Source organism: Acomys russatus, chromosome 11 (genome assembly GCF_903995435.1).
Source record: "Acomys russatus chromosome 11, mAcoRus1.1, whole genome shotgun sequence".
Taxonomy (NCBI): domain Eukaryota; kingdom Metazoa; phylum Chordata; class Mammalia; order Rodentia; family Muridae; genus Acomys; species Acomys russatus.
This window is the reverse complement of record NC_067147.1, coordinates 27211627-27355805: the sequence shown is the minus strand read 5'-3', so window position 1 is coordinate 27355805 and position 144179 is coordinate 27211627. Positions and strand designations below refer to the sequence as shown.

General features: G+C 39.8%; 1 protein-coding gene across 8 annotated transcripts; it reads left to right on the top strand.

Annotated features, from left to right (window-relative positions):
• The first annotated feature begins 37916 nt into the window (after positions 1–37916).
• Positions 37917–113002, top strand: Phf3 (PHD finger protein 3). Of its 8 annotated transcripts, none has more exons than XM_051153004.1 (17): positions 37917–38219; positions 50323–50591; positions 66989–67111; positions 72210–72371; positions 83640–85374; positions 91099–91411; positions 92438–92621; positions 97092–97236; positions 97316–97472; positions 99254–99370; positions 101230–101361; positions 101956–102091; positions 103146–103341; positions 104241–104388; positions 107048–107137; positions 108453–108648; positions 108871–113001. In XM_051153004.1, exons 2-17 carry the CDS (start codon positions 50348–50350, stop codon positions 110940–110942), a joined length of 6150 nt encoding a protein of 2049 aa, XP_051008961.1. In that variant the 5' UTR covers positions 37917–38219; positions 50323–50347; the 3' UTR covers positions 110943–113001. The 8 variants fall into 8 exon arrangements, with proteins under 8 accessions (XP_051008961.1, XP_051008967.1, XP_051008963.1 ...); XM_051153006.1 differs by having other exon boundaries at positions 38083–38219; positions 50415–50591; positions 108871–113000; XM_051153003.1 differs by lacking the exon at positions 37917–38219 and adding an exon at positions 38701–38804.
• Positions 113003–144179: the final 31177 nt, after the last annotated feature.

Below are 144179 nucleotides of genomic sequence, written 5' to 3'. Positions count from 1 at the left end.
GAGCCTCAAACATTCTAGGCAAATTCTTAAGCTATAACACTACCCCATTTCACATGTGTTTTATTACTTAAAACAATCTTAAATGTAAATATATTTTTGATGTTTCCCCTCCCCCAAGTTCTTCTAGATCCTCTCCTCATCTCTTCCCACCCAACATTAAGTTCCTTCTCAAAAAATTGAACAAAAACCCAACCCAACAACAACGCAAAACCAAGAAGACAAAATAAAACCATGCCCCCTCCACCCAAAACTGTAACCAAATAAAAACATACAAAAAACTGTAGTGTCTATTATATGTTGGTCAACTACTCTAAACATAAGGCCTCTCTCTCCTGTAGTTGTTGACATATCCAGTGATTTCCCCTCTCCTGGCAGGTATAAGTGACAGCTGTTAACCTTTACTCTAGTGCTTATGGTTTTATGTACTCGTTCATCTACTCATTCAGTCATTTTTTAAAAATATAACAATTCACATGAGCTTTGCTCATGTTGATTTAGGGGGCCTTGTTTGCTTGGTGTCCTCCTTCCCCTCTGGCTCTTGCACTCTTTCTGCCTCCTCTCCTCCGGGGTTCCCTGACTCTGGAGGGAGAGATTTGGTGGCGACACCCCATTTATGGCTGAGTGTTCCAAGATCTCTTTCTCTCTGAATAACATCTGCCTGTTGGTCTCTGTCTTTGTTCCCATCTGCTGTAAGAGGAAGCTTCGCTGGTGATGGCTGAGCAATATACTGATCTGTGAGCATGTCAGAGAATAAACAGCACACTGATCTGTGAGTGTGGCAGAGTATGAACAATGCACTGATCTGTGAGCACAGCAGAGTGTGAACAATGCACTGATCCCTGAGTGTGGCAGAGTATAAACAGTGCACTGACCTGTGAGTGTAGCAGAGTATCATCAGGAGGCATTCTTTTTTTCTTTTTTTCTTTTTTCTTTTCTTTCTTTCTTTTTTTTTTTTTTTTTTTTTTTACTTCTTACTCTGAGATAGGGTCTGACTGAGTTTCTTGGGCTAGTCTTGAATTTGTGATCTTCCTACAGTCGCTTCTCAGTGATGGGGACACAAGCACGTGCCACCACACCCACAGGAAAATGTTACTGCTTTCCTCTGGTGCTGTGCAGTTTGGTAGCTCACTCAGGAAAGTCTAGGGTAGACAAGCTGTCTGGTGACTTTCCTGGAGTAGTCAATCAAATAACTTGTGTAGAATCTGCTGCTCCTCGATAAGTCTCCTATGACTCAAGCAAGGGGAGAGTTTAGTCATAGTTCTGTCAATTCTTCAGATCATCCTTCGATGACATCATCTGAGTGGAGAAACCTTGTCTTTCCTTCAGTCATCCATCTTCTTCCTTGATTAAACAAACAAACAGATTTTGTCAGTTAAACAGCATGAAACTTCTTCAGAGACTGCGTCATATCTGATCAACCCCCTGAATCTGAGCTCAGGTTGCACACCATGGTCTCTGTGACAGTAGTTGACAAATACCAAGGAGCAGACACAACCTCACAACAATTAAATTGCCGTTTTTGCGAGTTATTACCCAAGTGAAAAAAACTTCCTGAGCTGGGCATGCGGATGCAAACCTGTAGTCACAGTACTCCAGAGTTTGAGGTCTAGCCTAGGCTACATAAAGCAGCAACAGTGACAGCATCCGAAGCAAAAGGCATTCCAGTTTACACTGATGCACAGACAAGAGGAAGAAATGCAGGTCTAAGCCAGTCGTGGCAATGAAGTCTCTCTATGATTTGTCCAGGGAGAATGTATAGCTCTGATTTGACTGGTGAAACAGAATGGATTTTGCTGGATTCTTCTGTAAAAGTTTCCCTTTCATAAAGTAAAAGAAGATTCTAAGAGAAGGCCTTTTTGTACCAGTGCATTGGCTTCCTGCCTAGCACAAGGTTAGCTAAATAGGCAATCTCTGGGCGGTAGCCATTTTGTAAATACAGGGTGGACAGGGTTTATGAAATAAAGATGGCTGAACACAGACAGGAAAATGCCACTCGGAAAAATAAAACCTTCTGTAAATACATTAAGAATAAATTATTTGCTATCGTAATTAGATCTCACACAAATTGTTGTAGAACTGAAGGTCGGAAAGAAGACAGAGGACCAGAGAAATAGGCATCCAGCAGTCTACCTTAAGTGCCTGTCTGGGGTAGACAAACAGTAGCTCACAGAGAATTCAAAGAAAAGCTAGTGTGACAGTTGCCAAAGCAGCATTACAAAGGATGTGTTCCTGTGGTGGTCTCCTGACTTCATCCTCTTCCGAGGGGCGGGGCGGGCGGGGGGAGTTGTCTTTGTGTGAGCATGTTGCTGGTATCTGTAGTTTATAGTCACTAGGTGAGATGAGTCAGAGACTGCTATTGATGAGGAGACCAGCAGGTGGCAAGAGAAGCAAAACTCAGGGAGCAAAATAGCAAAAGGACAAGTTGGGATTCTGTTCTTCACCCAGCAGCGACCTCGGAGTACCATGTCTCCTCTTTCACTCCCTTTCACATTCATGCAAATTCCTGGTTTGATAAGAGACTCCAAGCCAACACATCACAGAGATCCTTACACACCAGTGCTTACTGCAGCACTCCTCATGATAGCCAAGTGATGGAACCAACCTAGCAGCCACAGAGGATTAATAAAACACAGTATGCATACATAGTAAGCAGTTTCCATAAAGCCATAAAGAATGAAGTTATGTCATTTGGAGAAGAGTGGATGCAGCTGAAGAAAATCATGTTGAATCAAATAAGTCATCCTCAGAAAGATACATAAAATTATGTATGCATGTACAAAATGAAAGTAAAAGCAAAGCTGTAGAGGACCAAAGAGAACTAACTGGGTGAAGGAAAAAAGGGAAGGTAGTAGTTATGAAGAAATCAGCTCAGTGTACAGTGTGTGTGTGTGTGTGTGTGTGTGTGTGTGTGTGTGTTCAGATGTCCTTGTGTAATTACTACTATGCAAAATGAGTATTACACAATGAAAAGTTTTTAAGATAGAAAAGGACCATTCTCTTAAAGTATTCAGACACTTTTACTGCTGTTACTGAAGTGGACAGGATGGTGATAACGAAAAGAAGACCTACTTATAAGTGTCACTCTTGTGGAGTTTCAGGTCTAAAAAGAGAGGTAAGTAAGTTCCCTAGGAAACAAGACAAGGAAGGATGAGAAGTACCCTAGAAGAAAAACAGGCGAACCATGTGGAAACAAAGCGAGGGATCCAACATGAGTTTGTGTAAGGACGTAATGTGGGAATCCAGAGGATAGTGATGCTTCGATCCAGGCATCAGTCTTTCTCTTTTCATGGATTCTGATTGGCAGGCATCCACTCTGACACCGTCTATGAATCCTTAGTTGACAGTCTTCCAGATACCAGGATCTCTCATCTTGTGGTGGTTTGAATATGTGTGGCCCCCATAGACTCATGTGCTTGAATACTTGGCTCATAGAGACTGGCACTATTAGGAGATATGGCCTTGTTGGAGAAAGTGTGTCACTGTGCAGGCGGGCTTTGAGGTCTTCTATGCAGAACTCTCAGCTCCTCCAGCACCCATTAGGTTATAATTATACCCATTGTTTTATCTCTCTCATTTCTGAGACTCATGAATGGGGGGGGGGGAGTTAGGTAGGTTCCGGTTGAGGTCTCCAGTGCAATTACAGTGGTGGGAATAAGGATTGTGTCAGCTGTGGTGATGTTATAAGCCTCTCCAACTAGTCTCAGGGTTTTTCATGAGGCATTTCCATGAGAGCTTGTGCAGGCATCCTCAGACCATTAAAACTCCTCAGATATAACTTGAACCCCAGAGTCATCCTAAGGAATACTTATTAGCCATCTCCAGATATCTCAGAGTACGAACTAAATTGAAGACAAGAAATCGTAGCCAGTCTAGTTTCTCGACAGAAGAGAAAGTGTAGTTAGTATACAGTGAGCAAGTCACACAAGAGCTATTGCAGCCTGCCAAAATCCAGCTTTGGTAGGTCCAGGGGAGAGTCCGGGATGGGACACAGAACTCAGCATTTGTTTTATCTCTTAGGTCACCAAGCTGATGACTCAGGCAGATCGAAAGAAGAAGAAAATGAGTAGGAAGCCTCTCTAGTGACTCGGGCTTGACTGTGCTGTTGCTAAGGAGGAAAACTTCAACTGACAACTTTTTATTTTAGACCTGCAGCCAGGGCTGCAAAAAACAGCTTCTAGCCAAACAACTGCGGGGGGTTGTAAAAAGGATCTTTGATCTGAGATCAGGGGCTGAGCGGGAACCGCTGAGAGCTGCTGAGAGCTCCTCAGGCTAAGTAAACTTCAGCCTGCTTGCCTTAGAAGGCTTATGGTAAGGCCCTGAGTCTACTAACTTATTTGTGAATCGATGAAAATTAAAAAGAGAAGAAGTAGGCAAAGACCACTCATGCACACACACTCAAGAGGAAAAAGGTGGATGAAGTTAAAAACTTCAACCCTGTTTATAGTCTGGTCATAGTTTTTATATTTCTGAGGCAAAGCTGTCCGCACTAGAAAAGGAATTACCTCATAGTCAAAAAGGCAATTAGTAATCACAAAAATACAGATGAATTTGAAAATACATGTATTTTAATGGGCTGGAGTGATGACTCAGTGGCTAAGGGCACAGACTGCTCTTTCAGAGGACCCAAGTTCAAACGCCAGCACCCACGTGGCAGCTCAAACTGTCTGTGATATTCTCACATAAGCATACATGCAGGCAAGACACCAATGCACATAAAATTAAGGTAAATAATATTTTTTAAAGAACATGTTTTCCATTAAAAACAACATTTCTTATCTATGCATCCATGACATATGTTCATAGTGGGTCCAGAATGATGAAGGTTGGCAAGGCCCAAAGGTTAACAGGCTCCAAGAGGTTAGAAAAAGATACATGCCTTTTCAATTAGGACTGACCTGCTATCCAGCTATCTCTTAGTTTATAGTGGGCTCAGGACAGTAATTTTATCTGTCTTTCATTCCAAGATATAAAGTAAAATTAGAGCGACACTATTCTATGCCATAAGCTGACAAAATGTAAGGAATTACAATGAAACAGTTTGTATTTTTTGACATTTCAGAAATTTCTTGATAGTTTCATTATATTCTGGGCTCACGGGAAGTTTAAACCAACTTTCCTATATTTATGGTGCATACAAGGATTCGTGTGCCATGTCCAGAGTGAAAGCTTATCTGAAGCCACAAATCTTGTTTCAAGCCTGTCTTCTAGTGAGGCATCTTGAGGTCCACAAAAGTATTTGCCAGAACCCAAATTAATTTTAAAAAGAAAGAAAGGAAAAGAAAAGAAAAATAAGTATTTGCTGAAGCTGTAAAGTTTCTATTAACTTTTTAACTTCTAAAATTATTTTAATCAAATCAGGAATTCCACTACCAGGAATTAGTTCATCTGAACAGCGGTGCATCTTCACAACGATCCTGTAGGAAGTTTGTTCAATCAGAGGAGGTAAACATTCAGAAAGTGAGTTTCCACACCAAACCAGATTTTTGAGATATACAGCAGCACAGAGAAGAAGGGGTGTCAGAGGCTGGAAGCAATTCTGGGGTGAATTGCCATACGAACCTTGCAAAATACCAGACTACATTCCAGTAAGCCCACATGTCTATTGAACTTTCCCAAATCTATGGCTCTTGACAGTAGCCTTTGAAAAAAAGAAAAACAAACAAACAAACAAACAAACAAAAAACCCCAAATCTGATAGGTAGGGTAGGAGAAAATCTGGGGAGAAACAGGTGGAACTGATGAGCATTTAAAGAATGATATGGAAGCCTAATGCTTTCTGAAAACTGATATTGGGGCCCCATTGCTGAGGACAACACCCACACAACTCACAGAATGTGGAGAAGTCCAACTGGTTCCTACATGGAGGCTTCACCCCCACATTCTTGTGTCTTTGCTGCAGGAAGGTACTCTGCAGGCTACCGAAAGAAAAACATAGCCACCAACCCAGCCACAAAACCTTTGACCTACAATCTATCCTGCCTGTAAGATATGCTAGGTCAATAGTGAAACAGAACTTCTGGGAATAGCCAATCAAGGTGTGATTTGACGTAAGTCCTGCTCCTTGAGACTGGCACTGCTTGGGTCACAAAGAACCAGAGACTAGACAGTTCAGAGACTTAAGGTAAAACCAAACATTATTGTTCAAACACACGCACACATGAGTTTATTAATATCCGTATCTATATCTACATGTATATTTTTGAGTTTATTAATATATAATGACTCCTAACGATATTCTGCTATACTCATAAATCAGTGCCTTATTCAGTCATCATCAGAGTAGCTTCCTCCAGCAGCAGATGGGAGCAGATGTAGAGACCTACACTCAGGCTCTATGCAGAGAGAAAATCTAAACGGGATGTATACATGAGATTCCTCCCTTCAGGGCTCAGGAAAGCCCTTGGAAGAGGAGGTAAAAAGAGTGTAAGAGCCAGGGAGGATAGAGAGAACCAGGAGAACAAATCCCTTTGAAAGCAAGACACAGATGAACTCTCAGGGACTGAAACAGCAAGCACATGGCCTCCCAGGTCCTCTGGATATATATTAAAGCTAGATATTAAAGCTTTTAGCTTAGTACTTTTATGGGACTCCTGACTGTGAGGATTAGTGAGTTTCTGATTATTTTGTTTGTGTGTTTGTTTGTTTGAGGCAAGGTTTCTCTGTGTAGCCTTGGCTGTCCTGAACTCACTTTGTGGAACAGGCTGGCCTGGAACTCATAGAGATCCACCTGCCTCTGCCTCCCGAGGGCTAGGATTAAAGGCGTGTGCCACCACGCCCAGCCAGTTTCTGATTCTCATGCCTGCTCTTGGAATTCTTTTCCTTCTGATGGGTTGCCTTATCCAACTTTGATATGATGGTTTTGCTTTATCTTATTCTGTTTTATTTAGTCATATTTGTTTGTTATCTCTTAGAAACCTGTCTTTTTTTTTTTTTTTTTTTTTAATGACAGAAAGAAAGGGAATGGATCCAGAGGGGGAGGGGAGGGGAGGGAGGAACTAGGAGGAGTAGAGGCAAGGGAAACTACAATCAGGATATATTGTATGGGAAAATAATCTATTTTCAATAAAAGGGGAAAACCTGCTACACAATACCTACCTCAAGTATAGTCTTTGTTTGGGTATTTTTTTATTGCCCTTAATATTAGTTGAACCATTTTTTCATCTTATTTGTAAACATTGGTGAATAAATAGGTAATAAGACAAATGAAGGACGCGTGCTTGTCTTTGGTGGCACACCCAAGCAGCATTAATAACACTGCCTACAGCAACGAATCAGCAAATTCCCGCCAGGCCTCTCCATTGTGGTCTGGAAGCAATTGAAATAACAAATTTTATCTTGAGAAAGATCCGTACAAAACCTAGCAGTCACTCTACCATTTGTGTATCTATTAGTCTTCAGATTGCGGTATGCATAATAAGTAAGCAAAATCCGATATGCCCATAACACTTTACAGTTAGCAAATGAATAAAATCATATGGCTGAACAGACTGCATTCTCACTGAAGTTTTTATTTTTTTTATTTTTTTTTATTTTTTGGCCTCTGGACATTCTTACACTTTCGAGAACATAAGCATTTCTAGGGAAGTGTGGGTGACAGGCTCCCTTCATTTGTGTACACATGTCTCATGTTCTTTACATTTTCTACAATAAAGCATGAATTACTTTTGAGCCATTGTGGAGAAAGACATTATAATTTTATAGGGAAAGCAAAGGACATTCCCTGATATCTGGTCTTGCTGCTACTGCCACCTTGCTTTTCCAGCCATTATGGTCATTCCTCTGAAACCAAAAGTCAAAACTAGTAGAGCAGCTAAGGATGACCTTGAACTCCTTAGCACTGAGATTACACTCATGCAGGCATGTGCTACCATGCTGGGCTTCAGGTTTCTTTGTCTCTTAGACAGAGATCTGCCCTCCCTTTTAAGGCACCAATCCTTGCTGTGTGTGCTGCCTGTACTGATCTCAACCTCCTGAGTTCAAATGAATGCCCATTTCCACTTCCCAAGCAGCTAGAACTCCATTCTAAGAAAATGTTCAGAGATTTGTTTTTATTTATACATATGCATGCATGTCTCTGTTTCTACCACTTTTATGCAGCTACTCTTGGAAGCCAGAAGAGAATGTTGGATCCCCTGGAGCCAGAGTTGCATGCAGTTGTGAGCATGGTTGTAGGGAACTAAACTTGAGTCCCCTGGAGCAGCAGCAAGTGCTCCTAACCACCAAGCCCTCACCTCTTCAGCATCTAAACTCACTTTCTTTTAATGGTCTATTTTATTGTTATCTAATGAAACAAGAACATGCAATTATTCAAAAGGCATTTATTATAAAGTTAAAATTTGACAGGGATAATCTTATCTCTTCTTTAAAACTGTCTGATCATTTTTGGCCCTTTTCATTTGAGTATTGAATTAATTTACCAAGTTCCATGAAAAGACTTTTGGGAATTGCAATGAAATCAGATAATTTTGCTGGGCAGTGGTGGTGCACGCCTTTAATCCCAGCACTTGGGAGGCCGAGGCAGGCAGAGCACTGTGAGTTCAAGGCCAGCCTGGCCTACAAAGTAAGTCGAGGACAGCCAAGGATATACAGAGAAACCCTGTCTTGAAAAAATAAAATCAGATAATTTTGGAAGGATCCTTGTCTTTATACTAAGGTCTTAGAACTGGTTTGAACAACTTTCTAGTCTTTCTATGGCATCTTTTATTATGATATAAAAAATTTTAATGTTAAGTTATGAGCCGGGCATGGTGGCACAGGCCTTCAATCCCAGCTCTCAGGAGGCAGAGGCAGATGGATCGCTGTGAGTTTGAGGCTAGCCTGGTCTATAAAGAGAGTTCCAGGATAGCCAGGAGTATTACACAGAGAAACCATGTCTCAAAAAAACCAACCAACCAAGCAACCAAACTAACCAAAAAACCCTTTAAGTTATGCATTTGCCAATATTCATAAGACTGTGCAAAACAAAATGGTGAAACTATAGACTTCGATTCATAGCAATAGGTTAATAGTGGTTCATTAATTACAGCAAAACATCACACCAATACAAGCCATTGTCTATGCACTGTGAACATGGTTTCTGCTTTCAAATAATTAACAGTGTAGTAGCGGAGACAGAGCATTAAACAATTAATAGCTGTTGTGCTACAAAAAAAAAAAAGCAATGCCTGACCTTTATGACATGTTTAGCTTCCCGGATTTTCCCCAGCCTTTAAATCAAAGATTTCTTCCTTGGTTTATCCTACACAGCCACTGGACACGCTTCAGTTCTGGTGAGACTGTGAGTACCATTAGATTAGACTGATAGCAATTGGTATCCCAGATTAATTGGTTGGTTTCCTATCAAGAAAAATGCACTTCTACTAGTAGCAGGATGATGCCACTCGAGAAATTCGCTCCTGTGGACACAACTCGCAGATGCTAAAGCATGCTGTGTCACTGTGCTCGCATTCCTAACCAGACTATCCACAACACTTAAATAATGCCACCAATACCAGCAGGGTTACCTAGATCAACAATGGCTCAGCTTCCTTAACAATTATACTTTATTATGAACTTATTAAATGAGAGTACCTCCCTTACAACCCTACTAGCCTAAACAAGAGGAAAAGGAGATTAAAGAAGACAAGAATGAAGCCTTGTTGGTATCAGTTCCTGGGAATGAGTCTCCTGGCATAGTCAACAGGATTTCAGTAGACCAGAAATTCCACCAAAGTTGCTGCTGGAACCTGGAGCGACCAGAACCTGCAGCTTCAGTAGGAGCCCAAAGCCTTGAAGCTTTCCCTGGAGTGATTCTCTCTAGGAGCCTCTCGAAGTGGAACAATGAACAGCCAAACAATACCAAGACCCAAAAAAGCCCAGCCTCCTGTTTTGGGCTCATACATATCTATTCCCAGTCTGTACTAGGGTGTTTTTCAGCTGGCAACAACCAAGCCCCCCTACCAAGTGGTTAACCAAGCCCCCCTACCAAGTGGTTTGACTTCTAAGTGGATAAACATCACCTGCTCTATCACAAATCTGTTCTCCATCCCACATTTGGGATCAAAACAAACACATGTTTATCTCCCCTACAGATCTACCTTCCAGGGTCTTTGGATTTTTGTGAAGATTTAATTATTATTTCTATGTATGTGTATATATGAGTTTGGTTGTACTAAATGCATGAAGATGCCCTTGGATTCTAGAAGGCATTGGATCCTCTGGAATTAAAATTACAAGCAGTTTCCTGGTATGGACGTTGGAACTGATTCTATGTCCTCTGCAAGAGTAGCAAGTGTGTACTCTTTAGCTCCTGAGTCATCTCCTCAGCCCAAGTGTCTCTACCTTTTATGACAGCTCCAGGGAATTCCTCACAGTGTCTATAACTCAGTTCTTGCTGTGTCCTAAATAGTTCATCAGCCCAAAGCTCAAAACACTTCTGTCAATGATAGTGACTTTTGCACCAGGCAAAGTATGACCTAATCCCAAGAGTTTACAATGTCTGCTACAGGATTTCTTCTGAGCCCTTTTTCACTTCATACATTCTGAGTATTAGAGTACGTAACAACTGCTTGTTAATGAGGGAACAATAGTTTCTGTTCTAACCATACCCAAGAAGAAATTTAATTTGTGACTTAAGCTGAAAATCACATATTTTGACAGACTAAATGAAGCTTTTGGAATTACATTTCAGTTTCAGAAGATTATATCAGCGGCCGCTTCTGTCTTAAATCAGAATTGCTAATGTTTTCTTTCAGCAGTTACTGGATTAGTTGTTATGTTCTGGATAGAATGCGATGATTTCTATATCATAGGCAAGTACCCTATCAGTGAGCATCATCCCACGTCATAGATATTTTTGAAATCAATAGGAAATAAATATTTCCTAAAAGAGGCATTTTTGTTTTGTTGTTTTACTTGTAGTGATATTAAGAGCCTCTTACACAGTGGACTACATAAGTGTACGTTAAATTGATTTGACAATTTTTATCAAGAAATCAGTCAGAATTACAGGAACTGTCACGATGGGTACTCTACAACCCCAAAGACTATGTTTTCTGGAACCAGCTAAATGTCTTCTCTGATTGTACATGCCTCAGAGGGGATCTTTATTTCGCTGTCTCAAACAGATCACTTTCACTCATTGCATAACTGAGGCATATATCATTAAATATATATGGGCCCCCTGTCATTTTCTATCAATATTTCAGGATATCAACCAACTTCCTATCTTTGGTAAGTTACTATTTAAGGGGTCTTGATAGAGAACAGAAAACCAAACACACGAGGAGCTATAAGGTACTCTCCACTCCTCCAGCTTGCTCAGTGGGTCTTGAACTACTCACGTTGGACACAGCTTGAGGCTGAGAGCACTATAGGAAGCAGCAAACATCCTCGTTGGCTGCAGGACCAGCTGCATCTCCATCTTCCTGTGCTCTCAGATTAAGGCTTTAAAAATGGTAGAGTCCATACCAACTGAAACGTAAAACCACATCCCTTTCCCTTACCACCTGGCCCTCAGTGACAGCCGGATTACAAGGCTTAACAGGAATTACTATGCTTACTCATCAGTGGACATGGAACTGCCCCCATTCCCCGGAAACCTATAAATGGGGATTCCTCACTTGGCCATATGGCCTGAATACTCCTCAAAGCCCCTGCCATGCTGTTGTCTCTCAGTTCACCCCACTAATAACTTCTAATAAATATTGTATGGCTAGAGGTGTAACTCAGGGTTAAAGTGCTAGCATATGTGAAGCCCTGGTTTCAATCCCCAGCACTGTAAGAAAAAAAAATTTACATAATAAATCTCTTATCCAAAAGAACAATCGTATTGTGCCTGTTGACCCTAAAACCTGAAACATTTCAGAAAAAGCTCTGTCTTCAGACATATGACGAATTCTCTGTTTAGTATTTTGAGCTCCATATAAACAATAGTTAGGGCTGTTATAATTAAAGCAGTTGGCTTTTTATGTATATGTTAAATGTTTATGTATATATAAATATATACACACACATAATATTTATTAGAAATTATATATGCTGCCTATTACAAGGAATGCCAGACAATTAATATTCTAAAAGTCATGTATTAATGCCGAGCGTGGTGGCACATGACTTTAATCCCAGCACTCGGGAGGCAGAGGCAGGCAGATCGCTGTGAGTTCGAGACCAGCCTGGTCTACAAAGCAAGCCTAGGACAGCCAAGACTACACAGAGAAACCCTGTCTCAAAAAACAACAAAACAAACCAAACAAACAAAAAGTCATGTATTAAGTCCCTAAGTATCTCTCTTTGCTGAGTTTTTGCTTGTGTTGATTATTGGGAGTCCAATAATTAGCAAGTATTTAAATTTTATTTATTTATTTACTTGGTAGGTACAATCTTAGTAGTAAAGACCATGATCTGTTGTCTGTTGGGTCAACAGAAATTGAAATGTGAGTATGGCTGTTTAAGTGAGGACTGTCACCCTTAGGGTTGGATATTTGAACACTTCATCTCTAGTTGACGGCATTGTTTAGAGAGCGAGTACCTCTTTGCTGGAGGATCTATGTACCTGGTGGTAGGTTTTGAAACTTCATAGTCTTGACTTTCTGTCACTTTGCACCCTCTGCTTCATGTTGCGGTTGAAGATGTGATTTCTCAGTTTCCTGTTCCTGCCACTGCTAGGAGCGCAAAGGTCCTTGCCTTCACAGATAAGGACTAAGGAAACCAGGAATGTTAAACACACAGGACTGTCTTTTCAATGAGAAAGGTGTATAACCTGTTTTTCTCCTAGAAGGCAGGAAATGGAGGTGATTGGTAACCTAGAGATTTATGCTATTTGTAGGGTCAGGCCACATCAAATTTTCATAAATAGGACAGAGGTAGCTAACCTAGGAGACCTTTGCATAAGCTATATGCTTGGGGCTCCCCCAGCTCCCAGAACCATGACCAAAAGTGGCTAATATTCCAAATGACCTCTATGCTCTCTGTATGACCAAGACCACACCAGATCCTTCCCTAGGCCATTATGATAATACATGTAGCCTATCTCTAGAACCCATCTTCCTGGTTGAAGTGACATGTACTTTGAGGCGAGTCTTGATAGAGTTATGCCTCTTTGTGCACAGGGGATTATGTTACACCAGAAAACTCTTTTATTCCCAAATGGCTTAAATATGCTTATAATCAACCGCTCAGGGTCAGACTTTAAAACTTTGAACCAACCAGATTCCCTTCTTGCCTCTTGCAAATCTTTTCTCTGTTTCCAATAGCATTTGTAGGAACCCCCACATGCCACCACGCCTGCCTACTCCCATATTTCCCACCATAATGGACTTTTATTCCTCTTGAACCATGAGCAAAATTAAATTATGTCTTCCTTAAGTTTCCTTTGGCTATAGTTTCTCATTACAGCAATAGAAACATAACTAATACAGAGAGCCAGGCTTAATGGCTCAGGACTGTAATCCCAACACTCAGGAGTTACAGGCACGGAGACTGGTATTTAGGTCATCCTTTGTCAAGGAATTTTAATCCAGCAACATGGCACTCTGGCAAGTGATTACATCCAAAAACCTAGGTCTTTGTAATCTGGCTGGAATACAAACATGCCCTTAGTACAGAGCTTTAATTCTTCTGGCTGGAATATAGATACAACGCACTTTTAATCCCTCTGGCTGGAATTTAGCACACACCTTTAATTCCACACAGTGAAAGACAAAGAGATGAATCAGAAAAAGATTTAACAGAATGAATCACATAGGATGCATCCAACTCTCATGAAGACAGACAGGAAAGAGAAACTACTCAATTCTAGTGCAGAGAGAGAAAGCAAGGGGGTTTGTGGAGACAGTACAGTAGAGTTCAGAGTACAGTACAGTTTGGTGCAGTTCAGTTGAGGCCAACTTAGAGCCATTTTTTTCCAAGCAGAACAATTCATTGAGAAGCCAAGAGGAACCATTTGAATCAGCTAGCTTGGAGAGGAGTTCTGAGCCAGAACAGTTAAGTTGAACTAGCCGGCCAGAGTTCAGAAAGAGCTAGAAAGTGTGAGCTTAGTCAGCAGCAACTCTCAGAGGCTGAAAACCTTTAAGGCCTAGGTTATCAGATGGAGGCTGGAAGCTGAAGCCTTCAAGGTCTGGGCTTGCAGAAGATTAGATTGTATGAAGGCTAGAAGCTTCTTCTAGACCTGGGCCTACAGATAGTTAGATAGAAATGCTCTGGCCTCAGCCCAAGCCATGTTTTGTAAAGGTTGGGTACTGTTCTCATCTTATCCACCCATCTGAGGAAATAAAAGCAACATTTACAATCCTTGGCTACATAGCAAGCTTGAGACTTTCCAGGGTTATATGAGACACTGTCTAAAAACAAAATAAAACAAAATTGTCACAATAACTATGTATACATATAGCAACTGAACCAGGTATGAAATCAATGGAGTAATTGTCCATGTTTATTGTGAGAAGGAATGATTGGATGGCAATCTTAGAATTTCAAAGTAGAACATTTTTCTTCTTCAGTTCTGGGATTAAATTAGACAAGTACATTCCACTCACCACTGCATGCTTTGTTTCTTTGTTGTTTGTTTCATTGGTTTTTTTTCTCTTGATTTTTCAAGATGTGTAGCTTTGGCTGTCCTAGAACTCACTCTATAGACCAGGCTGACCTCGAACTCAGAGATTCACCTGCCTATGCCTCCCCGAGTGCTGGGATTACAGGTATGCATCACCACCTCCATCACATGTTTAAATAGAGGATGAGGCAAGGATATTCTGAGGGTTAAATGTATTATATAATGCTTTTATATATGTGGGTGTGTATGTTCACAGATATAAATGCAATATAAATATTATTTTACATTATATTTACTTAATATTATATATACATGTATATGATTATAAAATACATATTTTAAGAAGCACATGTTGTACTCATGTTGCATTGAGCAAGGTTGTTGAGATATTTGATGCTTATTTTTAAGAGACAAATAAAATGTGGGTGTGGTGACATACAGCAGTAATTTCCGCACCTGAACAACATAAACAGGAAGATGGAATGTTCAAAGCCAGACCAGGCTGTATAATGAAACCCTGTCTCAAACAAAAAGAAGAAAAACAAAATTATCATTCAAATATAATTTTGCTGGCATAACACATTTTGTGAGTGTTAAGAAGTTTCCAGCCTTCAGTGTACTATATGTTCATATATGAATATTCAAATCTAGAAATGCTCACTTATTTTGATCTCATAAAAGTTATCTGCCCAAAGCATGGGAAGCCAAAAATGACTTTATCGCGGAATGTGCTTTATCTTATTACCTTGTAACTCACTGTTTTCTTAAAGTGTTTGATTTTTCTCTATGCTATCATTAAGCTGAAATTCTAGACTGATAAATATAAGAGTTAGGTAAGAGAATTGGATCCCTTACTGGCTTCCATATTTTTATAATATTTATTATTTATTATTTATTGTCCATTAACTTATAAACATTTGGTCTTCCAAGCCCCTGAATAGAACTCAGTTGGCACCACAATGAAAGCAATGATGTATGAATCATAAAATGAAGGCCTATATTTAATGAAGGAATTATTCTTATTATATTTCTCGGCATTTGGAGAACATTTTATCACATTATCTAAGAAAAGTAGAAGGGAGACATGGAGTGAAAATGGAAAGATAGGAAAAAAAACCTTACCTGACACAAAGTAAAACTATAAGGAAAAATGAGCCAGAGAGTAGTCCTTCAGGAATTCAGCTTCTACTGAGAGAGATCATTAAGGTGTCACAATCAAGTGACAAATGTGTTTCTTCTACTGAATGGTAACTATAGGCTTGAAGTGCAGCCTCCAGAAAAAGCTCAGGAGAACACATTTAATTTCCGGTTTCTTTTGTTTGTTTGTTTTGTTTTGTTTTTTCAGTTTTGGTTTTTGGTTTTTCAAGACAGGGTTTCTCTGTGTAACCTTGGCTGTCCTGGACTCCCTTTGTAGACCAAGCTGACCTTGAACTCACAGAATCTGCCTGCCTCTGCCTCCCAAGTGTTGAGATTACAGTCATGCACTTTCTGACATTTATATTTTGGTATCTGGATGAGCAGAGGCAAGATATTAGGCTATGCAGGCCTGGAGAGATGGCTCAGTGGTTAAGAGCACTGTCTGCTCTTCCAAAGGTCCCAGGTTCAATTCCCAGCACCCACATGGCAGCTCACAACTGTCTGTAACTCCAAGATCTGATACCCTCACACCAATACACATATATTAAAATTAAATAAAGTATTTTAAAAAAAAAAGATATTAGGCTATGATCTTGTTTTCTGATATAAAATACCAACATCTTCATGTCTACCTCAGAAAGACTGAATGGTGATGCCTAGGCACCGCCCACTATCTCTCTTACCACCTACCTGTCTCCAAGGTGAGAGGAAAGGCTAGTGTAGATTGAAATTGTTTTGAAGCATCTGTGAAAAATAAGGCAAAGGTGGAAAAAATTTCAAATGTAGTATATAGACTCAACCTGATAGTGTTTAGTGACAAAAAAAAAAAAAAAGAGTAACTGAACTCTGCCAGCAGACAGTTTTAGTGTATTTAGTACATCAATTTTGTTCCTTTTTAAATGTAGATAAATAATATAAGGAAAATAATTGATTAAATTTGAGCTATATAGCATTATTGCTGGATTTTTTTGTTATTTGAAACTATAATATAATTATAACATCTCTCACTTCCCTTTCCTCCCTCCAAATCCTCTCACATACCCATCCCATTCCCTTCCAAATACATGGCCTCTTTTTTCATTAACAGTTATTGCATATGTATGTGTATGACATACATAATATACCCTACATATAATCTTCTCAGTCAGTAGAATGTTACTTGTATGTATATTTTCAGGCATGACTATTTGGGACTAGACAACCAATTGGTGTGTTCTTTCCTGGAGAAGACCACATGGTGTATGTGCCACTAGGGGCGGGGAGCAATCAAAGGCAACAGTAGTAGGCTTTATTATGGGAGGAGTCTCTTGGACAGTATCCCAGCCAGCAACCCAAAAGAAAGCTTCTCTTGTATGGTATTTGGATTTCTGTTAAGTATACTTTGGCTCTTGTAGGGAGCATCATCAACCCAGATTTAAAACACTTATTAAGACTATACATGTGGAGCTGAAGAGATGGCTCAGAGGTTAAGAGCACTGGCTGCTCTTCCAAACGTCCTGAGTTCAATTCTCAGACACCAGATGGTGGCTCACAACCATCTATAATGAGATCTGGTGCTGTCTTCTGGCATGCATGTGTATGTGCAGGTAGAATACTGTATGCATAATAAATAAATCACTAATAAAACAAAATTATATATGTGTATTTATACACAAAATTATGTGTATTGATGGTTTTCTAAGGTAAATAATTTTTTAAAATGTGAATTTCCTTTACTAAGGTAAATAATTAATAGTACAATTCCTTGTGGTTTTTCCAGGCACCCTTATTGTTATTTTACCCTCCTCCCTCTTTCTTTTGTATTTACCTTTCTTCCCCTCCCTAAAGAGCTCCTCTTCTCCTATTCCCCTAATAAAACCCCTTTAACCTGTTATCACCATCACCACCACTTATATTACTCCCCTCTCCTGGCAAGCCACTATTTTTCCTTTCCTGGTTTCTGTAGCTACTACAGGTTACGTGCTTACATCTTAAGATTTGGAGTTAGGAGCCTCCGATGAGAGAGAGAGTATGTAACATTTGTCTGAGTCTGGTTACCTCTCTCAATATGATCTTTTCTTGTTCCATCAATGTACCTGCAAAGTTCATGATTTTATTTTTCTTTACAGCTATATGGTATTCCTGAGTGTATATATGTACAAGATTTTCATTACGAATGCATCAACCATAAGATATTTAGGTTGTTTCTATTTCATAGATATTGTGAATAGAGATGCAGAGAACACGGCTGAGCAAGTCTCTGTGAGTAGGATGATGGCTCCTTTGGGAATTCGCCACAGAGTGGTTATAGCTGTCGTAGCGTAGATTTATTTGTATTCTTCTGATAATTCTCCATACTTGTATCCATAGTAGCTGTACCAGTTTGCTATCCTACTAATAATGAATGAGAATTGCCTTTTCTCCGCATACCCCCCAGCATTTGTTGTCACTTGTTATAGTTTTAGAAACTGTTTATTCTGAGTACATGTTAGGACATGCAGAATCTGGCTTGTAATAGATAGTAATAGCAATGTGTTGCAGTTAACTTCTCTGTATGGCCTAGGAAGCCAATAACTGATACAATGAGACTGTAGTGTATTTTAAAGTTGCAAGCCCTACACTGGGCAGAATCTAAACTACTACTAATCTACTAGTAAACTAAAATAAACTACTCTAATCCTGTGTCCTCATAACCTACATATATCCCAGTCACTTGCCAATCTGATCCTCCTGCAGTGGCTTCTCACCCCAATTCTCAACTGTCCAGCAACAGGCTCTTCCGGCCTCCCTTGGAAGCCTCACTTTCCACTTGCTGTCCTTCTGCCCAGCTGAATATCTAAACAGCGCTTTATTGACAACGGTTACATCCACTCAAGGCATTTCTCCACAGCAGTGAAAAGGACTTGCTTCTTTACACAGACCAATGGTCATCACTGACAACTAAAAAGCAAACATATCCATAGTTATTGAGTTTGTCTTATTATTCTTAGCAGTTCAAGCGGTAATTTAGAGGAGTAAATACAGTGAGGAATTGAAGGAGTGCTAGGTTTAACCTCAAAATCAATAAGGCTACTCTACTAATCAATTTCAACTCTGTAAAACTAATTAATCTTAACTGTGAAGTTTTTGGCTCACTCTATGCAACCCATTTAATCCTCCCAAAGTCAATTTCTGCACCATAGGGCTAATGTAATCTGAGTACATTCTCTTGGTAACAGTTTCTTAACATGTTCTGGTCTACTTCTATTCTGTGAGAAGTGTTCAGGAGTTCTCAGCACATTAAGACACAGGATACAAGCCAGGTGGTGGTGGTGCACACCTTTAATCCCAGCACTCAGGAGGTAGAGGCAGGTCGATAGCTATGAGTTTGAGGCCAGCCTGGTCTACAAAGTGAGTACAGGACAGCCAAGGATACATAGAGAGACCCTGTCTTAAAAAAACAAAAACAAAAACAAACAAACAAAAAAAGATACAGGCACATTACTTTATAATTGCTCATCCAGAATTGGTATCTAATGAGCCTAAAAGCAGCCTTCTCCTGTGTCCATTCTCTCCCTCCGCCCCCCCCCCACACACACGCTGTCAGCAAACCTCTTCCACTACCCTTCTCCTATCTATACCATCTATATTAGCTATTCTTCCTGCTAGTGTCACAAGGTACCTGACAAGAGGCAGCTTACAAGGAAGAACGTGTTTATTTGTGGTTACAGTTTGAGGGTATAATCCATCATGGTTGGGAGGGCGATGTCTTATGGCAGCAGGAACATGGAGCAGCTCGTCACATTGTGTCCCCAGGCAGGAATCTGAGAGAGAGGAAAGGTGGTATTCACCTCACTTTTTCTACTTTATGCATTCTATAGCTGCAGCCTATAGAATGATGATTTCTATATTTAGTGGGGATAGTCCTGCTTCAATTCATGCAATCTAGAAAGTTCCTCACAGGCATACCCAGAGATCTGGCTCCTAGGTAAGTCTAGATCCTAGATAAATCTAGAGTCGACAGTGACAATCAGTATTAATCATCACAAGTAAACACTTTGTCAATCTGGCAGGCAAATGTCACTTTCAAGTCATTCTTTCCATCTCTTGTCCCCATAAGCTCATGCAAACTGTATACAGTCCAACTTCAAAAGTTCCCATAGTCTTTGGCAGTTCCAACACTGTTTGAAAGCCCCAAGTCCAAGTGTCTCCTGACACTCAAGGAAGTATCTTACCTGTGAGTGCCTGTAAAATAAAAAACAAATCAAAAACACCCAATATACAATAACAGAGATTAACCATTTCCTTCCCAACAGAAGTAATAGAGACAATACTTGGGCTAAAACCCAGCAGGGCAAATACCAAATCATACAGCTCTGTGTCCTGTCTAGCATCTGGGTCTCACGGTAGGCTGCTCTGGGCTCCAAAGGGGTCAAGTACCCACACCCCTGCAGCTGCGCTGCCAGCAACATATACAGCCCCTTTCTTAGGCTGGTTCTGTCCTTACATGCAGGCATCCTCAGTGGATAGCGCATGGTTCTAGCATCTCCAATATCATGGTGTCTCCAGTGTGGTTTAGGCTTCAGCATCCCTGATAAGCACAGGGGCTTCATTGCAAGGACTCGATCTCTGTGTGAGAGATAAGAACAGGGCCACAAAACAATAGACTACCACTCAAAACCTTGGTGTCTCAGCAAGACTAGCTTTACTTCCATACAGAAGCATACACAGCTGCAAAGAGCTGGAGAGCAAGCCCACGGACTCATAAAGGCCTCTACGTTTTAATCCTTAATGCATTAGAGAACTTGGCAGTTCCTAATTGGCTGAGAGCCAATCTCAAAATCTATACTTTCTTGGCCATGTTGAAGATTGGCATAAAAGGGAGAATGAAGAAAGGGTACAGAAAGGTTATCACAAATATTCCAGGAACCGTGGCAATGAGTTTGGATTTTAGACATGTGGATCTTTTAATTGGATTAAATTTGGCTGAACACACACAGATTTCATGACAAAAGCAGCGGGCAGATGTGAAGGAACACAAACATACAAAAGTGAGATTCTACTTGGCAGAGAGGACTAGGTTTATCACACCCCCCTCCCCCCCCCCCCCCCCCCCCCATTTTATTACACATTCTTCTTGTCAAATTCCAGGGTGCCTCGCCTCTTTTTCCTTATTGTCTTAAAGAAAGGGGCTGTGTGGGTACAGGTTGGAGACTGTTTTTGGCAGTAGCTGTTTCTTTTAGCCTCTTGACTAAGCCTCTAATGCAGGGCATGAAACAACAGCCTATTAGAATTATAACTACAGTCATTGTAATTAAGGATGTTGGAGAAGAAGTAATCATTCCTTCCCATTTACCAAACCACTGTTCCATTAAGTTGGTGAGAGGGTTGTCTCTTCCTGAGTTTTCTCATCGGAGCAAGCATTAAAACCCTGGAGAGGCCTGGTCACGGTCCCATCTGGAGCTCTGTTGCTAGGAATGAAGTGCAACAGTATCCTTCCAGCATTGCGTAGACTACCTTCTTCAGCCAAAATCATGCCTCACATTAATTTGTCCTCCCAAATCATCTTGCTAGTGGGGCTCCAGTTGTTCAGCTGTCACCTTGATAGCATCTTTATTGGTTGTCATAAATATAATTGATCAACAATTTTATTAGCAATCAACCATGAGAGCAAAAGCTGACTTGAAATTGGCAACTGTTTTTGAGCTTTGAATTTGTTTGGGATTCCCCAGGGCACTCTTGCAGAATCTTTCTGTGGCCTTCATGCCCCCAGTTACTTTGTTCATTGGAATGGGGGTTCCTCTCCCCTCATAGAGAGACAGGAATATAATTACCTGCAGGGGGTGGGGGCTTTATAGCCCCTGGAGGTACATCACACTCCTTCCCCTGCTTCTATGGAGGTTTCTGTCTTTAATTGGGGGAAACACTACTGTCCAGGTTTGAAAGGGATCATTGGCCCAGGCCTCTTGGTCTAAGAGAGAGATGATGAAATACAGGTTTTTTTTAGGTTAAAGGACAATGTGGATGGCCACAATGACCTATTGTGTTTTAGCTATTTCTCCAGATAGCAAAGTGAAGCCATGCTGTCAATATGCATTACAAGTAGTGCTTTCAATAAGTCAATAAATAAATCTGTTTCTATGACTGGTCTTTTCTACCAGATTCTACACTTCAGCTAACAATACAGAAATGCCAAATATTGGCCACTTGAAGTGCATACTGGTAACAGCTAACCATCACTTAACTCAGTCTAGAGGGCACCTTTACCTGGGATTACTGTAAACTGCTAATAATGACTTAAGATACTTTTAGGTAACATCACCATTGACTCAGATAATGGGAGCCATTTCACTGAAGTCTCATCTGAGCACTTGATGGAACATTTGAACTACACTGGGAAAATACTGAGGACTTTAGGATTGGTTCTCATGCAAATAAAGGGGCAGATTTTTGGCATTTGTTTCTCTTTCTTACATTTACTAGAGGTGTAATCTAACCAGTGTCTAAGTATGAGCTCAAAAATGGGAGAGCAGGGACATTCTAGCCTTAGTCTTATTTTCCTTAGAGATCGTTTGCCTCTATTATTCCCTATCCTGGCCATCTGTGAGTCTATCCGAGATCCAGCTCCCTTGTCCCTGGGGACTTATTATACTCTAATAGTAAGTTTGAGGCTCATCAAACTCCTTCCCCTGCTTCTATGGAGGTTTCTGGCTTAGCAGTTTCCTTTGGTGAATTGGGAAGGAGCTCCTCTACAGGCAGCACTTGGTACCTGGTAGTGCTAAGGCAGTAAAAGTATCCTCTAGACACAGGGATTGACTCGACTGTTTGCTAAATGTCCACCACTTGAAATACATACTGGTAACGGTTACTCAACCACTTAACTCAGTCTACAGGGCCTAGGTTCCCTCCTTTCAAGTCAACTTGCCCTTTCTTTGATGGATGGTCTTAGCCTCGGGGAGCCTGTCTTAATACTCTAATGCAAAACAACCTGTTTCTCTTCAGTGGTTGTAATCTCTTTCACCAGTACATCTGTTTCCTCAGCCTCTTTGCAACTTCAAAGTCATCCCTTTCCCAGACAAAAGGAACACATTTTCTTATCTTTCCACTTGATTTGGTTTCTATCTCTCAGTGTATACCCCAATAAGAGAAGTGAACAGTTCCTGTGATCCAGCCTTAAAGCTGTATTGTTTTGATATTTCCTCCACCATTTTTCATTACTCCAAATTGCTCGATTACTCTCTTATTCCGCCTCGCTCAAATTTACTTTAAAATGATTATCCTCAGGCAGATGTAGCTAGTAATCCCAGGGAGTGAGAGGAAGGTGGATCTCTGTGAGTTTGAGGCCAGCCTGATACACATAGTGGGTTCCAGGACAGCCAGAGCTATACAGTAAAACCTTGTCCCCAAAAAGTAATCAATCAATCGATTGATTGATTGATAATAAATAAATGAAGTATTATTAGTGTGTACGATGTGTGGTTATATGTGTGCTGTGGTTCACAAGTGGAGGTTCAAGAGCAACTTTCCAGGAGTAAGTTCACCTTTTCCATATTAAAAAATGGAATTTCTGCCATGTGTAGTGGCACACACTTTTAATCTCAGCAGTCAGGACGCAGAGGCAGGCAGATAGGAGTGAGTTCAAGGCCAGCCTGGTCTACAAAGGGAGTCTAGGACAGCCATACTACACAGAGAAACCCTGTCTCAAAAAAAAAAAAAAAAAAAAAAGAGCAATTTTTTTAGCCATCACACAATATTTCTTCAGTCATCTAATCTCCATGTATTAATTTTAAATGTATTTACCATTCTTGGAATCATTTAAACAAATTTCCTAATAGCATATAGTTTAATCTATATGTATGTCTAGTATAAAATACTTTCAGATTTATTCATTTATTTTATTTCTGGTTTTTCAAGACAGGGTTTCTCTGTATAGCCTTGGCTGTCCTGGACTCTCTTTGTAGACCAGGTTGCTCTTGAACTCAGTGATCTGCTTTCTTTTCCCTGTGCTAGTATTAAAGGTGTGAGCCACCACGCCTGGCTTCAGATTTTTTACAAAAAATTTTACATGTATTACTATTTTGCCTGTGTGGAGAAAATTTCTGAGAGATAGTTAGTTGTCCAAAATCCCAACTCCTTGATTCTCACCCAGCTGCACCCATCTGCTTGTGACGTTTATGACTGACTGCTGAGTTGGCTTCTGTACCTTTATTTTATTTCTTTGGTTTTTCGAGACAGTTTCCTTGTGTAGACTTGGCTGTCCTGAACTTACTTTGTAGACCAGGCTGGCCTCGAACTCACAGCGATTCTCCTGCCTCTGCCTCCCGAGTGCTGGAATCAAAGGCGCCACCACGCCCAGCCACTTCTGTACCTTTAATAAGCATGACCTCCCCCCCACCCCCCAACACCAGAAGGTATGGCCTACTTGGTGTAGGTGTGGCTTTGTTGAAGGAAGTGTGCCCCTGAGGGTGGGCTTTGGAGTTTCAATCAAGCCTGTCCCAGAAGCTTCCTCTCTTCCTGCTCCCTGCGGATCAAGATGTACAACTCTCAAGTTCCTTCTCCAGCGCCATGTCTGCCTGCATGCCGCCATGTTTCCCACCATGATGATAATGGACTGAACCTCTGAACCGTAAGCCAGGCCCAATTAAATATTTTCCTTTATAAGAGTTTCCGTGGTCATTGAGTCTCTTCACAGTAATAGAGCCCTAACTAAGTCTGCATGTTTCTTTGTACAACATGTGCATGCCTGGTGCTTGTTAAGGTCAGAAGAGGGTCTCAGAGATCCTGAGACTGGAATTAACTGTAAGCCAGTATGTGGATGCTAGGAACAGGATGTGAGCCCTCTGCAAGAGCCACAAAGTGCTCTTAACTGCTGAGCCAGCTCTCCAGGCCCTACATTTGATTTTTAAAAAACAGGTCTTATCCCACTAACAAAAAATGTAAAATATTTTCCACAGCCAGAAACTGTTCTTGAAAGTGATTGTCTTAAAAATATCTTTGAAGAGTTCCATTACCAAGTTGTTCAATTATTTTTTTTTCCAATTTGTTGGCTCAAAGCCAGCCTCCCGAGTGCTGGAATTACAAGTGTGAGTCACCATTGCTGGCTTCATTTTGGGTCAAGTTGGAAAGTAAAAATCTGCTTTCACCTTAACGATATAGTTTGGTTTTCTGTTTGGTTGATTGGTTTGCAACAAGGTCTCATGTAGCCCAGGAGAGCCTCCTGCCTCCACCTCCAAAATGCTGAGACTTTAGGTATATGGTAGCATATCCAACATCATTAAGTGTTTTAAGTCTCCTCTTATCAATATTTCCTTTTAAAAACTTTCATTGATTTGCTCAAAACACTAGGCCAGTTTGGTTTTCTTTTCTTTTTTTTTCTTTTTATTTATTTATTCATTCATTCATTTATTATGTATACAGTGTTCTGCCTGTAGGCCAGAAGAGGACATCAGATCACATTACAGATGGTTGTGAACCACCATGTGGTTGCTGGGACGTGAACTCAGGACCTTTGGAAGAGCAGGCAGCACTCTTAACCTCTGAGCCATCTCTCCAGCCCCCTTTGTTTTGGTTTTTGAGACAGGCTTTCTCTGTGTAAGAGTCGTGGCTGTCCTGGAACTTACTTTGTAGACCAGGCTGGCCTTGACCTCACAGAGATCCACCTATCACTGCTTCCCAAGGACCGACTGGCTGGCTGACTATATATTTATAACAAATGGCACAACAACCCTGAAAGTATTGAAAATGCTTAAGAATGCCTTCTTGACCAGCTACACAAAACTTGGTACCACACAACAACATGCCAAAAATAGCATCAAAGTCATCTTCAAATCCACATGGCATACTGTGACCATAAGGACAGCATTAAAATCACCGAATAGGGCTGGAAAGATGGCTCAGAGGTTAAGAGCACTGTCTGTTCTTCCAAAGGTCCTGAATTCATTTCCCAACAACCACATGGTGGCTCAACAACCATCTATAATGAGATCTTGTGCCCTCTACTGGCATGCAGGCAAAACACTGTATATGTAATAAATAAATATTAAATAAAAAATAAAAATAAAATAAAATCACTGAATACTTTTTCTGCATTATAAAGTGAAACTGTTAAAATTGGACTTGTGATATTTTCACACTTGCTCTTAGCCAAATGCCTAAGAAGTGATGGACTCAGACTCCTGATACACACACATACACACACACACACACACACACACACACATATACATAAATGTATATATATGTATATATATTTTTTCCCTTTGAGACAGGGTTTCTTGGTGTAGCCTTGACTATCCTGGACTCACTAGACCCTTGAACTCACAGCGGTACACCTGCCTTTGCCTCCCGAGTGTTGAGATTAAGGGCATGTGCCACCATGCCTGGTGACTCTTGATATTTTTAATAAACTTATAGTAATAAATTTTGCTGAAAGTTTCAAATTAATTATTGTACTCTAGAAATTTATTCTCTTGTGGTAATATTTTGTTTGGCTTTAGTTTCTACTGTATATTAACTTTACCATTCGGCAGCCTGGAATTTGTCAAATCTGTCCATATATATTTGTTTATTTTATTATAATGTAAGGATATGTACTGCCTGCTTCAGCTGAAGATAGCATGTCCCAACCGGCTTTAACATATTGAAATCTGAGCTCTGGTCAGTGCCACCATTTTTAAAGCCGAGCATTTCTTCTTTCACCTTTATGGCGAAAAGGTGGATAACTGCAAAGATGACATAAGGAGTATCAATATTTAAGATTATTGTTTCCACATGTTCCTTAATTGGAAGAGTGCTCTTTCTCATGAACTCAGAGTCTGCATGTTTTATTCTGCTCCAGTTTTCCTCTCATATGGTCAGCAACTACTAAATATCTCTCTCTCTCTCTCTCTCTCTCTCTCTCTCTCTCTCTCTCTCTCTCTCTCTCCCTCTCTCTCTTTCTCTGTCGTGCGTGGGTGCGTGTGTGTGTGTGTGTGTGTGTGTGTGTGTGTGTGTGTGTGTGTTTGTGTGTGTGTGTTGGAGGTGTGTATGTGAGTGTGGGTGTAGGTGTGTGTAGGAAGGGGACTGTGGTGATGGAAAGACTGAATTATCATGACTTTGAGACCTACCCAAACTGTCCACTTTTGAGGTTCTGTTCTGGGCAGGTTTGTTTTATGACATAGCTAGAGTTGTTTGAGAAGGAGAACTATCATTTGAAAAAAAAATGTCCCCATAAGATTGTCTTGTAGACAAATATGTAGTTCATTTTCTTAATTCATGAGTGATGTAGGAGGGCCCAGTCTATTGTATCAGTGCCACTCCTGGGCTGTTGGTCCTGGGTGCTACAGGAAAGCAGGCGTAGCAAGCTGTGCGTGAGCAAGCCAGTCCACAGCACTTCTCTCTGGCTGCTACTTCCGTTCCTGATTCAGGCTCCTGCTATGAGTTCCTGCCCTGGCTTCCCTCAGCTGGAGAATGTGACTTGAGGGTTATAAGATGAAATAAATCTTTTTCTCCCCAAGTTGCCTTTGGCTATGGTGTTGTATCAAAGCAACAGAAACGCTAATTAAGATAGGAACCAACAAAACACTACTGGTATTTGCTACCACTGTCTTTGTTCTGTAGAAACGGGAACATACATCTTCCCCTTTCTGTACCATTCTCAGCCTTCTGGGTACCAGAGGAGCAGTGCTTTGCATCCTCATCTTTAATGAAGTCTTTCAGTGAAAATAAACTGGGACTTCTGCCTATCAAACGTTGGGACAAAAGTCCATTATGCTGTTCATCCTCCATTCTTTGAAATACAGTAAAGGTTTTTTTTTTTTTCCCCTAGAGGCTAAATTTCTCTAGAAAACCAATTTTTGGCAAATGTAGGTCATCAAGACAAGAAGGGCTTATTGAGTTTCTATGAAGCTGTGTGTGACATTATGTTCTTTATAAAAGCTTGAACAAAATCTATGATCTGTGCTATTTTACAGCATACAGCTTTATGGACTGGTTGGTACTTGATTAATTGATTGATTAATTGTGTGTGTGTGTGTATGTGTGTGTGTGTGTGTGTGTGTGTGTGTGAGAGAGAGAGAGAGAGAGAGAGAGAGAGAGAGAGAGAGAGAGAGAGAGAGAGAGAGAGAGAGAGAGAGAAAGCTCACAACAGCACGAGATATTCCATAGTCTGTGTGTACAGGTCAGAGAATGATTCTGCAAGTCTGTTTTCCTCTTCCACCATGTGAGTCCCGGGAATCAACCTCAGATTATTAGGCTTGGTGGGAAATATCTTACCTGCTTAGCCAACTCACTGGCCATGAGATTTACAAGTTATAAGAGAATAAAATCATTAAATATTTCACTTATATAGGTCTCCTTTTTTTTTAAAGATTTATTTATTATGTATACAGTATGCATCAGATCACATTATAGATGGCTGTGAGCCACCATGTAGTTGCGGGGAATTGAACTCAGGACCTCTGGAAGAGCAGTCAGTAGTGCTCTTAACTGCTGAGCCATCTCTCCAGGCCCCTATAGGTCTACTATTTATCTACTTTATTTTAGTTTCTTATGCCTCTACCTCCCTTCTAATCCCCCAACACTAGGTAGGAGAGAAAGCAGGTAAGACAGGAAAGGCAGTGTAGACCTATTTAGACTTAGTTCCTTGGGGGCAATTCCAATCATTGTAGTCAGGCTATCCAGCAGTCCAACTAGCCAGCAAACCAGCAAACAGCAAATGCAGCAGCAGCAGGGTGAACCAGCAACAGTCTTCTTCCTCCTCTGACTCCTTTTCCTCCGAGTGCTCTGTCATTTATATCCTTTCAAAGTCTTCAGAATTAAACTGTCTACAGCTAGCAAAGATCACTCCCATCTCCGAGCCTGCACAAGGCAATCATAGTTAACAGCTGTGGCCAGACTAAAAGCCGCTCCTTATCCCACACTTGGGAGTATAACAAAAACGTATTTATATAATGTGACTAAGGTTTTGTTTTGTTTTGTTTTGTTTTTTCTCAGACAGGTTTTCTCTGTGTAGCCTTGGCTATCCTGGACTCACTTTGTAATCAGGCTGGCCTCGAACTCACAGTGATCCATCTGCCTGCCTCTGCCTCCTGAGTGCTGGGATAACAGGTGTGCGCTACCATACCTGGCTCTACATAACTGAGTTTTTTTTTTTTTGAAGAAACCAAAAACTTCCACTACATTTATGCCTGATTAGTTAAGTAATTGCAAGTAGACAGAGCTAGGAAAAAGCTGAAGTGTGTCCAAGAAAATCCAATCCATGGGCTGGAGAGGTGGCTCAGAGGTTAAGAACACTGACTGCTCTTCCAGAGGTCCTCAGTTCAATTCCCAGCAACCACATGGTGGCTCACAACCGTCTATAATGTGATCTGATGCCCTCTTCTGGTATCCAGGTGGATGTGCAGACGGAGCTTATTATACATAATAATAAATAAATATCTTAAAAAGAAAAGAAAAGAAAATCCCTATATTAGTGACTTTTCTCAACACCTGACACGATACCTATCAGAGACAACTCAAGAAAGGGTTTATTTTTGCTCAAGGTTTCAGGGGTCTTTAGTCTATCATGGGAGAGAAGGCATGGCAGTGGAAGCAACTCAGTCTACGGTGGTAGCAGCATGACATAGCAGCTAACAATCTATTTCTTGCCTGACAGATTTCCTGTGGAGAAACAACACAGGCCTCCTCACCCAAAAAGGGGGCCTGAGACAGACCAAAGTAACAATTGCACCAGTGTCCAGTTTGGTGAGACAAAGGGTTTTTTTTGTTTGTTTGTTTTGTTTTTGTTTTTGTTCTTTTTGTTTGTTTCTTAATTGGTGATACTCATAGGAGGATGGGTGAAGGGTTATTTACAAGGAGCAGGGATAACTCAAAAGTAGCCCCACAACCCAAAAGCCCATCCCAACACAGCTTTCTATACACCGGTTTGTCCTTCATTTCTGCAGTTTGGATGGCCAGGGTCTCTACCCAGAGCAACTTTTCAATCCTTTTTATACTTTAGGATAGGGGACCTCAAGAATCTTCCAAGTTAGTGTTAGGTGAGGTAGCAAATGCCCTTGATCGCAGCATTCGGGAGGCAGAGGTAGGAAGATCTCTGTGAGTTGGCGGCCAGCTTGGTCTACATAGTGAGTTTCAGGACAGCAAAAGCTAACTAGTGTGACCCTGTTTAAAAATCTTTTTTCAAGTTTTTGTTCCCCTTACACCTGACCTTTTGTTCATCTTCAAGGCCCCAGAAAACCTCCCCTTCCCCTCTGCAAGAAGGTGTTTCAGTTTGGAGGGAATGTTGCAATCAGGAGGAAAATGCCATACTATCCCGGAGACCATCTCTGGGAACCAGTGAAGAGAAGAGAAAGTCTTGGTGGTCCCCTGGAGGGAGAACTGAGCAGGCAGTGAACAGCTGGTTAAGGGAATCCAACTGTTGGGGGAACAATTAGCTATAGGAACCAGCTGTTGAGGAGAGGTTGAGGAAGGGAAGAAAAAAAGAAATACCAGACCCAGGCATATGCAGTACAAACTGAAACGGAAAGGTCTTTTGTTGTTGCTGTTGTTGTTGTTGTTTTGTTTTTCGAGACAGGGTTTCTCTTTGTAGTAGCCTGGCTGTCCTAGACTCACTTTGTAGACTAGGCTGGCCTCGAACGCACAAAGATCTGCCTGCTTTTGCCTCCCAAGTGCTGGGATTAAAGGTGTGGCCACCACCATCTGCCTCTGAAAGGTTTTAAAGACCAGAAAGACTTTATTTTTCTGTCTCTTTGTCTCTGATACTCCTTGGGCCAACCCCAGTACTTTATTTAAAGTGAAGTTCAATTTTTTTCATTACATCATAATTTTTCTCATCTTTTACAATCAATAGGGCATTCAAAAATCAACAAAGCAAGAGAACAGTCTAACAAGGAAAATACAAACAGTTCTATATATCCTACAATAAAACATAGAGCAAAAATCAATCAATATACAATCAGTGGTCAGCATGACCTGATTAGTATTTCTTAAACAATACTCTGGAAAGTTTAATTATAAATTTCCTTGGGCTAAAGCCATTTGTTTACATGATTATTATAGCAATATAGCTGGAGCAGAATGTTCTCTAATTAAAAAAATCTTGACTTACCAATCAACAGGTGTGCTATCCAAGCCTAGGCTAACTGCCAAGGGGCCCTCTATTGTAAAATATCTGTAAAGCATGATGTTCCCAGCCCATTTCTATTGCTCTCAAAGCAAATTCTAAAGAAACTTTACTCCACCTAACAGTAACTAGCCAGGTACTGTTATGTCAAGGTCCTAACTTTCTTCCAAGCAGTTTCTGCCTGGCTTCTCACAGTCAGAGCCAGGAACTCTCATTGTCTCAAGCCTTTGGCCAGATGTCCTCTTTCAACATTCTCTTTGGGGAAAAGTTTTCCCTGTGTGAATTTCTTTAGTGCTCCTAGTCAAAGTGAGAAATCGAGAGAAAAGAAAGACAGTTTTCACTCTGGAGGCAGAGGCAGGTGAATCACTGTGAGTTCGAGGCCAGCCTGGTCTACAAAGCGAGTCCAGGACAGCCAAGGCTACACAGAGAAACCCTGTCTCTAAACGCCCCCCCAAAGTAGATTTCAAAGTAATTTTAAGGCAAAATTACACCTGTACCATGCATAATATTTAAAGACAGTGGTGATCGGCTGGAGATCTTTGGAACTTGGTCAAGCAAAGCCTCTGTGATTCGTCCTCATGTCTGTGACATCATGCAATAGGGTAGCAGACAAAGGCAGTTCTATTTAGCCTAGAAGCAAGGCTGGGCCATAATCCTTAAGAGCTGCAGACAGTGGCTTCTGCAAGCCAGGCCTTATACCAGAGAAGTTCCCCAACTACCCTAAGCACCGCCAGCCACAGCCCGTGGGAGTTATTTCAGGTTCTAGCCATAACACCCAGCATGGTGATGCATGCTTATTATAATCCTGTTACTTGAGAAACCAGGGCAGGAGGATCACATGTCTAAGGCAGCCTGGGATACACAGTGGGAGTGTGTCTCAAAACAACTCTACAAACTATCTACTGCGTTAAATGAAGGCAACCCAGCTGTTGATCCTTTTCTGAAACAGAACTCCGGGACCTGGTGAGTAGACACTGGTCTCACTCTTCAAGCTCCCATTTTGTGGTACATCACAGATGTAGGAGCATTCTTTTTTTTTTTTTTTTTAGATTCTTCCTTTCAAGATATAATCAGGAAGTGGAAGTGGTATCTTGTCTGGCATCACATGCTTAGAAGCAAGCACTTGGGTCATCTCATGACACATTTTTTTTTTTTTTTTTTTTTGGTTCTCTTATGGTTTGATTCTCAGATACCCCTACCCCAGAGCTCAAGTGATAACACTTGGTTACCAGCTGATGCATATGGATTTTGGGTAGAAGACTTGATTCTGATAGCTCTGACCTGAGGACATTGGTTAATTCCGTGACAGGTTTATAACAGATGACATTCTTAGGAGGTGGCCTAGCTATTGGCTTCAGAGATAGCATTTGAAAGATCTATGCATGGGCAAGCTAGGTCATGTTTATCCCCCTGAGCCATTAACCCTCTAGCTCTCATTTTGAGGCTGCGTTGCCTAGAAGGTGTATGCTCCCCTCCTGCACACTGGCAGAGTTCCTGTTAAGTTACCTGTTAACTTCTGCACTATCTTGGAAAATGGTGAAGAGGGAAGCAAGACCAATCTTAAAGGCTTTGACTACTACATTGAGTCCAGAGCGTGCTGGGGTGGTGAGTGCCTAGCTGCAGCCCCAGTGCTCGGGAGGCTGCAACAGTAGGACCTTGAGCTTGGAGATATAGGGAGCTACCTCACAGTAAGGTCCTCAAAAACAAAACACAGAGACATAATATGAAGAAATGTATTTTAATGGACTTTCTGTTTTGAAAAACGATGGAGAGTTTAAGTAGGAGGAAATAATATCATCATTGAGGTTGTCATAGAGGGACACTATAAAACATTATTTAAAGTTTAGTTATTTTAATGGTGGTGCAATGGCTGCTCTTGGTAATCAAGTTGACTGTATCTGGGATTAACTAAAACCCAAGCTTCCATTTTCACCTATGATTGAATTATTTGAGGTTAAAGACCCATTGTATTTTTTTTTTTTTTTTTTGAGCTGGGAATATTCACCTAAAATTTAGCCACACCTTCTGTGGTAGCCTGTATAAAGCATGTGGAAGAAGGAAGTGTTCACTCTGCCTGGTTGCCCCTACTCTTTCTGGCCAGTTCATTCTTTCACTGCTGTTGGAGTCTAGTTCTTCAGCATTTCTTCAGATGCTGAAGACCAGCTGAGACATCCAGCCTTGTAGACTGGAGAACTACTGGATTCTTGGATTTTATTTAGTTACAGACATTGTTGGATTGGCTGGATGACAGCCTGCAAGCCATTCTACTAAATCTATATATTTATCTTTTTATATATATATCTTATATATAAACACCTGGCAAATGCTATGCTTTTAAAATACTTTATTATACTTATTTATTTTGAATGAAAAGGAGAGGCTTGTTTGCCATAGCATTTGTGTGGAGGCCAGGGGCCAATTTGCAGGAGTTGGTTTTCTTCTACTACAGCAGTTCTCAACTTTGTAACTTTTAAATTATACCAAAAAAAAAAAAAAAAAAAAAAAAAAGAAAAGAAAAAGAAAAAAAACCAAAACAAAACCCCAGGAGGGGCCAAAGGGTGGTGTCACAGGTCTTTAATCCCAGCATTTGGGGAGGTAGAGGCAGAGGAGGCCAGACTGGTCTATAGAGTGAGCTCCAGGACAGCCAAGGCTACACAGAGAAGCCCTGTCTGGAGAGAAAACAAACAAGCAAAAAACCAGGAGGCATAAACTGAAGTCAACATCTGCTAGTTTAGCGAGGTAACTTTATTTTCCGAACTATACAAAATATCTATTTACAGGCCTGATTGTACAATTAGCTCTTTAGAAATCTCTGTTTCATTCTACCTAGCTAGTCTTTCTCCTGAGCTCCTCCAAACCCACCAGAGTTCCTTAGCTCTCTTTCCTAGAATTATGTTTTACCTATGACCTGCCCTCTGCTTCTCTGTTGTTCCTCCCAGCCCAAAGAGAGGGTCTTCATCTCTTGCCCAGAGCTCCTTCCAAGAATCTAAGCAGGGGGGGGGGGGGGGGGGGGAGGGAGGAGGAGAGAGAGAGAGATTGAGAGAGATTGAGAGGTATTATTACAAATTCAATAGCTTATAAAAAGAAGTCTCTAGGTCTCAACAGGGTGAGTAATGTCACTGTCATGGAAGTCAGTAGGAAGTCAGAACTATTTCACCTTTACAGTAAGGCAGCTCAAGGCCACCCAGCTGACTTTGCCTCCAGTCATAGATCAAAGACCACAAGACCTTTCCCAAGCAACTTGCCTTAGAACAGGCAGGGACTTTCCATTCTTTAGCATGCTTATCCACGTAGGCTTTTAGATACACGAACCTAACTGCAACTGATAAATGCAATATCTACTTAGGCTTTTATATTTCACTAACAATTAGGTTTTCTATGTCCAACAGTCAAATATCTTGTAACATAACCTTCGTAATGATGCAACTCTTTTTTTGTTGTTTTTGTTTTTGTTTTTGAGACAGGGTTTCTCTGTGTAGCCTTGCCTGTCCTGGACTCGATTTGTAGACCAGGCTGGCTTCGAACTCACAGAGACCCACCTACCTCTGCCTTCCAAGCGCTGGGATTAAAGGTGTGCGCCACCACTGCCCAGCTGATGCAAATCTTTAATACAGTTCATGTTGTGGTGACCTCCAACCATCACATTATTTTGTTGCTATTTTATAACTGTAATTGTGTTACTATTATGAATTGTAATGTAAATATTTTGGAGATATAAGTTTGTCATCAGGGTCTTGAACCACCGTTTTACTATGTAGACCACCACAGGGATGGAACAAGGTGGTCAAGCTTGGTCTTTCCTGCTGAGCTATCTGTTGCCAGCCCCAAATGTCAAATTAATTATATGTTCATTGTGGGCAACTCAAACATTTTCCTTTTTTAACTACTTGACTGAACCGATACCGTAGACCAGTGTTTCAGTGATGGCGGCCACTTTTCATGTCAAACATAATTGTTTTTAAATATTTTACTTTTATTTATATGTGTGTCTCTGTGTGGCTGTGTGTCCATGAGTACAGGTGCCCACAAAGCCAGAAAAGAGTGTTAGACCTTTGGAGCTGAAATTATGGGCAACTGTGGCTGCCTTCTGTGGGTGTTGGGACTTGAACTCTAGTCTTCCTCTGGAAGAGCAGCAAATGGTCTTACTCACGAATACATCTCTGAAGCTTCCAACAAACTTTTAAAAAGAGTTGAGTCCTAATATTGGAGTAATATCCAAAGAAAGACTGCTGAATGTGAGGGTAAAAAGCCCAAGTCTTCTCCAATATGACCTTTGTATAGTCCTCAGTGATGGATAGCCCTGGGTGCAGGTAGACCTTGGAAAGTCCCAGCTGCTGCCCGAGAGAGAGAGAGAGAGAGAGAGAGAGAGAGAGAGAGAGAGAGAGAGAGAGAGAGAGAGAGTGTCCAAATGGCAAGATGCTGGCAGAAAGTACAGGGTCTGGGAGTTGTGACCTGATGCTTCTGTGTTATGGCACCAAGACATAGGAAAATTGACACCAGCGTCCTGAGTACCCAGCCTTACCTAGACTCCCTTGAGTACCTAATTGTGCCTTGGACAGAGGTCGGCAAGAAGAGGAAAACCAGAACAGAGCTCACCTTAGAATGAGAGCTTTGGTGGCAGGAGAACCACAAGTGTGATGCAACACTCTGACCCCCAGAGGCCTCAGATAGCTCCAGGATTCAGGACAGGACACCAAACAGGACAGCCAACAACTACTTGCAGGGGCTTGTTCTATCTATGGCAACAGCATGTTGGACAAACACAGCTTTCTTTTGCCTAAGGCTGGGCAAGCCCAGTCCCCTGCCTACACAGCGCCTCAGCTGCTCAAGAGGCAGTAGATGAGGCCCACAGGGCTGCTTCACTCGGCAAGCAAAACTGAGTTTGACATCCGTATTGTATATATCCCATCTTTCATGGCTTTATTTCAGGTGGACTTTGTTTTTCTTGGTCCATGTTTTGCAAGATCCAAATTGTGTCATTCCCACCCCCACCCCATAATTTTTGGTTGAAATAAATACACACACTATTGGTTTTGTGTTGTTCTTCTACTAAATTCTTTTTTTCCCCAAGTTGGATTTTTAATGCTACCAGCATTATCTGATTTTTCTCACAAGTGTTTAGAAGGACCTGGGGGGGGGGGCGGTTGAAACCATTCCTAGGACTCTTTTTTCTTGTAAACTGTGACTTGGATAAATGACAAATACTCTTACTTACCTTTAGAAACAACAAGCAAAGCCTAGTAGGGGACAATGTGGATTTGGATACTTGATTGAAATAGCAGATGCAAACACCATGCTTTATGTCAATGTTGCTGATTTGTTTTGGATCAGAAATATTTGTTGTTTGGATGTGACAAGGCTATGACACATTTTTTAAAAAAAATGCTTATTTTGTGTTTTGTCCTAAATTTACAACAATTTCTCTGAAGATCTGCTGCTTCTGCTGCTGAAACTCACAGAGATCCACCTGACTTTGCCTTCTCAGTGCCAGGAGCAAATGCGCGTACCACCACTGCCGGGCTAAGTTTTCCTCAATTTTTAATATTCTTTTTTTTTTTTTTAACACTGAAGGAGAAGAGTTAGAATAATATTTCTTTTGCTATTCCTTCCTGAACAACTCAAGTGAAAGTTTCTGATTATCCATTTCCATATTTCTTTCCTTTTCTCTTTCCTTTTATAAAAATTAAAATTAAAAATTTTGAGACAGGTTTTCTCTGTGTAGCCTTGGCTGTCCTGGACTCATTTTGAAGACCAGGCTAGGCTCAAACTCACTGAGATCTGCCGGCCTCTGCCTCCCCAGTGCTGGGCTCAATCTTTCTTAAATTTATCTTTCTTAAAAACAAAACACCCCAAAATCGTTTAAAAATACTGTGAAACTAGGACTTGAGGGATTGATGACTTACAGCAGGAGATGGCATTCTAGAGTTCCACCAGAATCAGGACAACCTAAGCCTCTTGGTAGAGTGTTTGCTTTTAGCGGTGAAGTTACTCGAAGTCAGGGTAAAGCGCAGGTCACTACATGCCTTAGGCTTGTTTTACCTACTGCTGATCTTACAGCGTGAAGTGAAGTGCGCTTTCAGTGAGGTTTAGCTTAACAAAAGTTTTAAAAGGAAGAGTGCAGGGCTGTGGCATGGTGTTCTGCAGGCGTGGGCAACGCAGTAATTGTTTTGGAGGAAGGAAGACACAATTGTGGTCTTTAAGGAGCTCATTTTGGTTACGGTGTCTGACAGGCAGCAGACCACTAGCACTTAACCGAGGGCTGGGATGGCATAAACAAACTGATGTGGAGTCACAGTGTTTGTTCTTTGGACTTCTACATGCTATTAAAAAGCGAGAGACTCCAGGGGTTTACTTCATTGGTGGTTTACCTATCGATATCTTGGAGACTTAAGAAAAAAATTAAAAAATAATAAAAAATAACAGCAAGTACCATTGCAAGTCACAAATGTTATGATAGATTCTGCAACAAAATAATGAAGACAATTTGAAATCTTTTCCCCTACCGACAGAGCCCTGATCTGGACTCACTTTGTTGACAGGCTAGTCTCGAACTCAGAGACCTGCCTGCCTCTGCCTCCCGAGTGCTGGGGATGAAAGGCGGGCGCCACCACGTCCAGCCAAGTTTGAAAATTTTAAGTGTATTTAACCAGTTCTCTGTAAGGTGACAAGAAATTCTGACACATGCTATTGGCAAGAGGAATGGAGCATCTCTGAAAGGTAACATGGAGTGGGGTCTTCCATGGACTGCGAGTCATATTTTGAATAATAATTTTTGGCATCCAGGAATTTTTTTTTTTAGAGACAAGGTGTCTCACTTGCTAGCCTCTGCTGGCCTAGAACTCTTGAATATCCGAATGCCTCCAGCACAGTGATAAACCACGCCTAGCCCCCAGGAATGCTTCTTGAACGAGGCAAAAGGAGTTCTGAGATGGTCTCAGTTAATCGGCTGCAGGGTCGGGCCATCGCCGTCCGGAATACTCAGGCGTAATATTCAGTTGGATTTTCAACTCGCACCCAGAAAGTAAAAGAAGCAGGCCAGGGAAAAGCGGATCGGCTTAGCCTTCACTGTCGGTTGTCGTGCAAATCCGGCGAGGCAACCAGCATAGCCTCAGAGGCCCTAGCGCGCAGGCGCGGCGCACGCAGCCCCGGGACCCCGGAACGGTAAACAGTGGCGTCACGTGACCGGCCCCGCTCCAGCTCCCGCGCCGCCGCCGTCGCACGCCGATGGCTGCGGGCTCTCGCCGCGCCGCACAGGCTCCACGAGGCGAGCGACCCCAGGGCTCAGGGAGGCAGCGGCTGCAGCTCGGACGGGGTGGGCGGCGCGCAGGCCAGCCGTAGAGTGTCGTCACCGCGGCGGCGCGGGGGCCCGGGAGCCCCGAGCCGAGGCAGCAACGCCGACGCCCTGCGCGCACCCCCTCCGCGGCCCCCTCCTCCGCGGCCCCGCGGCCTCCATCTTCCTCTGGCTGCCGGTGGCAGCGTTCGTCTGCGGAGCGGGTGAGTGGCGGCGTCGGCCGCGACGGGCTTTCGGTGGCCTACCCCCTCCCCCCGTCACGGCACGCGGACCTCCCCAACCCCCTTCTCGCGCGCGCAGCAGCCGCCCGCTCCTCCCGGGCCGTTCGGCCTCGGGGGGTGGGGGGGGCTCCGCGGCTTGCCCCGCCCCGGCCCGGCCTGCCCCGCCGTTTGGACCGCGAGCCTGGAGCGGCGGTGGCGGCGCGGCCTCTGCGCGACCGCTGGGCCCCGGCTCTCGCCCGTGAGCGTGCAGGGTCTCCGCCGCCGCGCGGGCGGGAGGGCGGGCGAGCGGGCGGGAGGGCGGCGCGGGCCAGGCCTGATTCCAAGGCCCCGGGGTCGGGCGCGGTGGCCCGCTCGCGGAGCCTGGCGACAGGCCGGGGACCCCTGGCGAGGCGCACCCGCGCCCCCGCGTCGTGGGGAGTCTGCGGACCTCAGGGGAACGCGCGCTTTTGTGCGGGACACGCAGAGGGGTGGGCTGGCTCCTTTCTTTTTGCCTACTTTGAAATGGGAAGCCCGGAGAGTCCTGCTTGCTGACAGGACGTGTAATTTAATGAACCCACTAGTCGATAAGTACGTGTTAATGGTGCTAAATAACTGATCATCTGACACACGGGGCGGGGGCGGGGGCGGGGGCCCAGGGAGAGGAGAAAGTGGTGTAGCACGGTCCAGCCCGAGGCTCTTTTCCCTCAGATGGCCCTTTCCCCTGTCTTTGGGTAGCTAAATGGCCCTTCCTAGTCGTTGTGATTCGAATGTGTGTTTATTATTGCTATTGACTAATCGTTAGTAGAACGTGATTGTGGTTTGAGGGAAGTGGCAACGCTCCTTTAATGTCTTCCCCGATGTTAGTCTTCATCCTCCGGACAGGTCTTTTTTAAAAAAGGGTCGAACAACCGAGACTTTTCCCGCATTATGAATTTTGCTAACCATATTTTAGGCTAAAATTTGACAAATGAACACAGCAAATTATGGTGCTCTATTTGGTTAGTGTTTTGGGTTCAAACTTTGTCTTGTGTTTTCAGTTTCCAAACCTGCATCTCAGTTCTTGCCTTTTTACAAATTCTTGTGTTTGGTATTTTGAAAATGTAGACGATGTGTTTGTTATAGAAAAGAGACACATGAAAGAAACAGGACGTGTTCGGTTGTACCAGCCTTATGCTTTTCATTTATAGTGCTATTTCAGAGCACAGAAGATGTTGAGAGAAAAACCAGTTATTTCAAATAGTAACCCTTAGCATTTGATATGCTTGGATCTTATTATTTTTTTTTTCTCCCCACTGTTCTCTTTGTGGTCATTTATATTCATAGTGATTCGTCCCTTCATCATCATTACCATTGTCACTTATTTAAAAATTTCAGTAACAGGAACAGAATCTGAGCAGGGCGTTGAGGGGCCGTCATTGCTCTGTTGAAACCACACATTTAGATAATTCATTAGTAGCAGAATGACTTGTTGCGTAGTGAAATGGGCCATTTAAGAGAGTCAAGACCGGAAATGCTAAGCTTTATTTTATTGTTGTACTAGTGATGTGCCAAGATGACAAATGGCTCCGTAGTGGGACTGGAAGTTTCCTCCTGTCCCTTGAACGCGCTTTATGGGTGCTTCTTTTTCTTTTTCTTTCTTTCTTTTTTGGTTTTTCGAGACAGGGTTTCTCTGAAGCCTTGGCTGTCCTGGACTCTTTTTGTAGGCCAGGCTGGCCTCGAACTCACAAGTGATCCGCCTCTGCCTCCCAAATGCTGGGATTAAAGGCGTGCGCCACCACGGCCAGCATATAGGTGTTTCTTGAAGAGCATGATGAGTGGTCTAGTTTGTTACAGTGCTCTTGCATCCTAGTGGGAAAATGGTGAGCTTATTATGTATTACGCCAAATTAGTTATATATGTATCAGCTTATGTACTCCTGTGTACTATATATTCTCATATGTCATAATAGAAAAATGGTCTATAAAATGCAGGTAGAATTGTATAGTGGATGTAAACATGTTTTTGGCTTGGTCTTAAGTGTGGGATGTCAAACAGACTTGTGTGAGGGAGTGTGGTGGCTACCCTTTCAATTAGAGAAAAACCCTTTTCTCTAACATTAATAAACTATGTACAGTAAGAGTAATTATGAGAATTATCAGGTAAAAATTACATTTACAATATCCAGTTCATTTGTATTTAACAATCTTGGGGAAAGTATTCCACTATCTATCCTATCTTAGTGAGTCCTATCCTAATGCCCAAATTTTCCTAAATCATTTTCTTATCATAACTTACATTTATCAAAATAAAAACATATTTACATCCACTGTATAAAAAGTTTAAAGCCAAAAGAATTGGGTTAGGTTAATAATTTTAGGATAAGAGACATTGAAACTTTTAATAACAAAGCTACATTATTAAAATTTAAAACATATTCAGTTTTGGAGTCATATAAGAAAAGTTTGAGAGCCTCTGATCTATATATTATTGGCAAGATTTGAAAGGTAGCAAGTGATGGTTTGCTGTAAAATGATCTTAAGAGTTAAGATTTTGGAGAATTGTACATATGGACAGGCACACAGACTCAGACATGCATGTATACACAGAAACACGCATTAAACTTTGTAGCTCAGGAAAGCACTACAATGGAGGGCTCTGCTGTTATCCTTTATGGTCCCCGAGAGAGCAGTTCCTTTGGTCCGTAGGGAAAAGTGAACTTGCAACACCCCCCCCCCCAAAAAAAACAACAAAACAACAACAAAAACCCAACCCAAAACAAGAAAAATAAAATGGAGAAGTGGAAGACCACGTTTTCAGGCAGGAAAATAGTAACTCATACTCTGGCAGTGTGTCTACAGAAGCTTCAAAAATGTGGCTGAAGATAGCTGTGACCGGGGTCCAACACAGATGGAAACTGAAAGAAAAAAAAGTTATCTGTGTAGTAGGTGGCATACTTAGAAAAGCCGCTGTATGCAAACTAGACCCACAGTTTCAGGTTTTAGATGTCTTAGGTAATAACTCGTTTCCTCTGCAAGGTCATACACTGTTTGCTTTTGGGATGTATTTTGCTCTTTTTTTGGGGGGGGGGTTGTTTGTTTGTTTGTTCATTCGTTTTTTTGAGATGGGATTTTTCATTGTAGCCTTAGGTGTCCTGGAACTCACTCTGTAGACCAGGCTAGCTTTGAACGCACAGAGAACCAACTGCCTCCACTCTCAGTGTGCTGGGATCAGAGGTGTGTGCCACCACTGCCCGGCACATTTTGATTTCTTAAAAGTGAAGAAAATCTAGATTAAGTTCTATTATTTCCTTTAATGTACCTTTTGCTTTTTTAATTTTTTAGAGTGTTCTTTTTCTCTTTTAATAATTCAGTTTCAAGAAGTTAGTATTTGTTATAGTGCTGAATATATTCATTATCTGTCATTATCAAGACTTTTTTTTTTTTTGACAGATGGATGCTAGCTTGGAATAAAATAATCTTGCACTCAGTACTCAACCCCTCCATGTGTGGGAGTGCATCTTCTGAGAATCGTGGGATACCTTTATAGAAATATGAGATCTTATTTTTTATAAACTACAAAAATGACTTGTGAACTATTAAAAACTTAGGATACTGTTACAGTTTTGAAAATGGGAAAGAAAAATAATTTGTTGTTTGATTCCATGTAATAGGACATATCAGAGCACAGATTTGATTAAAGTATCTGAAACAAAGTGCTCTGAGGGATTGTAGTTTTGGCCGAAAAGCAAGATTTAAAGACATTAAATAGGAAATCAGTGTATTAAAATTTAAGAAGGGAATTCAAGTGTTAGGAAAGCATTGTATGAATTGCCAAGTGTCATTCAGTATGTGTTTAAGCTTAGACAGTTCTTTGTCAGAAATAATTATTTGGAGCAGACCTTCACCACATAGCCTTGGCTGGCCTGAATTTCAGTATGAACTCACTCTCCTGTGGGATTCACTAATGGTGGGCACCCTCCACGCCTGGCTAAGGAATTACTTTTTTTTGTTTGTTTTGTTTTGTTTTTCAAGACAAGATTTCTTTTGTAGACCTGGCTGTCCTGGACTGGCTTTGTAGACCAGGGTAGCCTTGGAGCTCACAGAGATCTGCCTGTCTCTGCCTCTGGGGCGCTGGGATTAAAGGTGAGCGCCACCACACCTGGCAGGAATTAACATTTTTGGCCACAGAGTGAAGGGTCCTAAAAAAAAAACAGTCTGAGACTTGAATGTTACCCAGAATTTTTAAATCTGTTGGTATAATCTTAAGTATATAGGTTTGAATGGCATGGGAGGTGATAAAGAAGGCCTAAGCATAATACTGTAATCCATACTTTTTGTGGAGTGGACATGTGGAACAAAATGGTGAAAATACATTGCAAAATTTTTAGCTGGTAAGTTTACTTTCCCTCCAAATGATATGTTCATACACATTAAGGTTAGCCATATTATTTTTTTTAATGTGTACAGTGCGGCTATGTACATATTCCCTGCTTTGTTTTGAAAGGAAAGTGAGGTATTTGTTTAGCAGTTTTACAGACTTTGTGTATTAAAGTTATAAAAAATGTGTTATGTAAGGATTGAATGCATAAAAACATTAGAAATGCTGGCTCAGAAATCCACTGACTGTATTGTAATTTAAGGATATTGGGTATGTGACCTTTGGAAAATTATATAACTATTTGAGTTTTCATTTGCTCTTCTGTAGAAGAAACACAGTAAGAGCACCTACTTTATGGGGTTGATAGTAAGGGACACCTGTGTCCTGGTCTGACTGTTAGTGCTCCTGCTCTGATACTTCTGTACCTGATTCAAATCCTACTGCTGCTGAGTGCTACTTAGAATACCAAATGCCTGTAAATTTTAAAATGAGCATTTTTCTTTCGCTACTTTGGCTAGTCCAGTTCTCATTGTCCAGGTTCAGCTTTTACCTGCTAGTTCTTTTTCTAAGTTGGTTTTCTTTAGTCTTTGGCAGGGTGTTATTTATTTATTTTCTTTCGCTTGAAAAATTTACAAAGACTTCATGATCCTTGTTTTCCTTTGAGATTTTTCTGGTAGATTCTAACTCATGAAACTGGAACAGAATTTGAAGTGTAGGACAGTTATTTGTAGAATTGTACCTAAATATTTCAGTTTTCCTTGACTTTCTTAGATGGATAACCCAGTATGCATCTATAGTTTAAAACATTTTTAAAATAATTTAAAACTGCATGGGTGTATGTATGTCTGCACATGTGTACCTGATTCCTACAGAGTGCAGAAGAGAGCCTCATCTCCCTTGAGGCTGTTCTAAAGGTGTGGGTTCTAAACAAGGATGTGGGTGCTGGGAATTGAACCTGGGCTCTTTGTGAGAGTAGCCAGAGTTCAGTGATATTAACTACTGAACTCTCTCTCCAGTCCTTATCTGTAATGCTTTTATACCAGTCTTAAAGAAATAACCTTGATGTCATACAGGTGAGCTTAAAACTACTCTTATTATGCTGAACACTAGTTGTAACTAGGTGTAGCACATTTCTTGTGATTGATAATAGTTGTACCTGTCTGATACTGTGATTGTGAGGATTAAATAACACAGTGCCAGTGAGCTACTTGTTACAGCATCCCAAATAGTAAACATTCACCAAATGTAATTTTATAAAAACTATATTGGGCAGTGGTAATATTAAATCTTGAAAGAACTATTTCTCTGGGTTCAGCTTTTTGCTCCATTGCCTACTCTTGCAAGCAGTTTTATATTCTTTGCTAATTAATTCTGAAAAGTCGAGATTATAATACAGAGTTGTTTTGGTAAATGAGTGTCTGGAGGAGCATTTCTTGGCCCATACTATTGAATGTTTCTTCCTCTCACCTCCTCCCAATTATAGTGTTTTTGATAGATACTTGTGATGCTCTTCCAACTGTGATGACAGTAAAGGTATCTAACCATAGCCAGTTTTTTTTTGGGGGGGGGTGGGTGGGTATAGTTGCATCCAATTAAGAATAATTTGGTCCTGAAGACACCTGGAATTCCCAGCATTGGGAGGCAGAGGCAGGAGGACTAACTTGGCCAGTCTCAGCCACAAGAGACCTTGTGTCATACCCAAGGTGTGGGGAAGAGTTGTGAGGCATGTGCAGCTTGATATTCGGTTAGAATATATTAAGTTTATGTTTCCCTGATAATAGTAGTTGTATGCTTTCCTAAAGCTGCCTGTTAGAAATTTGTTCTTGTTTAGCGTACCTGATCAAATTGGTTGATTTTAAAGTTTAAATCAAATTTAAATAGGTTAAACTATCATGTCAGGGCTGGAAGGCATCAAGTATGGTCGCTTTGTTCTGGGTCTTTGCCTGGATTTCTCTTATACGTGATCGATCACACTTTCTCTTTAGGTTTTTGTTAAAATGTTATTTTAGTACTGAGACCTTCACTAGTATATGTATAAAATGCTCCTTTCCGATTATTATTACCATGAATCAAAATTTCATAGGCTTTTGTTATGTCCTTATGTTTCAGTTACTTTTTTATTGCTGTGACAAAACACCTTGATCAAGGCAGCTTATAAAAGAAAGCATTTAACTGGTCTTGAGTCCATGATGGCAGAGAAAAAGGCATGGCTGAAGGAACAGCTGTATTCAAAAGCAGGGGCCACGAAGGGGCCAGAGAGTGAGAGAGTTAGGAACTGGGAGTGGTTTGCACTCTTGAAACATTAAGCCCACCCTCAGTGACACCTCCTTCAACAAGGCCTTACCTAATCCTCTCCAAAGACCAGGTAGTCAAGCATTCAAGCCAGTGGGGGTATTCTCATTTAAACAGCCAGCCATATCTTGTATATTTTTTAATTCTTCATGTCACCTGTTACATGTTTAGATGAAGCTCATTACATAGTCTTCAATTTCTTTTTAGGCCTTTGAGTTTTTAAAAAATTACTGAGGTTCTTGTACCAGGCTAGCTTGGAGCTTGATATTTAACTAGAGCTAGCTTTGAATTCATTATTATTATTATTATTATTATTATTATTATTATTATTATTATTATTATTATTATTATTTTTATGATGATGATGATGATGTATATAATGTTCTGCCTGCATGTATACCTGTCCTCCAGAAGAGAGCACCAGTTCTCATTATAGATGGTAAGGAGTTATTATGTGGTTGCCATAAATTGAACTCAGGACCTCTGGAACAGCAGGCGGTGCTCTTAACCTCTAAGCCATCTCTCCAGCCTTGAATTCTATTCTCCTCCTCCTCCTTAGTGCTAGAATTATAAGCATGCCCCCACACCCAGCTATCTCTTGGTCTCTTTAACTTTGATACTGGTGATATTGCTAGGCCTAAAAAAAGTAATAGAGGATGAAATCTACTTTATATAGCTTTGCTTTAATTTCTGTTGGAGACCTTTTTTGATATATTTGGTATTGAGATGAACTCTACCACTCTGTGTCTCCAAAGCCTCACTGAACTGCCTGGATTGGGCTTGAAAACAAAATCATTTTTTAGCCCAGGCAGGCTTTGAGTTTATGACTACCTTGTGCCTGCCTGCCTAAGGAGGTAGGATTATAGCCTGTGCCACTAGGTTCAGTGCAGTTTAAAATGAGATATCTAAAATCTAATGGTAAAGTCAGTTTTTTAATTTTTATTTTTTGGTGGTTGTTGCTGTTTTTTTGTTTGTTTGTTTTGTTTTTTTGGGACAGGATTTTTCTGTGTAGCCTTGGTTGTCCTGTAGACCAGGCTGTCCTTGAACTCACAGAGATCTGCCTGCCTCTGCCTGCCTCCCTGAGTGCTGGGATTACAGGCATGTGTCACCTTGACTGGATTTAAAGTAATTTTTTGACCCCGTTTAAAAAAAAATCATTCATACTACATCTCAATGGTTATCCCATCCCTTGTGTCCTCCCGTTCCTCCCTCCCTCCCATTTTCCCCTTACTCCCCTCCCCTATGACTGTGACTGAGGGGGACCTCCTCCCCCTGTATATGCTCATAGGGTATCAAGTCTCTTCTTGGTCCCCTGCTATCCTTCCTCTGAGTGCCACCAGGTCTCCCCATCAAGGGGACGTGGTCAAATATGGGGAACCCGACTACGTGTGAAAGTCAGTCCCCACTTTCCACTCAACTGTGGAGAATGTCCTTTTCTTTGGTTAGATCTGGTTGGGGGTTCGAAGTTTACTGCACATACTGTCCTTGGCTGGTGCCATAGTTTGAGCAGAGCCCCTGGGCCCAGATCCGCCTGTCATAATATTCTTTTTGTAGGTTTCTAGGACCCTCTGGATCCTTCTATTTCCCCATTCTCCCATGCTTCTTTCACCTAGAGTCTCAATAGGATGTCTTCCCCTCTATCCACTTTTCTGATATGTGAAGATTTTCATAGCACGTGCCCACTTTTTAATCCCCCCCATTCTATTCATACCTGAAACAGATAGTTATATTTTGGTTTTATTTAATGTAATATAACTTTAACTGCAGTCTAATTTTCAAAGTTAAATTAAGTGTTTTAAAATTGGAAATATCTTTGGTTCAAATTAAGTTGTGCATACAACATTAGTTAGTACCTGTATTTTCAGTTATTTTATGAGTCTTTATAAAGGGTTCAGTAGAATGGGACATAACTGTTCATAATTAGTACCATTTTCCTTCTCCTGGCCCACCCTCTGAACTTTTAGGATTCAGGTCACATATCTACTTACCTCCTGAGTTTTCACCTGTTAGAAGATCCTATTAGCAGCCTTCCAATATTGATAGTCTGTTGCTATTTATATCTTATTGTGTTTGTATGTCTGTAATTTGTCTTGGATTATGAGTTCCTTAAATTTGAGTCGGTTGGTTTCCCTTTGTAGTAGATATTTAGAAAGTCTGTGAGAAAATGAATGTTTTGAATTAAGATTATTCAATTCTGTGACAACTGTGTGTATTTTTTTTGTTTATAAACAATAGGTACTGTGAATCCAGAAACCATTTCAGATTTTAGCATGTATAATCTCGAATTATTGATAATGATTATGGTATGCATTCCATAAGCCCTTTTAAATAGATCTGTGTTTTGCTTAAAATAATAAATGTAAGGAACTATTTAAGTAAAACTTTGGTATAAGAGACAGAAATTTGTATTAAGCAGCTATATAATTATCAAAGATAAGGAAAATAACTTTTTAATTACATCTGCTTGTCTTTGTCTTTTACTTAGTATCTCCAATATTCTTTTTCATTTTAAAGCTGTTTTAGTTTGGAATATTTTTAGACTCATAGGAAAGCTGCAAAGTAGGATAAGAGTTCGTATATACCCTGTAATAGCTTTAATCCATTTCCCCTGATCACTGACTTCGGATGTAATATTAGTGCCACTCTCAGAGCAAACAGAAAACTGTAAACTGAAGTACATACATGGTTCAGATTGTACCAGCTTCCCCACCATCTGTTTTCTGTTGTGCAGCCAGACCATATTGCACTTAGATTCATGTGTCTGCTTTAAGTTAGTTAATATTTCTGTAATTAACGTTTGTTTCCTGTGGCGCTTGCTGGACATAGTGCTAGAACCAAACTTGTGTTTCCTGCAAGAGCAGCACATGCTTTAGCTGACCGCTGAAAGCTAGATCTCTGTCCCTAGCAGGGGTTGCTCTTGACACTGCGGGCTTCGTATCTGAAGCCAAGTTCTTAGATGACTCTATCCTTGTGACAAATGTTCCTTTCAACATAACTTGAATGTTGCCTGGCTGTCCACTATTTTTGCTTTTTTTTTTTTTTTTTTTATTGAATTGTGTGCAAATCAAATAGGACCCACATTTTTAAAAAAGCAGCTTCATTAATTTATATAAATTTCCCTTAAAATATGTTCCACAGAGTACTAGGATTGTGCTATTTCCTATGGAAATTGGGGTGGTTTTTTTTTGTTTTTTTGTTTTTTGTTTTTGTTTTTTTAACCCATAAATTTGACGATCTCTTTGTTTTCTGTCTTAAGAGATTCTCATTCTTACTGGCCTGTGAAGGTGTCAGTCTGAATAAAGAAAAACATTGTTAAAGAAATGCAGCCTTATTATACACAGTCTTAACTTTGGACCATATATGTTTTCTTGATAATACTATCTAAATCCAGTGAAACACAAAGTCATATAGTTTGGATTAAAATGTTTGTTGCATTTTTAAAAAGATTTATTTAATATATATATATATATATATATATATATACACACACACACACACACACAATGTTTTGCCTACATGTACAACTGCACACCAGAAGAGAGCACCAGATCTCATTAGAGATGGTTGTGAGCCATCATGTGGTTGCTGGGAATTGAACTCAGGACCTTTGGAAGAGCAGGAAGTGCTCTCAACCTCTGAGCCATCTCTCTAGCCCAAATTTGACCTTAAAGACTTCAATATGCTTAATATCTCCCCCCCTCCTCTCAAATTGCTCTCCTTTGGTGTGGGAACTGTGTTGAGAAGAGTCTTATTGGCCCAGGCTGGCTTCAGGCTCTTCTTTATGTAGCCAAGGATGGCCTTGAACTCATGATCTTCTGTTAGAAGAATGACGAGATATTTCTGAAACTATTACAATATTAAGATTTAGGACATTCCCGCCATTCCTTAAAGTTTCCATTTATTCTTCAGAGTCATTCTTCCCATCTTGGGTCCCAGGAAATCACTACTTTGCTGGGAAACTGTTTTTAAGTAGCCTTCAATGAGTCAAGTCTTTCTGGCTCCTAAGCTCAGCATTAAGGGTGAATAGGTATTAGGCATGGTCTGAGGAGCTGGGTGACTTTAAGGAAAACTTTTACATTATTTAAAGGCATTTTCCTCTTTAAAAAAAAAGCATATTGTCAAATTCTTTTAATCACTGAAATTAAGTTATACACATGAAGGTGAAATGTTTCCCAAAGAATTTCATGTAATATATATTCATTAGCTGTGTACTGGAACTCCACACTGCCTCCTTTTTTAGATAGTCTCTTAGCTTGTGGCCCAGGCTGGCCTCAAGCTCCTGATCCTCCTGAGTTCCCGGATTGTAGCTGGACAGCATCACACCAGCTTTCCCTTCTTTCTAAGGAGGATGCACTTAAGCCAGGTTAAGAAAGTTTTGGTAGATTTAAGTTATTGTAAAAGGCTTTGAAAAAGCTGGACATTAAAAAAAAAAAAAAAAAGCTGGGTGTGGTTGCATACACCTTTGATCCCAGCACTTAGGAGACACAGACAGGCAGATGTGAGTTCAAGGCTAGCCCACTTGGCCTACAAAGTGAGTTCGAGGATAGCCAGGGCTACACCGAGAAAACCTGTCTTAAAAAATGAAAAAGGAGTGGGGCTTTGAAAATAAGAAGCACAAGATATTCTAGGTGATCAGTATGGTTTTCTAACTGGTTCAGTTTTGTCTAAACTTTTTGTAAAAATAATTCAGGTTTTGATAATTAAGGCTTCTTGAAAGCTCCTTGGAATACCTTTTGCTGAATGCTAGTGTGTAGGTACAATTTGGGTAGACTAATTAAACTTATGTGTCAGCCACATATAACTCACTAATATACATTTCAATATATGTTGTGATTGTTTTCTTGTCATTTATCTTGTTTTCTCCTAAAAGAAGACCTTGGGAGAAATGTGTGTATGCGCACAACTTTGTGTGCGTTTATAAACTTGTGGCTGTTGGGTTTAGTTAATAGTTTCTTTGACTCTACAGAACAAACTTGTCTCTGTGTTATGTGTGAATAATTATAATACTCTGTAAATACAACAAGGCTATGGTTTTTAGTAGTTATGAGACCATGATTTAAATAATTGAATTTTAGCTATTTTATATGGTTTTACTGTAAAAGTATTGTTTGATTCTTTACGAAAATGTTATGGGTGAAAACAGACAGTTTTTATGGTTTAAACCATGTAATTCTTTCAGAAATATCAAATTAACGGACTATATAATTATTTTTCTAAAAAATAATGAATTGAGTAAACATTTTGTAGGGTTTCTGGTAAAATAATATTCTACATGCATGATAAAGGTCATTCAGTAAAAATTTGTTCCACATTTCCAAATGTATATTCTAAACAGTGAGGGTTAAAAAAAACAAATTCAGAAGTGTTCTTAGATTCAAAATTATTAAAATAATTTGGTATTAGGTGATTTTCAATTGATAGCTTTATTTCTTATGGTATTTTTTTTGTCTTTCTATAGGGTTGAAAGACACACAGAAGTCTTCATGGATATAGTTGATACATTTAATCATTTAATTCCTACTGAACACTTAGATGATGCCCTATTTCTAGGATCCAACCTGGAGAATGAAGTCTGTGAGGATTTTAGTACAAGTCAGAATGTCTTAGAGGACTCGCTGAAGAACATGCTCAGCGATAAGGACCCTATGCTAGGATCTGCAAGTAACCAGTTCTGTTTGCCTGTTTTGGATAGCAATGATCCCAATTTCCAGATGCCTTGTACAACAGGTAATTCTTACTTTTTTTTTTTTTTTTTTTAAGTCTGCAATTTAAAATAAAGACTTTCCAGCAGCATCTTTTTTCCTTTTCTTTTTTAAAAATGAGTGTAGTGGATTTAGGGTTCTTTCCTTAAAATCTAGAGTCTCTTTTCCAGGCATCAGTAATAGAGAATTTCACTTAAATTTTCTTCCAAGCAGTGTATAGAGTTATTTTCAAGATGGTGTGGATGTAGGTAGAGTGACCATGTCATTTGTCACATGAGATGGGATGTTTGTGAAGACAAAGGGGTTGTTGTTACAAATTACGTCATTATAACATGAAAATTGGGACTCATGATAGAAATAAAGGTTGCCTGGCAAATGGGACACTGCTAGAGTCAGGAGTGAAGGCTGAATTGACCTTCAGCTTTCATAATTTACTTGGCTCAAATTACAGATTCTTTACTATTCTATATGTCTGTTTCAGAACCAGACAATGTACCCTAGACTATGCTATCCCCTAGAGTAACCATTAGCTATGTGTAATTATTACTCCAAATTAATTTAGCTACAGTTGAGATGTGCTGTAAAATGCACATTAATGTTTGCATATTTGTTATGAAAGAAGATTGCAAAGTATTCCATGAACTTCATTATGGTTAAAGCAATTTTCTGAAGATACTTGCTTAAGTAAGTTATGACAAGTTTATCTATTTTTCACTAAATTATTTTTATGAGTCTGTGTGGGTCTCAAGTGTTGCCTCAGGCTGGCCTCCACCTCCTGGGCTCATGCAGTTCTTTTGCCTGAGTAGATTTCTGTGCCTGGCTATTTTTTCTACTGCTACTTATTTGTTTATTTATTGAGATTGAACCCAGGGCCTTGCACATGCCAGGCAAATAACCCGTCATTAGTCAGGTATAAGCCTCGCCTGTTGTTTTATATGTGACTATTTGAACTTCTGAAATCACTCATGTGGCTTGAACTGTTGGAATGCACAGCTGAGACAGTAAGGAGAGTAGCTTCCTGTCAGGCTGAAGTACTTTTAATGAGAAGTGTCTTTGGAGTTGGGTATAAGGGTGAATGCCTATAATCCCAGCACTTGGGAAGCTGAAACAGGAGGATTTTGAGTTCATGGCCAGCCTGGGTTACATATCAAGACCCTTTCTCAGTGTCAGGGGAAACGTCAAGGATGGGGACACCTGACTCTTCCCCAGAGTAACTCACAGGTTTATGTGATACTGGTTGCTAATGACTTTAGACTGCTCCTGAAATATGTTTTCAGTATATTTACTATTTCTTTTTAATATTTTTTGTCCAGTATCTTAAATTTCAGTAGTAACTGAAGGTTTGGATGTCTGGATTGCTGTTGGCTCAGATCATGCTGCCTGAAGACCTCAACACTGGTTTCTAGGACTCTCATTTCAATCACTCCTTAATAATGAAGTGCTTTGAACTGACATGTTGTCAATAGTGTATCTCTGAAATAATTTATATTGTGTTGTTATCAGTAGGTCACTTTGTTACTTGTATTATCAAACGTTCTAAAATTTTACAACTGTTTTGTGTATGTGTTGTGCCTGTGTCTGAGTAGTTGTATATATCTTTACTGTTAAGTACTTTGTCCGCACATTGTTGGCTAGTTTAGTCTACATTCAGAAAAAACATTTCATACCTGTGCAGTTGTTGGAATTACAGTCATCACTGATATGTTTTGAAGGGTCTGGAACCAAAATGATTAGCATCTTGCTTGACACTTTCACTTAGAAAATTCTGGATCATTAGTAATCCTAGTATTTCTGCTGGTTATTTGAAATATCTTTTTAAATGATAGTTTCTGTTGATGTAAACGTTTTTACTTATGTAAAAAGGCCTCAGTTTTGGTGACTGTTTCTTTTCTAAAGACTTAAAATTCCTTTATTGAAATACTTTTGAGGATTGTTTATTAACACCTGTTAATAATTCTGAGTGGAAATGTTCTCATTAATGCGTTGGCTGTAATTGCCTGAGGTGTATAGTCAATGAACTTTCTGTATCCGTATGTGTATGGTATAAACGCTCTTTAAGACATGCAAGAGACTCTGAAGGACGCTTACAGAGATGCTAAAGTTACTCTGTTTGGGATTGTTTCGCTTTCAGTGTTTGCCAGTCAGTTAGGAGATAGGATTCATGATTCTTTTTGTCCTGTAAGATAGTTGGTTCAGTCAGAAGCCCACTCATTTTCTAATGGCTCATTTAAAAATTTTTATTTTGGTATAATACTATATTTCAGAAAGTTTCAAAGAAGAAATCTTATTGTAATCTAATGAAAATACTTTGTGGAAAGTAACTTTTCCAGCTAATGATAAATTTCTTCAGGGTTTTTGTTATAAACATGTCAGTTTCTATCCAGACGTTTGTACCTGGCTCCATAGATTTTTACTGATGGTCTTGACCAGAGCAAAGAAATGTATTTCTTTTTCTTTTTTTATACTGTAAAATTAGCAAGTGGAATAAATGGAATAATCTCCTTTTCTCTGTTCTGTAGAACCTGGTTTTTTCTGTAGTTGTTGAGAGGTTTCTTTTGTTGTTGGCAGAATTGGGTGGCTTGTATTATATTTTTGTTGTCTGTAGAAACTTGTGCCTGTACTCTCAATACTTGAAAGGCTGAGACAGGAAGATTGTCAAGAGGCCCATGCTAATAGAGAGGACCCCCTGCTCAGATGAGGACCATAGGCAGCACAGCCTCCCTGGGAGCCCCATAGTATGGGAGTAGGGGCTACCTCTGACATGGACCCTGTTGCCCACTCATTGATCACTTTCCTCAGTGGGTGGCCATGCCAGCCCACAGAGGAAAAGGAGGCAGGCTGTCTTGATGAGACTTGATAGGCTGAGTCAGATGGTAGGGAAGGAGGGCTCCCTTTCTGAGAATTAGGGGAAGGAGAGGAGGGGGAAAGGGAGGGAGGGGGCTGCAGTTGGGATGTAAAGTGAATAAAAACAAACTTAGTGTATTTAAAAAAAAAAAAAGAACCTGAGACCATGACAATAACTTGGTAGTAAACATAAGTAAGATAATTAGGTAAATAGCCACACCTTCTTTGGACTCTGTTCTTTAATAAACTGTCCCTTGAAGGTTTAAAAAAAAAAAAAAAAAGTTTCATGCTGGATCAGCCTAGATAGTGAGTTCCAGTCCAGTTTGGAGCAGAGAAAGACCTTGCTCATCAGACTTCATTTGTGCTGCTTTCCTTCTGCACAGAGTACTGTGGTCTGTAGTGACTTACAAGTTTTTTACCAGGAGTATATTTTACTGCCATTTCCGGCAGTTTCTTTTTAAAAATTAACGTAATTTTGCATATTCATAGGTCAGTGTGTTTCAATACTTATATACAGTACATGATGATCAAATCCATCCCCTTAAAGATTGACTTGTGTTGACAATTTCTCATTACTAATCATATTCTGTCTGTGTATTTAGCATCATTTTTATTTACTTCTACATCTTTTCTGTTTTGTCTTTTTAGAAATTTGTTTTAGAGTTTTGCTTTTTTGACATGCACTGTTATGTTTCCTTTGTCTGAAAATTTAATTGTGAAAGTTGTTAAGATCTTTAAATGCATTCTGTATATAACATTTTAAAATGGCATTCTATTGTAAATAGGGACAGTAGATTTTCTCTGAATTTATTTTTCCTTTCCAATAGCGTTGGGAACATTCCCCAAGTGTTGGGTTATTTTGTTGTTCATCTTTTGATGGTGAGTAGGAAATGTAGTGGTTTACTGTGGAATATGGATTGTTAGCCACGTCCTCTGCAGTTACTTGGGGGAAACACTAAATAGCAGGTTGAGAAGCAGTTACTAGTAAGTTGTATCTGTCCTGTCACCCCCCCCCCCTCTTTAGTTTAAGGTTAGAGAAAGGTGTTTATTTCTTTACGAGTCAGTGCTTGGATACAGTCATGAAGTTGAGGCAATACCTACTTTATTCAAAGTTTAGGTGTTAGTCGTCTTCCTGGACAAAAAGAGCCTACACGTAGTATTGTTTAACCAAATATATCTTGGTATCATATTCTGACCATGTTGATATAAAATTAGTCATCACACCAAGATACCAAACTTGCCAAACATTAGCTTACTCCTAAATTACTGCTTTGTACTTGTTATGAAAGTAATTTCAGCCTCAAGTTTTGGGGTAGTGTTTTCACAGTGAGCTTGCAGGCAGAGGCAGCGTATGAAGAAAGCCTCGAGTTCTTTTTTCGTAGAGGATGTCTATGAAGGAAGGTGATAAATGCTTACTGCTTTGGTGTTAATGTACCAGGTGGTGGGTAGAAGTGGTTTACCGGCCATATCTCATTACATCTTCGGGATACCTTAAAAGCTGTAGCTATATTCATAGTAATTGTATCAGTTACATTCTGTTGCTGTGGTAATGTGCCAGGACCAAGAGCAATTTAAGGAAGAAGAGATTTATTTTGGCTTACAGTTCTAGAGTGCTGGCGTCCATAATGATAGGGAAGGCATGGCAGTTGAAGGTTAGTGTAGGATACTGGCTTATCATTGTCAGCCGCACACAGGAGGCAGAGAGAACGGGGGGGGGGGGGACGACTAAACCCTCAACGTCTGCCCCAGTGATGTACTTTGTCCAGCAAGTTGTTTTTTTGTTTTTTTTGTTTTTTTTTTAGGATTTATTTATTGTATGTGAGTGCTTTATCTGCAGAAGAGGGCATCAGATCACATTATAGATGGTTGTGAGCCACCTTCTGGTTCCTGGGAATTGAACTCAGGACCTTTGGAAGAGCTCTTAACCACTGAGCCATCTCTCCAGCCCCCAGCAAGTGTATCCCCTGCCCCGAGCCCCCCCCCCCCCACAGCCCCCCTCTCCCCAAGACAGGGTTTCTCTGTGTAGCCTTGGCTGGCCTGGACTTTCTTGGTAGATCAGGCTGGCCTTGAAGTCACAGAGAGCCACGTGCCTCTGCCTCTGCCTCCCGAGTGCTGGGATTAAAGGCATGTGCCACCACTGCCTGGCTAGCAGTTATTTTTTATTTTTTAAAAGATTTTATTTTATGTATGAGTGCTTTATCTGCATATACACCTGTATGCCAGAAGAGGGCATCAGATTCCAGTACAGTTGGTTCTGAGCCACCATGTGGTTGCTGGGGATTGAACTCAGGACTCCTGGAATAGCAGACAGTGCTCTTATCCACTAAACCATCTCTCCAGCCCCACTACAGCAGTTATTAACAGGCTTCTATATGGTTACTTTCCCAAGTTCATTAATAAAAAAGCCACAGTACTAAGATTGGACTAGCACCTTAAGTTTTCAGCTGCTTATGTAGTTGAGTGCTCTTGAAATCAGGGCTCTAAAGCTGGTTCTCAAATTTCATTTAGCTTTAATTTCAGTTAGGGTGAAGTTTTTTTTTTTTTATTATTTATTTATCTATTTAAATTTTTCCCCCCTCACAGACAGGGTTTCTCTGTGCAGCCTTTGCTGTTCTAGATTCACTTTGTAGAACAGCCTGGCCTCGAACTCACAGTGATCTGCCTACGTCTGCCTCCTAAGTGCTGGGATTAAAGGAATGCGCCACCATGCCCTGCTAGGGTAAAGTGTTAAAAAGTCTTTTAGAAGGATAAAGAGGCTAAAAAATTTTTAATGGCTGGGTTTAGGGGAGATTTATTAGAGTCTGCAATGGCTTATAATTATTAAGGCCGAGGGTGTTAACAGGTGGGTTGGGGGAGGAGAGACATAAACAGAACAATTGGCTAGTGATTCAGTTGATTGTGCAAATAGATGCTCTTAAATACATGCAGTGAATCAGCACCAGTGGATAGAAGCACATGACAAGCTGTCCTATACATTGTGTGCCAGGCGGCTATTATTTCAGGGTGGAATTCACTTAGCTACAAGGAAGAGAAAATCACCTTTGCCCCCATTTATTTTTTACCCAGGTATAGCTTAACCAATCCTTCTCTCTTATTCATACTTACGCGCGTGCGCGCACACACATACACACACAATGTATATCCCATATTATATGGCCATTTCAGATTGTTAATAAACACAACAAAGTTAAATGAAACAGTTTGCTTCTATGAACACAATGTATGTTACATACATGTTATTTATATAGGCAGTAGAGAAGTAGGCACTTAGTAAATCTTGACTTGAAAACAGTAAACAGCAAAAAAAGGATAAGGTGTGGGAACAGGAGGCCAGACAGTGAGCAGGTGTGCTGCAGATGGCACTGCTGCAAATTCTAACAAAAGCATTAGAAGAAGCCTGTACTGTAAAGGATCAAGACCTAGTGCTTTCAGTAAAATTATTTTGGACACTAAGCTAGAATTTCTATCCAGAGTTTTATTTTAATGTTTAATAAATGACAGTCTTTTTAACAGTATACTTTCAGGGAACATAGACTATAGACTTTTTATTATATTTTGAACACAGACCTTTTAAAAAAGTCCCTCAGTGTATCCCCATGTAAACACTACTATGGGATTAATGAAGATTAATTAGTGTGACACAATCTCAAGATGGGTTTTTCAGTTATTTTTCAAATAGCTTTTCCTAGATATAAGTTATATGATACCATTTGAGAGTTGCTAAGACTATGACGTTTTACCTGTTATCATTTGTCAGTTAAGTGCATAGGGATAAGATTGTAAAAACTAGCCAGGCAGTGGTGGTGCGTTGCCTTTAATACCAGTACTTGGGAGTCAGAGGCAGGCAGATCTTTGTGAGTTCGAGGCCAACCTGGTCTACAAAGTGAGGCCAGGACAGCCAAGGCTATACAGAGAAACTTCGTCTCGGAAAAACAAAAACAAAACAAAATAAGCAAACAAAAGATTGTAAAAACTTAAAGGGGTTAATAGGATTGTTTGTTTAACTAGGAGTTTGCTCTGCTATCCTGTGGAAGATGGCCAAGAAGTGATGCGGGCTTCTCTGTAGTATGTCCAGTAAAAGAGAGGAGATGGGATAGTATTGGACGTGCAGCTTAACTTGGTCATGGTTTTTATAAAGTGATAAGTTACACGAGTAAATTCCTGTACTGTTCATCGTTGGTTGAATAGTTGTCCCTGGGGTTTTCTTTCCAGTTAAGGCAGCATTGCCAAGTCCCTGCCACCATTTTCACCACAGCGCTGCCTGCCTGCGTTTGGAGTTTGTTATCCTTGATCTTTTCTCCCTGTACTCTCCTATTTTCCATCTTTATTGAGTTAGTTAGAAAATCTTCCTAGAAGATTTCTCAACTGAAGTTTCTGGTGTGAATACCATGCTTTTCTGTCCATTCCTCTCTCAAATATGCTATGCTAGTTCTGACATTATTGTTACAGACTTTAACTTTTGCTGTAAATGCAGTATAACAGTTACCAAATGTATGCTTAAAAGAGGAAAACTGTCATGAAGTCAATTACAAAGAACTTTAAGTCTGAGGATAGCTAAACAGTGACATTGTTGAATGCTAAGCTGCTGTAGGCCGCTGTTCCTGGTAAAGCCAGTTTCCTGTGACACTCTTGAGATGGGGATGAAGCGCCTGCCTGGTGTGGCTGTAGGACTGCATGGATGCCAGCTGCAGTGGTGAGATGTGAAAAGAACCTCTTGTGTTGAGTGGACAATGCTAGTTTAGTTTAGAGGAGTCATCATAACACATACTGACATTGTTATATGAAAAATGATTATATTTTGACAGCCTTACTCTTTTAGTAGGAAAAAATACTTGCTGGGACCACAGCCTTCCTCCATGTGCCTTCACTTGCACCACAGTGCCTGGCTCTAGTCTCATTTTTTTTTTTTTTCCTCGATTTTTTTTCATGCACGTGCCTGTGCATAGGTATCAGTGTATTAGCGCTGCAGTCTACGGGAGTCCTAGCTATTAGGTGTTCCTGGAGCTGGAGTTGCAAGTGTTTGTTAGGTACCTAATGTCGTACTAGGAATTGTACTTGGCCCCTGGAAGATCCTTGCATGATCTTTACTACTGAGCTATTTCTCTAACTCGCCAAATTTTATTTTTATACTCTGTACTCTCAACTTAGAATTTAAGTAAGCTTATCATATTTTCATACACTGCTTTTAACATATTGATATGTAACATATTCAGGGCTATTTGTATATTTATACATGTTAGTGTGGAATCTGTAAGGTTTATGGGGGTTGGTGAGATAGCTCATGGGTAAAGGTATCACTGTCAAGCCTAATGACTAGAGTTCAATCCATAAGAACCACATGGCAGAAAGAGAGAAACAACTCTCACAAGTTGGCCTTTGACCTTTACTTGCACTACTCTCCCCAGCCCCCATCTCCCACCCTGAGATAAATAAATGTAGTAAAGATAAAAAGCTTTTTAGGCACCGAACTTGGTGCCTCTGGTGGCTAAGGCAGGAGGATTGCTGGAAGTTAGAGACCAGTCTGGGCTTCATAATTAAAAAAAAAAAAAACAAACCAAACAGAAATCTTCTCCAAATAAAACTGCTTTCCAGCAAAGAAAAGCAAAAGAATCTAGACCCTGTGTTCATGTACGTTGGTGACAGGCATGTTTGGGCAGAGAAGCAAGCAGTCTATGATTTTTTTTTTTTAATTTTAAAAATTATTTTTATCATTGTGGGTTTGATTCTTCGCATTGAACTCTGTCATGTTTGTGTGTTCACTATTTCTGCCCTTTGTTTCCTTTTTTTTTTTTTTTTCAATGTGAAAGGTTCATGAGATGTTTTTCTGAACTTTTTATCTTGGTCTAATTAACTCTATAATTATTAATATTAACTCTTTCCTGTCGAGAAGAACATAGAATATAAAATCTTTTTTTGGTTGCTGGTGTTTTGTTTTTTGTTTTGTCTTTTGAGACAGGGGTTCCTCTGTGTAACATTGGTTGTCCTGGACTCACTTTGTAGACCAGGCTGGCCTCAAAATCACAGTGATCCACCTGCCTCTGCCTTCATAGGCTTTCACCACCATTCTCAGCTTTCCCCCTACCCTCTTATGCACCCCCCACTCCAGATAGGATTTCTTTGTTGCAGAGTCCTGCCTGTCCTGGATTCTCTTTGTAGACCCGGCTAGCCTTGAACTGGATTCTCTTTGTAGACCGGGCTAGCCTTGAACTCACAGAGATCTACCTGTCTCTGCCTCCATAAAATCTTTAAGTACTTTACTCTGTTAGGTTTTAAGGAAGCTGTGCAGAAAGAGTTCTCACTAAAGATAGAGTGATGTGGGAACCAGCAGTGCAGGAAGAATCTTGGAGACAGTGCCTTGTCCCTGACTCATTTGTTCTTGGGTTTGATGTACCTAGTTGGTTTTTGTAATTTCATGGTAGTGGCAGGTCCTGTTTTTAAAGAAGGAAAGCCTCGTTGATGACTGGATTACCCACTTCACAGTCTTAGGTATTCCCTACCTTCCTGCTGACTCCAGACACCTCCAGCCTTTGCTTTTTCCTGTCTGTTGTTGTTGTGGACTTATTTCTAAGTTCTGACTTACTTGTTGCAGCTATTTTAACAGTATGGCCTAATAATGTATATTTATGCTATAATTATTATTACAGCAGTAATTTCTAACCCTCTAGCAATCAATCAAGACACAGATACCTGTTATGTTTTAAAATAGCCTTAGTCAACCTGGGGCAGGGCACATATTAATTCCCTAAATTACCTCCCATAATGGGGCAGGTATCCCATACCTGCCCCAGTCCCATGCCATTTGCTTCTAATAACTTCTATCAAGCTACCTCCCATCCATAATCCCAAATACTTGCTAATTATCATCATCTGGGCCAAATCGCCATCCATGCCGGCCGTGTGCTTTGCCTCCACCTAACCCATGGCGCAGCCTCCTTCTTCCTGTCCTCCTCCCAAGGTTCTCTCTTGTCTCCCCAAGCCCTGGAACCTTAGCCATACCTATCCTATTTGCCCTGCCCAGGTGTCATGGCCTTTTATTGGACAAACAGGTTAGGCTCTTAGGCAAGGTACTGGTGGGGCACAGAGACAGCACGCAGAAATTAGTATCAAGATACACCATACTAACCTCCAGCACTTACTAATGGGGTTATGTGGATCTAGAATAGTTGACCACAGTTTTAGATAGCGCTAGGTTTACCTAAGACTGAAAACATCTCTTTTTGACATTGTGGCTCTTGTGTATCACAGCCTAGAGAGTAGCTGTTACATCAGTAGTTAGGTAGGTTGGGGAACGCAGTCTCTGACAAGCATCCAGCCACCCTGAGCTGTCACTAGTAGCTGCAAGCATACCTGCCTCTTAACTATGCTCTATATACTCTGATGTCTCTTTCCACTTAGATGTCACGCAATGTGCTTGGCTACGTGGCTTGTTTTCTGAGCTAACCGTGCTTCACTTGTTTAATCTATTGTGGTTCTATTTTTCACCTCCTTACTGGATCATAAGCATTCATCTTCATTTGTTACGATTTAGGGAGAAAGTGAATTATTGAAGTGTTTAACCCTGAAGAAAATGTGTGTCAACATTATTGCTTACTTATTGGAGGCTTCATTCTTCCTGTACTTGTGTGGGGAGGTAGGTGAGTGAGTGAGTGAGTGTGTGTGTGTGTGTGTGTGTGTGTGTGTGTGTGTAGACCAGAGGTCCATGTCTAATAACCCTCTCTGGTTACTCTCTACTTCATTGTTTTGAGCTCGTGGCCAAGGATGGCCTTAAGTTCACTAGGTAGCCTGGTAATGTTGAATCCCTTACTGTTCTGCTTCTATCTCCCAGGCTGTTGGGTGTATAGACATTCACTAGCATACCCTGTTTGCTACACGTTTCGAAAATGCCGTCTTTATGAAAGGGACAGACTAAGGATATTCATTTTTTAAAATCACTTACTGCTTAGACCTTTTCATAAAAGAAGAGACCATTACATGTGTAATACTGCTCATTTGTAAAACACTTAGCTTGTTTTGTAGAACAGAAATGTCTCACTCATACTCCAATGCTGTAACTCCCGTGAAGCCCTTGCTGTGAGTTAATACAGAAATTTGTTGTGATATATTTTAATATCCACTTCCCATTCTATTATTGCAAGCAGTCTACTGTTTATAAAGTTTTAAAATATAGAGAACTGTGTATTAATAACACTTAATGCTAAATACTGAAGGCAAACACATGTTTTTAGGCATCAAATATTCTTACCTAGGAAGTTCTGATTCTAAGTGGCTTTTTTCGGGACATGTCATAGCTGAGATTAATCCACCAAAAGTGTTAGTTTGATTGAATATTGGTAAAGTTAATTTTGTTTTAGATTTTTAGGTAAATTAATCAAAGTTTAGCTTAGCAGTTAAGAGCACTTGGTTGTCCATAGAGGGCCTAAGTTCAATTCCCAGCTTGTATTTTAGACAGCTCATAACTGTCTGTAAATAAGTCTTTTTTAAAAAGTGTTATATAAGGGATTCTATAAAACTGACATCATTTAGAATATGATTTTAATGTATTCATACATTATCCTCCTAAATTTTGCTAAGTACTTGACACTAACATTAAGAAAGGCGCAGGGGGTGCCTGCGGGATGGGGAGATATTGTGTGTGTGTGTGTGTGTGTGTGTGTGTGTGTGTGTGTGTGGGCACACTCCTTTAATCCCATTGTGTGTGTGTGTGTGTGTGTGTGTGTGGGCACACTCCTTTAATCCCAGCACTTGGGAGGCAGAGGCAGGCAGATCTCTGTGAGTTCGAGGCCAGCCTGATCTACACAGTGAGCCCAGGACAGTCAAGGCTAAACAGAGAAACCCCGACTCGGACCTTCCCCTCAAAAAGGCCGTTTTAAATGTTTTAGAATAAAATGGACTGGAAATCGAATGGCTAAGATCAAAAACTCAAATGACACCACATGTTGGCGAGGATGTGGAGAGAGAGGAACACTCCTTCATTGCTGGTGGGAATGCAAACTAGTACAACCACTTTGGAAAACTATCTGGCGCTTTCTCAGAAAAATGGGAATAGGGCTTCCTCAAGACCCAGCTATCCCACTCCTTGGAATATACCCAGAAAATGCCCTACCACACAACAGGGACATATGCTCAACCATGTTCATAGCTGCTTTATACATAATAGCCAGAACATGGAAACAGCCTAAATGTCCCTCAGTAGAAGAATGGACTAAGAAACTGTGGTACATTTACACTATGGAATACTACTCAGCTATTAAAAACAAGGAATTCCCGAAGTTTGTGGACAAATGGATTGATCTAGAAATTATCATAATGAGTGAGTTCACCCAGAAGCAAAAAGAGACAAATGGTATATACTCACTTATATCAAAACACTAGTCCAAGGGATACGTACCATGAAAAACTTTACTTACCAAGAAAGTGGGTCCGAAGAGAGGACATCCTATTGAGACTTTAGGCGAGAGTAGCATGGAAGAATGGGGAAATAGTAGGACCCACAGGGTCCTGGAAACCTACAAGAAGAACTTTATAACAGGCAGATCTGGGTCCTGGGGTCCTCCTCAAACTAAGGCACCAGCCAAGGAGAATATAGGCAGTAAGCTTCGAACCCCTACCAAGACCTAGCCGACAAACATGGTATTCTCCACTGTTGAGTGGAGAGTGAGATCTGACTCTCACACGAGCTCTGGTGCCCCTTTTCTGACCACGTCCCCTGGATGGGGAGACCTGGCGGCACTCAGAGGAAGGATAGCAAGTTACCAAGAAGAGACTCGATATTCTAAGAGCATATATAGGGGGGGGAGGTCTCCCTCAATCACAGACATAGGGGAGGGGAGAAGGGGGGAATTGGGAGGGAGGGAAGAATGGGAGGAAACAGAGGAAGGGCTAACAATCGAGATGTAATATGAATAAATTAATAAAATTTAAAAAATGGACTGGAAATCAAGTATATGTTGCTTATATAAGTACATATCTGGATAAGGATATCTTTTATTTTTTTAAAAAGAGTTTTTCATTTTAAATATAACTTTGTATTTTGAAATTTTCATACATAGTGATAATGATAGTACAGTGTGTACACATGTGCCTTCCATTGAAATTCAGCATTGTTAATATTTGGTTCTATTTCCTTTACTTATGTATGAAGTTTGTAATTTCATCCAGTCCAACCATAAGGTGTCTCCACAGGAAGGACGTAAGCACAATTCTATACCTATATGCAGGTGGTTATATAATATTATCTAGTTATCTCTTCAGATTCTAGTTTACTGTTTGTCTCCAGGTTGCACTTTTAATCTGGTTTATTAAGTCAAGGTGGGGTATAACATTTCTGAAGTCACTCTTTACTATTGATAACCTTTTCTATTGCTTTGTTTTGTTCTGTTTTGGTTTTTGTTTTTAAGATAGAGTTTTCAGCCTAGGCTGGCCTTGAACTTCTAATAACCCATCTACACCTTCCAAAGGCTAGAATCATGGACATGTGCCACTGCACCACATTTATGTGGTGCTGGGAAACGACTCCAAGGCTTTATATATGCTAGGCAAGAACTTTATTACATCCACCCTTAACCTTCACATTGACTCTTTTTGAAGAAATAAGATCACTCATCCAAACTGGGCAGTGGTGGCTCACGCCTTTAATCCCAACACTTCGGAGGCAGAGGCAGGTGGATCCCGAGTTCAAGGCCAGCCTGGTCCGTAGAGTGAGTTCCAGGACTGCCAGGGCTACACAGAGAAACTCTGTCTCAAAAACCTAAACCAAGCCAAACAAACAAACAAACCCAGCAACAATGACAAAAAGACCACCCATCCTAAGAATGGGCTAAATTACAGGTATTTTTAAATTGTTGATGAGGTTACCTGGCTCGTCCTTCGTTCCTTTACTTTCTTCAGATTGGAAGTGGGGATTAAAAGCTTGATTAGAGCTAAGGTTAAACATATTTATAAGAATTCTTCATGGGTGAAGCTTTGTAGTTAATATTGTATAATGTCAGAAATCTTACTAAGCTTGATTGTTAAACTGTATGTTAAGTTTGTTTACTAGGCTGAGGTGATAAGAGACAGATCTTTAGGACTTGAGATAACCTACCATCTGAAGAACTATAACCGCCAACTAGAAATACTCTGTTTCTCGTCAGGCTTAGGGTTTTATGCATCCATTGGTGGTGATTGCTGGCATCAGTTATAACCATCCCTCGGTTATTTTGTAGTTATTTTAATTCATGTTTATTTGCTGACATTCTTCTATTAAAATTAAATGTTTCCTTAATACCTACAAGGTAGTATATAATTCTTACTTAAGAGATTGTTGAAAGAGACAAGCCTAATGTTTAATCAATAGTTTCAGAGTTTATGTTGGTGAAATAGTTCTATCCAACACCATGCAGGGAGCCTACTGTCCCTGTTGATTGTCACAAGGACTCAGTGGATCTAAATTATGTGTTAGAATGTCTTTTTTGGCATGGACATATGATTCTGTGCTCCACTTGAGTGCTTGATTTATAGGCTTATTTCAGTGTACTTGGTTTTGATGTTTTATATAAAAATTTTGTCACATGTAGCCAGTGAGACATATATCTAATACTGGTTTTAGATGAGTGTCTAACTGTGTGTATGTTACTGTTGTAGAGGCAGTGCTTTTTTATTAGTTTAAAATTTGAGGGTTTTGTTTTCTCTTTGGCCACAGCCATACATTTTTCTCTGTTTCATGTATGGCTACTATCATTTTCAGTATGAAAAGTTTCCTGATATACAGTAAATATACAAATATACAAAATAAAGTAAATTCATAAAAAAGGTTAGCTTGAAATTTAAGTTGTTGATAAGGTTTACTCAAAAGTATTTTCTAGCATTAGGCTCAATACTGAATAAATTTGATGCACAATGGTGACAGGAAATTGTCAAAGGACCCGGATTAGTGAATAAATAATGTTCATTCACTGATACATGTTCGTGACAATTTAGGAAATAATTATTCCATGTAAATTTTTAGTAAACTCAGCTTAAAGCCTATGTTATAATAGCTTTTCAGTTTTTCACAAAGCAGTATATTGAAAATTTTGCTTTTAAACATTCATTTAGTTGGTTCAGAAAATGTACTACTTGCTGTGTGTTCTCCCCCCCCCTGCCACACACATGCAAGGTAATAAGTGGTGCTTGGGCTAGAACCCAGACCCTTACACATGTGAAGCAAGTGGTGTACCCCCAGTGCCTTTGCTTCATTCTTTATTAGTGATGTTGTCAACTTGTCTTAATAGGTAAGGTTTTGGTCCTTAAATCAATTAGGACCAAGACAAATACACTTGGGAAAAAGAATCATTCTTAAATGATGACATTTCTCATCTTTTTAATCGTTTAGAACATCGAGCATCTTTTATATTCTATTCATTTTAGTAGGCCAAGAAACAGAGATTATTAGAAATATGTGGAATAAAAGTGAGTTGTATGCATGTAAGAATATAGAATTGAGCATCTTAACTGAATTGAACTTGGTAAGGGATTAATTTTGTGGTACTCATAAAAAGTTAGGAAGTATGGACTTCTTACTCTATGATGTGAATGGTATAAGATGTGGATAGTTGCTTCAAAACTAAATACATTTAATAATTTACATTTTCCTCTTGAAACTGTGGCCCATATCAGTATATTTATTGCAATTATCAGAATTGTTTTGTTTTCCATATTCTAAAATGTTCTATATGCTCCAACTTTAATGTAGAGTTGATTTGTTTTCTGTCACGTTGATTTGTTTTCTGTCTTGTCGTTTCAAATGTAGTTTTAAAGAGAATTTAGTTTCTAGACATATATTCTAAAAATGTTAATTATGTTTTTTTGAGGGAGCAGCGCTTTTGCTATTTTTTTTCTCATGTATCTGTGCCTTCGAATCTGTGTATCTAAACTGTTAGCATCTTAACTCTGAGCTCTGCGAGGGGCTACTCAACACTTCCATAATTTACTAGAGATACTTTAATTCTTTTGATTAAGTCCAGTTGAGCAGGAAGGTTCTAAGTTCTTGGAGTAGATAATTGGAATCTGATGATTTGTGCCCATTAGTCCTTCAGATTGAACAGTGTTTAGACATTGACACTATACCAGAAGGTGTAAGCACAATGTTTTTACCCTATGGAGTTTATATTCTGTGTAGTTGTGTGCATACAACCACTAAAGTTTTTCTTGAGGAAGGTGTTCCGTGATCAAGCTTTACGTTTTAAGGGAAGAATGCTTCAAGAAGTCGAAGGGATTTTTGTTTGTCTGTTTTCCTCTGTTTATGTTACAGTCTATGTTAGCTTGCTTTTCATCACTATGGCAATTAGGTAACCAAATAGCACAGGGCAAAGGCTTATTTTGGCTAACAGTTTTGTAGGTTTCAGTCCACAGTCAGTTGGCTCCTGTACTTTCAGGTTTAGAGAAGCAGCATGTCTTGGTTAGAATGTATGGTGTACCCAAAGAGCTCAGTTCATGGCTGGGAAGGAGGAGGAGGGTGAGGAAGGGGCCCTCACCTTTAAACACCTTTTAAGAACACAGAATTCCATGAAGACCTGCCGCAAGGCTCCACCTCTTCAAGTTTCTGCTGCTTCCCTTTAGAGCCTTCCTGGAGACCCGGCCTCCGACGCATGGATCTTAGGGGACCATCTGCGATCCAAGCTACAGCCATTACAGAACAGAGCTTAATTGGGAACCAACTCACTGAAATGAGACATTCAATGAGTAAAAATGATTTATGTTTCAATAAGAGGGCTGATGTTTTTTGTTTTTAATTTAAAGCCTATTCTTATTTTACAGTAACATAATTCTTACTAAATAACATTCCAAGCACAGCAATATACTGCATAGTTGCATAATTCTATGTAAGGAATTAAGGTTTTCTTTGACTTAAAAGTGGTTGATACTGTACCATTTACTTGTTTTTAAAATGGTATATACCAGCCGGGCGGTGGTGGCGCATGCCTTTCACCCCAGCATGAGGGAGGCAGAGGCAGAGGCAGAGGCAGAGGCAGGTGAATCTCTGTGAGTTTGAGGCCAGCCTGGTCTACAGAGCAAGTCCAGGACAGCCAAGAGCACAGAGAAATCCTGTCTAGAAAAACAAAAACAAACAACAACAACAATAACAACAACAACAATAATAATAATAATTTAAAAAAGGAAGAAAAGGAAAAAAAAAGTGCTGTATACCTGTCCTGTGCTGTATTGTTGAACGTGCTGGAGGATGCAGTGATTTTTGATACACATTCCCGCTCTCGTGTAGCTTAAAGTATAATTGTAAGATCATTACAGATTATAGTTGTTTCTTACATGATGAAAGTCATGGTTTATTTAAATGTGTTTGATAAAGAAGAGCAGCTGCAGAAAGCAGGTCATTTGTCACTTATGCAGGAAGACCTGACTTGGATCTAGTAAGATTTTTCTGTTGCTGTGGTGAAACACCATGACGTAGTTAACTTATAGGACTGGCTTATTTGGGCTTTTTGGTCCAGCGGGGTAAGAGTACATCATGCTAGTGAAGTGGCAGGCATGGTAGCAGGAATAGAAGTTGCTTTCACATGTTCAAAGGTAAGCACAAAACAGTGTAAACTGAACACAGCCAGTGGCTTTAAACCTTAAAGCCTGCCTCCAGTGACATATTTCCAGTAGCAAGGTCACACCTTCAGTTAGGTGTTCACACCTTCAGTTAGGTGTTCAGTACACGAGCCTATGGAAAACTTTCTCACTCAAACCTCCACAGATCCATAGAATTTGCATAAAAAGCTCAGTTTGGGCTGATGAGGTGGCTTAGTGACTGAAATTGGCCTCTAGACCCGACAATAATAGGAAGAGAGAATGATTTACTGCAAATTGTCTTTGGAGCTTCACATGTGAACCATGCAATGCCCAAGGTTATCCCCGTGTTCCCCTCCCCTGCAATAAATAAGTAAATAAGGCAGTAGCTTTTCCTGGGTGCAGTGATGTGCATCCAGGGAGACAAACAAGAGGATTCCTAGGGTTTGCTGCCCTGACATTCTAGGAGAATTGGTTGTTTTGGCTACCTCCAGCTTCAGTGAGAGATACTGTTCCCATTCTAAGGTAGAAAGGCATAATTATGGATGAGATAACTGCTGAAAGTTTTCCTTGGCCTCCGCATAGGTGGTCACACACATTGCAAGCGCACATACAAAAACAAGAAACAACAGGTAGTAGCAGAATTTGGGGAGACATGTAGTGCCCAGCTTTCTGAAGATCTTACATTATAAACAAAAGCATATGAAAAGAGGTGATTGGTCAGCACTTCTGTTAAAGTAGTTAAGTAAAAGATTTCAGTTATGCCTAGAGGTTTTATATTTTTATAATCATTTATAAGTTTTTGTTTCTATTTTTACTTATGAGTATAACATAACCTGTGCAAATGAATTAGGACATTGATCTGCACATATTCTGTCTTAGCAGAAAAGAAAAACCTGAATAATAAAAAAATACAATAGGCCTTAAGTAAGTACTCACAGCATCCTTCCCTCAAAGGCTCAATCAGCAGAGTTTATGTCATCATTAGGCATTCCTGTGAATGTAAGTGCTTCTTGCCTGCATGAAGTATTGGGCAGAGTACAAATTGAAATGAAAAACTGCAGTGTGTATTTTTATGTTCTCCTTAGTTTCATAATGTTGCTGAGTAGGTTAAAAACCACCCTTTGGTTCATTGGTTAGCCTTTCTTGTGGTGTCCTATATTTAGATACTCATTTGGTGTTTTAAAGTTAGATTTCTATGTATCTGTTTTCCATAAATAATGGTTAGAAGTTACATGATGTGGAATATGCCTATCTTTGCTTTTTCCTTTCTACACTAGGAAGACTTGAAGTGTGGAAGTGCATTCTTTCCCCCCCCCCCCCTTTCTGGTCAGGGCTTTAACTATGAAATTTCATTGTCAACACACTGTTTTATATTTATTTAATTTTTTCAACATCTATATTGCACTTTTCTGTCCCTCTGAGTCTGGATCACTATTACCATTTCTTTTCTTTGTTTTTATATTACCATTTGTGAAGCTCAATCAATAGCTATCATGATACTAGATCAAGGCCATTTATCTTTTCTTTAGTCAGTGACATTTAGCTTAATTAATCACTACTTTTCTGAAATGCTTTTTCACTTATTGTCTGATTGATATGTCTCACTCAAATCTCTTTATTTTTCCAGCTTGTTTGTCTCAATTTTTTTATGCTTTGATTACTTAACTCTATATATTGCAGTGTCACAGACTCAGATTTTATGCAGTTTTTTTATACTCACTTTGTGGCATGTCACTTGATTGATAATTTAAAAAATTTAAACTCTCAAGTATGTTTATTTATGTATATGAGGAGTGGTGCAGCATGGGGAGGCTGAGGTCAGCCTCAGTGTTAACCCTTCAGGAACTATTTAATCTTGTTTTTGGGACAGGAGTGTCAGTGAGATAGGTATTGTCTTGTCAATTTTGTTCTATCAAGTTGTTGTACATTATATACATTAACTTCCTTGGAGTGAATGTGATTTTTTAGGTACTATTGTTTCTAAATATAAGTAAGCAATGCTGCTAAGATACTTATTTTTGTATTCTCTTTCAGTTAAATCATTACACTTAACCTTACTCAAAGGCTCACAAATTCACCTAAAACAAATACATTTACGTTAGTATAAGTAGACAGGTGAGTAGCAAGGGAGGCACCATTCAATGACTTCTAAAAGGTTATAGACAACCTATCTCAAAAAACTTCAGATTAAGACCAGTAAGATATGGTGGATAAAGGTTCTTGCTGCCAAGCCTGAAGACTTAACTTTAAAATCCCAGGGACTCACATGGTAGAAGGAGAGAGCAGATGCTTGCAAGTTGTCTTCTGACTTGCACACTTATGTGCCATGACATGTGCGCACACACTTAGAATATGTAAAACCCATTAATTGGCCTGCGGATTTTGAGTTACTAAATATCCACAAGCCATTATTATTAACTCTTAGATGGTTCTGCTATTCCAGATTGTTCCTTTTTTTGATTACAATATAAGACGTGCTTATTGTAGAAAGTATAAGAAAGATTAAGAACCTAGAATAACAACTATTTCTTACCCACCTTAAACTGCTAGAGATAGTTGGTGCTGTGATCTGTGTTACAGTCTGTGCTTTTTAAGCATCTTCACGCAAACACGCACACACACACTTTATGTGCTTTTATGTAGAATAAATAGTGTTAACTTACTTTTCTAAAGCACTGAATGTAGTTTTTTTTCTTTTTTGAGTATGTACGGTAGCAACATAAATATTGGTCATGATAGAATAACCTCATTGGACTTCCTACCTCTCTGTACCCATATTATATCTTAAGAGAGTCCTGATAAATTTTCCCGAAGTATTTTGTAGTGCAAAGCATAGCGGCTAAGACTATGGACTCTCTGAGAATAGTGCATGTTTGGTAGTAAGATATTTGAAAAACATGAAAAGTAAATCCTTACCTTTTATAGAGAAAAATTAATACTACAAGTAAAGCTAGATTTTCATTTGTAACCTGTCAGCTATGCATTTCATTTATATGACTTCTTGAAAACAAAGATTAGAAATTTTTTTTTGCTAACATTTTCTTTGCAGTTCTTTTTTCTTCTGTTTTTTTTTTTTTTTTTTTTTTTTAATGTTTATCTCGGAAAAGGGTTTGAGCAGTTTTGTGAATCTATTCGTTGCCGAATTGCTCTTCAAAAACATCATACCACTTGAAAGTATATTTATCAAGAATTTTGTTCTCTTTAATTTTAGGATAGAGCACTTTCTTGTTGAGCTCTTTTACATGACGTTCTTCTACTTGGATACAAAGATGAGGACTAGATAACTTCTTGAGGTTCTTTCTAACCCCTAGGATGAAGATAATAACTAACATTTGTATAGTGCTCTAAAGTTTACAGAGTGAGTTTTCATACATCATTCCACTTGATCCTCACAACAGCACTGTGAGGTAGGTAGGACAGGTACTGTCACTCTCCTTTCCAGAGATAGAGGACACTAGTAGACAGGTTAAAGGGCATAACTACATTCATGTTCTGCCAGGGATTTGCATCTAGGCCATCTAATGAAAACAGTAACATTCTTTGTACAAGATTTCAACAAGTATGCTTTTAATGTTATTTATACACATTGACATTTGTTCAGTATAGAAATAAACTTTGTAACAATGTTAATACTGTGTTTATACTTTCTTTAAAGTCCCATACCTTTTCCATCCTGTTCTGAGTTAAATGGCTTTGTTTTATTGGTTAGGGAAAAGTAATTTAATTGTAGAAATACAAATACCCACTGCTTTCCTCGCCATTGAGGGACATTTCCCTTTCTTGTCCGTTCTTGCTTATTTTACCATCTATAAGTTACCTGTTTCATTTCCTCACAGGTAGCACATCTCTAATTAACATTCCAGCAGACTTAGACGATTTGGTTTTGGCATGAACCTAAAATTAGGAACTTTTCAAAACATAGAAGACTTTTGTACTACCTTAGTAGAATTGAAATAATTGAGAATTCCAGGTATAGTTGTCCATGATACTCTCAATGGGAAAGCTGTAGATAAAAGAGCAGGAGTTGAGGTCAAATCAGCAAGGACTGTTGCTAAATCTCTGTGAGTAGTTACCTCACGGGGCAGACATTTGTCCAGTGGAGCCGTGGGTGCTTACTAGTAACAGTATCACATACACGTTAGCAATAGACATAGATTTTTATGACTATACAGTATCACATTAAAACACTTTTTTTCCATGTACTGCTTTTAAATCTATAACACACCCAGTATTTTTTTAAATAATTTTTGTTTTTGTCTCTTTCTAGTTGTTGGTCTTGACGATATTATGGATGAAGGAGTTGTTAAAGAAAGTGGTACTGATACCATTGATGAAGAAGAATTGATTTTACCTAACAGGAATTTGAGGGACAGAGTAGAAGACAATTCAGTGAGATCACCAAGAAAATCACCTCGTTTAATGGCACAAGGTAATCCTTCCCAAGAGGTTAAGCTAGAAAATCAGATGCATAAAGCGTGGGTGTTAGATTGTTAAGCAGACTATCTATCTATCCACCTTCCCACCTATCTACCCAGATGATTAGTAGGGTCTTTGCAGCCCAGGCTGAGTTCAGACACACCCTGGGTCTGGCTTTGAACTTCTGACCATGTTACCTCTAGTTTCCAAGTACTAAGATTGTAGGAGTATTCTAGTCATGCCTGGCTTGAAAGATTCAAAGATTTCAAAATATGTTTGTGGTATAAGCATTTAAAAATTTTATTTTTTAAATTAAGTTAAAATATTTCATTATTTTTGAGATTGATAATTTTAATGTTTACATCATTTCTCCCTATCCCATTTTAGCATTCAAATACTCCCATATAACCATACTTCCTTGATCTCTTTTAAGTTCATGGCATCTTCTTTCATTAATTGGTGTTGTAGATGTGTATGTCTTTCTACACACAAACAGCCTTCTCAGACTGTATAATGTTATTTATATGTGCTTTCAGGGATGAGCATTTGGTATCTGATAAACAATTGGTATGCTCTTCCCTAGGGAAGGCTATTTTTCTTTCTCAGCAGTTTTCAATAGTTTATAGTTCTTTGTGTAGAATGGAAACTTCCTGTGCTTTCCTCTGTCCGTATTAGCATGTCTGTTGTTGCTGTCCTTGTTCAACTCACTTTTAGGCAGTCTTGTTGGTGAGACTATAGGTGTGGCTTCTGACATTACTAGCAGTTACAGTCTTAGAGCAAATTCCTTCATTCTTTGCTCTTACAGTGCTTCCTCCCCCTCCTCTGCAATGATTCCTGAGCTTTAGGTGCTTTATTTCTTTTGTAGGTATATCCATTGGAACTGGGTTCCCTAACTTTGCATTTTGTTTGATTGTGGTGTTTTGTGTAGAACGCTAATTAATAAAGCAACAGTTTTTTTTCCCTTAACCCTGTTAGCTTCCAACTTAATAGATACAGAGAGACTATGCTTTATTATTAAGCTGTAGGTACTATGCTGGGCACTTTCCTAGCTACTCTAACCCTGCTATCTTTAAAACCTACATAAAAGCCAATCACTTGCCAATCTGATGACTCCCAAGCTTCTGCTCACCAGTCTGTCCTCATTCATAGTATTTAGGTTATTTGTATTCAACAACCTTGAAGAAAACATCATCTATCCTGTGTTGATGTGTCTAAAGTTCTGAACCTAAATCACTGTCTATTATTTCTTGTATCTATCAACCAAGAAATATCTATCTAGACCTTAGAACATCTTCTTGACTTCTAAGTAACTAAGCTTAATTGTAAAACTATAACTGTTTGGTCTTCAGCTTTATCAGAGACTTGAGAAGGAATAAAATTATACCTGAGTAAGCAGGAAGTACAGGTAAGCATCTTCCAAAATAGTAAAATGATAGGGACAGTTCCCTTCCTGGACAGTCACTGAAAAAATCTCTCTATAACATTGGAGCATCATCTTCAGTCTTCTGGTCCTGTATATCTGGTAGACATATTTTTGAAACAGGAACTATGAAGGACTTGATTACTTAGTCTTGACAGAGCTCAGCAGTTGATTGGCCTGCATCCCAGTTTACCCATTTTAGGTGGAAATCTAGTTAGTAGAACTAAGAGCATATCTTTGTCCAGTCAGTGGCCTAGCCATATTTGAAGCCATCTGCTTATGGGGGTTCTTTGATTTCTGTCTTCTCTTTTGAAGTAGGCTGGGGGTTCTGCCAGGAGTTGACATGTCTCATTGTCACAGAGGCCTTCAGTTAATAAAAGCATCTTTAAATGTATCTTCTGTAAGTCTCTGAGGTTTTGGAAGACTGACTTACTTACTTACTTCTTTCTATCTATCTATCTATCTATCTATCTATCTATCTATCTAGAATCATATCTATCATAATTCTGAACAGGCAATGTTGCTTGTTTTTAGCTATTTATGACCTAGGATGTTTATTTTGTGATAGGTTAGACCAGTGACTGACATGACCATGATGAGCTGATCAGCTACCTATTAATTATCCTAAACAGTTTGTAATAGCTTTTAAAAGGACAAGAAGTAAACCTTGTGTTATAAATGAGTTGTATGGACACAATACCTCATACCAGAGTAGAAACATATAATGTGTAACAAAAACAACCTTAAAAAATTTAAGAATATACCAGAATTTATACCAGTGAAAACTTTAAAACCTTAAATTTGTATCAGTGCACAGGACAACAATGTAAAGAAAATAACAAAGCTCTAAGTTGAAACATAGATTCAATAATCTTCCCTTTTTCTTTTTATTCCTATAAGATATTTCTATATTCCCTCTCCTTCTTTTCAACCCTTGTCTCCTTACCTAAAAAAGAGAAAAGGAAAAGAGAAAAATCCCTGAGTTTAAGGTTTTATTTGTTTTTGTTTTTTGTTTTTTGTTGTTGTTGTTGTTTTGGTTTTTCAAGACAGGGTTTCTCTGTGTAGCTTTGGCTGTCCTGGACTCACTTTGTAGACCAGGCTGGCCTCGAACTCACAGTGATCTGCCTGCCTCTGTCTCCTAAGGGCTGGGATTAAAGGTGTACACCACCACACCGGACTTTTATTTTCTCTGAATAAGGCGATTAATAACATATATCCAACGCCCCTGAATGACTACAAATATCTATAACCCAAGAAAAGAACCAAAAACTTACCCACCCCATCTTAAAGGAAATGGGATGTTGTTCTTCTTAAGGTTGCTTTCTGATGATTGTGGGGTACAGTAATCCTTTTTGGGGGCCCAAAATAAAATTGGGGAAAAATGGTTAATTAAGGTATCAATAATATTTCTTGTCTAGTCTCTAAATGTTGAGAATTTCAGGCTTAATAGAAGTTCTGTTTGGAACAGTCTGAAAAGCTAGACCAATTGAGATCAGCAGCTTTGAAGCTGTCCTGGAAGTAGGCTTTGAAGGAAGAGCTGCTGAAGCAATCTGAGACTTGATCAAGCAGGGTGTTGGAATAAATGTGTCAGTGTCTCAGCATCCTGGAGGATGAATCTTGTCAGGGCTCATCCAGTGTCACTGATGTCTGGCTTTGTTTTGTTTTTGTGTTGAAAACATACACAATTTCTCCCAATATATATATAATCCTACACTATAAATGCATGAGATGTGCAGGATACACAGAACGATTAAGCATAGTGTTCTGCTCTTTCTATGAACAGAAGAAAGGCATCTGTCTTTCTTTAAGCCAGTCTCCATTGTAAACCAGTTTACATTTGCCATTTAAAGGATGGCATGGTAAGTTGTGAGGATATTGTAGCGAAGGATTTATTGGTTATAGTAGTTGAGGTTCTGGCTGGGGACGTTTTTTTCTCGGTCATTCTCAGTTGTTCCCATGTGGAGCGTTCAGCTGTCCATTTGGTCTTCTTGACGACTTCTTGTATGGCCAAGGTTTTCAGGGGGCCTCCCTCTGGCAAACCTGATCCTCATTATCTTGGATGGAATCAACAGCCCTTTTCCTTTTCCTATTAAGAGAAATATAAGGCTCCCCTTCCAAAATAATATAGTCGTGGTCCTCCAGTTTGAAGCCATTGCAAGTGTAGAATGATTTATTTAGCAGTCCCTCTTTTACTTAGGTCTGTTTTATTTTGACTTTTCTCAAAGAAGATGTATAAAATTGAACATACAGTCATTTTCATGTTCAGTATCAAGACTGTATGTATGGTGTCCATATTTCCTCCTCTGGGCCCTTGGGCCCCGTTGTGCCAGACTGAGCTGCCACCTTTCCCCTGTGAGAGCATTTAATCATTGGGGACTGGCTGGATGCCCAGAGCAATAGAAAAGGCATTGACTTTTAAATTAACTTATTTTAAGCTCCATTCTACCTTTAGTGCTCAAGCACTTCCTAGGCATATTGTATCTGTGTAGAGGTTTGGGCCTGGGTTTCTACAGTCACTGTAGCCATCTTGCCCTGCCCCTTCTCCACATGGAGTAGGCAGTCTCACTTTTAAAGATAGGGATTGTAGCCTTTGGTTTTTGGGAACGAACTTAGGCTGGCATGTATTTTACTGCCTGTATTGTTCCCAGTGCCCCTGTGTGCCTGATTGAGCTCTCACTTGCCCCTTGCGAGAGACTCACGTTTATGGGGATTGGCCAGCTGCCCAGAGCGTGACATCTCACCTCAGTCAGCTCTCAATAGCTCTTGGTTGTGGGAGGTCTGCAGCTGCATACTCATCTCCCAGCCTAACTTTGGGTCCTTACACTGATTAACAGAGTATCTTTTTAGGCCAAAATGCCTTTGGCACCAGTTTTCCTGTGGCAGCCCCACTTCCTAAGGAGACTGGCTGGCAGTGTGACATTATCCTCTCACATAAATTCAAGATTGATGTGTATCCATCCACTTTTAAGAAAAAAACTTACATAGTAACTTTAAGGAAAAACCGCATCATTTTGAATCTTAAACTGTCTTTTGTAAGTGGCTTTATTTTATTAGCAGAGGTCCCATGCAGATTTTATTGTGTGTAGACCAGGCTGATTTAGAGTTCACATATCCACCTGTCTCTGTATCCTGTGTACTGGAATTAAAGGTGCATGCCATCACTGCCCTGTTCAAATATTTTATCTCAACTTCAAATTATTGCAACTCTATAATTTTAGAAAACAACACATTTGAACTATAGTGACATTCTGAATTTACTTAAAATCTGTAAAAATCTCGTATGTTTTAGTAATGTCAACCAATAAGAATATTGTTTCTTTTTCCCACCATAGGGAAAAACAAAAACATTCAAACTAAAGTCAAGCAAAGAAACGACAAAATTCTAAGTTTTGTGCCATCTCATGCTGCAACAGCAAAGACCTGTCCATCATTCCTTGGAATTTAGTTGTTGCTGTACTGTATGGGCAGGCCCTGCCAGAAAGAATTGACGGACATCTTGTAGCCAGAGAGCTCTGAGTTTCAGCTGCTGTCAATTTTCTATATTCTATTGGGAAGAGCTTTTTTCTTTCCTCTATTCTTGGTGCTCGTAGTTTAGCATTCCATCTATCGGTTCTCTGTTTCTCTGAGTATGAGTTAGTTTGATCTTTCTTAAAAGGATATACAGAGCTATAACTATCAGTATAAAAATTGTATGCCAAGAGAAACTCAAATGGAATAAAAATATACCATGGCATTTTGAATTCCTCCATTTTTTAAATCTAGGTGGTTAGACCCTCCCCCACCCCCCCCAGCCCAGCCTAGAAGGCTGCTGGTTTCCTAATTCCGCCTCTCCAAACTGCCACTCCATCTGTGGGCATCAGGAGCTGGGCTTACCTGCCCCAGCTCTGGGTAGCTGAGGAGGCTTTTTCCTCATGTGGACCCAAATTGGGTTGCCGTTAATCTATGTGTTCCCACTGTCTCTGTGCTCCCCAGATACTTGTCCCTCCATCCACAGCCACTGTTGTTCTGTGAGAACTGAGCCTACTGGCAGCAGCTGGGATCACATCTGTGATATGTTTTGGCCCATAGAAGCATGTGTGCCAGGGTTGCGTGTGTGCTTTCTGAACTGCACAAGGTTTGGGGAGGAAAAAAACCCCACCATTGCTAAGGAACCATATTCCCCTCCCCCCTTCCAAGTAACTGTAGTATGAAAGGCTGCGTATGTTTTCCACACTTTCTTAAAGAAATAGTGTGCCTTATCAGAGACTTTTTTTCTAAGTTTAGGTTCTCTCTAAGTCCTTGCCCCACATCTCAGCATGAGACTCTTAATCTCAGGTTTATGGATTCATGTCCCATGTTGAGCACCAAATGTAGAGTACTAATAAAACAATAGGTTTTGAGGCCAGCCTCGTCTACAAAGTGAGTCCAGGACAGCCAAAGCTACACAGAGAAATACTGTCTCAAAAAACAAAAGCAAAACCCAGTAGTTTTCTTTAACCCCACTAGCTGCCAAAATAATAGACATAGAGAGACTGATTTATTATTAAGCTGTAGTTTAATATGCTGGGCAGATTCTGAGCTATTCTAATCCTACTATCCTTAAAATGAACACAAGCGAATCACTTGCCGATCTAATTACTCCTAGGCAGCTTCTTCATCAGTCTGTCCTCATGGCCATGTGCTCATTGTCCATTGTGCCTCATGATGACTGATTTCTCTTCTGCTTCCTCTCCTCCTGCCACCTCTTCTGCTTGTCTATCTCCTGTCCCTCCAAGCACAGGAGCCTAAACTCCTTCTACCCCTCTTCTGCCCAGTCACAAGAATCTTTATTAGCCAATGAGGGATAATTGTGGAACGTTCTTTACAACATGGGTACAGGAGATGATTCAGCATTCATGCCCATGGCAAGTTGTAACCAGATCTCAGGGCACTGAAATCAGCATCTGAAAACACAGTACACAGGACCATCCTCCAAGAGTTTCATAATGGTCTCTGTCTGTTACAAAGAGAAGTTTACTTGAGGGATGAGGCCACACTTAACCTGTGGATATAAGGACACATATTTATAATGTAGTTAGGAATTATGCTGGTTTTAGTAAAGTATTGTTTCTAGGATCTACTGCAAGATCCATGACTTCACTAGCCTGCTGGCCAAGTTTTTAGAACCAGGCTTGATTTCCTCTTGTTAACTGGTCTTAAGTACAACAAGAGAGTTGTTGGTTACTGCTAAGTTATGTGTGCCACTACTGCATCTTTAGGGTTATTGTGCTGTATGGATTGTTGATGTACTTCATAGGTGTCATAGCTGGGTAGGACTGTTGATGCTTCTTCCTTCCTTTGGAAGCTTGCATGGTACCTTCTGGTACCATGAAAGCTAGTCCTCATGGAGGAGGCTTTCAGATCAGTTCCAGCTCAGAGGCCTGAAGTACATGTTATCTAGCTACCTCTGGTGGCAACCTAGGGCATTAGCAAAAGGCCATAATACTTTTTGAGAGTCTCTTGGACAACTGTGGCTAACAACTCAAAAGAAGGCTTCTCATGCCTGGAGTTTGACTTTTTTTTTTTTTTTTAGATTGTCATGGGGGTGGGGAATAACTTACTTTAGCAAGGTGAAAATACTATAGGAACTGATCTGAAAGTATGACTTCATTCACTTCTGTATTCATTGCTGTATGCTAGAAGCTTGTAGAATTCCTTTTCCATTATTTAAAAAATATTTCATAACATGAAATCTTGGTGTTTGGTATATGTTATGTATTAAAGGTAGCTAGCATTCATTAGATTTGGAGTCTGAAAACTATTGTTCACTTCTGGAATTTAAAAAAAAAATTAACTATTCATTTCCATTAGTTCGTCAACTCCTGCTTTTTGGAATTCATGTCTGGTGAAAGATGTTGGCCTTTGATTTTCTTTATTTTTCCTGACACTTTCCTATATTATCTTTTCTCCTTAATCTTTTGAAATTATTTTATTTTCCTCTGACCTTTTGAGTTTTGCTTTCATTTTTGGTTTTTTGAGACAGGATCTCTCTGTATAGTTTTGGCTGTCAGGGAACTCACTCTGTAGACGAGGCTGGTCTCCCACTCATAGAGATCCACCTGCCTCTGCCTCTGCCTCCCAAGTAAGTTTTGCATTTTTAATGTTCAAGTATTTTGTTTGGGAACATGGCCCTGAAGGTAGCAGTGCATGTGTGTGTGTGTGTGTATGTGTGTATGTGTGTGGTAGCTTTTGTCCTCAAATTACTAATACCTTTTATCTTTATTAAGATACTTGATGTTTTTAAAAAGGTTTCATCTCCTTTAATAGTGTATTTTCTCCATTTCTTTCAACGAAAAGAATAATGTTTTGGTCTTTGTCTTTTATTTTAGAAAGCCTCCTCCCTTCATTTTCTAAATCTGTTTTATATAGGAATTATTTAAAAAGCACCAAAGAGATGAGTAAATATTAAATCTACAGAGATTCTGTAAATCACAGGGTTAGTCACTGCCTGTTGCCAGCAAGCTTCATAATATTGGAAGGTGGAGCCTTCTTGGGCCTGTGAGTTAGGACTCAAGGCAGGGATTTCTAGCCTGAAAGGGTCATTTTATTGTCATTCCTAGTTTCAGGGATAGAACAAGTACTTACTAATTACAGTGACACATTCAGGAAGGGTTGTGAAGGATCAGCAAGTCAAAAGTTGATATTCCAAAGGGGAGCAGCAGAGGTTGGGAAAATGTCAGTGCAGAGGAGCAGTAAGTGCACACTGCCAGGTTTCCAAAGATGTTTGACTCTTGGTTGTTGATCTTGTTTAAGTGAGCAAATGTGAGAACTTGTGAGTGTATAAACTGAATTTATGAACTGAGTATTGCTTGTTTTTTGAGATATCTCATCAGAATTCAGGTTATTTTCATGTCTCATTAGCACATTTTGGTGCCCTATAAAGGAAGCTGATTAGAATATCTGTGATTAGTATTATGTAAAACACTGTTTCACACCTGTCAGGAGTGTCTCTCATTGCTACTCTCAACTGTGGTGCTCCTAGTCTGTAAGCCCCCTTTTCCTCCTCTAGGGTCATGGGTCCCAGCATTACTAATTCTGTGATTGTTTAATGCAGTTCCTTATGTTATGAAAACCCCCCAGTTATACACTTATTTTTGTTGCCACTTCATAGCTGTGATTTTGCTACTGTTAGCATAGTAATGTAAATATCGGTGTTTTCCCATGGTCTTAGGTGATCCCTGTGAATAAGTTGTTCATTCTCAAAGGGGCCGACCCAAAGGTTGAGAACCATTGTGCTAGGGGCTAAGCTATCAGTTTCTGGCAGGATGTTAATGGTGGGTTTGATGACTTGCCAGCTTAGTGTTTGTCTCAGAGATACTACTTAATTGTTTCTTGCTTGAATTAGAAAATGTGTCACTGTTTCCTCTCTTTTTCTTCATTTTCTGTCTACTTACACCTTTTCAAAAAAGATCCTTTATTGTAGCTAAGGGGATAAAGGTTGTCCTTATCATAATTTTCTTGATACATAATTTAATCAATTTTTTAAAAAAATAGTTACTTTGACACATGTATACTTGAGACTTTAATAAGCAAGATCAAAAATGTAGAAAAAAATGACTTTTTGTTTTGTTTTGCCTATAGAACAGCATGCTTCAGTCTAAGGCAGTTTATATTTAGAGAAGGTGGCTTTATCCTTTGCTTAACAAGTTACTTACTATTACAAAATAATATTTCATCAGAATATCTTCAGAGTCAGCCGACTCCCATGCCACTCTTACTGTTTTCTTACCTACTTTCTTTGTTGTTGTTGTTGTTGTTTTTCCAGACAGGGTTTCTCCATGTAGCCCTGGCTGTCTTGGACTCTTTGTGGACCAGGCTGGCCTCAAACTCACAGAGCTCCTTCTGCCTTTCCCTCCCTGAGTCCTAGGACTAAAGGTGTGTGCCACCATGCCTAGCACTCTTACTGTCTTTAGCAGCCTCTTCAAAGCTAAAAGTTTTAAAAATTGTTTATCAGTGATTTTATTTCAGGCATGTCACAGTTCAGAGCTTAAAAGTCACTTAAATATAGAAACAAAACTTTGGATGTTATTTTAGAAATAACAGAGCCTGTGATGAACGGTTCATAACCTGGTGAATAATGTTTCGTTATTTTGTCTTTCTGTGTTGAATATACGTGTGTGTGTGTTTGCATTTGAATGCCAGAGGTCAATTTCAGTTGTCTTTCCTCATCACCTTCCATCTTATGTTTTGAGTCTGTATCTCCCACTGAATCTGGAGTTCCTTGATTCAACTAGGGTGGTGGTCAGTGAGCTCCAGTGTCTCCTGTCTCAGGAGTACGCTGCTCGGCCTCCATGCTAGTACTTGCGTGCGTCCATGACCATGTTTTATATGGGTGTTAGGGATCCAAACTCAGGTTCTTGTGCATGTACAACAAGCACTTGATTGGCTGAGTCATCTCGCCAGCCCATACATTTTTAAAGTTGTTGAGTGGGTCCCAGATATTGGGAGATTGTAAGAAGGCCTCGGGGAAATAGGAAGGGTCCCAAAGATCCAGTGGGACATTGAAGAGTTAGAGTGCTATCATTAGTTTATACCAGGGCCTAATGATAAGTGACAAGTTGGGGGAAATATTCAAAGTAGTGTGTACTCAGATCGTACTTTGAATGAGTAACTTTACAGTAAATCAGTGTTGATACAGAGTTGATGTAGAGGAGCAAGATAGGTGTAGCTTAATGCTTGTGTTTTGAATTTTATTTCAGGAGTTGCTTTTCTACTTAGTGAAAATTTTAAGTTTTGTTCATTTTTGGTTCTTTTTATTGTGTTTTTCCTGTCTCAAGATTTTTCAAGTGCCTTTAATCCCAGCACTTGGGAGGCAGAGGCAGGAGGATTTCTGTGAGTTCGAGGCCAACCTGGTCTACAAAGCAAGTCCAGAATAGCCAAGGCTACACAGAAACTCTGTCTCAGGGGAGGAAAAAGAAAAAGATTTTGCGAGTTCAGGGAAAGGGGATAACCGTTACTTAGCAGGGTTTGTTAGGAGCACTATTAAAGAAGGAGCACAGTGCCCTTTTTGTGTATTTTCCTCATAGATTTTTTTTCTCAGTTTAAGTTACTGATTGACTTGGCATTCTGTTTGTGATACTCTTGGTGCAAGCTTCAGTTCCATGCATAGGAATACTATAAGGACTGGAGATGTACGTAGCTCAGCTGTTTCAGAGTGCCTACCTAGCATATAGAACCATGGGTTCTGGTTGAGGTAACAGCCTATAAAACTCAGCCTGTAAGAATTGGAGGCAAGAAGATCAACTTGAAGGTCTCCTTGGAGTTTTGAGTCTGGCCTAGGCTACCCGGAGACTTGTTTCACTTAGGGGGGGAAAAGCTTCAGTATAAATGGGAATTGAAATGGGGATTGGAGGTCTTTAGAGGTTATATCTTGAAACAACAGATCTTGTTTAGGATACATAGTTTTGTTTGCATTTAAGACTTTATTGGCATTTGTACTTGTTTTTATATAATTAGAAATATTTGATATTTATAATGTGTGATAATCTTTCTTTAGGACACTTACTAGTGGTAATGGATCTCATTTTGCTTACTTTTATTTCCAACTCTTGTGGAAAGGATACTTGTTAAAGATACTTTTTATAAATTTGATGAGTCAAAAATTTATATTTCTATTCCCTCTGATGGAATTCAAGAGATGCTAATAAGCATAAATTAACATATTAAATTATATTTGTATATTGTATATTTGATCGTCATGAGTAGCTGTCAGTAAATTTATATTGATATGATTAGGTAAGTTTCATAGTTCAGAATAAGGAAGTGATATATTTTAAACTATTGAAACAAAAGCACACAGCAAATGGCTAAGTTTATTTTATTTTATTTTTCCCTCTATGATAGAACAAGTAAGAAGTTTGCGACAAAGTACTATTGCCAAGCGTTCAAATATAGCACTTCTGAGCACAAAAAAGCCATCTGGGAAGACTGTATGTCCCCCTAAGGTAGGGGTGAAACCACAAGACAGAAGCCAGGGTAAAGAAGAAGTTTATACATCACCGAAATCTGAACACCCTAAGGAGAGTAGAAGGAGCAGCCGGCATGCTGAACACATGGACGTGGTGCCAGAAGTCTCAGCATCTTCAATGGATTCTTCAGTGTTATCTTGTGTTGAAATGAAGGATGAAGCTGAGTTAGATTCCACTCATGCATGTAACAACCAGGGTGAAATAAATGTGCCATCTCATGAGTTAAATTGTTCACTTCTCTCAGAGACTTGTGCTGGTATGGAAGGAAAGAAAAATGAAACTCTGATGGAATGTAAAGCTAAGACTGATAGTAGTAGCTCATTGTTTAAGTTTTCAGGTAAAGAAGATGAGCAGAACGATCTCGTTTCAGATGAAATGGATGACACTATTGAAGAAAGGAGTAGAGTGGGAAAATTTGAACAGGAAACAGAGGAGATAAAGTTACACTGTGAAGGTGACCAGATGACTGAAGAACCAGAATCTTCTGATATGTCTAGTGACTCTGCTTGTACAGATAACAGTAAGACAGAAAAGGGTGACACAGCTGAATGTAATTTGGAATTGAAGAATATCATAGATATTGTTGATAAAGCTGAGAACTCTCTTCAGAGAAATCAAATGGGAACATTAGGATATTGTGAGGATGTGGAGTCTAACGATGTTCAGTTACAGAGCACAGAGTTTAATAGATCAAACTTGGAGGAGATTGATACTTGTGCTTTTGAACCAGAAACTAGTACTTTAGAAAGTACTGTTTGTGATGTTCCCGACCAAAATTCAAAGCAGTTGAATATTACTCAAAGTATCAAACTGGAGTCTCATGAAACAGCAGATCTTCAGTATGACAGAAGTGGTTTAGAGCCCAAAAACACAAAATCCAAACACACAAAACCTGTAACTCATTCTAAACAAAGCACGACCACAGAAACTCCACGGAAAACTGTTGCATTAAAGCAAGAAGTAGTGCACAGCAAAGCTAAGTCTAATGTCAAGAGTCTGAAGCGAAATGCTGATGACCCAGAAGCCCCGCGTGACTGTCAGAGGCCGGTCAAAGTGAGGAAAAAACAAGTTGATAAGGACTTGAAGAGTCAGAGTTGTAATTCTGGGGTTAAATCTGTGAAAAGCCAAGCTCATTCTCTATCGAAAAAAACACCCCAAGATCAAAATATAATGCAAATGTCCAAACCTTTAACTCCTTCTCTCAGTGATAAGCTTCATGGTCACTCCGGCTGCTCTAAGGAGTCCCATCATCCCGCACAAACTGGACACTTACACTTACTGCATTCCAGCCAGAAACAGAGCCATAAGCCTCTGCAGCAGGCAGCAGCGGGGAAGGTCACGAGCCATGTGAAGGATGAGCATGACCATGCAGGTAGTGAGCATCTTAAGGAGGAGGATAAACTGAAGCCAAAAAAGCCCGACAGGAATCTGCAGCCTCGTCAGAGGAGAAGCAGCAGAAGTTTTTCTCTGGACGAGCCTCCATTGTTCATTCCAGACAACATAGCTACTGTAAAAAAAGAAGGGTCAGATCAGACCACCTCAGTTGAAAGCAAATATATGTGGACTCCCAGCAAGCAATGTGGGTTTTGCAAAAAACCGCATGGCAACAGGTGTGTGTGCGTGTGCATGTGTGTATGGGTGTGTACTTTGAGAAACTTGTAGGATGAGGATTGAGACCAGCGTGAGAACTTTCTAATATGAAAATAAATTATTTAATATACAAAGACTTCCAAAAGGCCCTTACCAATCCTGGATAAATGATAGAAACCTGGAACCATTGAATTCATAATAGATCATTGTAGAATATTTTTAAAAGCTTAGTCTGACCAATAGCTGATATGCATGAACACGTTTTTGTCATTGTAACCAGTTAGAATTTAATGTAGTCATTGCATCTGATAAAAACTAAAACCCTTTTGCTAATGAGAATTGTTATGCTACCTCAGGACTGGAGGTTATATGTCATTTTACTTGACTGCAGAACTAGTAATAAAGTGTGAAGGTCTTAATGGAATGGCTATTTTTCTTTTGAAGCTGTTATTTTTTTTAAATAATGCACTTGAAATACCCAACCACTACCATTTCAAAACCAATATTTTTTAAAAAATTTATTTATTAATTGATTCATTCAAATTACAACTCAGTTGTTATCCCATCCCTTCTATCCTCCCATTCCTCACTCCCTCCCACTTTCACCCTATTCCCTTCCCCTATGACTGTGACTGAGGGGGACTTCCTCCCCCTGTATATGCTCATAGGGTATAAAGTCTCTTCTTGGTAGCCTGCTATTCTTCCCCTGAGTGCCACCAGGTCTCCCCATCCAGGGGATGTGTCAAAACCAACAAATTTGATCTTGGAACTAATTCAATAGTAAAAGCAACTGTTAGATTACCTAGCTACATATGTATGTATTATGAAATAGACTGAAAATATGTATTTGCTTTTGGAATGTCTTAGTAGTTAATATAATTTGTGACTTCTAATCTTTGAGATTTTGACAGTTGACTTTACCACTACTTTTATTTTAGGGTTATTTTGGACTCATCTTTAGCAGCTTATCACATTGCCTGTCCATTCTCAGTGTATTTTCATTTGCTTTCTTTTTTGAGAAAGGACAAAAAGTGGCATTTGCTGCTGCAGATGGTGCTGATCAAATATTTATGTTGCTGTTGGGATGTCTGTCAATGAGTATATGTTAAAAAGAATTAAAACTTGGACAATATAGTTAAATGGCCATTACATTTCCCAGCTCTATCAGATTACATAAACCTGAAACTGAATTTAGAGAGAGACAGCCAATAAACAGCATTTTATACATCATTTTAGTTGTGGGAGTAAGAGGGAAGTATTGGGGTGGTTAAGTTTTATGCCATAGAGATTTTTAATTTTTTTGTTTTGAGACAGACTATAGGAGAGCCTGTTTTGAAAGCTCAGTATATAATCTGTGCTGTCCTTGATCTTGGGGTCTTCTTGCCTCCGCTTTTATAGTGCTGAAATCTTTTCTATTTATATCCTAGTATATTGTCAGGAATTTATTTAAAAGTATATTCCTGCTTTTAAACTTTGTAGCATGTTTGAATATAATGCTACCTTTATCCTAGTTATATACTTTTCATGGTTTTTATGGTACATTCACATATTTCAAAGGGAGCTTACTCTTCATATCAGAGATGAAAAGATAAAATTGCATTGTTAATTGTACTTTTAATAAAAGCCAGCCTTTGTCAGTGTTTGTGTATTTCAAAATTTCATGACACTGATGTGTGGTTAGAGTCATGGATTGAGAACAACTTGGTTACAGAGTTAGAACCCATGTTTAGTATGTTGTTATTAGCTCTTTAATAGATAAATTTTGTTCTAATGGCTTAGTCTTCAGAGTCTACCCAAACTCTGTTGTGGTGACTGTCACTTCATAACTTAAGCAGTTATTTTTGTAAAGCGGTGATTACATATTATTTAATATTTTTAACCTACATTTTGAGGCTTCTGTTTAAAGTACGGACTTCCTCTGTTTTAGTCTGCACTATGGCAGAGAACGATAGCCGTGGGATGGGACGAGGTATTGACCCTGTGTAATTGATCTGGGTGATGTACATTGGAAACAGTTAGCTCTTCAGACATCTTCAATAACTTTTTTCAGTCTGTGAATAAAGAAACCTAAGTCATTGCTTGTTTTTTTTCCCTTTTATATTAACATATCTTCACCAGTACTGGTTTGTTACATTGTCTTTTCATTCAATAAATATCTAAAGCGTGTTTTTATACAATCTGTAATTTTTTCAGTTTTACTCTACATGCATAAATACAGATCTATTAGGAAAGTCTATGGAAGTTAATTGTCTGATCTTATACACTAGTCACATTGAAAGCAGTTTTTTAATAGCACTTGCGACAGTAGAGTGAATCAGTGCTTTACACTAATTGCAACTGGAGTTAGTTTTTTTGTATATAAGTCCAGTTGGATATTATGTTTTATATTACAGATCTTCATGATATAACATATCTTAGAGACAGTAGATCTTTTAATAAAGTGTATTTTTTTCTTAAATTTATTTTCCTGTTATACATGCATCAAGATTATTCAATATACTTTAGAAAATGAGACCCTTATTATTTTTACATAAATGTGATTTTTGAACCTTTTCACTGGAAGGCATTTTGAGTGGAAATTTTCTTAGTATTTTTATATTATCTACCTTGAGATTCTCTTTCCTCCTTCTTTAGGAAGATGTTTGTGTCTTAATTTGCAGAGGATTTTCTTGTAGATTGGATAAAATTTCAAAAACAAGCAGCAAAACGTCTCCTTAGCAACATGAATTCATAGTGTTACGTTAAGAAAACAAAACTTTATTCTGAGGACATACTACTTTAGCTTAAGTGATTCTCATTTTCTCATTTTAAGTTTTAAAGACTTTCTTTGACGATTAGACTGACTATTAAGATGATTTAGTGTTTATGTGGAATAAAATATTATATGTAGTAGCAGTACATTCTGAGCTGTCACTTAAATTACCTAACAGGACTATCTTGTAATAATACCTTTAGTGTTAATTTATGGCCCATATCTTTTTAAGAGCAGCTAATTTTTAGAATTAACTCTAGAGTTTTAACACTGAAGTTTTCTAAGAATTTCTTCTGGCGCATACTGAAAAGAATTGAAATTTAAAATATAAGTTGTTTTTCAGTAGACCTGATTTAATTTTCGTTTTTACTATTAGCTTCTTTGTGAACATCATTAGAAAAGACATGAGTGTTGCTGCATTTTCCCACTTAATTAATACATACTGATTTGCTTAACTGGTTCAGAAACTGTACAGTTTACTTATTTTTATATAGAGATTCTAATATATTTTTTATAATGAAATTTCTCCTCATATTAATCAGAAATTTAAGGACAGAGCAAGAAATGGAGATAATAGTTGTTGGCTGTCCCATTGCTTTGGATTCTGTGCTCTACTCCTTAACTGCCTCCTTAGTCCTCATGTCTTTAAAGCAGTGCAGTCTCAGGAGAAGATAAGGAGAGCCTTCCTCCACCCATCTCTATCCCCTTCCTTTTCTTTTCTTCCCTCTTCCTCAATGTCGTTCTCTCTCTTTTCAGAAACAGTTATTTTAGTTCATGATGCTTAGAAGTTTTAACCTAAATAGAGATTGATGTTAACAGTTATGAGTAATTGACTATATTAAAGTAGACCTCACCCCTGGCCCTGGACCCAGGACACTGGAGAGTTTGCTACCATTGTTTTGTTTTGTAGAAAGTTTTATCTAAATACATTGTTTTAAAAACCAAACCTAAAGTACTAAGATGACATCTTTAAATGACAGGTTTGTTTTTCAAAGCGTGTCAGCAATTAGGTGTAATTATTTCCAAAGTAAACTTGAAATCAGCGATGATGATATAATTTTTTGATAAATTTTATGATGATAGATCAGTGAGGTGGCCTGGTCACATCAAATGGTAATTTGAAAACAGTTCACAGTGTGATGTAATGTGACATTTAAGAGTGAAACCATTGCACACTTGCTTTGAAGTCAATGTAGCTGTGGTTGTAGATAAATGACCACATTGATACTCTTCTGAATATCAAAGCTGTTTAGCTAGACAGTTGGTTTCAGGAAGTAGCAGTGTGTGTGCTCATGGAACAAGGACAGAACATTAATATTAAATATGAAAGAATTCTTCAAAATCCCTACCCTGTGGAACACCTACGTAGTTGAAACATTATAAAGCCACCACAGATCTCAAACTTTCTTAAAAATAAATGTTACATTTTAAAAATGTTCTCTTGGCTTGTGAGTAAAAAACCACTTATTTTCAAACCAAGTACATCAGGGAAGGTGAACACTGACAACACTGGCAGCAGGCGCCACTGAGGATAAAGAATGGCTAATTGTAGTGAGTTTCCTTAGGACTCAGAAGTAATAGTTAGGAAGACAGAAATGCACACAAGAATGAAGAGAATGAAAAGCTGCTGTAGCCGGGCATGGTGGTGCACATTTCTCATCCCAGCACTCAGGAGGCAGAGGCAGGCAGATTGTTGTGAGTTCGAGGCCAGCCTGGTCTACAAAGCGAGTACAGGACAACCAAGGCTACAGAGCCCCTGTCTCAAAAACAAGAACAAGAAACAGAAGCTACTATAAAGGAAGGATGGACTTGCCACCACTTTAAAAACACCTCTTAGGGGGCTGGAGAGATGGCTTAGTGGTTAAGAGCACTATCTGCTCTTCCAAATGATCTGGGTTCAATTCCCAGCTCCCAAATGGCAGGTCACAACTGTCTGTAATTCCAGCTCCAAGGGATCTGACACTGATGCATATAAAATAAAGTTTAATAAATTATGAAAAAAAAAAAACACCTCTTAGATGGAGCACTAATTTTGATATTTCCAACATGAAAATAATACCTCAGATGTATATATAATTGGACTATGGCACTCATGCTATTAACTTTAAACATTCCATTTGTTTTTAAAGGAGTAGGTAGGCCCTGTCTGGTGGTGCCACTATTTACAAAATAAGTGCCACAACGTGCTAAAATGATAAAAAGCTATCCCCAAATCCTTAGCTATCATGAATTGCCAGACTGAAAAAGGAGAAAGGGGAATGAAATCTAAATATTCAAGTGAGCTCATAGTATTTATGTCTAAGTTGTCATTTTATTTCTGAGTAGTTGCAATTATTCTTGCCTTCTGACTTATGAGGTGATTTCTTAGGTGGAACACAATAAAGGAAAAACTTTGATCAGGAGGTTAGAATTAAAACCTAAATATGAGTGCATTCATGTTAAGGTGGAATGTTGTTTATTGGGCAAATGATTTCCCAAAACACAGAAGCATTAACTAAGAAAGCCCACACCCAAATTTAAACAAAAATGCCTTAGCTGAATCACCATGGTACATTGGATCATGACTCGGGTACCTACTGGCTACTAGGAGTGAGAGACTTTTACTCAGATTTTTTTTTTTCTTTTTAAACTTTTTTTTAAAAGTCAAATCCCTCAATTTTCTGTAGGATTTCACTGCTAAGTTAGGTGGACTCTGGTGTAAGACCTCACACATTACCCTTCTCACTGTTTGTGTTTTGTGCTTTGTTCCACGGGAGCCCAGTTTTCATTGTGTCTTCAGTCCTATAATCCCCTAGTTTCTCCCCTCATTTCTACTAGAGAGAAAAGCACTTGATTTAAAAGTTACATTTTCATGAACTACTCCTTAGGACCCTGCTCCGTGTTGAGCTGTTGCATACATAGAAAGTATGAACACTATCTGAACATTAAATACTGTTTTCAGTTGAGATTAAGTTTTTAAAAAAACACTTTTTCCCTTTTCTTCCCCCTCCAGGTTTATGGTTGGCTGTGGAAGATGTGATGACTGGTTTCATGGTGACTGTGTTGGGTTAAGTCTTTCTCAAGCACAGCAAATGGGAGAGGAAGACAAAGAATATGTTTGTGTAAGATGCTGTGCTGAAGAAGATAAAAAGACTGACGTATTAGACACAGATATTTTGGAAGATCAAACTGTAGTTGAAGCCCACAGTGAAGATAAAACAATGGAGTGTGAAAAGCTTGGGTCATCATCAAAGCACACAGTAGCCAATGATAAAAGCAAATACATGGACGATACTGTAAAGCCCAAGGTCAAAATTTTAAAACGGGTAAGCTTTCCAGAAAGGTAGTGCATTTCTTATTTTAAGAGCTTTGCATGGACCCAAATGAGGTTCCGAATTTTGTCCTTCAGGTGTATTACAATGTACGTTCTTACAACAATGGGTTAGTGGCGCACGCCTTTAATCCCAGCACTCTGGAGGCAGAGGCAGGTGGATCGCTGTGAGTTCAAGGCCAGCCTGGTCTACAAAGCGAGTCCAGGACAGCCAAGGCTAACAGACCCTGTCTCAAAAAATGTAAAAAATAAAAAGGGTTGAATTTTTTTTGTTGTTGTTGTTGGGGGTGGGTTGTTTTGCTGAGAAGTAGGGATTTTGACATACACAATTTTTGTGCTGTCTCTAAGCTGTAGGTTTATATTTGAATTATTGTTGTCCATGTTTATGTAGCTGTATGACTTAACTAAATTTGCAGTATAAGTATCTGCTAATTCTTTAACCATTTTGCATTATTTTCTTTTAAGAATTAACAAAAAACAATTGTAACCTTTGACCTCTTTTGCTTAGAAGTCACACCTCCCAGATTTCCTGTTGAACTGTGAACTTCTAAAAGTGTGTTTTCCCTGATCTGACATTTTAAACCATCTTCTAAAAGAATTTTATGCAGAGGAGATAACACAGTGTCAATAAGTGTATAAGAATAAGCAAATATCGCATCAGATTTTAGAATCTGAAAGAACTAGAAGCCCTTGGTCTAGCCGTTCTGATCTGTTAAACCACACATTGCTGGGAGAGAAGCCATAGCTTCTGTTTTAGATGACCAGTGAGGGAACACAGCCCTGTTCAGAAGGTCTTCAGTTTGCGCTTATGTGGTCGCTCATAGTTGTCTGCTAGTTCAGCTCTAGGGGACCTGGCACCTCTTCAGACCTCCACAAGCACTGGGCATGCATTTGTATTCTCAATGTTAAGTCTAGTTGGAAAAACCAAAAAATTGTACTGTCAGATTTCTTTCATTTACATTTAATTGATATCTGTCTTTATAGCAATTTTCATTTTAATGAAATAAATTCTATTTCCTAGGAGTCTGGAGAGGGAAAAACTTCATCAGACAGTAGAGATAATGAAATTAAAAAATGGCAGCTAGCTCCTCTTCGCAAGTTGGGGCAACCAGTTTTACCTCGGAGGTCTTCAGAAGAAAAAAGTGAAAAAACACCAAAAGAATCTACAGCTAATACTTGCGCAGTAGAAAAAGCATCAAAATCAGGTAATAAGGCTACTAGAAATATATACTATATATTTAATGTATTTGAAGGTTTGTATATCTTGGAAAAAAAAAAAACTTAGTGACAGTTGAAATGAATTATTCACCATATTTGTAAAACAGCAACAACAAAGCATTGCTCTAAATATAGGGGATACTACTAGTTAGTGCAGTTAGAACACCTTTACCCTGTGTTCCTGGCACTTGAATATTAGTGAAAGAAGATAGACAATAAGCTGACAAGTAAAGAAATGATATCAGAGATGTTAAGAAAAGTGTGAAGGGGCTGGAGAGATGGCTCAGAGATTAAGAGCACTGACTGCTCTTCCAGAGGTCATGAGATCAATTCCCAGCAACCACATGGTGGCTCACAACCATCTACAATGTGATATGATATCCTTTTCTGGCCTGCACCTGTACATGCAAGCAGAGCACTATATACTCAATAAATACATCTTTAAAAAAAAAAAAAAAGAAAGAAAAGAAAAGTGTGAAATGAGCCGCAGAGCTCCAGTTGGGGAGAGCCAGGGAGACTGATGTAAGAGGAAGGAGGTAACTTGTAAAATTTGGAGCCTACAAAACATTCTGAAAGAGAGACAGGTCAGGAGCAGGAGCACAGTGAAGGAAGGCTTTCAGGCTGAAGCAGGCGTGCGTTTGCGCAGTAAGAGCCTCAGTAGGAGTGAGTGGGAGCTGATGGGCAGTGGGTAGAGCAGTATAAGCGTGGCAGTAGATTAGTGCTGAGAGGCAGGTTCAAGGAAATCTTGGAAGACCGTGTAGTTTAGTCTGAATATATGTGAAATCTTTGGATTTTGTGTAGGGCACTAATAGATAACCTTAGTTTTAGCCTCTAGGCCTGTAGGAAGAAAAGAGTACACTTATTAGGAATGTATAGCAGGGTCCTATAAATGACATGATAGTTGCTTGTTACACAGGTACAGCAGATGTACGGAAAATGTTCGAATTAAGATGGCTTTTACAGTAGAGTTTACAGAACTTGATAATGGATTAGTCATTGGCAGATGAAGGAAGTGGGATGATTGCATAGAATTTTAGTTTCATTTCATGAGATGAAAAAAGAAAAAAATTGAAAAGGAATGCTTAAAAAATTATGGCTTTTGTCATTAGAACTTTGAAATTTTATTAGACATGCAGGTAGAAATATTTAAGTAAACCTTTAATTGATGAATGATTTTAAGTGAGCTCGTGATTTGGAGCCCGTTGTATGAATTTATGACTCATAAGACCATTCCATAGTAATTATGTAATATCAAAGATTTACATAAAAAAACCAGTTCTAGAGAGTTTCATAGTGGACAGGCAGAAGCAGAGTCATTAAAATACCAGCCTGTTTGTCTGTTTTTGTTCTACAGTGTGAGAATAGGAAGGATCCAGCAAGGGTGACTTGATAGGGAGGAAGGCCTGTGAGATGGGGAGAAGTGTCCTCTAGTGCTGAAGTCAGGTGTCACCTGGGTGTCTTAGCAGCTGAATAGGATAGTAAACCTCTGGCTTAGCAAAGTAGGTGTCACTGATGTCTTTGACAAGAGTGCTTCCAGAGAACAGTTGGACGGAAGCAGTTGTCGTAGCTCATGGCAGAGTGTAATGGTGAGGAGCTGGAGGGCTTCGCAGCAGGGGACCTGTAAGATGCCTGCTGAGCAGGGGTGTAGTGAGTTGTAGATAGAGGCAGGCAGAGGTGGCAGCAGGGTTAAGGAATTTTCCTTAAGGAGATAGGGTCTATTCTCTAATGTGTATTTTTGGTGCCAGTTGTCTGTAAATATGTTGATTTATTTATTTCTCTATTCTCTGTTTTGTTTATTGCTCTGTTTTTTTTTTTGTTGTTGTTGTTTTTGTTTTTTTGTCGGTAGTCACTGTTTTGGTAATATTGTAATGTTTTTAACTCAGGATTGTTTTGGCTGTGTGAGATCTTTTGTGGTTCACTACAAATTTTAGAAGTAATTTTTCTATTTTCATGTTGAGAATATCTTTGATTTTTTGCAGAGGTGGGGTTTGAGACAGGCTTTCTCTGTTTCAGTCCTAGCTGTCTTGGAATTCACTCTATAGACCAGGGTGGCCTCTAACTCACAGAGATGTGCCTGCCTCTGGCAAGTGCTGGGACTAAAGGCATGAACCATCGCTGCCCAGGATCTTTGATATTTTGATAGGAATTGCATTGACTGTAAATTGCTTTTTCGTAAGACAAACATTTTAGTGTATTTTTCAATTTGTAAACAAGGAATAACTTCCTCTGTATTTTAATTTATTTTACTGTGGTTTAAAAATTTGCACTTAGGAAAATTTATTCCTAGGTATTTTATTATGTCTGTTAGCAATGAAGTTAATTTCCTGATTTCTTTCTGAAGAATTTCATATATTGTTAGATATTTTAAAACCATTACTGAGTTCCATATATTGATTTTTATATTATACAACTTTACTGTCCTAAGAGGGTTGGGTTTTTATTGCTTGTTTGTGTTGTTTTATGGAGTGTTTCATATGTATAACATCATGTCTCCCACAAGGGTGATATTTTGACCTCATTTTTTGTTTAGAGGTCTCTCCTTCTGTTCTCTTGTCGTAATCTTCTGTCCTCAAATCTGAAGCTTTTTTGAGTGTTGCATACCCTGTGAGTTTTTATATTCGGGGCGTTCAATCAGTGGTAGAGAACAGTGGGTGCAGTAAGAGAAAGAAAGCGGATGTGAGCAGGGGTGACGTCAGGAGAGGGAGAAGTGCTAGCTGTGAGTCTGCTTCTCAATAGAATGTGAAATAAGTAGAACAAATTGGAAGAAGGGAATATTTTGTTAAGAGAAGAGAGTGTGAAATGTCTCAGATGGGATGTCAGAGTTCCTGGGAAGATAGGATAGTAGGTTAGGGCACAAAATCAAACTACCTACTTGTTTATCAGAGAGAAAGCTCTAAACATGCAAGAGAATGGTAATAGTGTGTCATCTTACTGTGATTTTTATTGGAAATGAGGTTATGAAGATAGTAAAAATGGTTGGTAGAATAGTAGGGTGTGAGACATACCATTAATCATTTAGGAAGTACAAATAAAATCACCATGGGATATCAACTTACCTCTTAAGAATGGTTGCTATGGGAAGGACTAAAGATAAGTGGTACTACCTAAGTGTCTGTCAGTTTATGCACATTATATACACAGTAAAGTTCTGCTCTTTCTTATATGTGGAGTTTAAAATGTTCATTTCATAGAAGCTAAGACTAGATGGGTAGTTTCATGAGCTGGTGGTTACCAGAGGTTGGAGAGAGTGGAATAGGAAATCTCGTAAGATGGGCTAAGTTACAAGCAAGGTGTTCTGGCATATTATTAACACAGAAGGGTGAGTGCAAATAATAGTAATAATGTATGTTTCAAAGTTTAGAAGAATTTGTCTGTCTGTCTGTCAGTCTATCATCTATCTATTTTTACGAGACAGAGTTTCTTTGTGTAGTCTTGGCTGTTTAGGACTTGCTTTGTACACCAGGCTGGCCTCACACTCAAAGATCTGCCTGCCTCTGCCTCCCCAAATGCTGGGATTACAGGTGGGCACCATCACATTTTGTCTTAGAAGGTGTTTAAATGTGTTCATTTATAGAAATGATAATAATGAGATAAATTTAAGCTGATTTATACATTACATGCTATTTATCTGTATCACAACAATATACTCCACTAATAAGGAGAGTGTTTTTATATCAAATTCATTTATAAAGATTTACTTTTATTATTTATAAGGATGTGTTTTGTGCCTGTCAGTGTGGAGGTGTGCATGTAAATGCAGGTATCTCTGGAAGCCAGAATGTCAGATTCCTCCAGAGAAAAAAATTGTAAGTGATTGTGAGTGGCCTGACATGGTGCTGCAAACCGGATTCTGGTCCTCTAGATGAGCAGTGCATGCTTTTGAGCAGTGATCCACCTTTCATTCTACCTGGAATAATTTTTTTTAAATACCAACAAATAGAAAACAAAAATAATTATTAAGCTGAGAATATTCTAGGATAAATGAGCTTATGTCAAAGTAGTAGGTTGACATTGAGATTTTGGAAATGTATGTAAATTAATAATGGTAAAAAGAAAAACCGATGGAGTGAGTTGGCATTCAGCTAATGTCAGGTGTAAGGCATAATAAGCCTTGTCAGTTCTGTAACTCATTAAGGTCTTTAAATTATTAGTTTATATAAGAGGTTTGGGTCAGATTACCTAAGTAGCTTTTTAAAGGTGCAGTAGCTTAAGTATCTATGAAACGTACATTGACAAGGAGAAAGGAATGCATACAGTTTAGGGCTTTAGGACCACTCTTTGGTCACTGGACATTTTAATTAGCACTTTAGCACCAGGACTACGTGAATAATGGACTGTGGGCTCTGGCGTTATTTCTAAATAGTGTTTGGTCTGCTTTGATTTAAACTTGCATCATGTGTTATAAAGAAAGTGTTTCCTAAAACAGTTTCATGAGTTTAGGTACTTTTTAAAATTAGGTACTCATGAGAAGCACGAGATAAAAAAGAAGAAAGTTGAAAAGAGTGGACCTAATGTGCACACCCCAGCTGCTGCTTCCAAGCCTTCTGCAGATCAAATCAGACAGAGCGTCCGGCATTCTCTCAAAGACATTCTTATGAGAAGGTAACATGTTGTTATCACAGACAGTTGAATGGCATGTGTTCCATGTATTTGAAAATAATTGAATTGTTTTAATTTTAAGACTTACAGACTCAAATTTGAAGGTCCCAGAGGAAAAGGCAGCAAAGGTTGCTACAAAAATTGAAAAAGAACTTTTCTCTTTTTTTCGGGATACAGACGCCAAGTATAAGAATAAATATAGAAGCCTGATGTTCAATCTAAAAGATCCTAAGAACAATGTAAGTAATTTGCTTTGCCTTTATGGAATTTTGTGTGTGCATGTGTATGTGTGGGCACACATATATGTTGATTCTTTTATCAGAGGACAACTTTGACGAGTCAGTTCTCTACAGTGTGGATCCAGAGAATTAAACTTAGGTCATCAAACTTGGCAGCAAGTGCATTTACCCACTGAGCCATCTCACTAGTCTTATAAATGTTTATGCTTGCAACTTTCCTAAGTAGGGATATGAGATTGCAGTGATATAGCTCTTCAGTTTATTAATTGGAATGAGACTATAGATTTGCCTCTTGGTTTAGACTCCACAGATATTTCCTATAAGAGGTTCATAGTCTGAGTGCATCCCTGAATAGCTGTGAATGTGATCCAGCATGTTTGTAGATGACATTGTGTCGCATTGTGAAAACGTGGAGGACCCCTGAGTAGCTCATACAACACCCTGTGTTTGTAGTTTGCTTCTGGTACTAGACTAAACTCAGGGCCTCATGTCAACAAGTTTGCTCTCAGCGACTGAGCTCCTTCTCTCATAAGAACGTAATTGTTCGCTGGCAGGGAGGGGGGACAGGCTCTTGAACTTAGATGTAGCTGAGGGTGACTTTAAATTTGTGGTTCTTCTACCGCCAACTCTTGAGTGCTAGGATTGCAGGCTTAACACACTGTTCAATTTACACATGCCTGGGACTCAAACCTAGGGCTGTATGCATGCTGAGCAAGTAGTTTGCCAACTGAGTGGCGTCTGCAGCCCAAGAACATAATATTTTAATAAAGTCTTTTTCTACTGATTGTCATCCATAAGGACTCATGCATTTCTGCATCTGTTTTTTTAATCAACAGCAGATCAAAAAAGCTGGGAAAAAATTGCATGTGTATTAAAGTGTACAGGCCTATGTTTCTAGTTGTTATTCCCTATGTAATATGTGCAACAAATATGCACACAGCTCTTAAGTAAATATAGAGATAGCCTATAGTCTATAGACAACACTGATGCATCAAGAGAAAGCTATCCTTAGGTGATTTTGCATTGTGCACACATCTGAGTGTAGTTACACAGACTAAAGCAGCTAAACCATCATCTCTCTCACCAAGCAGTAAAGTAAAAATCTTAAAAACAGACGTCATTACATTGATAAAAGCCCTGTAATTCAGTGCCTTACTCTAAGTAGAGTGGTTATTATAATTTGTCCTGGGGTAGACGTAATACAATTAGTACAATTTGTTACAATAATAAATTTACAATTTATTATTATGTTGATGGCTAAGTTTCATTGTACTTGCTTTTTCATATTGGTTTTTGTTTTTTCGAGACAGGGTTTATTTATGTAGCCTTGGCTGTCCTAGACTTGCTTTGTAGACCAGGATGGCCTCAAACTCAGAGATTGACCAGCCTCTGCCTCCCTGTGTGCTGGGGTTACAGGCATGAGCCATCATGCCCGGCTTTTCATGTTACATGGATTTTTGGGGGGGGGGAGCGGAACAGAAGCATAACAAAATGTCACTGTATAGCTATCCTTACATTCCATCCTCCTGACTTAGTCTCAGGGTTGAGTGTTAGGATTACAGCTGTGACACCACCCTCATCAAGTTGAATTTTAGATAGGATGGATTTTACTCTTCCAGAATATAGAGCTGTGAGGCTGTGAGTACTAGGTTATATATAAATGATTAAATATTCATAAACCAGGCTTCAAAGGCAGAGTTTATGTATTGGAAGTTCACATATGAAAGTTCTCTTTTGTTTCTAAATGTTTGTGTTCCTTTTCTCATTTTTAAATCCTATAGATATTATTTAAGAAAGTATTAAAAGGAGAAGTAACCCCTGATCATCTTATAAGAATGAGTCCAGAAGAACTAGCTTCTAAAGAGTTAGCCGCATGGAGACGAAGGGAGAACAGACATGTAAGTTCAGCTTGGCTATCAAATTATTTTTTAACGCTGGGGACAAACTATACTAAGATCAGTTAATACAGAGTGCAATTAAAACAGGCTTTTTATTCTCTTAATGCATATTTTCTACTCCTACCCCTCTTTTCTGTCCTTTCTCCTCCCTTCTCTTCTGGCTGGGGTCAAGTGATCTTACTTCAGCATTCTAAGTTGCTGAGAATACTGGCATATGCCACTTAACTTTTCTTTTTAAGATTAGTTTTTTTATGCATGAATGTTTTGCCTTTAGGTATGTATTTCATGTACATGCAATGTCAAAGGAGGGTATAGGATTTTGTGTTTCTCTTGATCTGTTGAAACACAAGGACCAAAGCAACTTGAGGAGTAAAGGGTTTGCTAGATTTACATATCTTGAGTCATAGTCCACTGAAGGAAGCCAAGACAGGAACTCAAACAGGACGGGAACCTGGAGGCAGGAGCTGATGCAGAGGCCATGGAGGGGCGCTGCTTACTGGCTTACTCTTTTTGGCTTGCTCAGCCTGCTTTCTTAGAACCCAGGACCACTAGCCTATGGGGTCTGCTCACATTGTGTCCGTACAATGGGCTGAGCCCTCTCCCATCGATCACTAATTAAGAAAATGCCCTGCAAGCTTGTCTGTTTTTAGCCTGATGTTGTGGAACCATTTTCTCAATTGGGATTTCCTCTCCTCTCAGATGACTGTAGTGTGTGCCAAGTTGATATAAAAATAACCAGTATAGCTTCAGGTCCTAGAAAACTGGAGTTAAAACCTTCATGTGAGCCTTCCTGGAGGTTCTGGAAACTGAACGCAGGTCTTCTGCAGGAACAACAAGTCCTCTTAACCTCTGAGCCTCTCAGCTGCTGCTTCCTAAATTCTTACTCTACTTGATTTCTTAACAAAATCATTTTATTAGCTCGTTTTGTGTATATGATGATGGAGACAAGTTTGTGAACAAATCTCTCCTGCCTTTGCACTCGTTCTAGGGGTCAGACTCAGGGTTCCAGGTAAAGCCTTTACCACTGAACAATCTCACTGGTTCTACCTGACTTTTTAAATGAATGTTTTACAACTAATGAGATGAGTGGGCAGACCTTTACAGTCCCTACTCCTCCTTGCTCTATTACACACACACACACACACACACACACACACATCCACATGTGTGCATGCCTTGTATTCTTGTTATACTTGCTAACTCTTTTGTTTGTTTTGTTTTTTTCATAATTTTTTTTGTTTAGTTTTGTTTTTTTGTTTTTCAAAACAGGGTTTCTCTGTTGGCTGTCCTGGACTCGCTTTGTAGACCAGGCTGGCCTGGAACTCACAGTGATCCACCTGCCTCTGCCTCCCGAGTGCTGGGATTGAAGGCATGTGCCACCACACCCTGCTTATATTTGCTAACTTTCATATGTTGTTGCTGAGTTTCTTTCTGGTAGCTGTTAATTACCAGTGTTTCTAAGCAGGCCCAGGAGGTAGTAGTAGGAGTGACCTGGTTGGGTCTTGTATGTTTGTTTTGTTTTTCTAGTCATTGAATAAGCTCATAACAGAGAAATGCACTGTATCTTCAGATGAGGAATATGAGTTAAGTTAGTCTTGGTTCCTTGTGGCGCTTGCGGATTTCGAGTATAAATATGATGTTTCCCTACTCAGAATGTTGCCTTTCATTTGCCTCCTTTCAGAATGCTGATGTGAACCTCTCATAGCTAAGACATAGTTGAATTTACTTATCAAAACTTAACAATGTCTATTTTGTGTTTTATATGAGAGACAAGCTACAAATTAATTATAATTCATTAAGTAATTACTCATTAATTAAAGTAAATACTTGAAATATTTTCTTAAAATATTTTCTGTTAGACCATAGAGATGATTGAAAAGGAGCAAAGAGAAGTGGAAAGACGACCAATCACAAAAATAACTCACAAAGGTGAGATAGAAATTGAAAGTGATGCCCCGATGAAAGAACAGGAAGCAGCCATGGAGACTCAGGTAAAGGACAGATGGGTCATGCTTTGTAGCTCAGAACATGAAGATGGAGAAAAGCTTTCCTTGTGTTCTTAAAACAAAACATTATTTTAAAATAGCATGTCTTTGAGTTGCCTATTTTACTGGCTCAGTTGGTATGAGCTTATTTTTCTCAGAGTGTTGATTGCCTGCATTATAGGAAGGTTTCTGTTAAAGACTTGTTAGAACCCTGAGGGCATTTGATACAGTAATTCCTCTGTGAGTAGTAAATAGTGTAATTTGAGAACTGTTGCAACTTTTCTTTAATTAGATTCAGATTTGTTTTCTCTTGTATAATAGAAGAATGAGAAATAAGTAGACCAAGGTGGAGACAATCTATTCCAATATTCTTTGGTTTTAAATACCAGTGAAAAAAATAACTTGAAGTTTCATTAAAAGCTTTGAAGAATGAGTTGTTTGGAGTTTTTGCTCTTACTAACAAATGCTAATTATAAAAAGCAACTGTATGACTATAATGGCTTCACTTTGAAAAATATGTTTATGAAATAACAAGTTGATTTTTAAAATTGATGCCAGATTTTATTGACTAAAACTTGTTTTTATTTTCACTTATGTTAGGAACCTTCAGCCAGTAAGACATTGGAGAAGCAAGAAGGTTCTGAGAAACAAAAAGAAGAGGCTGACGCCGCCTCTACAGACACCACTAGTCAACACAGACAGCATCTTTTTGACTTGAACTGCAAAATATGCATAGGTTGGGAACTTGGCTTGCTATCAAATGGCAGTACTGTTTAAGGGGTATTTCTGTACTTGTGTTTGTAGCAGGATAGAGTTTAATTTCCCACTTTGGATGGTGTAACACCTGCCCATTTCTGTTTTTTGAGAGTAGATATCCATTTTACAAATGCAAAAGCAGACACTGCCTTGCTTTTCCGTGTGCACAGGAATGTAAACTTAACACTGGCACATGGGAACATTTGTTAAAGACTACTAGACTTGCCTGTTTTCAGAATGTTTGAGGTTTTGTTTGTTTTTTTGTCTTCCCTTTTGGATACTATAGTCCCAAATTAGCGTTATTTTCTAACCATGACAATGTTCCTGTTTAATGACTTAACATTGGATTATGCATTTACAGTTAGAAACAGGTAGGATACAAATTTGTTTTTACTGGTTTGAGCTGTCAGTATTCAGGGAAAAAAATTCATCAGGGAGTCAGATTTACTTTAGGTTCTTACTTTAGTTTGTTAACATTCTCTTTTGTTGTTGTTTGGTTGGTTTGGGGTTTGTTTGTTTGGAAATTACTTTGTAGACCAGGCTGGCCTCATCCTTAGAGTGATCTGCCTGCCTCTGTCTCTCCAGTACTGGGTTTAAAGGCGTGCACCACACCTTGCCTGGTCAGTGTGTTAACATTCCTTTTCCTTATTTTTCACATTAATAAGTGAAATCAAATACCATCAACTTCTCACATACTCTTGCCATTTTCTACTTAAACATTGGTAATAATTATAAAATGGTCAACAGGGGGCGGAGGTGTTAAGTTAGTACGGGTAGTGTACCCTCTGCAATATGCTGGAATTGCACTTCAGTTAGCTTAGTCTCTGAAAGAGGGTTGGCACTGGTAAATTCCTTGTTGGTTCTTAGAATAGGTTTAACAGCTTGCTATGAGAAAACATTAGAGGCATATATTACCCCAGAAAATGTTTACTCAATAATTGAACCAGGGAAACTAAATCACTTTAGAAAGTAAAAATGAATGAAAAATTTACAATTGTAGGTAACAAGTTTATTTTGGTGTCTCCTGGCTTCAGGTCGAATGGCACCACCTGTAGAGGATCTTTCTCCAAAAAATGTGAAAGTTGTTGTTGGAGGAGCCCGTAAACATTCAGACAACGAAGCAGAAAGCATCGCAGATGCATTGTCTTCAACTACAAATATTCTGGCTTCTGAGTTCTTTGAGGAAGAGAAACAAGAGTCTCCAAAGTCAGCATTCTCTCCTGCACCACGGTAGGCTTCCTCTCTGTCATTATTCTGTAGAAATCATTGCTTAATTACAAAAGTACAGACCAGAAAAGTGACATTTCTTGGGGACTTTTGAGAAAGTAACTGTATGTCTACTCCAGGCCAGTTGAGATAAGGCTCTAAGGGTTAATTTATTTTGGATGGATTTTAGATTTAAGAATATGAAGTATTGACTTTCAAACCCTAATTATGGGCTGGAGAAATGGCTCAGCATTCAAGAACACCAGCTATTCTTCCAGAGGACATGGTGTTATTCCCAACATCCACAATGCAGCTCGTAACCATCTGTAACTCTAGTTCCAAAGGGTCTGATACCTTCCTCTGGCTTCCGTGAACATGTACATGGTACACAGGCAAAACTCCATACCCATAAAATGAAAGCAAGTAAATCTTTATAAACAAATCAGACACAAATTATTTAAATATTTGTAGGGGATGTAGCCCTTGCTATATGTACGCATGCACATTTTTGAACCTCACTCTACCTCAGGCCAGTTCAAAGGATGTCTTTGTAAATCATGATTGTGTGGTTGTGCTTATAAATTTATAAATTGAAAATGCAGACTTTTTATTGATTGATAGCTTTTCTTTTTGTCAGCATTTATTTTTAGTCTTTTTGACATAAAATACTTTTAATGTGACTAGAAAATGGACTCATTCCTGAGTATTTTATTATAGTTGTGTGTGTGTGTGTGTGTGTGTGTGTGTGTGTGTGTGTGTGTGTACACTACAGCACTCATGCAAAGAAGGGTAAAGGACAACTTTGTGGAGTGTGTTCTCTCTGCACCTTTATGTGGTCTCAAGGCCCTCCAGCTTGGTGCCAGGTATCTACCCCACTAGGCCATCTGGCTGGTGTAGTTGCTAACTTTAGTGTCCTTTTTTAGTCCAGAGATGCCTGGAACTGTGGAAGTTGAGTCAACCTTCCTGGCTCGACTGAACTTCATTTGGAAAGGTTTTATCAATATGCCATCTGTGGCAAAATTTGTTACCAAAGCCTACCCTGTGTCTGGATCCCCTGAGTACTTGACAGAGGTACTGTGAACTTTTCTGTCTTTTATTGTTTGGGTTTGCGGGGGTTTCTGAAAACAATAGGTGGGGAGATATAAGGTTAATAATAATTAAAAATACATATTTTCAGCGCATTTATTACATAAAATATGGTTGCAGTTATTTTACCAGTATGGCCTAATAATGTTTATTATTTAGGCCTATAATTATTATTACAGCAGTATTTTCCAACCCACTAGCAATCAATCAAGACACAGACACCTGTTATATTTTTAAATAGCCTTAGTTAACCTGGGGCAGGGCAGATATTAATCCCCTAAACTACCTCCCAGAGTGGGGGGTATCCTATACCTGCCCTGATCCTATGCCATCTGCTTCTAGTAATTTCTATCAAGATACCTTTGGTCCATAATCCCAAATACTTGCTAGTTATCATCATCTGGGCCAAATCTCCAGCCACGCCGGCCGTGTGCTTCTCCTCCACCTAACCCATGGTTCAGCCTCCTTCCTCCTCTCCTTCCTGTCTCTTCTCCTCCTCTCAAGATTTCTCTCTGTCTCCCAAAGCCCGGGAACCTTAGCCACGCTATCCCCATTTGCCCTGCCAGATGTGATGGCTTTTTATTGGTCAAACAGGTTAGGCTCTTAGGCAAGGCACAGGTGGGGCACAGAGACAGCAAGCAATAATTAGCATCAGACCAACCTCTAACAAAATACTGACAAATTTGTACAAATTTCACCTATGAAAAAGGTATTTTAATTGTTAAAGAAATGGCACTTCTACAGTGTTCATGTTTTAGGACCCTAATACCTGTCTGTCATGTCAGTGCTTACACTGGGAAGTAAAGCTTACAGCTAATTGCCAGTCTCAGAAGACTACTGACCACTCAACAGAAAGGAACTGTTAAATAATAGAAAATAAACAGCAGTAAGGTAATACTGTGGCTAGTGATCGAGTTTGACATTTAAACAACTATGTCAAAGGAGACAAAACCACAAGATGTGAATTGTACACATTATTTTTGGTTTGTTACATTAGCTTTTTAATTTATTTTTAGTTTTTTGATCATTAAGACAAATGTCACTTAAATAATTCATTTTAGATTTCAAAAAGCCTAAGCCATATGTTCATTCTCTCTAATGTTAAGGTGAGCTTTCTTTTGATTAGGCTGAAGTTTTCCTGACTCAGCCTCCCTCATCCTTTTCTCCCTGTGTTCCTCAGTGTCCTGCCCAGGGGCTATGTGTGCACTCGAGGCCTTCTGACATCGAGCTACAGCCATGGCCCTTTACATTGCCATTGCTTTAGTTACTACTCAGTCCTACCATTACACAATTTACTTGACCAATAATAGAAGGATGTGAGTAATTAAATGGGCCAGTAATGGTCTTTACTCAAAGAATTAAAACTCTTTAGAATTTTTTAGTTTTTCTTTAGATCATTTTGAAGCTAGTTCTTCTTTTACATGGATAATTAGGACCTGGACTCTCAGACCCTTTAACTTTGAATAGAGGTATTTTTTTTCTCAGTGCCATTGTTTTAATGTGGTTACTTTCCTGAACTACACCTCTGCTTTTTAGTTTAGTTTTATTGGGACTAAAAATACCAAATATTGAAAACAACTCAAATACAAATAGCCAAAACACCAAGAATGTAACATTTATATAATTCCTGATTGTGTCATGGTTCTTCTTGCTATAGGGAGTTTATTGTATATATGTATAGTATTATAAATGTACATGTGAAAAATAAAAAAAAATGTTTAAAAAAACAACTAATGAGTTAAATTAACGTAGTTCTACTTTTATGACTTCTATAAGTCTTTATAGAAAAAAGCAATATATTTAATATAAATGTAAATATACATATCCATCAATATACATGTAGTACATGTGTCTCTGTATGTAGTGAGGCCTTTAAAAAATAGTGTGTCTTGTTATAGAGTTAACTTTCTCTTTGCAAAAAATATACTTTAAAGTCAACTATTAATAATAATTAAGAATTCCTTCAAATATAAAAGTTTAAAAAAAACCAAACAACCCAAAAAGCAGCAGGCTTAGTGGCCCACACCATTTGTCCCAGCACATGGGAGGCAAAGGCAGGAGGATCTCTGTTAGTTCAAGGCTAGCCTGGTTTACATAATGAGTTCAGGACAGCTAGAGCCACATCATGAGACCCTATTTCAAAAAAACAAAAGAAAAACAAAGTAATGCCTCTGCCCACTACCACAGACAAGCACTGAGGAGCAGAGAGCCAACTCTGAGTCTTTTAATGTCTTCCTGAATTAGTCTTAGTCTTCTTGTGCTTATCTATGCTGACCTGGTGTGACCTTAGAGTTTTGTTCTTAGTGTATAAATTCTGTTTATATTTGTGTCCAACATTGCCCTCCTTAGTAACTATACTTTCAGTATTATTTACTTGAAGTTAGTGTTTAAGAAAGCTCAGTTGCTCTCTCTACTGTGTCTTGTTTTCTGACACAGTTTGCTTACTCTGTGCTTCAGGGACTGATTGAACCCTGAGTCTTACATATACTGAGCATATGCTCCATTGCCATGTTCTCAGTCTCAGCCCTGTTTCTTGCTTTTATTATTACTTGAATCGTTCTCAAAGGTAAACATGTATGAGTCGTGGATCTTATAATGAAGATATTCTATATTTTTGATCACTTTTTTTTTTTTTAAACCATAGGATCTACCAGATAGTATTCAAGTAGGTGGCAGGATATCACCTCAGACAGTTTGGGATTATGTGGAAAAAATAAAAGCATCAGGGACCAAGGTGAGTAAAATTTTAACAGTGCTAATATGTGAAATGTTTAAAGAGTCAAACTACTTAGAGGCTAATTGTAGCCCAGGTCCCAGCAAGAGGTCCCAGTGAGAGACTCTGTTTCTTAGAACAATGTGAATACCTTGTTAGAAATGACACTTTAGTTGACCTGTGGATTCCACATGTGAATGGACAGACTGTAGTAAAGCTCAAAGCAATGCTGCATTCCCTTTGACTCTCTGTCTTCTGGTGTGTGGCCTCTGTAGTTTCTGTCAACACTGTGGAAGGACCCATTAGAGGACATACGAGATTTACCTGTTGTAGTCAGGGCACAGCCAAGCTCTACTCTGAGTCCAGTGGTTCCAAAACTGCAGAGGCCTGTTCTCTTTTCCCAGTTAGGATGCTTCCAGGCTTAGGGCTCTGGTCTTTTAGGATCATTTGGGAGACAAGCTGCTTCTTGTCACTTTATTGTTTCCAAGAGTGCTTGCCTTCATCAGGTAAAAATATTCAGAACTCACTTACCAGCAAGAGATGGGGATAAGTGAGGGCTGTTTGTCAAGTAGTTTTTTGTTTGTTTGTTTGTTTGTTTGTTTGTTTTTTAGGGAAAACCCCAGAAATTGCAGTCTTTTCTTTGCTTGAGTTGTAATTGGCATTTACTAGAGTATCTTAGGAAAAGGGGCCTTCTGTGACATAGCTGGGTAGTAATCTGGGGCGCTATTACTTCAGTGTGCGTAGAACATAGAAGTTCTATCCCTGGAAATCAGGAATTATTGTGTAGATACCAAAGGACTTGGATTTCAACATTGTCTTTGCCACCGAAAATTTGTTTAACCTTGAACAATTTCCTTGTGTCCAAATGCCTCTTTTCCTCCCTTGCCTCCCTACCTTGCCTGGACTAAGCAAGTGTTCTACTGACATGAGCTATTTCCATAGACAGTTTCAGTCACGAGACATCACCTCAAATTGCCCAGCCTCACTTAGAAGTCACTGTGCAGCCAGGGCAGGCATTAAACTTGGGATCCTTGTGCTTCCGAGCTTTTCAGGTGGCTGGGCTTACAGGTGTGGGCGTATGCCACTCCCCTGGCAGATCTCAGTTTGTTCTAGAAAGCCTTCAAATAGTACAAAATCCTCATTAAACTAGGGAAAGTCTTTTTGTAGAAGTTGTTTACTTTTACTATTCTAGTTTCTATGTCAGTTAGGAACTACTTATTTGGTAAGCATTATAAAACCCCAAATTAGATTAATACAAATTAATAAACCGTATTTAAAAAACCAAGCTACATTTTAGGTTACTATTTTAAGCAGTTGTTTGTTCTTTCTTGAATAGGAAATCTGTGTGGTTCGCTTTACACCAGTAACTGAAGAAGATCAAATCTCTTACACTTTGCTGTTTGCGTACTTCAGTAGCAGAAAGCGCTATGGCGTAGCTGCTAACAACATGAAGCAGGTTAAAGACATGTACCTTATTCCCTTGGGTGCTGCAGATAAAATTCCACACCCTCTTGTGCCTTTTGATGGACCTGGTAGGTATATGTTTTGGTAATAGAATAAGATTGAAATAAAGTGGGAGGGGTAGGTCCAAAGTGAAAGGAATGGTTGCTTTCTGTCTTAGGATCCAGACTGTTAGAGACAAGCTAGCCACCATTAAATAGCTTGTAGGGAAGTGCTTGTAAACTGTACCCTTTTATGAAATGATTGAAAAAGACCATTTGCTTATGACCGTCACGTTTACTTGTTTTCTCCAGGCCTTGAGCTGCACAGGCCTAATCTGCTGTTGGGCCTGATTATTCGTCAGAAGCTGAAGCGCCAGCATAGTGCCAGTGCCGGTCCCAGCCACACATCTGAGGCTCCTGAGAGCGCCCCAATAGCCTTGCCGCCTGACAAAAGGGGGAAAGTGGAGTCATCTGCAGAGGAAGCAGCAGAGGACGAGAGTGACTTTTTCAATTCCTTTACAACTGTGCTACACAAGCAGAGAAACAAGCTCCCACAGCCTCTTCAGGATGATCTGCCAACAGCAGCCGAACCTCAAATGGAAGTCACCAAGCAGGAGCCACCAAAACCCTTAAGGTTCCTTCCTGGGGTCTTAATTGGCTGGGAAAATCAACCTTCTACTCTGGAGTTAGCAAATAAACCTCTTCCTGTGGATGACATACTCCAAAGCCTTTTGGGTACCACTGGTCAAGTTTATGAGCAGGCTCAGCCAGGTGTAGAACAAAGCACTCTTAAAGAAATTCCTTTTATAAATGATCATGCCAACCCAAAAGTAGAGAAAATGAATAAAGTTGAGGTGACTGAAGGTGAAGCCAAGGAGATAAAAGTTAAAGAAGAAAGTATTTCAGAGTCTACAGGGAAAAATTCAGGAGGAGAAGAAACTTGTTTGGGGGGATCCTCTTCCATTTCTCCAGGGCCTTTGGCGAGCCTTAGTCTGAGAGGGAAACCACCAGATGTTTCCACAGAAGCATTCTTAACAAATTTATCAATTCCATCAAAACAAGAGGAAACAGCGGAAAACAAAGAGAAGACATTAAAAAGACAGCTGCTGCAGGATCAAGAGAATAGTTTGCAGGATAATCGGACCTCAAGCAATTCTCCATGCAGGCCTAGCACAGGAAAGGGAAACACAGATGGTAATGGGAGTTGCAGTGACAGTCTTGTTGCTCACACAAGAGCCCCACAGTTCATCAACCTGAAAAGGGATCCTAGGCAAGCAGCAGGACGAAGCCAGCAGACAGCTTCAGACAGCCAGGATGCAGAGAGCAGCCGACATGGAGAAAAGCACGCTCTGCCTGGTCCGTCGCACAGCAGAGAGCTCTTAGCAGACCCAGTGGGTGGGGAGGGAAAGCAGCCTTCTGTAGAGAAGAGCTCATGTGTTGAGCACAATGAGGATTCAGAAGGTGTGCAGAACTCAGCCTCCATAGAAAGCTTAAACTCTTCACAAACAGAACAAGCCAGTCCCCTACAGGAAGATATTTTAACACAAAATATTGAAATGGTCCACCAGTTTAGAAGAGGATCAGTTACAACATCATCTCATTTTGAAGTGGGAAATACATGCCAACCAGAATTTCCTTCTAAAAGCATCAACTTTACCTCCAGGAGTACCAGCCCCAGAGCAAGTGCAAACTTCTCTCCTATGAGGCCACAGCAGCCCACCCTCCAGCACCTCAAGTCTAGTCCTCCTGCATTCCCATTCCCCGGACCTCCAAACTTGCCTCCCCAAAGTGTATTTGGATTCCCACCACATTTGCCACCTCCGTTACTTCCCCCTCCAGGTTTTAGCTTCCCTCAAAATCCCATGGTTCCTTGGCCACCTGTTCATCTCCCAGGCCAACCACAACGTATGATGGGGCCCCTTTCACAAGCATCAAGGTACATGGGTCCACAAAATTTTTATCAGGTGAAAGATATTCGGAGACCAGAAAGGCGCCATAGTGATCCATGGGGTAGGCAAGATCAGCAACCAGATAGGCCATTTAATAGGGGGAAGGGGGACCGTCAGAGATTTTACAGCGATTCGCACCACTTGAAAAGAGAGCGTCATGACAAGGAATGGGAGCAAGAATCCGAGAGGCACAGACACAGAGACAGGAAAAGCAAAGAGGAAGGACATAAAGATAAGGAGAGACCACGGTTATCACACAGTGATCGAGCAACAGACGGGAAAGCAGGCAGAGATAGTAAGAACACAGACAAGAAGCTGGACAGACCTAAAGGGGAAGACCATGAAAAGGAGAAAGACCGAGAGAAGAGTAAGCACAGAGAAGGGGAGAAGGACCGAGAGAGGCACCACACCGACAGAGCGAAAAGCAAAAGGTGAAACTTGCAGCGGCTTCAACATCATATTAAAAAAACTGTTACATGCTGTGTATCTTTTTAAGATTGCCTGGTAGGACTGTGCCATCTTTTAAAAACCCTCACTCTTGGTGGTTTGCCAAGGAGTAAACTGTGCTGTTGCGGAGGGCTCTGTCTGCACCAGTGCCCACCATCTCTTCTATACACCCCTGTCCTACCTACAGGAATTTAATATTTTTGAAAGTTTTACAATGCTGTATATTCAAAGATTTGTTTTGTTAATATGCAATAAAGGCTTAGAAATTTTAGTTTTATTCCTTAATTGGTAAATATGTTTAACTATGGAATATATTTACTGCCTCTAGTGAATGTCCTTTATATAATGACTAATTTGAAAGTAATCCGTGCTCTGTACATTTGTTTTCAATTGCACTGTTTTTAAAGAAAATGTAGAGGAGCAACAAAAAAGCCAAGCGACTCCATAATCAGACCAGACTAACTATTTAGTGGGGCAGTTTTTGACTATGAGTCAAAAGCCCAAGGAGTCCATTTATTGCTTTAAGCCACACTCATTGGAGGCATTTCTTACCATGTACTGCAGTCTGTGGTAGGCCATATTCCTTTCCTTTCTGGCTCTTCAAAAACTTGAATACTTAAGCTTGTACATGATCTTGTGTTTTGCTATCCTTTTTACTGTAAAATGTAAATATTTTAAGGGATATTTTGATTCTAAATATGATAAAAAGAATTTCTCACCTATGTTGTGTGTGTGATTTGAGATTCAGTAGTAAAAGAAGTTCTTCAAAGCTTCTTTTCCTTGAGACATTACTCTTCTACTCAGCCAAGAATATGTAGGCATAATGTCAGACAGACATTACCTAAGCGAGGAATGATGGCTTTGAATCTTAGATGAATCGCTTCTAAAGAGGCTAGTGTTAGGATTCTCAGCAGGGAGCTTTGCAGTTACTCACTTAGTTGCTATTATGTTTCTGAAAACTTACATATGATCAGACTTTGTAATACGGACTTGGTAATCATTGTAAAAGTGCAGAACTTTTAAGTGAAATGGATTTTGAGAAAAAAAAATTTTTTTTAAACGATTTGTAGGGCAACTGTAAAATTGAATATGCCAGTTTGACTTGAAATAGAAAATACACTGTTGTTCTTGCAGATCTAAACTTTTCTACACCCAGAAATACATCCTGTGCTGATGTTTCAGACATAAAGCAGTAGCTGCCCGCCGGTGTTAACACGAGACCCAGATCGAGAGCGTCAGTGTTCTTATCTACTTGTGCCCATGAAGAAGTCCAGTAACTGCACAAAGTTAAGGAAATTGTTTCTAAAGGAGCATTACCAGGTTTTTGAAACTGAATTAATCTTGCTATTCTCACTAGAGATAATAGCAGTCAAAACATTTTGTCTGAATTGCAAGGATTACAATATACATTTTTTCATCTTTGCCTCTGAAATTGATCATCATCATGAAAGTTCTAAAATGAAGGGTTTTCATTTAAATAAAGTATTTTTAACTTTGGTCTACTTTTATTATGGAAGTTAACTTGCTAGGGAAAAGGAAGTCCGTCCACACAAGCCTGATCCTAAGGCTAATCATGGTTTACATGAATGTGAAGAAATGGCTGCTTATTTCACCTATGTCAGTCTGTTTACTTATTTATGTGGTTTGTGGGTTGGCCTGACACCTGAATTGTTTTCTAAGGTACAAGTGAAAAATATGGGCTGTTGAATTGACAGATAGCTGCAATGAGTCCTTGAAAGCCAAGTATTGAGCATTCATGGTTCATGTGAACTTTGACTGGCCGTGATAGGTGAATGGTTGACTTAGAGCTTAGGAATCTAGAATTGGGAAATTGCCCAAGTTTAGAGGTTAAATCGATGTAGTCAGAGCTGAAGTCCCAGTTAAGCTCTGCTTTCCTCCACAGTCATATGTGTTTTAGTAGGTGTGCTCTGAAAATTGAGAGTGAGAAGGAAGCACTTTGGTTCTGTTAGAGTATTCCCACAAGCACTTGGAATTCTCACCAGATTCCATTCCTCAGCCATAATCAGTTGAAAACCAGGAATAGCCACCACCGCACTAGAGCAGTGTCCATTTCCTCACCTTTTCTACATTCAAGAGCCACTCCCTTTTTCTCAGGTTCCTAGTCACCGCCTGCAATAAGGCTGGAGAGGAGAGGCCCAGTTTTTTTTTTTTAAACTTTTATTTTTTTATTCATTCATATTAATCTCAATAGTTATACCATCCCTTGTATCCTTCCATTCCTCCCTCCCTCCTGCTCTCCTCCTATTCCCCTCCCCTATGACTGTGACTGAGGGGGAACTTCTCCCCCTGTATATGCTCATAGAGTATCAAGTCTCTTCTTGGTAGAGGCCGAATTTTGTTACCATTTCCGACCTCCTCTTCTGGTGCCCTCACACTTGAAGGCGTGTGTGATTCCATTTGCCACATGGATCCAAGATAGCATTGCTATCTGAAAGTCAGCTGAACGGCTGTCATCTGTGACCTCATTTCTCTGGTGTGTAACCTGACATTCACAGGCATTTCAAGGATTAAGATGTAGATAGAGGTCTTTGTGGTTTGGGAGCCATTCTGTCTGGGCTTATAAATTGTCAAGCAGTTGAATTGTTAGCCTTCTGGAAACACAGATGAAGGTCATTGTAGATACCAACAATATAGAAGAAAGTGATGTTGAGTTCTTGTGCTTTCAAGGCATGCTCACACAGTACCTTTTAACATCACATGTAGCAAAAGCAGAAATGTTCTTAGTTTGTCATACGAAGTGTACCATTTTAAAGGGACAGTGCTTTCACCAAGCCATTTACTGGGGCATCTCTGGGAAGCATTAAGTTCTTCACTGCTTGTGTATTCTTCATGGTGCTAGGAATCATTATGTAGTGTCACGGGCATTTCCCAAGCTGCCAGAGCTTGCTTTATGGTGTCGGGGAGGGACCTTTGAGTGTGAGTCTGCAGCTGTGAGGAGTTTGTTGAGATCACCAAAAAGCTACGTGGTGAGCCCCCCCCCCCCTTTTTTTTTCTCTCCTCTTCATTGCTGTGGATTGAACTCAGGGCCTTGTCCTGTCTAGTCTAGTCTAGTCTAGTCTAGTCAAGGACTCTTATCATTGAACTACATTGCTAGCCCTCCCTAGTCATTTTTTTTCTTATTTTAGTAATAGTCCATTTATTTATTAATGTAGTTGTTGTGTGAGGCTGTAGCTCAGTTGGGTTTTGTTCTTGTTTTTAACCCAGTATGCACAGTCCATAGTACCACATAAATTAAGCAAGGGATTTGTCCTTGTATTGATAGTAGTTTTGGAGTGGAAGCAGCTACATACTGATTTCTAGGCCAGCTTAAAAAAAAAAATGGCAGAAAAGGTAGCATGCACATTAAGTTTACTAAGGAATTTTATACAGTGTATTATATCCATCCACCACTACCTCCCTTCCCATGTCCTCAGAGTAGGATGACTTCCTGGCTCATCAGCTGTCAATTGCTAATGGCTTCTACGCCAAGGGTGGGGTCAGCTGTGCTGAAATTTTGACAAGTAGTCACAGCTACTGCACATAGAGACAAGCATCAGCCAAGTCATAGTCATGCCTTGAATTCAGTATTTCATACTTGGCCTCCATCTGCCAGGTCTTTCTTCCTACCCTTTTTTCTGCAGTATTCTGGTAATCTTGAGAGCAATACAGAAGGCAGTTTGACAGTGTGGCTGTTCATAAATTTTTTTCTAGGGCCAATCACCTTTCTTACCTTTTTACTAGGTTTGCAGTACCATGGATGAATTCCCTCTATGGAGCAAGCTTCATATCTAACCAGAATATGGTTGGGTATCCTCATAGTCATCATGCCATTACTGAGCCAGTGAACACATCTTGCTAGCGAGTTAAGTATGGTACCATGCACATTCCAGTGCTGGGTCAACTATTGGTACCTTTTCTTCCCCCAGCAGCTTGCAAGGCATCTTCTGACACTGCTAGCCAGCAGGGAGTTTCCTGGTCAGTTAAAGTTGGTACCTCTGCTCTGCGTCCAAAGAAAGTGGTGTCTTCAGCATGGGGTATTACTATCTGCATATGGTGCCATGGTTAATCCTCCACAGTTTATATTTTTGCAAAAAATGCCACTGTGTGAAGAGCATTTAGAGGTGGATGTGGTGCATTTGTATATTTCAGGACTTGGGCGACAAAGGTGGGAGGTTTACTTTAGTTAGAAGTCAGCCTAGTCTCCATAATGAACTCCATGCCAACCCAAGTCTGTAATGAGATTTTGTCCCAAGAGGGGGGAAAAAGTGGGGGGGAATTTGTTTTCACACAGGGAAATTGTTTTTGTTTTTTCAGCTTGCTTTCTCCTTTTCTTTCCAATGCTGCTCACATTGATGAAGGGAGATCTCACACCAGTTAACTCAACCCCTGTCACAGGTATCCCTACAGCTTTGCTTGCAGAGTGATTCTTTTTTAATGTGTTTATTTTTTATATCCCAACTGTAGTTTCCCCTCCCTCTTCTCATTCCAGCCGCCCCCTCCCCTCCCATTTCTCTTCAGAAAAGGGCCAACCTTTATGGATATCATGCAGTCATGCCCTATCAATTTGCAGTAACACAGGTATCTCCTCTTCTGTTCAGGCTAGACAAGGCAACCCAATAGAGGGAAGGGATTTCAAAGGCAGGCAACAAGAGTCAGAGACAGCTCCTACTCCCACCACGTGAGTCCCACAGATCAGGCTAGACAACTGCAGCAAATATGCAGAGGGCCTAAGGCAGCTCCATGCATGCTTCCGGGTTTTTATTTCAAACGTTACAAGCTGCTGCTTACCAAGCTCTCTGAGCTATTTCATCCATCAGTGCTCCAGGTCAGCAACAGGTTGCCACTGGCTTGCTTGATGAGTGGTGTGTTTAAACTATTGAATTCTGGAAATGCTTAACAGTAGCAGTAACAGCCTCCTTCCAGTCTGCAGTAGTGGCACCTACAGTGACAAGTGACAATTGTCATTTATTATTGCATCAAAGCCTTCTTAGGGGGCAAAGTGGGCTTTTATGATTTAACATTAAAGACATTGGGGCTGGGGAGATGGGTCAATAGGTAAAGCGATTGCCTCACAAGCATGAGAGCTGAGTTTGAACCCCCAGAACTCATGTAAAGCTAGGCACAGTAAAGTAGTAGTGTGTGTGATCCTGATGCTCCACTGGTAGGATGGGAAGTGAGGACAGGAGAATCCCTGCAGACTCCAGCATCAGCTGCCTTAGTGGACATACAGCAATGAAGCCATGACTTAAAAACAAGATGGGAGTTGAGGACTGACTCTAGAGGTTTCCTCTAACCAGTATACTAGTATGAGCCCGCCCGCCGACCCTCCACCACACACACACGGAGTGGGAGGGAGGAATGGGGGGAGAGATTCAATACTCAAAAGCATAGGCAGCTGAGGCTTGTCTAGCGTGTTGTTCAGTTCCTCAGGAACAGAACACAACATACGCATTGCCAGAGCAGCTTCAGGGGCACTATTCAGAGTCTCTTCCGTGCGTGGCTTTGAGATTTTCAGACATGAAAACAAACATAAGTTTAATATTAACTCTGACCAGGTCTGTGGGTAAACAGGTGTTCTGGAAGGCTTACAAGCAAACAGAAGCTGCCCTCTGCACTACTTGGTGCCGTTCAGTCCTGGGTGTCCCTTGTGCATTTCTCTTCTGCACAGGCCTTTTTATTTTTTATTTTTTGGTTGCAGATACTGGCAATATCTCATGGCTGTCCTCCCACGAGAAATAAGGATTTATTTCTTACTAGTGCAGTCCCCTCAGTTTCTCTTTTCAGTCACACAATAGTTTTCTTGTTTTGTGTTCAATTTTGCCTTATTACATTTATGTAAATATTCATATTTGTGAATTAAGCAGTATAATAATAAGCAGTATAATATTAAGCAGTATAGTCTCATTTCATTGTTTAATTAATTTTTCTTGTTTAATAATTTTTGCTTTTTCATTTTTTAAAATATCCATCATTAATTTATTCTGACCTGAGTTTTGTCCTAGAATTTCTCAGATAAGTAACAAACTTAATACCTAAGAACAAACAAATTTATCTGAGAGCAGAAGCAGGCAGATCTGTGAGTTCCAGGCCAACCTGGTGTACGTAGTGAGTTCTATCTAGGGCAGCCAGGGCCATGTAGAGAGATGTTGTCTCAAAAAAAAAAAAAAAAAAAAAAATCAACATATTCAGAAATTAAGTTTGAGAAAGACATCCAAACCCTCGTCTCTATCTGTAATTTACAAGTATGTAATATACCTGTGTATATATACACATATATGTATATAAATACGCATTTATGCATGAATTAACAAGTAAGAAATAAGGCATGCATTTTTCTCTTTTTTAAATTTATTTACTTATTTAATTTCAGCCTGATCCCAGCTCCCTCCATGTAGGCTTTGATCTTTTAAAAACTTGCTTCATTTGGGGTTCCTTAATGACTCTATTTCCTTTCCAACCCACCTACCCTAGATAGGGGAGAAAAGAGGTTAATGGGGACAGGAGAAGTAGACCTTTTTAGACACAGTTTCTTGGGTAGGTAGATTCCACTCTTCATTGGTAGGATTCCAGCAGAACCATTAAACAGCAAACCAGAAATTCAGCAAATGTGACTGCAATCGCAGCAGCTGGAACCCAGAGTAGTAGCCAGAACCTAGAACCTAAAAGTGTTCTCTGGAATATTTCTCCCTAGGAGGGTCTCAAAGTGATGAACAGCCAAATAATGTAAAGTGACATAAAAACCAAAAGCCAAGCTTCTAGTTTGGGGCTCATATATATATATATATCTCCTCTCAGAGTTTATACCAGGATGTTTATCAGCTAGCAAAAACCATGCTCCAACATGTGGCAGTTCCTCTTCTAGCAGACAAACATAACATGCCTCTCACAAGTCTGTTTCCCCTGGACAAATACAGCATGTTCTCACACAAGTCTGTTTCACATCACACACTTGGGATCAAAACAAAAACATGTTTACATCCGCTACATCTTCCTCCTCTCCTGCCAGTCTCACCCTCATGAACCCTCTCCCCATTCCCTTGTTCCTTCTCAAAGAAGGGAAGGCCCCGAAAGGGTACCAACCCACCCTGGCACCTCAAGTTGCAGCAGGACTAAGCAAATTCTTTCCCACTGAGGGCTGACAAGGCATCCCAGCTTGGGGAAAGGGATGCAGAGGCAGGCAACTGAGTCAGACACAGCCCCTACTTCCATTGTTAGGGGACCACGTGTTAACCAAGCTGCGCGTCTGCTACATATGTGTAGGGGTCTGGATCCAAATTTCATCCATTTGGTTGGTGGTTCAGTCTCTGTGAGCTCCCATGGGCCCAGGTGAGTTGATTCTGTAGATCTTCTTGTGGTCTCCTTGATCCCTCTGGCTCCCTTCGTCCTTCCACCCACTCTTCCACAGAACTCCCCAAGCTCAGCCTGTTGTTTGCCTGTGGGTCTCTTCATCAGTTTCCGTCAACTGCTGGGTGAAGCCTCTCAGAAGATAGTTATACTAGGCTCCTGTCTGCAAGCATAGCAGGATATCATTAATAGTGACGGGTTGGCTCTCTCCCATGGGATGGGTTGCAAGTTGCCATTCCCTCAATCTCTGCTCCATCTTTATCCCTATGCTTCTTGTAGGCAAAACGAATTTTGGGTTGAAGGTTTTATGGGTGGGTGGGTGTCCCTTTCCCTCCACTGGAAGTCCCACCTGGCTACAAGAGGTGGTGATGTCAGGCCTCTTAACCCCCACTGCTAGGAGCCTCAGCAAGGGTCACCCCCATAGACTCCTGGGAGCCTCCCTTGTCCCAGAGATCCCCCTCCACTGATCTCTCTTCTCTCTGCCGGGCCTCTCCTCCCCACCCCATCCTAGCTGTCTCCACACCTGATCCCTACCCCAGTTACCCTCCTCATCCTCAATCTCACCCAGTTTCCTCCCTCCATCTACTTCAGAAGTCTATTTTGTTTCCTTTTCTGAGTGAGATTGAATCATACTTCTTTGGGCCCTCTTTGGCTTCTTTGGGTCTGTAGATTATGGTATGGTTATCCTGTACTATATGGGTAATATCCAGTAATAAATGAATACATACCAAGTGTGTCTTTCTGGGTCTGCAATATCTTGCTCAGGATGAGCTTTTCTAGTTTCATCCATTTGTAAAATTATTTATTTATTTATTATTTAGTGTATATGATGGCTCTGTCTACATGAATACCTGCAGGCTAGAAAAGAGCATTGGATGCCATTATACGTGATGGTGAGGAGGGGCCACTTGGTTACTGGGAATTGAACTCAGGACCTCTGGAAGAGTAATCAGTACTCTCAACTGCTGAGCCGTCTCTATCCCTCCCCCTCCCCCTCCCCTTTAAGGCATGGATTTTAAGGAGAACTGGGAGGAGTACTTGGGAGGGTTTGGAAGGATGAAGGGGAAAATGTAATACTTGTAATTTCAAAAAAGGTTATTACTATTGCAAAGAGCTGTTGTAGCGTACCCACCAGATAGGACTACTTGGACATAGGTGTAAGAAAAAAAATCTTATATTTTAATTTTAACTTATTATTGATTCAGATTACATCCTGGACATTATCCCCCTCACTTGTGTCTTCCCAATTCCCCCTCACTCCCTCTTTTGTCCTATTCCCCTCTCACAGATATCTGAACGAAAAGGATCTCCTTCCCCACAATATGTCCATAGCCTCTCAGGTCTCATTTGGATAGTCGGCTTCCCCTTCCTCTGTGTGCCTGCAGGGCCTCCCCACCAAAGAGAACTGATAAAATTGGGGGCACCACAGTTTATGTGAGAGGCAGTCTCTTCTGTCCCAACAACTGTGGAGAATGAGCTGTCCATTAGCTAGATCTGAACAGGGGGGCTAGGTTTTCTGCATTCGTTGTCCTTGCTTTGTGTAGGCCCCCCTGTGTCCAGATCCAGTTACCTTGATGGTTTCCTTGTGAGGCTTCTGAACCCTCTGGGTCCTTCTATACTCCCATTCTTCCTTACTAAACTCATAGCCCCACCCAGAGTCCAGCAGCAAGTCCCAGCATCTGTCCTGATTCCCCACTGGGTGGAGTCTCTCAGAGGACATCTATGTTGGGCTAATATCCACTTATAAGTGAGGATATACCATGCATTTTGTTCTAGGCCTGAGTTACTTCACTCAGGATGATCTTTTCTAATTTCATCCATTTGCCTGCAAATTTCAAGATTTCCTTGTTTTTTATAGCTGAGTAGCATTTCATTGTGTAAATGTACCACAGTTTCTTTATCCATTCTTCAATTGAGGGACATCTAAGTTGTTTCCACGTTTTGACTAATACAAATAAGTCTGTTATGAACATAGTTGAGCAAATGTTCTTGTTGTATGGCAGAACATCTTTCAGTTATATGCCCAGGAGTGGTATAGCTGGATCTTTAGGTAGAACTATTCCTAATGTTCTGAGAGTCAGATTTATTTCTAAAGTGGTTGTACAAATTTGCACTCCCACCAGCAATAGAGGAATGTTCCTCTTTTTCCACATCCTCTCCAGCGTGTGCTGTCACTTGAGTTTTTGAATCTTAGCCATTCTGATAGGTGTAAGGTGGAATCATTTTGATTTGCACTTCCCTGATGACTGAAGACGTTGACCATTTCCTTAAATGTTTCACAGCCATTTGATATTTCTCTGCTGAGAATTCTCTCTTTAGCTCTGTACTCCAATTTTAAATTGGGATATTTGGTTTGGTGGCATTTAATTTCTTGAGTTCTTTATATATTTTGGAAATTAGCCCTTTGTCAGATGTAGGGTTGGTGAAGATCTTTTCCCAGTCTGTAGGCTGTCGTTTTGTTCTGTTGACAGTATCCTTTGTCTTACAGATGCTTTTCAGTTTCATGAGGTCCAATTTATTAATGGTTGATCTTAGAGCCTGAGCTGTTGGCGTTCTGTTCAGGAAGTTGTCTCCTGTGCCGATGAGCTCAAGGCTCCTCTTTCCCAATTTTTCTTCTAACAAATTTAGTGTGTCTGGTTCTCTGTTGAGGTCTTTAATCCATTTGGACTTCAGTTTTGTGCAGGGTGATAGATATGGTTCTATTTGCATTTTTCTAGCCATTCAGTTAGACTAGCACCACTTGTTGAAGATGCTGTCTTTTTTCCATTGTATGGATTTGGGTTCTTTATAAAAAATCAAATGTCTGTAGGTGTGTGGGTTTATTTCTGGGTCTTCTGTTTGATTCCATTGATCAATAAGCCTATTTCTATGTCATTACCCTGATGTTTTTATTAATGTTTCTCTATATTGCATCTTGAGATCAGGAATGGAGATTCCTCTGGAAGATCTTTTATTGTACAGGATTACTTTATCTATTCTGGGTTTTTTGTTTTTCCATATGAAGTTTAGAAATGATCTTTCTAGGTCTTTAAAAATTGTGTAGGTATTTTGATAGGGATTGCATTGAATCTGTAGATTGCTTTTGGTAAGATGGCCATTTTTACCATGTTGATCCTCCTAATCCATGAGCATGGGAGATCTTTCCATCTTATAATAGCTTCTTCAATTTTTTTTCTTTAGAGACTTGAAAATTATTTCATACAAATCTTTTACTTGCTTGGTTACACCAAGATACTTTATATAATATGTGGCTATTGTGAAGGGTATGGTTTCCCTAATTTCTTCCTCAGCCCTTTTTGTTATTTGTATACAGGAGGGCTACTGAGTTTTTTTTTTTTTAATTAATCTTCTATCCAGCCACTTTGCTGAAGGTGTCTATCAGTTGTAGGAGTTCTCTGGTGGGATTTTGGGAGTCACTTATGTATACTATCATATTATCTGCAAATAGCAATACTTTGACTTCTTCCTTTCTAATGTAGATCCATTGATCTCTTTTTGTTGTCTTATTGCTTTAACTAGAATTTCAAGTACTGTATTGAAGAGATATGGAGAGAGTAGGCAGCTTTGTCTACTCCCTGAGTTTAGAGGAATTTCACTGAGTTTCTCTCCATTTAGTTTGATATTGGCTACTGGCTTGCTGTATGTTGCCTTTATTATGTTTGGGTATGTACCTTGTGCCCCTGATCTCTGCAAGACTTTACACATGAACAAATGTTGGAGTTTGTCAAATAATTTTTTGGCATCTAAGGGGATGATCATGTGATTATTTTCTTTCAGTTTTTTTATATGATAGATTTCTGTATATTGAACCATCCCTGCATGCCGGGATGAAGCCTACTTGGTCATGGTGAATAATATTTTTAATGTGTTCTTGGATTCAGTTCATGAGTAATTTATTGAGTATTTTGTGTCAACGTTCATCAGAGAAATTGGTTTGAAATTTTCTTTTTTATTTGGGTCTTTGCAAGGTTTAGGTCCCAAAGTGACTGTGGCCTCATAGAATGAGTTTGGTAATGTTCCTTCCATTTTTATTTTGTGAAGTAGTTTGAAGAGTAATGGCATTAGCTCTTCTTTGAAGTTTTGGTAGAATTGTATGAAACCATCTGACGCTGGGCTTTTGTTTGTTTGTTTGTTTGGGAGACTTTTGATGACTGCTTCTATTTCTGCAGGAGAAATAGGACTATTTAATTTGTTTACCTGGTTTTGATTCAATTTTGGCAAGTGGAGTCTATCAAGAAAATTGTCCATTTCATTTAGATTTTCAAATTTTGTGCTGTATAGGCTTTTGAAGTAAGACCTAATGATTCTTTGAGTTTTTTTTAGTGTCTGCTGTTATGTCTCCCTTTTCATTTCTGATTTTGTTGATTTGGATAGTGTCTCTCTGCCTTTTAGTTAGTTTGGCTAAGAGTTTGTCTATCTTGTTGATTTTCTCAAAGAAATAGCTCTTGATTTCATTGATTCTTTGAATTATTCTCTTTGTTCCTATTTTATTGATTTCAGCCCTGAATTTGATTTTTTTCCCCCCAGCCATCAACTACTCTTGGGTATTTCTGCTTCTTTTTTTTTTTTTTTCCCATATGGCTTCCAGTGTGGAATCTGACTAGCTTCATTTTGAAAAAGGGACTCCACATGTGCTTAGCCTGACCCAGAGGTATACTACAGGTGCAGGAAAAAATCACAATATTTACCCCAGCCTTGCATCCCTGAAACAGAAGGCATGGATGCTGGTTGCTGGCTGGCTTGTGGCTAGCTAGGCCTTCAAGACTGTGCCTGTGCCTGTTTGTACCCAGGAACTCTCTGTGAATTGTTTGGGTGACCTGAGGTGAGATCCATCCATGTTCCACAGTGTGGGGGCTCCTCTTGTCTAAAAGACTGAGACACTGGCTCCTTGCAGCCCATTGCTTGGTCCAAGACAGAGAGTGAGGGTACTGTGTGTTTGCTGGTGTGCTACAGTCTTCACAGAGGTATTGTGATCTGAATAATTTTTTTTTTTTTTTAAAGATGGGTCTCCATGTAGTCCTGGCTGTCCTGGACCTTGCCGTAAAGACCAGGCTGGCCTCCAATATATAGATCTTCTTGCCCCTGCCGCCCATGTGCTGGTAGACATATATCACTATGCCAGGCAAGCCTGGTTTACTCTGAATATTGTTAACCTAGCATCTTTGTAGAGGAGGGGGAGTGGTGGAGCCTAGTGTGCCTCCCCACCCCCAACCTCTACACCACAAGACTTTTCAAGCAGTCTTGTTCCAAGGCTTAGTTCTGTGGTTCATCCACGCATTATAAAGGTCAGTACCTCTCTACCTTGGCTGCAGCTACTCTTTTCATTTCATACATTTATTTAATCACATTAAGTGGAATACAATCTCGCATTCTATGTGGTGCCTACAAGGCTTCTAACATAGATGCCTACAAATAATGTTCTCTCTCTCTCTCTCTCTCTCTCTCTCTCTCTCTCTCTCTCTCTCTCTCTCTCTCTGTCTCTCTCTCTCTCTCTCTCTCTCTCTCTCTAATGTGTTGGTGCTGAGTGTATGCCATCTGCACAGTGCCAATTGGGGCCAGAAGAGAGTGTCCAGTCCTTTGGAGCAGGAGTTATAAGCAGTTGTGAGCTGTTTGGTGGGAGGACCTGGGACAAAACTATCCATTCCTCTGCAAGAATAGCTAGCTCACCAGCCCCTAAAGTAGATACATTCCATATCATTGCTCTTCTAAGTAAGCTGAAAATAAATTGATGGCTCAGCATCTCCACATGCCACAACCTTCAATTTCAGTGTGTAGTCCTCATGGATGTTCACAGCTGGGTTCCTAGGAAACTGTAGATTTCTGTTCCTCAGTTTTGTCACATTTAATGAGGACCATTTTGAGTTTTGCACATACTAGCTGTTCTCCTGACCCATAGTTATGTTCTGTCCACTTAATCATGGAAAAATGAGAACAATTTATACTTATAGAGCATTTATTATTCTATTCTTTGCCTTCAGGCCTGTGCATAAATGCACACAATTTCACTGCTGCCTCCTTAAGCTTCAGACCAATAAGAATCTAATGAATAGAAAAGACATTTCCCATCCGGAACCATGTCAACTCTTAGTTCTTTGCATCTCTCTTCAACTTCAGCAATTTGTACGCATTTGGTGGTAGAAAAAGAGAAAGCTAGGCATCTTCCATCCCTGCTGGAAATGTGGATTATTGTCGGAGTCTACTGGGAGTTGTGTGAATGAGTGATTGAACCTGTTTGGCTAATTGCTAACAGATGGAATGGTTAAGTGTCAATTATTGCAAGAATGAATATACCCCTTCGGCAGATTTTCTTCAACACCCAGATGGACAATGTTGAACAATTCCATTTAACAATTTAACACATTTACTTATTTGGGTGACTATTTTATTCTAAATGATCTTTGGAGAACTATCAAGATAGTATGTTGCTTAAAAATTAAGCATTCTGCACAATCACATTATTGTTTTATGGCCATCAGCCATCTGGTAATCCCTGCTATTAGAGGCTTCTGCAAGGGGCGTCCTCCCATGTTTTGTGGAGAAGAATTTGAACAGGTGCTAAGTTAAGCTTTACATTTTTTAGTAACTCAGCAACTTTGTCATCCATAAACCCAGAAAACAAAGCATGTGCGATCCTTTCAATAATTGAGACTCTTGGGCTTCTAAAGGGATTTTATTTTATTTCTATACAAAGTCTTGGCTGGCACAATTAACATCAAAGAATAACATAATTAATATATAAGAATAATGTTCTAGCCGGGCTTGGTGGCGCACACCTGTAATCCCAGCACTCGGGAGGCAGAGGCAGGCGGATCGCTGTGAGTTCAAGGCCAGCCTGGTTTACAAAGTGAGTCCAGGATAGCCAAGGCTACACAGAGAAACCCTGTCTCGAAAACTAAAAAAAAAAAAAAAAAAAAAAGAATAATGTTCTAGTAAAAATGTTAAATAATGATTTCCCTAGAGAACTGTTACTCTAATAATCTACCAGGTAATTATAAAACTAGTTTATCAATTAGCTTGTGGCATAGATATATTTACAGAATTGTGACTTTAATAATATGCCCTTAGTTTTTATTATATAATCAATATAAAAATGTCCAGATAGGTACTACCTGATTTATAGAAAACTGTCCTTAAAGATATTGTTAAATTTTGTCTTTAGAACTTGAAGGTTGATTAATGCCCTTTAGTTAATATCAGAGCCAGGATGAGTTTTGTCTTTGGTGGGCATGTTTTGTTAGATGATAATTTTGTAGCAAGTCTTAACATCTTATGTTTTACTTGGACTTTCCACAAGGCCAAAGATACTGTTAGATTCCCTGCATTCCACCCTTCATGCTAGCTTTGCTGTACAGTGGCCCACGGTGGCTTCTAACGTTCCTATCTCATTCTCTTAGGTGCTGGATTACAGCAGTGTGTCAGCATGGTCAGCTTCTGCTCCCTTTTTCATTTTTCCTTTCTCTTCTCTTTTTTCTTCCTTTCTCTTTTTTCCCTTTTCGTTTTCCTCGGTAAGAAGGCATGTTTTCTACAATGTCTTGGTTGATGGCAAAACATATACATCCTAACTGTGAGTTCTCTCAGGTATTTGCAAGTGCTGTCCATAACATATGAAGCTACTGAGTAGGTAATTCAGTCGAATGAATTTTGATTCATGGAGACATCACTGGTTATGTGTCTGTGTCCCCTCAGCTGCATATCACCAGCAATCACAAACTCACAAGTGCTAATCAAGTAGTGCCCATTTGAAAGGGACATAAGTCAGTACAACAAGGGAAACTGGATTGTTGTAAGCATTTACTTATGTTGTACATGCGAGTCTGTCTGTGGGTATGTGCAGTTTATGGGGGCACCAACTGAGGCCAGGAGACGGCATTGGATTCACTGGAACTGGAATTTATAGGCAGTTCTGAAACACTCAACAAGGATGCCAGGAATCAAACATGGGTCCTTTGCAAGAACAGTAAGAGCTTTTAACACTTGAGTCATTGCTCCGATCTCCAAATCCATATTATAATAAAATATCCATATTATATTATTACTATTATTATATTGTTATTAATATAATCTCTTCTGTTCTCATACATAGTCTAGTAATTTAGTTGTTATCTGACACAGGGTTTCTTCTAAATTAAAAGAGTGGGTGTTGGATGGGGCATGGGGTATTGGTGTAGGGGGGCAAAGTGTTGGCATAGGCAGTGAGGTGTTGGTGTGGTGTTCATATGCTGAGAAAAGATGATAGCTATGATGCTGGTCTTGGTTATCAACTTGACTACATGTGGAATCAATGAAAACCCAGGCACTGGGGCATGCCTGTGAGGGATTTTCTTGATTGGATAATTTGAAGTACAAAGATCTACCCTAAATCTGGACCACACTTTCTGGTAGCAGTTCACATAAAAGGACATAGAAAGAGGCTTTTGCTTTTTTTCCTACTGGTCCTCATTCTTGTTGGCAAATTCATCTAAGCAGAAGCATGCTTTTGCTGTTATTAGAAACTACTTACATGGGATTATGATGTAGACAGAAGACGGGCTCCTATCTAGAAGAAAAAAAAGATAAGAAAAAAAGACTCTCAATTATTTGTGTGATAGCTGGGTTAAGAGAGAAACCGAGAAACAAACACAGTTTTATATATATAAAATAACCACAACAATGGATACAAGCCTAAATAAACTTTCCTTCACTTAAGTTGATTTAGTCAGGGGATCACAGTAACAAGAAAAGTGACTAAGACGGTACTTGTTTAAAATTCCTGGTTAATGCTGGGAGTGGTGGTGCATGCCTTTAATCCAGCACTTGGGAGGCAGAGGCAGGAGGATTGCTGTGACTTTGAGGACAGCCTAGTCTACAAAGTGAGTCATGGATGCACAGAGAAACCTTCCCTCAAAAAATTAAAATTCTTGGTTAATTCTTATTTATGCCTCACAGAATTAGTTTTTCTAAGATGTATATTTCTAGTCTGATTTATGCACAAGGCTTTCTGTTAGGCCATGTAGGACAGGCACCTGAGATGTGAGGATGCCAGGAGAGGCGTACCATGCTGAGTTAACGAGGGCCAGCTGCATTTGCTGAGGAGAGGCATCCGGTGTGTGGCATGTGGTGTGGAGAGACGTTCCTGGAATCCAGAAACTGGTAGATGGGAATATATGTAACCTGACAAGTTCAGTCTCACCAGTGTTTTCCTAGAGTCTGTCACAAGAAGGAATTTAAAATGAAAATTGTCATCTGTATAGAACTTAGAGGTAGAGGCATAAGGGGTGAATACACGTACCACTCACAGACACACCACTCACACACACATACCAAATGCATTTCTGGGAATATTTCCACAACATTATATGTGTATATATTACATACACTATAATTATATTTAATATAAAATATCATATATAATTGATATCACACACATAACACGTATTATATTTAATAAGAAGTTATACACTTTTGTGTCTAAGTTAATAAATTAAAAATAAGATAATCTTTAAAATAAAGTTCAACAAAATATAGCACTAATATCTTACAACTTTGATTATTGTTTGAAGATTACAACATATGTAGGCAATTTGTAAAAGTTGAATGAGTAATTGTACAAAAGAAATAAAGCTAGTAAAAACTCTTTTCCTTTTCTCTCTCTTTCTCTTTCTTTCTTATTTATATATTCACTTTATATCCTGATTGTAGCCCCCTTCCTCCTCTCCTCCCAGTCTCCCACTCCCACCTTCTTCCCCCATCCCCTCTCCCCTTCTCAGAAAAGGGGATCCCCCTCCACCAACCCACCCCAGCACATCAAGTCGCCTCAGGACTGAGCTCATCCTCATCCACTGAGGCCAGGCAAGGCAGCCCTGCCAGGGGGAAGGGATGGAAAACAGGCAACAGAGTCCATGTCATAAACAGCTCCTGCTCAACTGGCTAGGGGACCCACATGAAGACAGAGCTGCCCATTGGCTACATCTGTGCAGGGGCCTAGGTCCAGTCCATCCACGTGCCTTCTTGATTGGTGCTTCCATCTCTGCAAGTCCCCATGGGTCTAAATTACTTGACTCTGTCTTCTTGTGGAGTTTTTGTCCCCTCTGGGTCCTTCCATCATTGCCCCCTGTGCCCCACCCCCAACCCCAGGAGAGAGTAAATTTCTTTTTTTTTCTTTCAATTTTTAATTTTTAATTTGTCCACTTTACATCATGATGGTAGCCCCCTCCCTCATCGTCTCCCAATCCCACTCTCCCTTCCTCATACCCTCTCTCTCCCTCCTGTAGTCCTCAAAAAGGAGAGCCTTCCTCTCTTAACATCTGACCCCAGTCTGTCAGGTCTCATCTGGACTGCCTGTTTCCTCTTCCTTTGTGGCCTGGCACGGCAATCCTGCTAGGGGGAAGCTATCAACGTGTGCGGACCAGAGTCCATGTCAGAAGTAGTCCTTACTCCCAATATTATGGGACTCACAAGGAGACTGTGCTGTCTATCTATCACATCTGAGCAGAGGCTCTAGGTCCTCACGATGCCTGGTCCTTGGTTGGTGCATCAGTCTCTGGAACACCCCTTTCCTCTGCCTGGATTTGTAGGCTCCATTGGTCTCCTTGTTGAGCTCCTGACCCTTCCAGGTCCCTAACTCTTCATAAGACTCCCTGTACTCCACCCCAGAGTTTGGCTGTGTGACTCAGCATCTGCTTGGATCTTCTGTTGGGTGGAGTCTTTCAGAGGACCTCCTTGGTAGGCTCTCTTCCTGTTCCTTCTTTTCAACTGCTTCTGGTGTCTATTCTATTTGTCCTTCTGAATGAACATTTAATTCTCCCTAGGGTCCTCCTTGTTATTTAGTTTATTTAGGTTTGTGTATTGTAGTATCATTATCCTGTATTATATGGCTAATATCTGCTTATAAGTGAGTATACACCATGCATGCTTGTACAATCACTTTGGAAATCAATCTGGCTCTTTCTCAGAAAATTGGGAATAATTCTACCTGAAGACCCAGCTGTACCATTCCTGGGCATATACCCAAAAGATGCTCCACCAAACAACAAGGACATTTGCTCAACTATGTTCATAGAAGCTTTATTCATAAGAGCCAGAATCTGGAAACAACCTAGATGTCCCTCAGCTGAAGAATGGATAAAGAAACTGTGGTACATTTACACAATGGAATATTACTCAGCTATTAAAAACAAGGAAATCTTGAAATTTGCAGTAAAATGGGTGGAACTAGAAAAGGTCATCCTGAGTGAGGTAACCCAGACCAAGAGAGTAAAAGTTCTTAGAGAGTTACTTATTTATTTTTATGTATACAGTGTTCTGCCCCCATGCACACCTGCAGGCCAGAAGAGGGCATCAGGCCACCGCATAGATGGTTGTGAGCCACCATGTGGCCACCAGGAACCGAAATCAGGACCTCTGAGCCATCTCTCCAGCCCATAAATTGTTTTGGTTCCTTTTTAAAATTTTACATATACATTTATATTATTACACGTATATACAATAAACTAGATTCAGAAAAAAACCACTAAGCAATCAGGAATTTTAAAAATGTTACATTTATAGCGTTTTGGCTATTTATATTTGACAACCCTGAAGAAAACATCTTTCCTTTCTTAGTGTAATATGAATAAACTAATAAAATATATTTTAAAAAGAAATATCGTTAAAAAAGAGTCTAAAATTCTGAATGTAAATCAATCCTTACTTAAGAACTTCTAGAGGGCCAATGTCTCAATGATGGATACACCATCTTGTGGCTCATTCATGTACTTGCAAGAAGACACGTACTCTGGTGCCTCACATTTGACAATGTCCCCTGGAGGGGGAGACCTGGTGGCACTCAGAGGAAGGACAGCAGGTTGCCAAGAAGAGACTTGATACCCTATGAGAATATACAGGGGGAGGTAATCCCCCTCAGGAACAGTCATAGGGGAGGGGAATAATGGGAAAATGGGGGGGGGGAGGGAGGAATGGGAGGATACAAGGGATGGGATAAACATTGAGATGTAACAAGAATAAATTAATAAAAAAAAAAAAGACAAAGCAAAGGGCAAAGTCAGTGTCTGAGGTCCTGTTGACTGGATTGTTATCATCTCTTCACTTATAGTAGCTTCTGGCTTGTTTGTCAAGTTTGGGTTCTCTTAACATCACCCTACCTGTGTTTGACTTCCCCATGCCTGTAGGTAGTGCTGGGGATCAAAGGAAGGGCATCACACGCGCTAGGCAAGTGTTATGACACCCAGTATCTCCCCAGCCTCAAGGATCCTTTCTGGTGCTGTATAAAGGGATGCAGCTGGATAACATCCCATCAGTTAACAGGGTACTAGGATCAGCATGGTGACTGTTTACAGTAGTGTCTGCATTTTGAAAATCACTGAGAGTAAGTCGTGTTTTCATTTTATAATGTAGATGCATTTAAAATATGATATATGACAAATATATATCTTATATTTTATCAAAAAAAGAAAAGCAAGTTAGTAGATTAAAACTTGCTGAAAAATTTATACAAAGCACATGGCCACCAATGATTAAATTATAATAGTTTTATTACTATTTACATTATGTTTATTTATTCACATATACGTGTGTGCACCACGTGTGGAGGTTGGAGAACAGCTTACAGGTGTTGCTTTTCTCCTTTCATAGTGTGGGTTCTAGGGATCTAACTCCTGTTTAGGTTTTTTTGGCAAGTGCATTCACCACCTGAACCATCTCACGGGTCCTAGAACCGTTTCTACTCAGTAACAGCAGATATAGTTTGGTGTTTCTCTGTTGCACCAGGAGCATAAAGGGTCTGAAACAAAGTCTGCTTATAGTGTTGTCACATGATAGCTGTCCTCAGAACAAGCTGTGTGTTGATGGACTCCAAATCAGATGGCATGGTTCTCGCCATTGTGCCAGGGCTCTGCACATACTTCTCTCCTGGCTTTTAAAAAGACTTTCTTTTATGCACCAAGACAACATTTCCTCTCCCTTGCTTGGAGGAATGGATCAAAAGGACTGCTTTACACATTTACACACTTTGAAGCCTTATATGGCAATGCCCACCCGGAACCCAGTGCCCCAGCGGCTGAAGCAGAAGGATAGCTTTGATCTGCTTTAAGATTTTATTTTTATAATTGATTTCAAACACCATGAAATGCATGCTTCTGGCTTAGGACTTGCTCCTTGGGAATTTAGAAGATGTTTCGGCATGTCTGTTAGTTATTTTCTGAAAAGATTGAATTTCAGCCCTTTGTTATCTATGATGCTATTTGGAAACTCAACATTGTTCTGCTTCAGGTGAAAAACAAAAGTGTGAAGACATAAAAGTAAGCATTGGGCAAGTACAGAAGAGAGCGTTTTCAGCACTGCTGAAGAGTGTATCACACACACACACACACACACACACACACACACACACACACACACATACACACACACACACACACACACACACATTTTCTTTTCCCTTAAGGAGGGATGGCTATTATTGAGCTAGGAGCTGAATTACAAAAACTTTCAAAAGGGGAAAAAAAAAGTCTTTGAACTGCTAATATAGTGAGAGATGAGCACCTATGAATGTCAGTCCTGATAATTTTAAAGACCTTCTTTGAGGCGTAATTTACTCAACAGAAAATTCAGCTGCTTCAAGTTTGGAGGGCTGTCCTTCCAATGATTGTCACAAGAACTAGCTGTAGCTCAGCTCGTAATTAACACAGTGAATATTTTTTGGATGGTTATATCAAAGTGTCCCCAGAATGACTACAGCAGCCTCAGCTCCAGCCTGTGATGATAACTTCTGTATGGAAAGCAGCTCGCACCTGTTAGGAAACTTATGAGATGTATTGCTTTGGCTCATGTCTACTTATTATGTAAAGGAAGGCTTTCCTGGTCAGCTGTGAGATACAGCTTTGTACCCACACAATGAGTGATGAAAATCCAGAGTTTGTGCTACCACACAACGTCTTTCTTTCTTTCTTTCTTTCTTTCTTTCTTTCTTAAAAAAAGATTTATTTATTCATCATGTATACAGTGTTTCAACTGCATGCCAGAAGAGGACCAGATCTCAGTATAGACGTTTGTGAGCCTTCATGTGGGTGCTGAGAATTGAACTCAGGACCTTTGGAATAACAGCCAGTGCTCTTAACCTCTGAGCCATCTCTCCAGCCCCACAAGGTCTTTCTTTCTTTCTTTTTTAAAAAAATAATATTTTATTTGTTGAAATTATAATTACATCACTCTTTTCCCTTTTTCTCTCCGATGCCTCTCATGCACCTTCTTCTTTCTCTCTCTCCCTCCCTCCTTTCTTCTTTCCTCCCTCCCTCCCTCCATTTCTCTCTTTGTCTCTCTCTCTTTCTTTCTCTCTTTTCCTTTCTCCCTCTCTCTCTCACAGCCTCTTTTCCTTTAGTTGTTGTTAAATACGTACATTCCCAAGAATGTAAATATAACCTGCTCAGTATATCGTTGCCTGCATATGTACATGATCTGACAGACACAAGGTCTTTCTAATTTGAAAAAAATGTAAAACATGCACTGCCACTTGAAGAGAAGTTCAGTATTGTCTTTTAAAATTATCAAATTACATGTAGCAGATAAAGATCTAAGAAGTCCAACAACTCAACAACTATTTTACAGTTTATAAGTCCTGGTATCTACAATGACCTTCATCTGTATTTCCAGAAGGCTAACAATTCAACTGCTTGACAATTTATAAGCCCAGATAGAATGGTTGCAACCCCTCAAAGACCTCTATCTACATCTTAATCCTTGAAATGCCTGTGAATGTCAGGTTACACAGCAGAGAAATGAGATCACAGATGACAGCCATTCAGCTGACTTTCAGATAGGAGTGCTATCTTGGATCCATGTGGCAACTGGAATCACACATGCCTTCAAGTGTGAGGGCACCAGAAGAGAAGGTCGGAAATGGTAACAAAATTCGGCCTCTACCAAGAAGAGACTTGATACTCTATGAGCATATACAGGGGGAGGAGGTCCCCCTCAGTCACAGTCATAGGGGAGGGGAGTAGGGGGAAAGCGGGAGGGAGGAACGGGAGGATACAAGGGATGGGATAACTACTGAGATGTAGTATGAATGAATTAATAAAAAAATAAAAGTTAAAAAAAACTGGGCGTCTCCTCTCCAACCTTATTACAGGAGGTGACTAGGAACCTGAGAAAAAGGGAGTGGCTCTTGAATGTAGAAAAGGTGAGGAAATGGACACTGCTCTAGTGCGGTGGTGGCTATTCCTGGTTTTCAACGGTCTGATCATGCCTGAGGAATGGAGTCTGATGAGAATTCCAAGTGCTCGTGGGAACACTCCAAGAGAACAAGTCAAAAGTCTCGTGGATCAGTTTCTCCAAAAATACAGAACTGTTTTTGAAATATGGTTTTGTGCTCCCTCCAGGCACAGTGGAAAAGAGTGGATTCATTTCAAATTAATTAGTGCTGCTTTTTACTGGTAATCAGTTGAATATTTAAACTCTCCATTGTGTGCATCTATGGAAAACCATGTTTTTCTCATGCTTAGCTTGTCTCTGTTATTGTATACAGCTTGAACTCCTAGGAACTTTACTCATATGAACTTTCTTTTTTTTAAATATTTATTCATTTTTATGTATATGCGTATTCTATCTGCATGCACACTTACATGCCAGAAGAGGGTGCCAGATCACATTGCAGATGGTTGTGAGCCACCATATGGTTGCTGGGAACTGAACTCAGGACCTCCGGAAGAGCAGACAGTGCTCTTAACCACTGAGCCATCTCTCCAGCCCCGTATGAACTTTCTTAATCTCAGTGTATAAACTGTCTGCTGCTCTGAATAAAGTTGGCCGTTGCATGAGACTTTAGTCTGCCTGATTTACTGGCTTCATTCTCCTAGGTCCCATTGCCTCTCAAGCAGTGACAGTCAACTACATTTGGAGTTAACTAAAACCCAAAAGGCTGGGTACATATGCCTGTGAGGAATGTTTTCCTAATTAAATAATTTAAAATGGGAAGAGCCACTTATAATTTGAATCTTTTGAGGTGGGAAGATTCACCTTTAATCTGAGCTATACGTTCTGCTGGAAGGCTATAAAAAAAGACATAGAAGAAGGAAGCTTGCTCCCTTTGCTCGTGGGCAAGTCCATTCCTTCATGGAATTAGCACCCACTTCTCCAGGATACTGATGTATACAGAAGAGCAGCCGAGACATCCAGCCTTGTGGATTGAACAAGCACTGGACTCTTGAACCCTATGTTGGTACACAGCCATTGTTGGACAAACTGGACCACTGTCTCTCTGTCTGTCTCTGTCTCTCTGTCTCTGTCTGTCTGTCTGTCTCTCTGGGGATTCATTCTATCAGTTCTAGAAAACTAACTAGTCCTGGATTTTCTATAGACAAAGGTCTGTTTGCTTTTATTGAAAGGCATCGGCTGACTCTCACTGGAGGACTAATCAGTTGAAGATTGCTTTGGGGTCAGGAATGGGGGCATATGTCCACAGTTTTTAGCTCTAGAACCCCATCTGTTGTAGACTCATGCAGTCCCTGTCTCTGTAAGTTAATCTGGGTGAAGAGCTTGTGGACATATAGGGCCTTGTTTTCTTGGTGTCCTCCATACCCCCTGGCTTTTACATTTCTTCTTCTTCCTCTTTGCTGGGGGTTCTCTGAGGGAGAGGGAACTGATGGAGATACACTGCTTAGGGCTGCATGTTCCAAGGACTCCATATTGTCTGCTTGTGGGCCTCTGTGTTTGTCCCATCCGCTGCAGGAGAAAAGCTTCTCCAGTGATGATGGCTGAGCAAGGCACTGATTTATGAATACAGCAGAAGGTTGTTGCTCAGAGTCATTTCATTACTACTTTTTCTTTTCAGAACAGTAATATTTAGTTTTACCTTAGGACCTGGGGCTATCTAGTCTCAGGTTCTCATGGTCAGGAATAGGTTGTATGTAGGCTTTTAGTGTCTTAAAACCTACTTTATTTGGGGTTCTTTAATGCTTATACCTCCCTTAAAAGTAGACCTTTTAAGACTCAGTTCCTTGTAGAGAGATTCTACTCTTTGTAGTCAGGATTTCAGCAGACCCATTAAACAGCAAAGCAGCAATTCAGCAAAGATGACTGTTACCACAGCAGCCAGAATCTGGAGCAGCAGCCAGAACTCAGAACCTTGAAGCATCCTCTGGAGAGTTTCTCTCTAGGAGCGTCTCAAAGCAGAGTGATGAAGCAGCCAAATGACAGCAAACAAGGGCAAGACCAAAAAGCCCCAGTTCTTGTTTTGTGTGTGTGTGTGTGTGTGTGTGTGTGTGTATACATACATATATATATATATATATATATATATATATATATATATATATATATATATATATATCCATATCCATATCCATTCAGAGTCCGCACTAAGATGTTTATCATATGGAAAAGGCAGTTCCTCTTCTTTTTGAGACAGTGTTTCCTTTCTGTAGCCTTGGCTATCCTGGACTCACTTTGTAGACCAGGCTGACCTCAAACTCACAGCAGAAACGATTGAAAGAAAATTAGGACCTTGACAAAACAGTAGCTGGCTAGATACTGTTAGGTGGAGAAAAGTTTCTTTAGAATCTGCTTTGAAGGGCTGGAGAGATGGCTCAGAGGTTAAGAGCTCTTCCAAAGGTCCTGATTTCAATTCCCAACAACCACATAGTGGCTCACAACCATCTATGATGAGATCTGGTGCCCTCTTCTGGCCTGCAGGCAGAATCTGCTTTGAGATTAATAGGAGGTGGGCTTGGAACATCATGCTTTACAGATATTTTACAATAGAGGACCCCTTGGCAGTTAGCCTAGGCTTAGATAGCACACTTTTGGTTTCGGTCTGGAAGTAAATCAGCTTTTTTCTTTATTAGAGAACATTTAGTTCAAGCTATGTTGCTATGACACTCTTGTAAATACAATGACTTTGCCCCAGGAACATTTATGATTAGACTTTCCAGAGTATTGTTTAAGAAATAATAATCACGTCATTCTGACCATTTTTTAGAAATTGTTTGATTTTTTGCTGTATGCTTTATTGTAGGCTATACAGAACTGTTTGAATTTCCTTGTTAGACTGTTGTCTTGCTTTCCTGATTTTGAAATGCCCTATTGATTGTAAAAGATGAGAAAAATCATGATGTAATCTGTAATGAAAAAAAAATGAACTTCAATTTAAATAAAGTACTGAGATTGGCTCAAGGAGTAAGAGAGACAGAAAAATAAACAAATAACAGAGAGCGAGTAACAGAAGATAAGCAGAAGAAAAATAAAGTTCTCCTGGGCTACAAGACCTTTCAGTTTTTGAACCACAATTTATGCCTGGGTCTCAGTATTTCTTTTTCTTTCCATTCCTCAACCTCTCCTCAACAATTAGTTCCTATAGTTAGTTGTTCACCGACTTTTTGTTTCCTTTAACTAGGTATTTGCCTCCTGCTTAATTCTCCACACCATGGATCCACCAAGACTTTCTCGTCTCTCCTCCTCACTAGTTCCCGAAGCTGGTCTGCTGGATGCTACCGCTGTCCTAACGTATCTTGCAGGAAGGACAACATTATAGATTAACAGTTTGTAGTCAGGTTGGTGCTTACATTTCTCCTTTGTTAGTGTGCAGAGTATCTTTCAGTACCATGGACACTTTGTCCGTAAGGATGAAGACTCTAGGTAGCCACCAGGTTGACTTCTCTGTGTTCAATGAGTTGTGTGTTGTCGTTAGCAGTGGAGTCTGGCTGTCAGTTTGTGAAGGGCTACCTATGGTCTTGGCAACAGCCTGGGTTGTTTTGGAAGTTTCTACGGGATCCCTTTGACCAAGAGATAATTTGGTGTAGACCAATCCCAGTACTGGAAGCTTTATTTCATGAGAGATGTCCAGTTGGGGCTCTGTTTCCCTATTGTTTGGCAACTTCCTTTAGATCCTCTTCATATACCTGCGTATTTTAGAAAATGTCTGCTTTATTAGAACTTTTCACAGCTGTGATGAGAAAAGACCCGGGTAGTGACAACGATGTTTGCTGGTTTTTTCTTTTTTTTCTTTATTAATTTATTCTTGTTACATCTCAGTGGTTATCCCATCCCTTGTATCCTCCCATTCTTCCCTCCCTCCCATTTCCCCCTTATTCCCCTCCCCTATGACTGTTCCTGAGGGGGATTACCTCCCCTTGTATATGCTCATAGGGTATTAAGTCTCTTCTTGGTAACCTGCTGTCCTTCCTCTGAGTGCCACCAGGTCTCCCCATCCAGGGGGCATGGTCAAATGTGAGGCAGCAGAGTACGTGAGAAAGTCATATCACACTCTCCACTCAACTGTTCTATTTGTGAAGTAGAAAAATCCAGACTGGATTTTCTATAGACAAAGGTCTGTTGGCTTTCATAGAAAGGCATTGTCTGATATTACTGGAGGACTAATGTTTTTTCTTTTATTTCTCCTTCTCACTCCTTCATCTCCCTCTGTTTCTTTCTTTCCTCTTTCTATCTCTAAGCACCAGCCTGAGCACACTGCGGCTTGGTAACAGATGCTGCTATTGGAAGCAGGAAGGACTCATCTGGTCAGCTAGAACCATAGAAAACTGCTGGCCTGGCTGCTTAGTCAATAGGGTGTGGTGAACCTTACTGTCCTCACAAACCTTAAACATGGTAGGAAAAATAACATAATTCACAGAACAAGACAAGCACACTTTATTTGTAGTAAGGATGTGTATGCTACACTACAAACATTTGGGCTGGTGGTTTATATTAAGCATATTTATAGGAGTGTGAAAGACTAAATCAGAATGATCTTTGTATGTTTTGACTGCATTGCTTAAGACAAATTCCATAAACTTACCCCAAATTTTAAATTCTTCCACTAGGTTCTGACTACTTTGCTATGATTAATTATAGTTGCTTCTAACCATGGGGAGTCTTGTTAAATAACACTTTAAAAATATGTTATTGTAGATATTCCAATTAAGCACTTCTAGGGTGGGTCCAGACATCTGCTCCTAAGAACATGTATCATTTCATATTTTAGAGCCAAGATAGATGAGCTTTTGGGAACCTTGGTTTGCTGGGACAGCTGTGGTTTGGTTGTTGTGGAAAGCTTGCAACAGTCGTCAATGCTTTGTAGCAAATACTAAATGCTAGTGTACAAGGGAATGCAGACAGAACAGAAAATTCAAGGGATAAAAAACAAATCAGGGGGTTCTAAGGTCCATCTCCAAGGCTGTGGGTTAAGCAGAATCATCTTCACTAAGAGCTGTGGTGACTGAGTGTGCACATGCTTTACGTAACTGCCAGGTCACAGAGTGTAGCTCGCCTGGTTCCATAGCTTGTGCATTCACCACTGTTTGTAGCCAAAATAGCAACTGTGCCTCACCTGTTATCATTGCAGGACTTGTGCCCCGGTCGCGATCTGTGTCTACCAGCCCAATTTCGCATAGTATGCTAAGCAAAGGAAGCGTGTTATCTTTTCTTTAAACAAACAAACAAACAAAAACCTGGCAGCTGTGTTCCCGAGATCACACTGCTAGTCCCTGCTAGTTCCTGCTAGATCCCTGATGCTAGTCCAGTCTCTGTCAAAGGAACTAGCCCAACAGAACTGCTTCAATATAGACTGTATTCATCAATATGTGGCAAGGGGCTTTGTGTTGTGTGTGCACGTGTGTGTGCACGTGTGTGTGTGTGTATGTGTTTTGAACAAGATGCATTTTTAAATGAACAAGAATTTGGGTGGCTAAAGAGGGAGATGTAGATCTTAGAGAAGTGGAGTATATATGAATATAATCAAAATATATTATATGAAATTCTCAAAGAATTGATAAAAGTATTCTTAAAAAAAGAGCCCCCAAAAACCTACCAAAAATTTCCCCCCTGAAACATATTTAAGAAGCCATTAATTCCCAATGGTGAGTTAATTACCTAAGATGAGTTGTTCTTTTGTTTCCCATTAGCTTGGCAAGAAAATATTATCCAGACCTGAAGCTTAAAGATATAAAAATAACATTGTGCTAGTCTCTGCTTCTTTGCAGGTACCTGTGAACACAGATACGTTAACATTACACTCACAGTTTCATATTTGAATTAGAATCACAGCTCTTCAAAGATTAGGACGTGGCATCATATTGAAGCTGTCCCACGCAGCCTTGTTTGCTCCTCAATCATTCCTGATACATCCCAAAAAGTAATTTGTCCAAAAATACAAATCAACTATGGAACCAACAAAAAGCATCTCTCCACAGTTTCAGACCAAAATATTTCCTAGTGCAACACGCAAGGCCTTCAGTATTACAGACCCCATCCGCCTTTAATCACAACTCTTGTTCCTCAATTCTCCTCCTGTAAACCACACATATTTGTGTGTGTGTGTGTGTGTGTGAGAGAGAGAGAGAGAGAGACAGAGAGACAGAGAGAGAGAGAGACAGAGACAGAGACAGAGAGAAAGAGACAGAGACAGAGAGAGACAGAGACAGAGAGACAGAAAGAGAGCAAGCCATGTATATTCAGGTGCCTGGGGAGACCAAAAGAAGGCAGCATATCTCCTGGAGCTTGAGCGGTAGGTTGTTGTTGGGAACTGAGCTTGGGTCTCCTGGAAGAGAACAAGTGTTCTTCCATCTCCACTGAGCACCTCTCTAGTCATGATTTGTAGTTCTTCATCCCACATGTGTCACTGCTGCTGTTCTTTACCAAGGGGAAATCTAGGAGTCCAGCTGCCTCTGTTTTCCTGTCTGGTTCTGAGTCATAGACCAGCATGGAAATTTATAACACACAATTTCTCACCATCATTCATATATCTACATAATTGGATATTATTAGCTATCTGCCAGAAACTGTTAGAGCACTAATGGTTTGTTTCTCTGAAGCCTGGAGGGTTGTAGTTAAGCCAGGAAGTGATCAATATCTAACGAGTTCATTGAGATTACAAATCTCATTTTGACTGCTGAACTGACAAGGGAAAAGTTTTACAATGGTGTAGAAGTCTGGTAGAAATGGTGGCAATATAGCTTTTGTGTTGACGTTGTCTCCATGAATTACAGAAACTAGGAAGGACAATTTTCTCAGAGTATGTTGTCATGAGTCTGTTAGAGACACTCTTGGACATACCCCTGGAGTAGTTAAAGTTGAGTTTTTCTAAAGTCTCTTTCTTCTCCTTCTCTTCCATTGTTCAGAGCTGCCTATATGGAACAGTGTTCTGAGGATTCGCTGTCCCTAGTATCAGCTTGTAAGTACCTGGGGCAAAAAGCAATGAGAAGAGAACCGGCTCTACTACATGTGGGCTCAGGAAGTTCTGGGCAGATCAGCAGGTGCTGGGCATCAGGGACTGCATAACTAACTCTATCACTCTGTTTCTAGAAGGAGATTTTGGGTAGAATAAAAAAAGGACATTAGTAGGGAAAGTTACAGGCAGGGAACTGGCAAGATCTTCAGCTTAGAGGAAAACTACAAGGAAGGTGTTTAATCATGGGGGAAAAGCAGAGATGAGTCCTTGGATATAAACAAACTATGTAGTCACAGCTTCTCTCTTCTAAATCTCTTCTATGTCTTCTACACCTCTCTTCTTCATCTTCTACATACAAGGCATCTTCTTTCTTTCTTTTTCCTCAAAGATTTATTTATTTATTACATATACAGTGTTTTGCCTGAAACCCAGAAGAGGGCACCAGATCCCATTATAGATCGTTGTGAGCCATCATGTGGTTGCTGGGAATTGAACTCAAGATTTTTGGAAGAACAGACAGTGCCCTTAACCTCTGAGCCATCTCTCCCGCCCTGGCATCTTCTTTCTATGCCTTGTCTGCTGACTTGGATTCTGTTGTTAGTTTTAGAAGGAGGACTTATCTGTAAGGATGAGGCTTGTAGACAGTGCTGTGGATAGGATTCCTCAAGGCACTGGAAATAGAAGACAAAAATGTTTTAGATATCCAGACTTTTACTTCTCTGATTTTCCAACGGACTTCTATGTCTCTGACCTGGACATTTCTAGAAGTTTTCTAGGTAAGTCTAGTATATGCCACTTTTCAGAACAAGTGTATTGGATTGGAGAGATGGCTTAGCAGTTACGAATGCGTGCTATTCTTGCAGACAACCTGAGTTCAGTTTCCAGCATTGATGCCTAAGAGCTCACAACTATCTGTAACTCCAGCTGAGGAGGTCTGATGTCAGCAGGGCAAGGAAGAATATAGGTACTTACAGAACTGGAGAGTTCCAGGCCTGAGTGGAATTTATTATCTGTGGTGGGAAAGGAATCTGCAAAGGCAGAAAGGACTGGGTTTAAGGCATAACACGCTATCATGCATGATTTAAGTATTTTGCTTTACATTCTGAGGAAACACCAATGTGTTCTGAGTGAGAGACCTACATGGGATCTGGACTTTAGAAGAGTTTCTCAACAATGCCGAGACAGGATGTTATAAATGAGGAAAAGAGAGAAAGACACTGGAAGGTCGTTCAAAGGACTTAGAGTTACTATTGAGTTAAACTGAAGCAATGGCATAGGAGAGAAGAAAAGGGAAAGAACTGTGATTTGAAAGGATAGAACATTCTGGATGAATGAGTGTTGACAGTGTTTCCTAAGAACCTGGCTTAAAGGGTCAGGTAGAGTGAAAGAGGTGCTCAGAGAGAAGGTCCCCAAAAGCAGTGGCCACAGGCATCCTTCCCTGTAGACTTGCTTCAGAGCATACGAACAACTTAAAAAGTGGGAGCATCTTCTGTCCATACCAGGGCCCCTCATGTTTCTCTCCTCTCCTTGACCATGCCTTCTGCTCTGGACATTCCCATAGAACCAACACTCCTGATGAACGAAGGACTTGTGTTTGGTATTTTACTTTAGGATAGCACCTCAAATCTGCAGGTTCATCGCAGCCTCCCAGGGACTACATAAAAAAGATACAGCACCTGCCTTACATTGACTACACAAGAACTTTAAACAAGATCTCAGAAATATTTTTGTAGTAGGCTTCCCACCTCATTGCATGTGTTTGTGTGGTATGTATTAAATCCAAGGTTTTTTTTTTTTTTTTTTGCGAAGTTGTTTTTTTTTTTATTATTTATTTATTTATTTATTTATTTATTTATTTATTTTTATTAATTTATTCTTGTTACATCTCAATGTTTATCCCATCCCTTGTATCCTCCCATTCCTCCCCCCCCATTTTCCCATTATTCCCCTCCCCTATGACTGTTCCTGAGGGGGATTACGTCCCCCTATATATTCTCATAGGGTATCAAGTCTCTTCTTGGCTACTTGCTGTCCTTCCTCTGAGTGCCACCAGGTCTCCCCCTCCAGGGGACATGGTCAAATGTGAGGCACCAGAGTATGTGAGAAAGTCGTATCACACTCTCCACTCAACTGTGGAGAATATTCTGACCATTGGCTAGATCTGGGAAGGGGTTTAAAGTTTACCTCCTGTATTGTCCTTGGCTGGTGCCTTAGTTTGAGCGGGACCCCTGGGCCCAAATCTGCCTATCATATTGTTCTACTTGTAGATTTCTAGGACCCTCTGGATCCTTTTATTTTGCTGTTCTCCCATGCGTCTCTCATTTAGAGTCCTAATAGGATGCCTTCCCCTCTGTCCCAGTTTCCTGGTAAGTGAAGGCTTTCGTGGGACATGCCCCTTGGGCTAGTATGCAGATATAAGTGAGTATATACCATTTGATTCTTTCTGCTTCTGGGTTAACTCACTCATTATGATCATTTCTAGCTCAATCCATTTATCCACAAATTTCGGGAATTCCTTGTTTTTAATAGCTGAGTAGTATTCCATAGTGTATATGTACCACAGTTTCTTTATCCACTCTTCTACTGAGGGACACTTAGGCTGTTTCCATGTTCTGGCTATTATGAATAAGGCTGCTATGAACATGGTTGAGCAAATTTTCTTGTTGTGTGCTGGAGCATCTTCTGGGTATATTCCAAGGAGTGGAATAGCTGGGTCTTGAGGAAGCCCTATTCCCATTTTTCTGAGATAGCACCAGATAGATTTCCAAAGTGGCTGTACTAGTTTGCATTCCCACCAGCAATGAAGGAGTGTTCCTCTCTCCCCACATCCTCGCCAGCATGTGGTGTCACTTGAATTTTTGATCTTAGCCATTCTGATGGGTGTAAGATGGAATCTCAGAGTTGTTTTGATTTGCATTTCCCTGATGACTAAGGAGGTTGAGCATTTCTTTAAGTGTTTCTCAGCCATTTGATACTCCTCTGTTGAGAATTCTCTGTTTAGTTCCAAGCCCCATTTCTCAATTGGGTTATTCGGTTTGGTGGTGTTTAATTTCTTGAGTTCTTTATATATTTTGGATATTAGACCTTTGTCAGATGTAGGGTTGGTGAAGATTTTTTCCCAGTCTGTAGGCTGTCGCTTTGTTCTCTTGACAGTGTCTCCTGCCTTACAGAAGCTTCTCAGCCTCATGAGGTCCCATTTATTAATGGTTGACATTAAGGCCTGGGCCGTTGGTGTTCTGTTCAGGAAGTTGTCTCCTGTGCCAATATGTTCCAGGCTCTTTCCCACTTTTTCTTCTAAGTGAGTTAGTGTCTCTGGTTTTATGTTGAGGTCTTTAATCCACTTGGATTTGAGTTTTGTGCAAGGTGACAAATATGGGTCCAGTTTCATTTTTTTACACATAGACCTCCAGTTAGACCAGCACCATTTGTTGAAGATGCTATCCTTTTTCCATTGAATGGATTTGGCTTCTTTGTCAAAAATCAAGTGACCATATGTGTGTGGATTCATATCTGGGTCTTCGATTCGATTCCACTGATCAACCAGCCTGTTGCTGTGCCAGTACCATGCTGTTTTAAGTACTATTGCTTTATAGTACAGTTTGAGATCAGGTATGGAGATTCCTCCGGAGCATCTTTTATTGTACAAGATTGTTTTAGCTATTCTGGGTTTTTTGTTTTTCCATATGAAGTTCAGAATTGAACTTTCAATGTCTTTAAAAAATTGTGTAGTTATTTTGATAGGGATT

What these genes read in the sequence shown, in the direction of transcription:
- Phf3 (XM_051153003.1), top strand. Translation starts at nt 38,785, where the DNA reads ATGAACCCACTAGTCGATAA. An exon ending in AAAGACATTCTTATGAGAAG is followed by an intron (nt 97,237 to 97,315) that starts GTAACATGTTGT and finishes TTTAATTTTAAG; the next exon opens with ACTTACAGACTCAAATTTGA. An exon ending in GCATTCTCTCCTGCACCACG is followed by an intron (nt 103,342 to 104,240) that starts GTAGGCTTCCTC and finishes GTCCTTTTTTAG; the next exon opens with TCCAGAGATGCCTGGAACTG.